Source organism: Amblyomma maculatum, chromosome 11 (assembly GCF_055883805.1).
Source record: "Amblyomma maculatum isolate TAMU_Amacu chromosome 11, ASM5588380v1, whole genome shotgun sequence".
In the NCBI taxonomy this organism is placed as follows: domain Eukaryota; kingdom Metazoa; phylum Arthropoda; class Arachnida; order Ixodida; family Ixodidae; genus Amblyomma; species Amblyomma maculatum.
Genome location: NC_139354.1, coordinates 61,469,283 through 61,596,031, shown reverse-complemented (window position 1 = coordinate 61,596,031; position 126,749 = coordinate 61,469,283). Strand labels below are relative to the sequence as shown.

Here is a 126,749-nt window from a genome sequence, read left to right as displayed (position 1 = left end):
CATCTCGAAGCAGCCGCCGTCTAATTTACCGCTGGATCACACCGACTGTTTCTATGACTCATGAAAAGCTATTGACGAGAATTATAATACTCATATACTACAAACAAGAATACAATCAATCATCTCTGCAATGCAAAAATGTTTTACGCTTTCTCTAGCACCGAACATATGGGTGATCAAAAATGATGCTCCTCGCTCAACTCAAACCACGTCGGCACGCAAGAAAAACAAAAAGTCGTAACGGCGCTCCATCATATGCCCCGTTCTACGCGCCTAACTTGGGGGCGTCCAATGAGCGGGCGCGTCCAGCAGCCCCACTGACATGAGCGGGGAAGTTTTCGTGATGTGTCGCCCAAATAAGCTGCGAGCTGTCGGCAGGACCACTTTTTAAAAATATTTGCAAAAAATCGGCCCGACGTAAAGCTTTCAAATTGGCTTGAATACTCACAAAGACCGTCTCTGTGCATTGATTGCATTAGAATTGCACACCATGTAGCATTTCAGGGGCCCTTTGCCTTGTACTCATCTTGCAGGCGATCTTGAGGCGATGGACTCGAACCAACACCGAGAGCCAACAACTCGGTATCGATTTCCAGTCATCCGGGCACCGAAAAGGAAATATCCAGTTTCCGAACCAGATGAGCTACGCTGTTTACACCCTCATACAGGATCGGCACGTGTCTCTCCGAACCCTCTGGACCCCCAAAATTTTATAGTATGAAATTGATGCAAATTGGTGTCCAACCTAATTTGAGTATGTCCAACTAGGTGGTGCCTTAAAATTTAGGTAGGCCGTCGAAAAAATCCAATGGGTCCAATTGGGTCCCAAACTGAAATGAATTGGTCAAAAAGCAATTGTCTCCACCACCCATTGGGCCTGACTATTTGGTATGAATTAGTGCTCCCAAATGGAAATAATTAATCACCCATGAAAACCAAATTTTTCACCAATGGAATACTCATTGAGCCCAAATGGTTTGAACTCACATAGCTAAAAAAAGAAAATAGAGATGCCATTTCAATGTTTTCTGTCGAGAAGTTAGAGGAGCCGACTTTTATGAAATGAAATTACAAGTTTTTAGAGAAATCATGAGACAAGCATGCATCACACACACGGAACTAACACAGATTCAATGTATATATATCCACAGGATACTTTGCAGACTTATATACTTAATTTGTTGTACAGTGCTGCTCGGACCAGTGACACATCTCTGTTATTCAGAGTTACCTTTTTAATTGTGCCTGCACTTACAGTGGACACGGTAAAATCAGTTAATAAGATTAAGCGGCATATATTTTTTATAGGAACTTAAATTTTTCACTGTTGTCTTTTTATTGAGGTATGCTATATATGCACACATCTCAGTCAAGGATATCACTGACTTCACTTTCCCAATTGTGAATGTTTCCTTAGGACCAATTAGAACCAATGGGAAGCCCAACTGGTTTGAATTGGGCATCCCAATTGGGAGTGAAGGCATCTCAATTGGGATTTGAAGAAACCCATTGGGCTTCCAAATTAGCCCAATGGGTTTATTCAATCCCAGTTGGGATTCCCCGTTGGTTTCTTCACTCCCAATTGGTTTCTTCATTCCAAAATTGGGAGTAAGAAACGCAACTGGGCATCCGAGTCGGGATTGAAGAAACCCATTTGGCTTTCCAACTGGGAGTGAAGAAACCTGTTGGGTTGGACAGTACACATTGGACAAACCATATTTGGGATTGGCAGAACCAATTCAATTTGACTGGTCGTCCCAATTGGACCCATTGATTTTTTTTACTGGGGGTTGTCCTTAAATTTTGTTTCTGGACCCCTGAAATCAGACTTCATCCGAATTTGACTAAAATTAGTGTCCAACCTAACAGTGCTGCCACCGCTGCTCGAGCCCGCCAGGCTCAGTGGTACCTTCCACATTTACTGGCTGCGCAAGGTATTTCAGGTCATTATTCTTTACCGCCACAGATACCAGCGGCCTGAGTATATCTATCTAGGCATGCGTTTTCTTGTTAGTTGACCCCTTATCATTCATACTACTCAGTTTGTTCAAAATGTAAGCGTACAAGTTGACGCTGGAAACGAAACGCCATGCAGTCCTCGTCGCACTGGCCGCGCACTATAGCGACTTGAAAATTGTCAACTTTCTGAATGTAGCGAAGTCCTTCGCTAACAAAGTGCGGACGAAACTGATGTGCTCTGGCGGTGATGTGGTATCTGTGGCGAAAAGAAAATAGCACAGTCAGAGCTCAGACGCCGTCAGAACACCTTATTTTCTTCAGCGGCTGCAATTCATCGTGAGCGACAACCCAGCTAGGGAAGTCAATGCCGGCAATTGCAAGAGAGCTCCAAGTCGCAGAGTCAACTGTCAGGCTCGCTGTGCACGAGGACTTTCCCTTCCTCGTGACTATTCCTATGTCACGAGGAAGAGAAAATTCTTGTCCGATAAAACTCGGGAGAATCGTCTGCTCCAGTCCAAGCTGGCAAGCTGAAGAGACTCGGGAGTGCTGTTTTTCCCTTCAGATGAAAAGAACTTTGACCAAGACCAAAAAGCTAATCACCATAACGACAGGTGGCTTTGCGCAAGCGCTGATGAGGTGCCTACAGTGAGGCATACAAAATTTTCGTCATATGTGATTGTGTTTGGTACATACTCTATTTGTACTATTTTACAGCCACATTTGCATACGCCGCGAGCAGACGACGCGGCGTGGAGGCGCACACTTAATGATCCCTCGTCATTGGCTGAAGAGGGCTCCTAGCTTCCACAGTGCTGCTAGCAAGTGATGATATAGAGTATAAGTATGGCCAGACTGGTTATGGTCAACTCAGTGGTGACTTCTGAATTTAGGCGAGTCATAAAATTTTCCTTTGTCTGATGTGACCAAAATTAGTGCTAACCTAAATTGAGTATGGCTAACTCAGTAGTGAGTTACAAATATAGGTGGACTTATTACAACATTTATAATTAATTATTTACCTAAAATGCACTTTGCAGCGGCTCCTGCAATGCACAGAAGAGGCAGTGACGTAAATTGCAGCATCGAGTTGTGAGGTGGCAGCCCCACCTGGCAAATCGAAATGTGCTTCGCCAGTCTCCCGACAGATGGCGATAGCTGCCTTGTGATCACCCACCTAGCATTCGGGAATTACCTGGTTCAATCCCCGGTGCCGTCTGGCACACACAGGTTTTCAATGGGTACAAGATTTCTCCTGTCCTGGTGCTCGGCTCTTTGGGGGTGAAATGCTTCGGAAAGGGCATGCCTGCTGATGCAATCTTCCGCCAGCCGTCATGGCGTAGAGACATCTTGTAGCAGCGCTCCGAGCGCACCTGTGTAGTGTCCTAAGCCTCACAACATGCGACTCTCCAATCTTCCTCTGGTGTTCACCTCCGCCCTTCACATTTGGCACAGTTGAGCCAATGGCACACTTACAGCTGTCAGTCTTGCAGTTGGAGAGAACAGAGCGTAGGCAGGAGAAAAGTACACGGTGTTGTGCCTCGCATAATGCGTACAAAGTGTGCCTAGTCACGGTATAAAATTTTCGCACTGGGTTTTATGCTGCCCAGCTCCACGCCCAACGTCTGTTCCGGTGAGGAATCCGTGTATTTTTATCATTGCTCTCCTCTCCTGCAATTGCCTGATGGAGAGCATATCCTACATCACATCATACACCAGTCTCGAGACATTTCGAGCATTTATGTGCAAATGCAACTTGAAACATGACGGTGGCTAGCGGTTGCTTGCTAACCGTCAGTGCCCAGCTGTGGCTCTAGTGGCCAGCGCTGACCCTATCTGAAACTCCGGCAGAAGTTTCGTGACCAGAAAGAGCATCGGACTGGCCAAACTTTATTCTTACCGGTACATATTCCACAAATATGTAATATTGTGCAACACAATATGCCACAATGCCTTCAGCGCCCTGCCTGCCTTTCACCTCCATGGCTGCCCATCTGGCTCCACTTCTGGGACCTCCCCCATCAACATTCCTTTTACACTACCGTGTCGTCTAGACCCAGTTGCCGTATTCTTGAGGTTTGCAGACAGCCATGAAGGATCTAAACCACAGCAAACCATGTCTGATAGAAACTCAGGCAGGTTGAACCACAGCAATTTTTTTCGCAGTGAGAGCCACATGTCCGTGACGTCCCCAGAAAGCCACGGGCTCCTGTGCATGCTGGCCCCTTCGTGTAATGGATCACCACTATACTTGTGTCACACATATTTATAGTCGCCAGGTGAATAATGATGTCACTATGTGTGCCCAAGCAATTCAAAATGGTTTCAGAGTTCTACGGAATTCCAAGAAGCACTAAGTAAAAGACACAGTATGGCTACCCGCGCAGATGGCAACTAAGCTCGGTGAGAAGTTCCTGTAATAATAGATGCAGGGTCGAAAACAAGAATTCATTAGCACATTTTTTGGTAAAAATTGTGATTTTAGTCTGGCATTTCCCTTAATGCCTTGCTTCCGGTTCAGAAGCGTGAATGATGGTAGTGGTGGTTTAATCATGCCATGTGCTACACCTGTGATGTGTTCCGTTTTTTTATGCAACTTCATACACATAATTGATTACATTTATTACATTACGTTCTCTTAGAATTTTGTAATGCTTTACTTTTTCTTAGCAGTGGGCTCTTAAAGTCCAACAGATATTTTCAGTAATGCATTACTGACAATGCTACATGGTCATATCACATTGTAACCAGTAATATCACCTGAACTTGGCAACAAGCACTGGTGTAACTTCAAATTCCTTCAAGTGAGAGCGGCAAGTCGAGCCGAGTTGAAGCCAGAGGCACGATGTTTGCACATGCAAGCCAGAGCAGTCTGCATTTGACTATTACACTCCAGCATGATTGCACAATGTCATGTTTAGTGAACTTTGACTTTGTCCACTCCAAGCACGAACGAAGCATGACACTTCTCATACCTTCGAAATGGTGCTCAAGGCCTTCGCACCTGAAAACAATGCACCTCTATAGCACGTACATCGAGATACTCTTAAAGTGTCACTACTGCATTCATAAGGTAACTTGACAAAAAAAAACGCCAGAGTAAACCTCAGAAAAGATCTAAGAAACCACACTAGCTGATTCGTGTCCATGAAATTTTTCAGTATGCTAATAAAAGTTGAATGCAAAATAGTGCAATAAAAATCTATTACCTTTTCGTATTGTTCAGTTTCATGGACTTGAATTGATCACTGAAATTAGTTACACTTGAGATGAAGTAATTGTAATCAGTTATTTGTTTTACGTACCCTGTGGAACACTGCTTATCGTCAGGAGAGGCATCCACTTGTGCCCGACCTTATGCAGCATGTTCACGGGTCGTCCTCTCGCACTCTGCAACTTTGCGCATGTATTCATAACACACCACCAAGCCCTTCAGATGTCCCATTAGATGCTCTGTGTGCATGCTTATGTAGCACTCGTAGAAATTGTAACAAGGAAAAGCTTGGTGGCAGCTGTACACATTGCGTGGACACCTGGACAGCATACTGCGAAGCACTTGGCATGATTATGAAACTCTGTAATCATAACGTCGACGCCCATGCATAAGTGCAAAGCGGACTAGTTTCAGCTGCTTTATTAGGTAAAAAATCATTGCGGAGAAACTTAAGTTCAGCCTTTAAGGATATGATGGAATATAGTTAATGGCTCTTACCAGCAGCTCCTCTTGTGGATATCCATTCGCGAATACCCACTGTGCTACTCATTTAGTCTCTTATCCTTGAATTCGTGCTTCTATTACGTCGTGCATATTCATTACCATACAGTCGTAAGCTACACAGTTATCAGAAAGGCCACCCGACAAAGATATCTATACAGGCCTGTTGAAACCAAATTGTACGGATGTGCTTGCATGGCCCAAGAGTAACATGACTCACTGTCCTGCAAGATTTGACTTCTATCTCACCTACTAAGTAGAAGTCTAAGTTGGCAACTCCTGTACCCGTCACTATTACATGCGCTAGAGCCATGTCCATGATTTTTTTTTAATCTCAACATAAACAATGCCTACAAGACCAAATTTTCTGCAAAATGAGGCTGTTAACTACGGTAAATAGTTCAAACGGCAGAAGTCAAGCACAAAAGCTTGGACAAAATACCGCATTACCAAGTACTTCAACCATTCAGCATTACAACCTATTGCATTTAAATGCATTCCTTGATGTGCTGTAGCCCATGTATACGGACCACAATATCAGGTTTCAGGCACCAACAGCTTCCACTGCAAGACTGGGCTATAAATAGCCCATGCCCCAAGCCACATTCAGTTTATACAGCTAGGAGATACAAAAAAGCCCACCTTGCCTAGATGGAAAATTCCATCCGCACCAGTACTTTACTGACTTACCAAGAAATTTCTTTTGTTTCTTGGTAGCATGCAAATTGGGCAAATGCCCCCTCGAGACATCCATAGGATCATATTTGTACATTCAAGAGCAATCTCACAGCCTTATTTCTGATGTGGCTAAGCGCATATACCAAGCAAGCAAATTTTGCCACTTACCTCAAGGAGGGCTAAAAACCAAGAACAGGAACTTGAGCGCTTGCAGAGTGTTTTATATAACCAGCTTTACATTAAAACAATGCTCGCGTTAAAGAGCTTGACGTCTCGTACAGGTCACATGGAGACAGAGCCAACATTGGTAATGTTCAACATTCCTGATTAGAGCATCACGAGATCAAACACACGTGCCACTAGTGTTACCACTAGTAAGGTACACTCCCTCGGCTACTGAAAATATGCAGAGGCTCAGAAGCACCAATCCATGAGGCACACAAATGAGTCACAAATGCTGAAGGAGGAAAACATTTTTCTCAAGTTTGATTCCACATAAAACAGTGGAGTTAACTTTCCAACAATACACACAGAGCTAGACCACGCTAAGGGTACATTCAACTCACTGAAGGAATCTTCAAACCGGCAGTTGAAACAAAAAAAAAAAAAAACTCAAATAAAAGAAGCCTAGCTTTTCCTGCAGTTCGGTGGTTGACCTACACATGACAAAGAGGCTTGCTTCTTTCTTCATAATGCTAGCCCTCCGGTTGTTATGGCAACAGGCCCCAGTGCAGTGTGGGTACCTTGCTGCAGTCCTCCAATCTATCAAAGTCATTTGACGTGTCTTCCACATTATAGCTCTTAAAAATGGCTCTGCAAATATGCCTAGCTCTCCCCTTGTAAATGTAAGCTGCCGCTTATCTATGCTCTGGGGCAACAAAGCAGCCAGCATGTGTAAGACAGATGGTACGGTACGCGTTTATAAAACATGCATCAAGAGCATTTTTTGGACCCTTTAGATTCCCTAATAGGTAGCTTTAGAACAGGGTGGAAGCAGTTAACTACACCTGACCATACCCTTTGGACTTGCACTGCAGAACTGAATATTGAATCCTGCACATGCATACACATGCCTCACTTTTCATCTAATCCCCTCCCCCTCCTGTAGGGTCACCCTAAACTAACTCATTATTATGTAAGTAAAATGCAGCATGCTCTGACCAAAAGCTTACCGCTCAATAAAAGCCTAATTACACACAAAACAACTCATCTAATTTCTAAGAAGACTAGTAAAAACATGCACTTGAACAAAAGCACACAGGATCTCACAGGCAATGCAATCACAGTAAAAAATCGATTACAGAAAAAATGCTATGACTTGCTGAAAAAAATTAAAATGCAAATGCCCTCAATAGACAGTTTTAGTTTCACGTACGTGGAAGCTTTACGTACGTGAAGCGCCTACGTGTGACCAGTGCGCATGCGCAGAACGTGAAGAGTCTGCGGGAGTTTTACGGACGTACGTGAGATTCGGATTTTCACGTTGGCGTCTTCACGTTGCTGGCGTACGTAGAGTTGACAACATGGCAACGCCCTGCCCGCCCGCTTCACAGCAATAACAGCTTCGCCGCTGATTCCTCGGTGCGATATCGTGTTCTAAACTGTTGTATTCGCTTTAAGCTTACCCAATCTTACCCTCGCGTAAAGTTTCAAGTGACAAATAGCCTTTTGTTTTTAGATAGAAGGACGACTTTTCATCTGTTAAGCCTGACGCAGAAGCGTTTGTCGTCGTCATAGCAACGATCTCGCGAGGTCACGCCAGACCAGAGTTGAGCGAGAAGTGGCTAGAGTGCCAGATGCAAGCCGGCAGCCAACCAGAGCCAATCCGTTGTAGGGGGAAGGTCGTGAAGTTGTAAGCATGAGTTCTGTTGCCCAGCGAATTCGCTTTTCCAAAAGCGACGATCTGGATATGCTTCGCGACGCGAGAGAATGCAATCCATTCGAAGACTGCATGAGACACGCTGTTCGATGAACGCATATAGGTATGCGTCTTGCTAATTGTTCACTGTAGAGCAACGATGTTAAAAACGGCTATTTCCAATTCGACCGACTCTTGGCTACGGCCGCAGCATGGCTCGGCTCAAGGCAGCTCGACTGAACAAAATTAGTTTGGTTCATCTGTACTAGATGGCACGGCATAACACGTACGCACAGTTTTTCGAGGCTTGTATGAAAGGTCCATACATTTTGCTTCACGTACACCACGTACGTGAAACTAAAAGTAGTCCTGGCGAAATTCACGCAGCGCACGTAGACTTCTCACGTTTGCGTACGTAACTCTGTACGTACGTGAAACTAAAACTGTCTAATAAGTGAAGAGATTCAATGCGACAACAGTGCTAAGTGACTGGCCAGTGGCACTACATTACGCTTGCATCACAAATAGAACATGGCACTTACCGTAAAAAACTGCGCATAATACGGACCGGCCTATAATTTGAGGTGTAATTTCGAGATAGTTAAAACGGAACAAAAAGCTTTCATCTGCACATAATGCTAGCAAAGAAAAATCAAGAAAATTATGTATTTGCACTACGTTTCGTGCTTGCTCTATGAGGTGTATATGCTTTAGTGCTCAATGACAAGTCACGCCAGGAGTCATGAATAATGCCACGCACCTTCATGTGCCGGTGCTTTCCTTCAGTTTGACCGAAGAATTTCATCACACATCGTAAAATGAGAAGCTCGCATTTGCCCCGGCAAACATGGAACCAACACGGACCTTCCTTTGGTGTAAACCAGTAGGCCGCTTCCAGCTCGGACGCGGGACTGCAGTGCATGACCTGCCGGTTAGCATGCACCCTTTCACGTCTACGCTCGAACCCGGATATATCAAACCCAGATAATTCTAAATTTGGTTATATTAACTCACGAAAAATTCCCTTGAAAAATCTCATGTAAAAGTATGAGAAAGCTGCGTCATATATCGAATTCCATTTTCACCGCTTGTTCTGTATATCGAGCTCCGCACCACATACTGTAAGGTGCTCCTTCCCCAAAGATGATTGCATCACCCTCGGCTGTTTGCCACGCTAAGTTTTCAAGCCACGTGAGGAAGGAATGAGAAATAACCGTTCAGCAATAGCTGGTCTGAGCTGCGTCGCGCCCTTTCCGCAGGTGCACGCATTTGCGGTGATCGTTTGTCGCGCACCAGCAAACCACGTTTGCAAGCCATGCACGTGAAGGAACAAGAGAGAACCGATTTGGCAGCAACCCGCAAGGAGCAGAGGCAGCCAATCCAGTGTTGGTGTCCAGGAGAGGGAAAAAACGCAATAGAACGAAGCGCAAGGTGCACCCATTCTTCTGCTCAGCTTTCTCTCTCCTTCCTCTCTTTCCCGGTCTTCCTTCGCAGCAGCACTCAATACGCATGCGCCGACTCCCTAGCTCAGCCTGTGGCAGACAAGACGTTTTCTTCAGTGTTTGTTGTGAACCCTCTGTGCACGGCTTGACGTGCTATGCGCGTCTTGTGTCGTCGTGCTGAACTTGCATAAGCCAGGACGGCTGCGGACGCTAAGAGGTGGCAGATGTTTTTTTTTATTTGTTTTTGCGAGTCGACCATCCTTGTTGTCGTGCTGAACCTGCGGTGCATCGTAAGCTATGGCAGCTGCTGACGTTATGAGCGGCAGATTGTTTTCTTTTGCGAGAGTCGTCCATCTTTGTCTTGATGAATGTGTGGTGTAGTGTAAGCTACGTCGGGTGCGGACTTAAGAAGCGGCTTTTTTTTTTTTGTGAAAGTCGTCCATCATTGCATTTATGAATCAACAATAGCATGCTGTCTTCTACAATCATGACACTGGCTTTTAGCACTGTTATTTGCAGCTATCATGCTGTCCAGTGATTTTGCAACAGTGGACTCCCCCCCCACGCCGTGACGTTATCACTGCGCAGCATCTTGGCGCACTGCCTATAAATGAGCTGTGGATGTGGCAGCTGCAAAGGAGGCACGTGCCAACGACTAACACTTCTTTTTTCAAATTCTCGGAGGCGAATTTGGAGGATGGGTTCGCTACACGAGCAGGTTGATTATGCGACAAATACGGTATCATTTTTCACGATCACAAGCAGCGCCTCAAGTCGATTGCTCTACATCGAATTATCGATATATCAAACTATTCCGCGATCCCCTTCAAGTTCGATATATCCGGGTTTGACTGTAGTACCGCGCACAGGCGCACGTCGTGTGCACACTGCAAGTGTTTTCGGATTCGGTGTTTTTGCAATTGTCATCCACTGTATCGTGTGCAGTGAGTCCCTTGCTAGAGACCTTTCTGTAGAAGTTCGTCTTATATACCTCTAATCGCGTTTGTTATCTCACATTTCTCAAAAGTGCAACCAGAGAATGCTAATTAAGCGCCAGCGATTTGGGCGTAAGGTGTGGCCAGCATGGCTGGAGAGGCCCATAACTGACTGTGCAAAATGCTGAGTGCTGCATTTGCGATTCCTACATCGTGCGAGGTGTGACCGACCTGCTTCCAGCTGCGTGTGCGTCGCGTGCACCATGGTCACGCCGTGGTCGCAAGGGACGCAGCATCAGCATGGGGAAACCGAAACGATCGAAACAGTCAACTGACGCCACAGCTAGATGGTGCCTCCTTTTGATAGAGGCCTGATGATGATAGCACTCAATAACAACCAGACCGCAAATGCGAATTCACAACTGAAGATTGTTCAAATCCGCATATAATACGAGGCCGAGATCGAACGTGATAAAATCGAGAAAAAAAAATGATCTCGTATTATACGCGGGTTTTTACGGTATCTCATTACCATTGATCTGTCCCAACAGTTAAGGCAGGCAACAAAACTCTGTTTGGCTGTACTACCTCACCATGGCCCAGAATCACAACTGCTGCGCCAACCAACCAATAAGCATCACTGCACTTCTGCATGCAGTGCAATGGCACAAAATAAATGCATTCTCTAAGCATTTCTGAATTCTTGAGTCCACCCTACCTATACAAGAGCGCCAGTTGCCAAATGCTGTGCCGCAGTTTTTAGTCTATATGCAGCATGCACTCTTACTTTTTTTTTCCTGCTGGCTGCCAAAGACAGACACACAACGACAGAAGAAAAACAACAACCGACAGCCCTACAAGGCAACAATGGTCTTTCAGCGAACCAAACCGAACGCTGACACGGGCAACACAAACACAACCGACTCCCTGAGAGGCTTACTCTCAAGACTGCATCTTGCATGCACACTCTTTGGCCTCTACTACTCCCCCACAGGGTCAAAACATCCAACTCCCTGTCTAGTGATAAAAGCATCTCCGAGGAAGCAAGGCGCTGCAATGGCCTGATCCATTGCTGGGACCAACACAGCATGCGACGGGGGAAACCTGCATGGCCTTCCATTCCCTTAAAACATGGCACTGAGAGCAACTCAGATTCGGAGCGACGAGACCAACGAATGGGGATTGCGCAGTCCAGCTCCAAAAGCTGTCGCTTTCCACACGCAGGCCGAGGCATTGAGAAGATGATCTTGGCACAGCCAGTGCATTTTCTTGGTTCTTGCGCTGGAAGCAACGAAGCTGATGCACATGGCAAGCCGTCCATTAGATGCGTCGCCAGGATTCCGCACCAATGCCGTTCCTACGTTGCTGCTGCTGCTGGCTGCTCTGGCACACTCGAGAAGAAGCGGTTGAAGTCAATCCTGCGCACCCCACACATGAGTGAATTGGCAAGGGGCAAGGTGCTCTAAAAAAAAAAGTCAACAGTGAATTATGTCACACATGTCCAGGGGCGGAAGCAGGCTGGAGCATTTTCGAGCAGCTCAGGGGACAATGAAATTATGGTTTGGGAGAAATCTATTTATGTTTGGAGCACGTTTCATTAGCCAACCACCTTTGATAATTGCAGTTTTCTATTTCTGATATACAAAATTGCCAACCTGATTCCTTTTCATTCAAGCATTAAATGTTTTTCCGACTAGGCACGCATCCCTAACAAAGCAAAACAAACGGTCAAAACACGTAAAAATGATGCTGACCTAAGGAACAATTAGGAATAAGCTAGCAGCAAACGGGATGCTTGCTTGTGCATTTCATAGGTGAACATCATGTTTGGCCTAAAGGTTTTGCCTGACAGATTCAAACGTGCAGTCTACCACTCCGACGCGCTCAAGCAGTGCCAGTAGATTAGAGTTCACATGAATGAGGAGCACATTTTTGTCCTCTACATCATGCATATCCTTTTCGGCCTTATGTCTTTGTAGATATATCCCCAAGAGCTGGTCAGCAGTGCCTTCAGGAAGGATTGACGGCATTCAAAGGTAGCTTTTTCACCCTTCAGCTTACTTCACTTTTCTAGTAATTAGCAACTTATGCACGCCACCTCATAACTCTTCACGTACAGTGTAATCTAACCGATATGTTCCCGGTTCTTACGATTTCCTGTTTCATACGTTCAAAATCGCAAGCAGTAAAACATCTCCCATAGAGTTACTCTATTTTACTCCCGGTTAATGCGTTCCCGGAAAACAGGATTTCCCGGTTACTACGTTCGAAATTTCGACAAACTGTGGTCATATTATAGGTTTCGCGATCAACCAGATATATGCTAACAAGTGCTCGTGACTTGAAAAACTGATCAGCGACGCTCACCCGCCACAGTTACTTTCCTGCAGTGCTAGGTGCTACGGGGCGAAGCATCAAAGAAAGCTGACGAGCCAACTAACGAGGTGCCTGTTCCTGCGGAAACATGACTTCATTAGAAGAAACATTGTGGCTTCTTTTGCGGTGCTTTAGGGGCATAAAAATGAACCATTTAATAACTACTACAGTGAAAGCTCGTTAATTAGAAATGGTGCCATGACCGGCGCAGCGGCCGGCACTGCCAGAGGGTAGGAGTTGGCAGCCGCTGGCGCAGCTGCCTGCTCTTTTCTTCTGCACAACGTCCGAAGCTTGCAACTAATACACGTTAATTTGACACCGTTAATTCAGAAATACAGATAAGCACTTTTGTCGGCACGGCCCCAGCCAACGCCCATGAAAGGCTACGACGTCGGATGGGCACTACGGGCTTCCGAATAAAAAAGCCAAATCATTACGCGGGACAAACATACTGTTACGGGGTAGTTCAGCTTGTAGCAGAGGGCGGACACCGAAGACAAGGCTTTTAAACAGACGTTCTCTGTAGGCACCAGCCGACGCTGTTGAACGTCGTCTTCTCTCAAACTCATGAGAGTCTTCTTCTTCTTTCCTTATGCGTATGCACCGCCTAATATGACACTACCCCGCCGGCTGAAAAGCACTGTCCTGGTGCGTACTAGCGTCCAAACCAGGGTCCATGTAGTACGGTTTTAGGCGTGCAACATGGACCGTCTCGGTGCGTGGTGTAGAGGCATGGCGGACGGGATGCAAGGGCGCAATTTCGTATGTCACTGGTGTCACTTGTCGTAAAATACGGTAGGGTCCTGTATAACAGGGCAAAAGTTTTTCCGAAAGGCCAACGCGGCGAGCTGGAGTCCAAAGCAGCACGAGAGAGCCGCAAGAATACTCGGTGTTGCGATGACAGGAATAATAGCGACGTTTCTGGGAGTGCTGAGAGGCTGCGAGTCGGTTGCGAGCAACAACGCGGGCAGCATCAGCTCGGGCTATGGCGTCACGAGCATATGAGCTGGCAGTGGTGACAGACGGGAGCAGGCTGTCAAAAGGAAGCAGAGGTTCACGGCCGTATAGAAGATAGAAGGGGGAGCAGCAGGTAGTGTCGTGACGCGACGAATTGTAAGCGAATGTCACAAATGGCAGCGTTATGTCCCAGTCACGGTGGTCATCAGAAATGTACATAGACAACATGTCAGTCAGTGTCCGGTTAAGGCGTTCGGCAAGCCCGTTCGTCTGTGGATGGTAGGCAGTCGTGAAAGAATGACGAACGTTGCACAGCCGTAGGATCTCGTCAACTATACGAGCCAGAAAGCAACGGCCACGGTCGGTGAGCAGTTGGCGGGGAGCTCCATGGACGAGTATAACGTCGTTGAGGAGGAAAGCAGCGACATCAGTTGCCCAACTGGTTGGTATTGCTCGTGTGACCGCGTAACGTGTGGTGTAATCAGTGGCCACCGCAATCCATTTGTTCCCCGATGCGGACAGTGGAAAAGGCCCTAGAAGATCCAGACCCACTCGAGAAAATGGGTCTATGGGGATGTCGTTTGGCTGCAGAAGTCCAGCTGGTAAAACTGATGGCTTTTTCCGGCGTTGACAGCGGTCACAAGCAGCTACGTAGCGGCGAACTGCGCGATATAGGCCTGGCCAAAAGAACCGACGACGCACACTGTCATATGTGTGAGAGACGCCTAGATGACCCGCTGTAGGAACGTCGTGAAGCTGTTGAAGGACGGCTGAGCGTAGGTGCTCAGGGACTACTAGTAGAAGGTCGGGGCCATCAGGTCGCATATTGTGCCGGTATAAGGTGCCGTCGTGGAGCACAAACAAACGAAGGGAAGGGTCATGGCGATCGGCGCTGAGGCGATTGATAATTTCGCGAAGGTGAGGGTCCTGGCGTTGCTCATGGCGAATGTTGGAGAAATCAGAAATAGAGAGCACGCAAGCGTCATTGTCACATTGAGGTTGACTTGGCGGGTCGACTGGATGATGGGACAGGCAATCGGCGTCTCGATGCAACTGGCCAGACTTATAAACTACTGAAAAATTGTACTCCTGAAGACGCAAGGCCCAACGTCCAAGGTGGCCAGTAGGGTCTTTGAGTGTAGAAAGCCAACACAGTGCGTGGTGGTCAGTGACTACTGTGAATGGCTGCCCATACAAGTAAGGGCGGAACTTTGTAATGGCCCAAACTAGGGCTAAGCACTCACGTTCAGTGATGGAATAATTTTGTGCACCAATTCCATGACCACTTGCGTCGGTGCGTACTTCTGTGGGTGCTGACGGACTGAAGTGAGCCAACACTGGCGGACCGGTGAGGTGGGCAATAAGAGCGACGAAGGCGGCCGATTGTTCGTGGCCCCAAGTAAAGGAGACTGCTTTTTTCAGAAGCTGTGTGAGCGGACGGGCTATTTCTGCGAAGTTTGGTACAAATCGCCGGAAATATGAGAAAAGTCCGAGGAAGCTACGCACGTTGCTGCTAGATTTCGGTTTAGGGAAATCCCTTACAGCGCGAATTTTGTCGGGGTCCGGCTGGATGCCAAGGGTGTTGACTAAATGTCCTAGGACCTTGAGTTCCCGGCGACCAAAGGTACACTTCTTGGAGTTCAACTGCAGGCCAGCTCGTCGGAAGACGCCAAGAATAGCCGAAACACGATGGAGGTGGCCTTCAAAGGTTGATGAAAATATGATGACGTCATCGAGGTAGCACAGACATGTGGTCCATTTGAGCCCGCATAATAGGGAGTCCATCATACGCTCTAATGTCGCAGGGGCATTACATAAGCCGAAAGGCATCACCTTGAATTGGTAGAGGCCATCCGGGGTGACAAAAGCCGTCTTTTCACGATCTCTTTCGTCAACAGAGATCTGCCAATATCCAGAACGGAGATCGACGGAGGAGAAGTAGTTAGCACCATGCAGGCAGTCGAGAGCGTCATCGATCCTTGGAAGAGGGTACACGTCTTTCTTTGTTATCTTGTTTAGGTGTCGATAATCAACACAAAACATCCAGCTGTTGTCTTTCTTTTTGACGAGTACTACCGGAGAAGCCCTGGGGCTGCTCGACGGCTCAATAATGTTGCTTGCCAACATTTTCTTCACTTCTTCCTGAATGATCCTGCGTTCGGAAAGAGCAACTCTGTAAGGCCGTCGATGAATAGGTCGGGCATCTCCAGTATCAATACAATGTGTGACGACGGATGTTTAGCCCAGGGATCCGTGACCGAAATCAAAAATGTCGCTGCATGACCGCAAAAGGCCGGCAAGGGCGCTGGCATATTCGGGACGCAGGTAAGAGGCAACCATGGCTGAGATGCGGTCCTCCGGACTATGTGATGGGACAGGTTGTGCAGGTACGTCGGCGTGACGGTCGGACAGCACTGCAGAAACAATAAAGCTGGACAAAGGCGACAGCTCGGCAAGGAAAATGCCCTCCGGGAGAACTTGTGAAGACATGCTGAAGTTGAGTACGGGAATGTAGGTGAGGTTATTCTCGACGTGTACAATGTTATGAGGTAGGACGATGTTGCACTGTAGAGTGACGTCGGTGATGGGGTTGACAACGTAGTCGCCGTCAGGAAGGGAGGGAAAAGGTGATATGGGCACGTATACTGCCGCCTCGGGAGGTAGGCGAGTAAATGTACTAGAGCGGAGGCGAGGCTGGGATTGGTCAGCACTGGGGTCGTGAACACAATAGGGCAGGGCTAGGCGCAAAGTCCGGAGGAACAGTCAATGAGAGCGGAATGGGCTGTTAAAAAGTCTAGGCCTAAAATCACGTCTTGAGGACAAGTACCGTATTTACTCGCGTAATGATCGCACTTGCGTAATGATCGCACCCCTGAATTTTGAGGTCAAAATTCCATTTTTTAAATTCCCCGCGTAATGATCGCACCCCGAACATGGAGCCGCCTGGTGGTTGATCTGCAGTCATCCCGCAGCGAATGCATTCCGACGAGTTCCCAACCTAGTCTAGTAACGTTGGAGTTCCCATGATTCCATGCTTTGCGGCGTTCGCCATTTTGCAATTCGGCAGCGTCGTAGCGTGCTTAGTGTTTTTGTGCGAGTTTACGCCATTTCACCATGGGGCGGTATGCCAGTTACACAGCCGCGTTCAAGCTCAAGGCTGTCGACTATGCACTGGATCATGGCAACCGCGCTGCTGGTAGGCATTTCGGCGTGGACGAAATGAGGATACGCTATTGGAAGAAGCAGCGCGAGAAGCTGATGGCTACGAACAAGACACGGCGGGCTTTCCGTGGACCCAAAACGGGCAAGTTCCCTCGTGTTGAGGAGGCGGTCCTAGAATACGTGAGGGACCTGCGCAAGGATGGTTGTGCAGTGTCATTAGAAATGATACCGACGCAGGCGCGCAGAACTGCCAGGAAGCTGGGAATCGCCGCAAAGGAATTCCGCGCTAGCTCCGGTTGGACGACTCGCTTTATGCGACGGAATGGACTTTCCCTGAGGCGGCGGACGTCGTTGTGCCAGCAGCTCCCAGCCGCGTATGAAAGCAGTGATAGACTTCCATCACTTCGTCACTAGGCTTCGTGAAAAATGCGGTTACCTCATGTCGCAAATTGGAAACGCCGATCAAACTCCACTGACGTTCAACATGCCCCGGAATACAACTGTGAACGAGAAGGGTGCTCGGAGCGTCCTCGTGAAGACGTCTGGCGCAGAAAAACAGCAATGCACAGTCATGCTTGCTGTGACGGCCGACGGGCGGAAGCTGCCACGTGATCTTCAAACGGAAGACTATTCCGAAGGGAAACTTTCCCCGTGGCATCCATATACGTGCACAGATGAAAGGGTGGATGACTGCAGACCTGATGGTCGACTGGATCAAGACTGTTTGGGGAAGAAGACCAGGAGCATTTCTGCTTCCCTCGTTTCTGGTTTTGGACAGTTTTAGGGGTCACCTTGTGGATAGCATGCGTGCCAAGCTGAAAGAGCTGCGCACGGACATTGCAGTCATTCCTGGCGGCCTGACTTCGCTGCTGCAGCCTCTCGACGTGTCTTTGAACAAACCGTTCAAGGACAACGTTCGACGACTTTATGCTGAGTGGATGGCGATGGGCCAGCATGATTTGACGCCGAGCGGAAAGATTAGAAGGCCATCCGTGGAGATGCTGTGCTCGTGGATCACAGAAGCGTGGAGCAGTATCCCCGACGAGGTAGTGGCTAAGAGTTTTAAGAAGACAGGGGCCAGATCCCGCGACGGTTCCGTTCGGGAACTGGTTCCTTTCGCCGCTCCTAATTGGTTGCTGCGTCACGTCCGGCGTGACCCCCAAAACTTCCGGAGGCGGCTCCACGTTTTTCGCCTACGTCACGGAGCGGCACGGGGCGGGGCCACCGCTCCGAAAGGAACCGTTTTGCCGGCCGGCGCAGGAACCGCGACGAGTTGGTCTGCTTCGAGATGGAACCGCTCTGTGCTCGCTGTGGCGCCTCATGGCCGTAGTCGAGCGACGGCGCGCGCCGCGCAGCTGCTTGAGTACGGCCGTGGTATCCTTTTTTTTGTGTGTGTTTTTTTTTGGGCAGCACTTTGCGGGTTTAGTAAACTGACGCAGTAAAAAAAAAAGAAAAACGAGACAATGCCTTCTACATGTTTCAGGAGGTTTTGCGGCAACACTGGCTAAGGCTGCGTGCCGATCGCGAAGCGAAGTGGGGACGAAGGGGTATGCCGGGCTGCCGTCAGAAGCAAAGGTGCTCTACGCGCTTCGATCGCTACTTTGCGATCGGGAGCTCTCGGCCAACAGCAGTGCGACCATTTGAATCCAGCAGTCGTAGAGACAAATAATTCGCGTCCGTAAGTGCGGGCTGAGTTTTCCCTCCTTCTACATCAGCGGAAGGGGAGCAGACGGTGGCTGACTGGGTCGAGTGCAGTCGGATTCCATGTGTCATCGGCTGCGTCCTACATTGACAGCTATTCACGGAAAGGTCGCGCATACTCACAACGCTTGAGTGGCCGATAAGGCTACAAACGCTGCCCCGCTACATAGGCAGGCGCGGACGCGCCAGCGCGGTGCCGGTATCAAGCAGCTCGTTTGTACTCGCAACGGCGGCAGCAACTCCTCCAGCAAAGAGCTAGCGTGATTCGGACTGCATACTACGGGCGTTGTAGACATCGTTATTAGGATATTTGCCACTCTGTGCGAAAGGCAGAACTTACAAAAATTTCACAGCGAGCGAGAAAGCAGACGACGCCGCCGCGCGCGCAACACCATCTAGCGGCGAAGAAAGGTACTCATGAGCCAAGATAATTGCTTGGCAGTTGTTAACAGGATGCTTCTAAGAATATTTCAGTCTATTATTCACTAGTTTGCATTACTATGTAATCATTAGATTTATTTCGTGCTTAACAGCACTTTGGTACAAGTATTTGGTACCAGAAAAAGCCACATGCTCGTGATGGACACGCCTACGATCTGGGGCCATCGCTGATTGGCCGCTGTCTTTCCCGTCTTCGCCGTGAGGTGGCGCCCGCTGTCTTGCTGACGTCAAATTGACGTCATCTTGAAAGAGAACGGTTCCCGAAAGGAACCTCCGCTGGATACAACCCCAGGCATATCTAACGCTTTGGATGGAACGGAAGATGACTTCCTGTGGGATTGTGAAGATGCTCCCAGCGACGACACTTCCGTTTCCGATGAGTCGTGCAGCAGTGAAAGCGAGGATGGCGAGGATTCAGACTTTGATTAGAGTACTGACGAAAAAAAATAAATGGGCATTGTGCACTCCATGTGATGCTTAATGTGCGTGTTTATTGCGAAGGTAAGCATTACTCAGCTTTTATTTTTGGTTGTAATCGAGATATACGTTCTAAGACGTCTGACCTGCAACTTGTTTGCGTTTTCGGTGCTCAAAAATTTTTTGTAGAAAATTTACCCCGCGTAATGATTGCACCCCGAAATTTGCGTCAGTATTTTTTTTAAAAAAAGTGCGATCATTATGCGAGTAAATACGGTAGTAAGGACGGCGAAGAGCACAGGGACGTGGTGGCTGGCGATGCTAACGCGTGCAGTGCACATTCCGATGATGGCAGCAGTGTTTCCATCAGCAACACGAACTGTAGAAGTGTTAGCGGGCATAAGAACTTTTTTGAGGCGCTGGTGGAACGACGAACTAAGAACTGAAATATGGGCTCCAGTGTCAATGAGAGCGGGCACAGGGACTCGATCTACGAGGACATTGATCAGGTTGCGGCGTGGTGCGATGGTCGAAACACAGTTGGCTGTCCGGGTTGGTAACGCAGTGTCACGTCCGGGCGCTGCGTTGCCTAGTTTCCCGAGTAGGTGCCTTGGTACGTTGGGGACAAGCTGCGGCGACGAGTAGGTGATCGGGAATGGTGGGCTTGAGGCGATGGAGAACGGCTAGGACGACGGTCTTGCTCTATGTTCTCAGTAGGAAGATGTGCTGGGGTGACAGAAACGCGTCGTGGTGCATAATAGTTATGGCGGACAGGGCTGTAATAGGGTTGAGAAGGGGGAGCCGGACGGCTGCGGCAGTAGCGGGACGTATGGCCAGCTCGACAGCAGACGAAGCAAATAGGCCTATCGTCAGATGTGCGCCACTTCGCAGGATTGCGGGTAGGGTAGCGCGGTGTGTAGGGCGGGGTTGTGGCAGCAGCAGCAACCACTGGGATTGGCTGTGGTGCAGGGGGTGGTGGGGCAGGATTTGAAATGAGGCCCACATTAGCGAATTCTTAGCGGACAACAGCCTGTATCATAGCTATTGTTGCCTGTGCAGGAGGTGACGTATGTGTAACAGGAGTCAAGGCCTCGATTTCTCTGCGGACGATGGTAGTGAGGTTATTCTGACTTGAAGGCTGCTGTAACGTGGGCAAGTCGTCACATGAGGATGTAGTCGCCGTGTTGGGAAGGCGCTGAAACCGATGGACGATGCGGCGCTGCTTCGCCTGTTCGAAACGGCGACAGACTTGCAGGACTGAGTCCACCGTAGAGCAGTCTTTGCAGAGAAGTATATTGAATGCGTCATCAGCGATACCCTTAAGTATATGGCCCACTTTATCATCTTCGGTCATGGAGGTATTCACCTTTCGACACAATGCGAGAACGTCCTGTATGTAGGCCAGGTATGACTCGGCTGACGATTGAGCCCGAGTAGCCAGGTCTTTTTTGGCTGCCAGAGCTTGCCCAATTGGCTTGCCGAATAAGTCCTGCTGTTTTTGTTTGCAGATGTCCCACATAGGCATCTCCTGTTCGTGATTGGTGAACCAGGTCTTCGCCGTTCCCGCCAGATAGAATATTATGTTTGCAAGCATTATGCTAGCATCCCAGCGGTTATTCTTGCTGCACCTTTCATATTCGTCGAGCCAATCTTCAACATCCTAGTTGTCTTCGCCGTTAAAGGTAGGCGGATGACGGATTTTGGTTAAAACCATGGGGGCAGCTGGAGTTTCCGTAGTGGGTGATGCGTCCTGGGATGCCATGCTTACTGTGGTAGTCGGTGGGGTGAGCTCAGGGAGATGACGTCCACTGCGCAAATCCAGGTTTCTGGCGCGAAAGTACGAGGAGCTGTGGCAAGGGGAATCGAAAGTACCTCCACCAAGGTGTTACGGGGTAGTTCAGCTTGTAGCAGAGAGCGGACATCGAAGACAAGGCTTTCAAACAGACGTTCTCTTTAGGCACCAGCCGACGCTGTTGAACGTCGTCTTCATTCAAACTCACGAGAGTCTTCTTCTTCTTTCCTTATGCGTATGCACCGCCTAAAATGACAATACTTTTTTTTTTTTTTTACAGTCGTCCATCTTCCTAGCCATAAGTTATCAATGAAAGCACACGGTCAGTCGTAATCATGATGCCGGCTTTAAACTCAGTTCGCTTCAAAAGGCGTTTGCACTATCACGCGCTCCAATGATTGTATGGACGGCAGCCGCCACAAATGCGACATGATGAAGTGAAAACCAACCGGAGGAGTGCTGGTATTCTGCCAAGTCTCCCCTCCTGATAGAGCTAGTGTGAAAGGGTAAACCCACCGCGATGTTATCGCTGCGCAGCATATTGCTGCACTGCCAAGAAATGTGAGATGGAATGCAACACTGACGGCACAAAACGAAGAAACATGCCAGCTAAAGTTGTTTTTCTTTTTTTTTTTTTAATTCTCAGTGGCAAAAATGGGGGGTGGGTTCATTATGCGAGGGGGTCGTTACGCGAGCAACCACGATAAATTTACCATAATGCAAATGGCTGCTGTCCATTTTTCAAGGCCATTCGATAAGTCTACTTTTTTTCCTGACCCCTGCAGTTTAAATTAATGAGCTTTTACTTCATTCGCTTGCATACGAGCAGGCCAGGTCTGGGGGAAGCAGCATGAGCAAAAGCGCGGAGACTGTAAGCCAGGTTTCTCTGCATGTCACAGCTGTAAGGGGGCGAAGCATCCTAAAACAATTAGGAAGTGATTCCAGACTCCTCATTCCTTCTGCGAACCAGATCTATTGCTAAATCTCTTCCCTTAGGACAACGCAAATAAGGACCGAATTCTGCAAAAGCTAAAGAACTGAGCTGTGCATACTCCGTGTCTATAAATGCTAATTTACACCTTTATGAAGTGAAAGTCTCAATTCTAAATGCCTTTGTATCTATGTTTCCCCGAATAATATGTTTTTCCCGGCATTTTTTTAGAAAACGTATCAACTAGATTTTACTGTACATGTATGCTTTTGTATGACGCCGTAGGCCTGATATCTTGTCATTGACAAAGGGGCTCGATGTTGAAGTGCCCGCTTGTTTTCATAGCAGCAAAAGTACTATTTTATGGTATTTTATGCTTCTCTCTCCACTGGCGATACAAAAGGCTAGGAGGAGGCGCTATGTCACAATTACTTGTAGCCAATATTAAGTTTACTTGCAACCAAATATTTATTATGCTCCATGCTCCCATATGTCTAAAAAATTTTATTTCCATTAAGCCAAGCGCAAGATGTTATACCTCTGCCACCGGTGGACTGCCATCATTCCTGTGTTCAGCTAAATTTGATAGAAAACATCATGGCAGCCGTTTGGAGAAATGTTCCGTTTTAGAGCAGGATGGAGTAGGGAAAGCAGTTTGGAGAAGAATGGAGCAAATGGAGCAGCGCTTGCATGTTATATCACCTTAGTCTGCCCCCTGAAGTAAATAATTGCTGCAAGAGGAAAAAAAAACAAAGAACGCTGATTTGCAAGCCTCCAGCAGAAGTCAGAATTATTGAATTAGTGGGGACCGAATTAAACAGTTTTTGGTGCACTCCTCTGAAGGCGGCGAAACCTTGGTTGACAGCAGTGGCAGCATTGCGGTGACATTTTTGTAATAGATTTGTTTTGAAAACATCCAGATCAATGTTTGCACAGTTGGGAGTGCAGAGTCACATTTTCTCCGTGTGTGACTAGTTTGTTGTGTATGCTGGGACTACAGTGCAACAGCACACAGATGAGACAGAAACAAAGTGACACAACACACAGGGCAAACAAGGGCGGAAGCCTAAGCACCTCTTGGCATCTCTGAAAAGCCGTTGGGGTTCCCCGAGGCCTGACAGCCTGAAACTCCCTTTAAAGGCCCACTGTCCACCCTCCGGTCAAAAATATTTTCTTCCCCGGTGACTGTGAGACTTCGCCCCTAGAACACAAGGCCGCAAAATGTTTTTGAAAAGAATAAATAATAACGCAGTTACAGCCACCGCAATCACCCGATTCTGTCATGCTTCTCTCCTTCCGTTCCCTTGCAAAGGTTTTTCACTCTCCTGCCTGAGGTCGTCTAGCCTCTGCAAGACAAATATCCCCTTCCTCCTCCGCATTTGGCGGGAGGTGGGGCGTGGCACTCCATGAGCGCGAAAAAAAAAAACATGGCCAAGGGAGCGTGCGCCGCTGGATTCAGTCTGGCCGTGGCAAGGGGCAAGGGAAAAGCGCGCAGCGAGCGGTAGACACCCATCCTTCTCCTGTCAGTCAGCGAGACGGACCAATGGACGTCGTTCGCGATGCATACGTCCTTACTGTGGCCCGTCGGGCCAGCGCAGGAAACAGGGAAGATGGCTTCCCAAAGGAGAGCATGAGAGAGCTTTGAATTGTATTTTTGATGCTTTGCGGCGAGCGTGTCACTGTAGCATTTTGCATAGACTATCTCCGGTACCTGATCGAAACACTGGGCTCCTTTGCTTAAAAGGGGCCTTCCCTGGACAGTGGCCCTTTAAGGTGACAGAATGAACTCCATGAGAACGCAAGCAGAAAAAGGGGGTGGCAGGAAGTCAGGCGGATAGATGACATAGGAACCACAAAACAACATCCATGATAACAGTGCACTGGACGGCACAAACAAGTATAGGAGAGAACACAACAACGCTGTTGGATGTTAGAAACTTTGCTGGCACAGGACATGGTTAAATGAAGGGACATGGTAAAGACCTCCGTTCTGCAGTGGACGCAGTTAGGCTGACAGTGGCGTCAAGCCTCTTCATCCTCGGAACATGGCAAGCTATCAATACAGGCCGACGACCAACTCGTGGCCAACGTTCCTTGGACGTCACCCCCAAGCTATTTCCCTCCCCCAACTCCAAGTTTCCACCCGACTGGCGAGTAATAGCAAGACGCAGCATTTGCTATGCTGTCTCTGTGGTGGGCAGCACCACATCATCACCTACTAAGGCAATCGCTGCTACCCCTCGATGTCAGAGTGTGCAAGCGGCGGCCACCATGGTTACGCTCGAAGACACCGTCCGCACTTACTGGCGTAGAAGCTCGGCGAGGTTGGCCTCCCGTCCCTGGTGGATAGCCAGGCCCCCTTCCACCAGCGTCTTGCGCAGCAGGCTCAGCAGGGAGTGGAACGACCGTTGGCAGTGGTTCACTCGCTCGTCAAACTTGCCGCTTGCAGAGCCACCCTGGGGGAATGAGAAAAAAACCATGTCGATTCATTTAAAAGAAAGCTCAAGAGCATGTGACAGGCTTCATGACAGACAAGGGTTCCAAGGATCACAAACGAGATTTCAAAAAGTGCCCCCCCCCCCCCCCCCCCCCTCCTGTGCACCTTTCTGCATCCATCTCTTCTCACCTGACACGCAGGCAAAAAAAAAATATATATATATATAATAATAAAGAAAGCATGCAAACATTTTGCTGTTAAAATATAGAAAGAAATGGTCAAGTAACAATATGTAAACAGCGAAACAATGTTTCACACGTGGCTACAGCAAGACCGTTCTCAAAATAAATCGGGCAAAGAGGGAAAGTTGTGGGTTGAGGCATGCAGAGATATCGATGCTCGGGGAACTTGCAAACCAGCCTAAGGAACCAAAACTGGCCTTCAGGACCGAACTGGAGAAATTCTGCTTTACGCCATCATGAGAATAGCTGCTGCACAACCCACGGGACAAGGAAAAGGGAAAGAGCTGAGAGGCAACTGCAACTAGCCGTTGTGGAAACAACATATAGAGTACACAGTAAGGAGATGCGGACAAAACGTGAAAGGAAAAGGCAATAGAGAAACAAAGACAAGCCCACCACTCAGTAAAGAAAAAGGGCAGAGAAGAAGAAAGACAGAAGAACAAAGAGTGCCCCACTTTAGCTGACAGCTAGTCATGCAAGTCTGTTGGACTGTTAGACTGCTTGCCATCCTGGAACCATCAGCTAATGCAGGTGTGGTCCCGCTGCAGGGGGCTCAAGTCCTGTACCAGAGTAAATTTTCCTTCCACCTCAACAGTTCTTTCCAAACTATCCATCTTCAGCTGCTGAAGCAGAAGGTTATAAGAGGGCGCTGAAGACAATGGCACCCACTGTTCTCAGCAATGTTCGATTTTACGCACTACAAGGCTCTGTCAGCATGTGCTCGGCATTTAGAGATGTATTTATTTCTGAGAAATTTAGCGCTGAAAATGGAATACAGTAGATGACGCATTTTCGAAAAATGCAGTTAGAACATATTATGCCCGGAAAAGTGTGCAACCCAAACCCGGATCTGAATTAGCGTGGTTCAAAAGTACCAAACCAGCGTTGGTTGATATCAGATCTGACATTTTTTAAGGAAAGGCTCCTTTCTTTAGAACAGAGAGACCCTTATCTGCACTTGTGTCTTCCTCCAAAGAAGCTCCACAGCACATTCTGTGGTGACAGCCTACGCACATGAAGCCGATATCTCCCTTATCTGATATACTGCTGCCATGTGCTGTGCCGATGAAACCAGACCACGCGTTAGGTTTCTGTCATTCACCACAAGACTTCAGCCCAAGTCGACCGGAAATCCTCGTCAACGTGTACACTTCGTACTCTTCTCACCCACCGTGAAGTTAAACCCCTTCAACTATAGGCCGAAAGTTCCCACCTCTCAATAGGAAGCGTCTAGTGCGTCTAGGTAACTGTTTAGTCAGCGCGCTGCATCTACCAAATGCAGTTTTCCATATATTTATTTACTTCATTTATTTACACATGCTGCGAGCCAATACAGTGGCCCAAGCACAGGAAGGGCTCTGAACAAAATTAGAAGCGAATACAAAGACATATGCAACAAAAAACAACAAATAATTGTGAAATATGATAATCGGGCGAAAGTATGTTCCAGCTTGTAAGTAAAATCATCATAAATGAAAGTGTTTGGAGCAGCATCCCATTATGCTACAATATTGTTCTTAGAAAGAAACTGCACTTGTGTTACTCCTAGAAAATTTTGGAGCTCACGCATGTTATCCTTTCTATGGTACTAATCGATTCAAGACAGACTGGAGTTAATATGACGCGCTTTCTAGAAATGTATTTGTGAAGTAAAGTAGTGTTAAGTGTCTAATCTTTCTGTGCAGTCTCAGCAAATGAATATTTTTTGTAACGTTAAAATAGTTGACTTGAAGTGGGTGATGGTGCGCTTTAAATTTAAAAGGCACTCTCAAGCCTTCACTTTCTTTGTGCAAATGACCTGTGGTGGCGGCGGTGCCTATATTTCCCACTTCAGGCTCTTCCGACAGAAATGTTCTCTTTATTAGAAGACAGCTCTGGTTTATGATTATAATGCGCTAAGGAATCAGCGTCGGCGAATTTTAATTTATCCCCAGTTTCACCAAAAATGTGTGAAACCTCTTGGAAACTTCTTAGCTTTTCTCAAGTATGCGTAAATACAAGACACTTCTTGTAAACTCCTTAGCTCTTCTCAAATATACTTGAATAAGTGCAGAACGTGTGCACTACAATACTGCCCTTGAGCAGGCTTGCCGACCTAACACAACTTGAGCCCCGAAACTGCCAAAAATTGCAGAAAAGTGGCCCCCGGTGAAGGCCAACGTGACATGATGCACTGACCAGAACTATGGAAGCAAAATGTAGGCACTGCTGGAGTGTTTCGTGGATGAGCCTGAACACCGGGTAGTTGGTCAGCAGGCAGAGGTTGACAAAGGAGTCCGTGAGCTGCGTATGAAGCTCCAGTACCTCATCAATGGTTTGCACCTGCAGTAACGAAAAAAACACTGAGCAAGCGTCTCGGGCATTCCATCAGTTTGAAGTCTAGGCCAGGACTGAAGCCACTCATCTAACTACGGTGACCGACCCAATTTTTCGGACTTATATAATTCCGATGCGCAATATTTTCGACTTCCTTCAGGAACTGTCGCGAGCCCATAAAAGAATATCTACATTTTCATTACCGATATTTCAGACTCTATGGTGTCCGAAAGTTTGATCTTTCAGACCAAATTTGGCACCAGTAATACTGTGGAGATAGTTTTTTTTTTTTTTTTGATCGAAAGCTCATTCTTTCGGCATGACTTAGACGCGAGCAGGCATCGTTGTCGCAAACAACTGGTTTTGCGCAGCTGTGAAAGCTAGGCAAAGCAGTCAATCGGACGGACTAGCTTGGCGCTTTGCTCATCGTTACCATTTGAGGCACTTCTGCGGGCCACCACTGCGCACGCGGTGATTGCCTTGAGCAAGTTGCATGCCTCCCGGTAGCGCGCACACCTGCTGTGTCGGCACCAATCAGAGCACGTGCACTGGCTGCTGCGCCTGCCGTATCGGATCACGCTAGTGCGTGCACATAGGCTGCGTGCAGGAAAGTTACAGTAACAGGTTGTACTATGTTATAACTCCCTATTATCGACATACCACCATGCATTCATTTCGTCGTAACCAGTCAAAAGGTAAACATTCCGCACTCAAACACAGTTGCCTATTCTAACTCGTTTCTTCCCCGTACCTGTAATGATTGGAATAACCTGTCTGCGTCCCTAACATGTATAACTGAAAAATTTAAATCCATGTTGCAAACCTTCTGTTTTGCTTAGTTATAAAACTTCTTGTATGGTTATTTGTTTATCTTCATTGTATGATGTGTTGCTTATTATATTTTATTTTTTTACACCTATATGCCATCTTCCAAAAATTACACATGTACCTCGTTCTTTTTACGTGGTAATCTCTATAATAACCTTTGCTTTTTAGAAATTTGTACATTTGTTGTATTTACCTTCTGTCTTTTTAAATATCCTCTATCTGCACCTCCCCTATGTAACGTACATCTGTACCCTGAGGGTACTATAAATAAGTAAATATAAAGGAAACATCGTGATTTGTAAAGCTGGTTTTTTTGCACAAAAGTAATTTTTTTTAAACTGCACAAATTTTTCAGACCTTTCGATTATTCAGACCATTTCGTGGGTCCTGCCGAACCCGAAAAATCGGTCTTGACTACAATAAGCGCGAGTGAAACGAGTCCCTCTAGACATGAGGCTGGCTGAAATTTGTACCGGACTTACGCCAATTTTAATTTTATGGGATATATAGCATTCTAAAGCAACTCGGGTTATGAGGGATGCCATGGCGAAGGGCTGTGGATAATTATGACCACACAAGGTCCATGTGCTGTGCAATGCAATGGCAGTACACAATAAAGAACCCCAAGTGGTCAAAGTTATCTGATGCCCTCCAGTAGGGCATCCCTCATAGCCTGAGTCGCTTTGGAATGTGTACGGGATGGTTACGGGTTTATGGGTTACTTCGGGATGAAGCAACCCATAAACTCGTAACCATGCCGTATCATCGGGATGAAGCAACCCGTAAACCCAAACTAAAGCAGGCAACCAAGAGAACCAACGCACCTTCTGCATGTGCTCTTGGAAGGCATGCCAGCTGGGGTCGATGACCTCGGCAGTGACAAAGTACTGCAGGCTCTTGACGAAGTGCAGCATGCACTGCCGCAGCCCAAACGCCGCAACTGGGTAGGCAGCCGACTGCAGCTTGGCTCTTTTGTCATGCACCCAGACCCTACCAGGGGGAGAGAGGACAAAGGCACCAACACATCTGGTACCCATCGGGATGAATTTGGTCCAAGAAAAATTTAGCAGACACACTTGGGACTGCCTACGCGTATGAAGGCACAAGCACGCTTGTACAACGCATGGCTGCCCCTCTTGATTCCCGCGCTTTTCTCTGTGACACGTGCCACCAAGCGACCGGTAGCGCGATGCCCTCTGTGCTCTTCCAGCTTCTGTGATGGAACGACCACAGCGCTAGTTCATGCGTGCAGCGAGGCACAATCGAATTTTCATGCAGCTTGTTGTGGACACTTCCCATCCAAGCCACTCGTGAGCCAAACGAGGCGTAAAATTGAATCATTCCGAGCCTTGAAATTGCAACTGGTAAGCCTTAAAAGTAACATTCCAAGCAGTCTCCAGTGAACAAAGGCTAATTCACCATTCAGCAAAACAAGGCACTCAAAATAAACAGTCTATACAAAGGCTTGCGCTACCAATCAGCAAGCGCTCGATACGCAGGTTCCGTACTGAAAGTAATGAGACTAGTCATGGCGTTGTGCGTGCATGAGTTTGATTGAGAAACCGATTTCAAGAGATGGTGGAGACCCTTCAGCTTCCCAAACGTGACCTGTTAGCGTTGAGTAGGAGAAGCGAATGAACAGGTTTGAACGTGTACAGCTCTTTCTTAGCTGCAACGAGGAAACTGGAGCGAATGTCGCAACAGTGATACGTGAAGTTTGCAATAAACTGTGCAAGTCGCCGACCGAGGCACTCGTCATGATCAAGGCAAGGATGTGATGTGCCGACTGTGATCGTGAGAAGGTATTTACATAAAGCCATGAAAACTACCGTATTTACACGATTGTAAGTTGACTCGAATGCAAGCTGAATGTTGCACTTAAAGCAGTAGAGCAAACAAATTGGCCGTAGCCCTCCTGATATGGTTTTTGTCTTGCTCTTGTTATCAGTGCCATGCCTTAATTTCAATTGTAAGTCGACCCCCAGCTTCGTATTTTCGAATTTTAAAGAAGGAGTCGACTTACAACCGTTTAAATACGGTAATCTGTATTTGAGTGTCCTCATGTTTGTAGAGTCTCTTCTGCAATCATGCGGACACTTACTGTATTTACTCGCATAATGTTTGCACTTTGTTTCACAGAACATTGATGCTAAGTTCGGGGGTGCGATAATTCTGGAGAAAATTTTTGAGCAGATGTTTTGGAGTGCTCAAAGCAAATTTAAATAGGTGCGAATTGGGATTCGTATGCCAGCTATTGTAAATATAACCAAAACATTACTTTCAGGCAGAACTTACCTTTGTTATAAATGTACAGGGTTGCCAAAAGCACTTTATTTACCGCACGAAGCCTCATCATCACTCCCCGCGTTCCTTGGTATAATGCTCACAGCAGACCATACAGTTCTACTCTTGATCAGAGACTTGATCCGAGTCCGTGTCGACACTGCAATCGCTGTCTCCGTACTACGCAGAACTCGTTGACGCCGAAGTGCCTACTGGCAGCGCGGTTGCCATGCTGTAGCCCGCACTCGAAAGCTTTCAGCTTAAACGTAGCTGTCTAACTTGCGTACTGCCCCACCGCGATGCGGCACCAAGAACACGGCAGACGGTGGAACAAAGCAAGCAACATGAACGGAACGAAGGAGCAATGACAACGAGATGCAGAGACAACTCTCAAAATGGTGACGACTACGAGCATCATGGAGGTAAAAAAAAAAAGACGAGCATAACCGATGATAATGATCTACCCGAGTACGCTATCACCGCCTGATAGCGCGTGCACACGAGGCCAGCTAGGCTCAGTAGCGCTCCAAAGATTGCGCTTGTTACTACTAGCAGACGACTCTTGTGGTGGCAAAATTGGTGGTGCAATGATTATGCGAAGAACAAAAAAAGTCAAATTTTTGACGCCCAATGTGGGGGTGCGAGCATTATGCAAATAAATACGGTAAATGTTGATTAGTTTTCAGTAAAGCGTACATGCAATCACTATCAGCATCCATAGCTGTCACTGACTGGCACTTGGACTGTTGTTGGGCTGGACGTCTTCAATGTGTGAAAGTGTAGGTACGATTTCGTGAGAAACAAGCCAAGATCATGGGCATGTCCAAAATAATAGTTTCCTCTTCGGTTACAGCAGAATCCCTAGCATAACCAACTGCCATGAATTCTAAACTTAAACTACTATCTCTTGCGTCCCTGTAAAAAGTCATTGCCCTGCACAAGTCATTGCAGTGCTTCGCTACCTATTGTGAACTGCTGTTCCTTCTAGAGACTGTTGAGCATTACCTTGCCAAGTCTTCTGCATACTGAGTTTTAGTCCTACTTCTCTGTTTTTCCTGCCCAGGGCATCAATCATCCTTTGCAGTTCATCCCCTGTGTTACTTAGCAAGGCAATGTTATCAGTAAATCGCAGATTAGAGAGGTGTTCCTCATCAACACTTATCCCTAACAGCTACCATGCTTTCATGATGCCTTCATGGACAGACCTTTTAAGCCCTTCTAGGCTCATGGAACAAAATCCGATGTGCAAGAGTTGTGCGAGATTTGTCATATTCCGCGAGATGTGTTCTTGTCAAGCGTTCCTGCCATCTGCAATCCCCCACTTGAATGAGTGCCAAGGAATGCTAAACGACAGGAGCAATGGCGTACTGTCCAAACTCGCACTTGCCGGAGAAAGTGTGATAGATACTGCATCTTTCCTTTCCTGTAAACCAACTATATGTAGCACTGCAACATTCCGATGAGAGGCAAATGATAATAGAGGAAGGATATAAAAGACCCTCTAATTTTAAGGCGAAAGCCTTTACTCGCGACTTTAAACGCTTCTTTGGCGCTTCTTCGAACGCCGCACCACACAGCAAACAGAAGCAGACCCAGATGTCTAGGAGGCGTTACAGTCAAATCTCGATATAACGAATCCCGCGGGACCGCGAAAAATCATTCGTTATTTTGAAATATCGTTGTAATGAAAAATCTGCGATTATAAGCCAGTGGTCAAACCTAGGTAAGAAAATGACGTACCTTGGCAGTAGGCACGTATGTAGACTATCAAAACCTCAAGTGAAAAGGTTGCACTAACTCCAAAGCTGATTTATTTCAAGAAATCCATTATTTTCTTCTGCCGCATGCAGCAAACATGACCGCGCACTACATTATACCACTACAGCACATACACCTTCCGCTTTCCGGAACACCTCATCGCGTGCGTGATTGCACAGAGCGATGAAAGTATGGACTTTGTCCATGTGCAAAAAAAAATAAAATAAATATAAAAAAAAAAACATCAGTTTTTTGTGACATGTTCAATGCTCCCTGAGCTTTGAAAATCTTGTCTCGGTCTTTCATAATGATTGCGGCAGTCAATGGGGCAATGCTAGCTGTCTGTAGAGGCCGAATCGCTTTTTCCCTGCGTCGATTTCTTGCAGGGAAAACAGCTGCGTTCATACAGTCGAACCTCGATATATCGAACACGGATATATCGAATTATTGATTATATCGAACACTTTCTATATCACGCGGAAAATCGCATGCATTTTTAATTTTTTATTTCGAAAGGCGTCGGTTGCCAAATGGATAAATCGAACTCCGCCACCCCAAACCATGTGCACTCTGTTGACAGGAGGCGAGCTTTCCCTCAGCGCCCTCGAAGATAGCGGCGGCGCGATGGGCGTTCCCGACTGCTGCGCACGATCGCTGCATACATCGGTCGCGCCGAGGGCGCCATTTGAACGTAGCGGCGTATGCACGCGGCGGCTTGGCCGGGCTAGGGTGGCTAGCCTGATTTAGTTTGTCAACGACTAACCGCGTCTCGGCGCCGCCACTTGTGCTGCGCCAGTCGTTGTTATCGTGTGTGGCCTAGGCAGCCTAGGCCTGTCACGGCGTGGTCGGTGTTGTGATGGCTGCAAACGCGAAGAAGCGGACGACCCTGACATTTGCTGCGAAATCGGAAGTGAGCCAGTTGGAGCGCTTTGTCGGTGCTGAGCCACACAGCATGTGCATTGATGACTTCGTTGGCGGTGATGACAGCACCGGAACAGTGGCGGAGTTGACAGATGTAGAGATTGCGGCGGAAGTTACTGCTGAGCGGCCAAACGAAGATGCTGCCGAGGTTGTTCCCGTAAGCGCTGCCCCGCTCCCGACTGCAACTGAGGCTGTAGCTGCTTTGGACCTTGTACGCCGCTACTGCGGCGCATTAGAAGGCGCTGGACTATCGCTTGTGGACCGTTTAGACTACGTTGAGGACGCCGTGGTTAAGCATGCGGTTGCCAATTTGAAGCAAGCTACGCTGCTACAGTACTTTAAGCCAAAGGAATAAATACTTTGTTTGAAACTTCAAGTGAGTATTTATTGCGCCACTGTGCCACGATTGGTTCATTGATTGATTTGTACTAGTTTTTGACGCGTTTTCTACGTGATTTTGTATATCGAATTCCGGCTATATCGAACTATTTTGCAATCACCGCGCTGTTCGATATATCGAGGTTCGACTGTATCTTCTTGGCACTTCACTGACTAATATCATCGCCAATCTCGTACAAACTTCGCAATAAGATAATCAGCGGCAAAAAAAAAAAAATACCGTCCCACACGTGCGAACGCACGAACGACCGAGTCGCGTACGGCACACAACACGGGAAGAAAAAAAACGCAGGCAGCTAGGCCTGCTGGCAACTGCGTAATAAACCATAGCTTCGTGGTGGCACTAGGAGTTGGTCCTAGATGTCCTGATGATGATAGCTACAGCCCACGGATTATACACACAGAAACGGCGGTTTCTGTTTCGTTTCACGCGAGAGTTGCAAGCTGCGGTGCTGTTAATTTTAGCCAAATTCGTAATACTGATGTTCCAAAATTATAGAACAAGAAATAAAATACGTTCGTTATTCTGAAATATACGCTATTTTGAAATTCGTAATTCCGAAATAGTTTTACATTGAAAACATGGCAAATCTGCTGGGATTCTTAAAAAATTCATTAATTTGAAAAGTTCGTCAATGTGGTGTTCGTAGTAACGACATTTCACTGTAGTAAAGCAGGCATCAGCGGCGTTTGAAATTGATTTACAGGATAGAAAAGGCGCAGTATCTGTCACAATTCTCCGAGGACAATTTAACCAAGCTGTAAAGAACAGGAGAAAGGTGGGAGTGAAAGAAATGGAGACAGAGGTGCTGTAGTGGAGGGCTAAGATCTACCCCGCTATAATGGCTTTCGCAGCATCGCACTTTAGTGGTCCAAAGTGTCCTCTACATTCTTTTTTTTTTTTCTACTTGCTAACTACAGGTTAGTTCGCGCCCAAACTCCAGCCTACTTTTACCAAGAACATTGGTCACACCTAATGCGATTTCACATCAAAAGCTACTCAATTTAACATGAGATTAAATTTTACTTCAAGAGATAATGTGAACGATTCTCCAGTTTATAAATCATAACCTGCCCAGCACATTTTTATGCAGGGACAGAAGCCAACATTTAGCACAATATGAGACGAATTTTTTTGCTTATTTGTCAGTAATATATACCATATATACTTGCATAATGAACCCGCTTCTTCTTAAAGAAAAACTGAGACCTATTAATAACTTAACAGTCGACGACCGATTTTTCGGACACCCAATTTTTCCGACATGCTTGATTATTCGGACTTCTTTCCGGCCCCAGGACATGCCTTATAAAGTCAATGTATAACGCGGCTCAAAATTTCGGACACTGTAGGGAGGGCTATTCAATTTTTCGGACATTGCAAGCATCAGCAGGGCCAACTGCCACCCATTTGGAGTGGTGTCGCCGCCATTTTGTTTGTTTACTTTTTCCTTCAATAGCCTCGAAACCGGTGCCAGCCTTGCGTGCTGCTCCTCAGCTAGACTGACACTGGATCGAGGCTATATTATTTGCTTAGCAGCTTCCGCTTCCGGAACTTAGCTGCTCGCTGCCGGAGTGCTTTTTTTTTTCTTCTAGCATGATCGCGTCGACTGCTTCAACTTCAACTGCCTGTTCCTGTGTGTGCTTGCCGTGCGTTTCACGTGAGTTGCCGAGCCGAGCATACTAGCGAGAAAGCCTAGCCGTGGTCGTGCTGATGCGATAACTACGTTCTCTCGCTACTGTGGCTCGCATTTAATTGAATCGGCTTCAGTTCTTTAAGAAGCTGTTTCCAAATTTTATAAGGAACTTTTTTTTTTGTATGCAACGTGGCAGCGAGAAGGCACTCATCGGAGTTGGTGTTGTGATCCAGTGGATGGTGGTGGTGGTTTGCCTCGACAGAGGGAAAACCTACTCTGTCTATTTGCTTGGAGCACTTAGTATCCTCGCCGGTGAGTGGAAATCGGTGGCACCCACGAAGCCGCGCAATTGCTTCCGCCACACAGGATTTGTGCTGAATGACGAGTCGGCTGCCTTGGACGAGGAGAGCGTCGTCGAGCAGCTGTAAGGCAGTCAGCAGCTCATTGATGACTTTCACACTGCAGGTGTCGAAATTTCATCAGCCGTCCCGTTTTCAGAGTTCACAGACGTGCACCACGAGTTGGAACTGTGCGCTGGGCTCACAGATGCAGAAATTATTCGCCCATGCTTGTGGAGTCTGAGAGCGACGACGACGATGACTCGCCTGCAGCAGCGCAGCCGACACAGCTGAGCTGATGCAAGAGGTCTTAACCCTTTTGTCGGCTTACGGCGACACTACGACTCTCGCCGATATTCGGGCGGACCTGTTAGTATAGAAGCAGAGGGTGGTGCAGAAAAGCATTCATGACTTTTTCCGTCCTCAAAGTCCATAATAGGCAATAAATTGAGCTTTCTTTTTTGGTGCAAATTTGTTTTTTTGGACTGGCCGATTTTTTGGGCATTTTCGCGGTCTGCTGAGAGTCCGAAAAATTGGTTGTCGACTGTATATTAATAATTCAAGAATATCAGAGTTAATAATGTGGGAAAAAGTAATGCAGGGGAGAACTTTTGCAAGAGTCAAAATTTCACACGCGTCCGTCTGCCACCTTCCGTCGATCCATCCATCAATCAGCAATGAAAGCATGTGCGGTCAGCAGCGATTGTTTCGCTGGTTCCAAGCGTCGCTTGCTTCAAGATGTGTTTCTCGATACCAAGTGCGTTCCAGCAATTTCGCAGCAGTAGGTGGCGCCGCGTTAACCGCTGCGTGATAAAGCAAACGGACCTAACACCAGGCACGTGCAACTGAGCTCTCAGCAACTTGGGCAGCACGCTGAGCAGCCACCCCCGACACTCCCGTGAAGGGCACGCGGCGTTTTGGCACTCTGCCAAGTTCGTCAAGCAAATCGTTATCACTCCCCGCCTACCGCACGAGCTAAAACACAAAGATAAACACGGTGTGATAAGTGGAACGGTTGGTTCATTAGACAAGCAAATACAGTAAGCGGTAGCATAGAAACCCACAAACTTCTCGGAGGGACACATAAATGTAATGGCGAATTCCAATCGCAGAACTGGAGCAGAGCGCACGCTCTATCACAGAACGCCTCAATCCGGCGGAGAGCACGCTCCCAGACTCTGCGTTTCGAATACTCTTGCTCTGGCCGGAGCAAGTAGGTGGCGCTCGCGAGCAAACGGAGACGGAGAAAGTACCCATCATTCCTTGCACTTGCCCGCGCTTTTCGTGCGCTCGCGTCGTCTGCTTTGCAAGCCTGCAGCCTTTCTTCCCTTTGATATGGAGGTTACACCAGCCGTTTACGCAATTATATCCTCCTTGCTCGAAGAGCCGAGCGCGGACACACACGATAAGACTCCTTCAGCATTTTCTTTAATATGGAAGAAAACTTCGGTTCACATACCGAATGTTTGCAGTCTTCCAGAGCCGAGCTGTAACGTGCGCAGCTTTGAGTTTACACGGACGATGGACATATAAATAGTTGATTCTTGATTCTTCGACCGATGAGTCGGAACTGATGCTCTCCGACTCGCTGTCCTCAAGCAAAGCGAGCGCAAGAGCGCGACGCGAATCACCATCCATGGCGGCGGCAAATACTGGTCGTCTGCTATGGAGCGGCGCGTTGCAGAGAAGCCAACGCGGCGAGCCACCGGAAATGGATGCGCTAGCTAGCGCATGTGCAAGCGTCGCTCGGAAAGTCACGTCACGCAAACTTCCGGTCGGTTCCCCCAATTTTGGCGGAGCAGTTTTGACTGCTCCGCGGTGCGACTCTTGCTCGGCAATTGCTCCCATTCTGCGTTTGGAAGACGCGATCCGTGTTCCGGATCTGCGTTTGGAAGACAATTGCTCCGAAAGGAGCAGAAAATGTTGCTCTGGAAGTGCTCCTGCTCTGCGATTGGAATTCACCATAAGAAAAGAAAAAAAAAGGCAAGCCTTACTTGGAGAGCATGCGTTCCACGTACATGCAGTAAAACAGATATCGGAAGATCATCTGGTAACAGCCCAGGCTCTGAAAAAGAAAGAAAAGCACATGTTCGACTAGTCTGAGGCACAAAGGAACACAGCCGACGCTTCCCTCATGGCTGCTAACCATCAGGAAATGCTAGGCAAACCCAGGAAACATAGAAAATTGTTCAAACAGCACCCTGCCATAATGCACAAGAAAAAAGAAATGATTTTGTGTGAAAACATCACAGTACCAAGAGATTTCTTGACTCCACACAATTGCCAATTTTATATCAAGAAATATGTGGGGCAGCTCACTCTCATCAAATTATTCAGTAATTTGGTACGACAAACTAAATCAAAATTTCTAGAAGCCTTTATATGCAGCTCCCAGGCAAGAAAAATACCTCGCCAAAACAAAACACACTGCAATAGTAAGAAAACAATTTTGTGAGCGAGAATACGCAGCCAATCTTTTTGAAGTGATGCGCAAGATATTTAACTCAATGATAGCCACAAAAGATTTGCTTATGCATTATAAATAACTTCTCTCGTGCAGGCTGATTCTAAGTTTCAACAGCCGAACAGTGGGTATGAAGGAAAAAAGGAACAGGTCATAGGAAGTATACGAAAAAAAAAAACTGCGCTAATGTCACTGTTTACAGTAAAATCTCGGTGATACAAATCCAGTTGACACAAATTTTTGGATGATACGAATTCACAAAATTCCCCAGCCAGAGTGCATTGTGCACAATGTATAAAATTATGGATGTTCCAAACACTCTCCTATGCCACTACAAATGATACGAAAGCGCGAACTGCGACCGCAACCTTGAGCACTACACACTGTCTGCACATCGTTGACTCCGCGATCGCCAGCCACGCTTTATGTACACATCACAAACAGGTTGCAGTGTCGCACTGTCCCCACCTCGCTGTCGTTGCGATTTTATATTGGGTGCACACGTGAAACGCTTTCAGCAGCACGTGGTTGAAGAACGGCAGCTGGCGGCGATGTATGCGACAGGTGTGCAAACCCCACACATTACTGGCTCCACGATCGCGATCCGCATGTCGCCATCTCCTATCGTACTGTACGTGCCGCGAGAAGTAGGCGGAGGCAGGCGGACAGCACATCGCACATGAGCAGTAGTCGGCGGCGCATGCGGCAGGCGCGCATGGGCCGCACATCGCAGACTTCACAAGCACTAGTCGCGCTTTACGCATCGTGAGCAGTCTGTAGCGCCGTCTGGCCAGCACATCGCCATCTCTTGTCGTGCTGCAAGCGCCGCGAGAAGTCCGCGGAGGCACGCGGCTCGCATGTCGCCGACATCGCAATCACCTGTCGCGCTGTGTGCGCTGCGAGTGGCAAGCTGTGACCACGTGACCGTAATAAACCTTCTCGAACGTAAACAGGTCTGCGCGACTGCCTTTGCTATGCTTCTGCATACTTATTTTCTTCCGTTTTGATGATATGAATTTTTTCGCGACCCCGTGAGATTTGCATCACTGAGGTTCTACTGTATTAAAATCTTCATGTTAATGCTTGCTTATCAGATTTTATGCAAGCCTGCCTCAAAGAATCGACTGACACGATAATGAACAAGCGGTCGTTTAGTCACAGTTTTGGTACTTCCCATCCGACCTCAAGGCTCCTCATATGTCTAGCCACAGTTTGGTTATTAAAACCTGAAACATCACAAGAGAAAGAATTCAGTTATGGAACCAGAAGGGCCCAGGCAAATTCCACATGGTGATGCACACATACTGATGTCTTGCACATCATTCTAAGGAGAAAGAAACATACTGCTAAACATTTTGCATTTGTACTCCTTCGAGATACCAGCTGTCATCATGGGCAACGGATAGTCTCTCGAGGCCATGTCCTCAATGCATTATTAATTGTTGTTCAGAAGCCCGTATTACACCCATGGTAAAAAAAATATACGGGCTACAGCGTGTTTCTCGACCTTACTGTTTAAAGGTGTAATGCATCGTCAGGATTCCAAAATTACTGAAAATGAGAATTCCCATCCTGACATCTCAGAAACATGCAACTTCCATGGATGTTTTGTATAGGAGCTCTTATGCTGGTTAAAAGGAAAAAAAAAAACAACAAAAATTACCAGCGCACAGCAACAGTAGAGGAGAGCACACTTTACCGAGGTCGTGAGCACCAGGTTGAGGGGCCACTCAATGTCGTAGTTGAGCGTGAATGCCTGGTAACCAGTGATTGCTTCTGGTGGTGTATTCTGGTCTGCGTTCGGAAAGGTAGAAAAAGAAAACGAGTGCACTAATTCAATGTCTTGCTATTGCTCATCATTTTAACTGGTATATCAGTGAGTTGATGTATGGCAGCTTATCTACACTATGCGCCCAATGCTAGTGGTTCACGTCCGGGATCAGTGTGCGACCCGGCCCAGTTCATACGCTTTTTCTCACTGAGCTCAAAGTCGTGGACAGTAAAAAAATCTCCTGTAGAGCTATTGCATCTTGTCACCCCAGATAATACGCTCCTGGAAAACACGATTTCCCAGTTACTAAGTTAAAAATTTCGACAAACTGCGGATATATAATATCTCTGGCGGTCAATTGGATATGTGCTAACATACGAGGGGGCCGAACCTGGGGACGCATAGCGGTGTACCATTAAATACCTGCAGGTATGCACTGATACGCAAGCTAGCCGGCTATGAGGAATGCAGCATGAAGGCAAAAAACACAACTAATGTCCGTCATTGCGACGGCTATTTGTCATGTCATGGCGTAAGTGGGCAAAACATTTGGAAACAACCAGGGAAGTGATACCGGCTCAACATTGCTGTAACGAACCAGATTTGTTGCAAATCTCTTCTGCACTGATGACAATACGAATGTGGATGGAATTCTGCGAGAACTTGGAAGAGCTATTCATGCTTGACGTCAAGAAATGCTAATCTAAACTTTTTTTTTCCGTGACAGTTTCAATGCTAAATGCTTTTGTACCTCAATCGATAATAAATTTTATTTTGACCAGGCAGTTTGGATCACACGATTCCCTGATTAAAACGTTTTCTTCCCCACATTTTTTATTAAAGAACGCAATCAGGACAGAACACCCAGCTTTACAAACCTCCCTTCCCAAGAACACACAAGGGCACTCACCGGGCGCGTCGGTGGCCATAATCTTCTCCAGCTGCGAAACGAGGCTGCACTCCAGGATCTGGTGCCTGCGTCGGATAAGTGCAGCGTCATCACCTCCCTCACTGATACAGTCTCCGGTTATGAATGCAAACAGCCCAAATTCATCAATGGCAAGTATTGTCACCTGACCGGTACTTCTCTCATTTGGGGCGTTGGATTAAACCAAATTTAGCAAGGTACTGGAGGGCATGTAAGCACTTTTTGAAAACAGCTTTGTTCCTGTGTATTCTTTCTTTCGTCCCCGTTTGTTAGCGCTGTTTTTTTGGAAAATATAAAATATATCACCAACTCGCCCGCTTAGCTATCTTGTAGTAAGGCTACATTAAAAGGGGCTGCAAACACGAAATTTTGGATGAGTGTTCTTTGCTTATGATGACACATAAATAAGCACTTTGCACTATCCTGCACCGCGTAAAAATTTCCGCACAACTGAATTTTCACATGCCTATCGGCGAAAATTCTACAGGGTGACACAGTGACGTCTCACATACGAAGAACAAATTAACAAACGTAATAGGTGTAAGCCATCCAGAATTTGGCGTCCATATACTGTATTTGCACAATTCTAACGTGCACCTTTTTTCCCAAAAATAAGCATTCAAAAATACATGCGCGTTACAATCAGACTCAAAATGCAAAAAAACCTCCAAACCGAAACCTAGATCTCAAAAGCCGAAACGAAGCAGCTCAATGAACGATAGCCAGCCGCATTGCCATCGGTATCAGCAAGCCGTTTTGAGGCGGATCCATCCACGAGCGGATTTAGCGTTTCGATCACCATTTTTTGCAAATGTTCCGTTTCGCTGGTGTACCCAGAAGCTGAGTTGGATACGTGCATTCACCCACAGCACAGCGACAAGATGGAAAGGCAACAATGCTTTCATTACGAGGCATCGTTTAAGCGGAAAGTAATTCAGTTAGCAGGAAAAGAAGAGAACCGGGCAGCGTCCCGTGCATTAGATGTCCCGGAGACATGCGTTCCTGAAAGAGCTGTCTTCCGACTCTGACGGTGAGTAGCTTATGATATTCCCATCTCGTGGCTCTGTTCGTGTGTTCCGACTTGTGTTCATGAGTTCGATTAAATGTTTTAGGCAACTTTCAGACGCTTCTTGACTGCGCTATTCAATGTGCGCAGTAGAATCGGCGCCATGTTATTTTTTGTGGTTTCCGGGCCTTAAATATTACTGCGCGTTACAATCGGGGGCACGTTAGAATCGTGCAAATACGTTATTCCCTTTAGCTGAATATAGCTAAGATCACTGTCACATTTAATAGTGTAATGAACCCACTTTTATTTATTTCAACAAAAGGCGACATCAGTTTGGTCCACTGTGCAGGCAAAAAAAAAAAATCTAATTTTTTTTCACATTACGTGAAAAATTGCTGAATTAGAAATGTTTTCACATGGCAGCATGAGCTATTGCGCGACCATGGAAATCCCCATTTACTGCTGCAGCCCTACTTCAAGCTCTCTGCCCCTGCTTGAAAGTCACGGCCATTCTAATTCGGATAGCGCCAGAAAAAATTAACACCACCGCTGTGTTTCCATCTTGTGTAGATACTGAATGAGACACAATACAAGTAATGTAAAAACTGTCCCTACACGTCCCTATGAGCACTTGCCCTCATTTATAGAAGGTACGGCGAGAACTGGGCTACCTACTTGACCGAGTCCTTGTAGCGGTCATTGCTGACCGAGCTCGTGGAGAGGGACAGCTGCAACAGGAGCTCCAGGCGGGTGGGCACGATGTCGTCGATGTCCTGACTCAGTTCCTCTTCTGCCATGTCCATGAACTGGACCACAAAGTCACCCTGGTCCATGAGGAAGAAGTGCTTCACCGACCTGCCAAGAGGGTTTAACAACGGTGGAACAAACGAGAACACGGCTCCATGTAGCAGCTGTTGTAGCAGAAGAATCACACATGGCAGCAGCAGTACCTAGTTTTGCAGCAGGAAAAGTGTTTTATAGAAGACATACCACTATACGTAGCAGAACGAAAATTTTGCTCGCGTTTCTTGAAAAATTAGAACTCTTGGACTGAACTTTCTGTACAGTGCAGCCCCGATTATGCATCCCGTGTTTTTTCTCCATAGCGAGACGCCTTCCTCGTGACGAACTAGAGCGGGGGCAGCGAATCCTTCAAATATATAGCGCATTGAAAATACGACTAACATATTGTCACACAAAGAGTTGCGGTAGCGAAGCTAGGTTCATTCAGACAGGCACAAGTTAGCAACAAACCCGCGAGAAGAGTCACTGGTAACCAGCGTGAATAAGGCAGGGCCACAGAACACTTAGAAATGTGGCATCACTTCCCCTCTCTGAAAGGCACCGGCCTTGGCACTGCTTAATGGAGAACGGAAAGAATAGGAAATGACAGTATCGCAGGACATCTGTCTGGTGGTAGCCATTAGTGACCAGCTAACGGGCATAGTAAGGCTTCATTCTTGCAACGTGAACATCTTCAGAAGCCAGCCGCCTAGAGAAACTTCACAGTTTACTTCACTCAGTTAGTGGATCACTTTATATGAGCCAAAGTATCGGCGAAGCAGCTTTTCAGACCATCCTCTCATACGGATTTGGTTCCACACCCAAACTTGTTCTCCGGGCTCATAATTTGCATCTCTGTGGCAGAGAGTATATCGGAGTCTTTCTGCTGATCCGTCAGAAACTCTTCACAAAGCACCGATAATACGCACAAAGACCCAAAAACGACACATGCTTCGCTTGTCGGTTCAAATGGGGAAAGCAGCGATGGCGGCTAACACCTTTGGCGCTCACAATGTAGCCCAGAAATTTCAGCTCTTGGAAAGCAAAGTGACCCTTTTCTGGCCTAAGAGAAAGAGCGGTTGAACGAATGGCTTCGAAAACAGCGTACAGGTGCCAAACGTGTTCTTCGAAAGTGTCAGAGAAAACCCCAACATCATCCAAGCACACCCAGCACGGCTGCCATTTCAGGTCAGAAAGCATGGAGTCCATCATCTGCTAGAAGTTTGCAGGTGCCGAGCGTTTGCACAAATTCATAGAAACCATCCGGTGTAATAAAGGCGGTCATCTACCGTTCACGTTTGTCCACCTCTATCTCATATATATGAAGCAATGCAGTCTGCATGTGTGACTGCGCCACAGGGACGGCCAGAAATGTGGCAATATGGCACGTTCCTATGCGATCTGTGCAATTACCACCCACAGTAAGATATGTTACTTGACCACTTCACTAGAAAATGTCATGTGATCCTAAGTTAAGATCCCTTTAAGGTCTGGTGCTTGAGATAGCCTGGCTGACAGTTCGGAGCAGTGCTCCATATGCAAGCCGTGACCACTGTCGGTGTGAGTGGCCTCCAGGGTGCCACTGCCTCGCACATTACTGTCAAAGTCTTGTGGAAATAAATTATATGTTGTTGATTTTAATGACAGGGTGTCGTCCTCAGACAAATGATTAAGAAAGTTGTACTGTGCAATGCAAGCACGTTATGATGAACTGTAGGCATAGCGCCGCCGGTGAAACTAGTGCACTTGGTCGAATATTTTAGGGGAATCCCCCAAGGTCGAGTAGATTTGTAATAAGGGAGTAATTACTTATTCACATCCAACCAAGTGAAGCCATACAGCTACAAAGGAAAGCCAGCGTGCTTGCATGACTGATATTTCGCTGACGTCCGAACCTGGTTGGCAGCGTGTCACCGTAAAAAAACGCACCACTCGCATTGTTTCCTTGCACTGCATCCAACACATCTGCTCCCCATTCTGGCTTTTCATTTTCCTTTTCTCATGCAAAGTTAGCGTCGCTGATGGACTGTGTGTCCGGAATTCCAGGCTGAGCACAGCGCATGTGGTGATAAGTTTATGGTCGTGACAATTTTTAATGCGTAAAAAATTATGCACGCATGAAGCAGTTTTTTTCCACGGATATTTGCAATTTTTTTTTAGCTACTGGCTGCCAATTAGGGGATGCGTCCGTTACACAAGCATATACAGTATATTTAAATTCCCTTGCCAGATATTCTACAATAGCTTAGCTGACTTACTCGTAGAGACCTACATAAACCCCCTTGGGCAAAAAAGGAAAAAAAAATTCTCTATAAGTGCGAAGCAGCACCTGAGGAAGTAAAGGAGAAAAATATGTATAGAAATAAAAATGCCCCAGTAATTTGCAGCGTCACGAAGAGAGAGAGAGAGATAGAGTTCCTCACCTAAGGCGTCCCATGAGATCCACTTTGTCCATGAGCAGGTGGAGCAGCATGCGACTGGCCTTGTGGTACACCTCGTCAATTTTGTCCGAGTACTCCCGCTCGTTCGGGGAGTAGCACAAGCGGTCGTCTCCCCCACCGCACGAAGTGGGTCGCTGGCCTGATTGCACAACACAGCACTCAGACTAGAGACGTTTACGCCAATGAACCAAAACAAGACAGGGCAAACACAAACTAGTATGCAGACATTTCTCACTACTATTTTAGTATTTTGTTCTCCCCCCAATATAAAACTGCCTCCCACGGTACAGTTAAACCGCCAAGCAGTAACACAGTCCCAGCGGAATGTTTGTAAGTGCGCCAAAAAGCATGTACTACAAAAAAAAGAGGAAAAGGCATACAAGTGGCAACTCTGCATTCGAAAAGCACTCTAAGGTTGCAGCCCATTTTCGCCCTCATTACCTCTTTGGTTACCGTGAATTGTGACCACCATCACACCCCTTTCGAACATCACGAATTTGCCGTCCATGTGAGCCATCACGTACTAACTACACCTAAATGCACAAGCGGGGCTCGTTGACTGACGTCACCGTCCAAATATCCAGAAGTCATAGCTTCCCAGCCACAACGTGAATATACAAGGGAGTGAGCCAGCCCAAACACAGTGGTTGACGAGGAAACCTGTCAACAGCACCAACTGAGATATGTACCCCTCGCATATGACCCATTGCCTTGGCTGGTGATGGCAGTATATAGTTGTGAGTTGCATGTGCAGGGAGGTGGTACGGGAGGGACCATCACACGGAGAGGGTGGGTGAGAACACACAAGCTCAGAAGAGGGTGTTTTTTTTTTGGTTTTTGTTTCCTTCTTTTCTGCCAAGCCCTGGGTTCGAGGTTGCGCTAGACTTGCAGAGGCCGCAGCTACTTGGAATTAAGGAAATAATGGCCCTAATAGGACAAAGACTGACAGTCTATGCATTGGTTTCGATCGTAAGTTGACTGCTCCGCTTTGGATTTTTGAAGCCATCAACTCACAATCGTATACGTACGATAGTTATTAAGTTACAGTGACTTTGTCAGTGACTTACCGTATATTGCCGCGTATAAGTCGACATTTTTTTTAAATGTCCTTCCAAAGTTGAGGGGTCGACTTATAATCGGAGTCTACGTATATGCGGAGTCTTAAAGTCTGCCTATATGCGGGGTCAAAAGTGATTTCGACTGAGTCGCGGATGACATCACGTCCCGTGCGCTCGTAATTCCATAATAGTTGTCAGACACGGTGCAAAAGTAGATCTGCTTAAAAAAAACTTCAATTTAATTGAGGTATGCACCAAAGGTTTGTTTTAATACGATAGCAACTTATCGACAAACCGCGGGCGTTCCACGGAAAGACGGCCAAAGCCGGGCGGGCTGGCAATGTTTGATACAAATGGAATAGCTACAAATCCAATCTAACCCAAAACTAGACCATACGTGACCAGTCACAAGAGCCGAGCATTTTCGAGTGTTGTGCAGCCGTGCAAGTTGCAACGTTGTTGTGTGCCTTTTGCCATTTCTGCACGTAGGCCGTCGCACCGCCTACAGCTAACAGCGGTGTAAGTGGTTTGTGTCGCTGCCCGACGGACGCCTTGCAAGATGCCGCCGCAACCTCGGCAACAGTATAACGTGGCTTGCGGCAAGTCATCCTCTACACCAAGTTGGAAAACAACGTCGCAGCGGGGCGGAAGTTTGACGTCTCAGAAAAGTGAAAGAGAGGCTAGAGAAAACAAAGGAGCAAGGTTTTTGCATGCTTTTTGCGGGCCGAAGTCCGAACAATATCCTGCCATTAAGGAGGCGGTTCGAGAGTGGGTTCACAACCAGCAAGCATCTTATGGTGAAGTGGCGCAATGGGTCAAAGATGCCTAATATGAACTGCCAACAGACATGGTCTCTGTGGCGTTTTTCTTGCGCGGCACCTCGGCACCCCTTCCAACGACCAGCGGCAGCAATGGCTCATAAGATGATCGCGACTGTGTCCTCACAAGCGACGACTAGTCAGAGAAGTCGCGTGAACGAATAAATGTTTCTTTATGACTCGGCCTTCTGAAACACTTTTTGGCCGAGCTAAGACTACAGGGTGCAGCAGCGCCGACCTAAATTCGAAGTAGCTTTTCTTTGCCCAAAAAGGGTCGCGAGTTGGGCGGTTGACTTATAATCAGCAATATACGGTAGTTTGTCACAGTAATTTCCGTAAATATATCTCGTTGCACTACCAGCGCCATCTGCCCCTGCTTCATGACCACAAAATCCCCACGTTTTTGGAGGGATCTGAGTCTCTCCAAAGAAAGGGAGGAGCAAACCGTGAAAAAACTACTAGCACACTTTGATCACACCACAAATGCTTCAGAAGCAATGGCATACAACTAGCATTAAAAAGCAGCTGAAAAGCATCAATTCCAGCACAACTTCAAGGCGGTAAGCATGAGCAGGAAACTATTCAAGTATAACTGGTGGCTGAATGCAACCGGAGCTTTTTCCGTGGTGAGTGGCAGCCGTTTTGCCACTTCCTGTGACTGATGCGGCCAGTCACGCTGTTTGAGACACTGCAGCGCACTTCCCTGGCTTTAGTTTTATGCCTGGACGTCATCACGCTGTTCTAATGCCCTGCTCATATTTTTCTCTCTTTCATCCACGCGCTTCCTCTGCTCATTGAGTATGCCAAGTTCAGGGGAACCGTTGCGGTGAAGCATCCTCAATGCACAACAGGACCGTTTGTAACGAAACTCTGACTTTGGTACTTTTTGCGACTAGGGCTAATATCACACAGCCCAAGAAGCAAAGTGGCCGCGGCCTGACGGGGGACGCATGCGTGCCCTGCCTTTGAGGTCAAAGGTCAAACTCACCGCACTGGAGGATGACATTCTGGTATTTTCCTGTGGCGAGTATGCGGTCCTTGATGGTCTTCATAAAACAGGGAACCATGTCAGGAATCAGTGTATACCGGCTGTTCCAGTAGCTAGCGTCGCACGTCGGTCAAGGAGGAAACACGGAGAGCCAAGGACGGTACAATTAATACACCACGCGATGTAAAAAATTACGGGGAACACTTAAGCTCTGCCTTTAATACTGCACTGAAGGTGAAAATGTCTCTTGGGTATCATGTGTTACGCGGAGCAAAACTGTGAAGGAAAATAATTTTTTCCTTCACATAGCTAGAAATCATTGAATGAATGTAAATGATGTGTTTTCTCTTACAATGGGACTTGACATAAGCTGAAGGTTCATTACAAGAAGAAAGTGATACAGGCAAGATTAGGCAGGCAACGCATCCTCCCCTGAATTCATTACACCGTCTGAGTAGCAATTGAGATATGCTTTGCTTTCCTTATCATTAGCATTCTTTAAAATTTTCATTTCTGCTACAAGCACACCGATGGTCAACAACAGGGAGTGTGCCATCATTAGCACACCCTCTACTATCAAAGGTCCAAATGTCAGCTTGACAGTGTTCAGAGCAATAACCTCTTTCCAACATCCCCTCTGGTTAACACTGGTCTGTTGTGATGAGGTCTGTAATGCTAATGTACGCTCTACTCCATGGATCATGTTGACGAAGTTTTTTAAGCCAGTGGCAGCCTATTATACATGCCCTTCCCAACTCACAAATGTGGACACTCTATTTAAAAGAGAGTTAGCAGGAAAAGGATACTTGTCGCTGCTGTCGATGGACATGTCCTCCTTCTTTATCAGGGTTTTGTCTCCCACGAGGAACTGAAGTTGGCAGTGAGAAAAAAGTTTTCTTTTAGATGACAGGACAATTAAGGACAAAAACATTAAACTTCTGCCACACTACCTCCCCCTCTCCCCTTTTTTTCTCCGACACTGAAAAAAGTCGAGCACACAAAAGGCACGGAAGACAGCATCATCAAGGTGTGTAACCGTGGAAACACCATTGAGCACTGCAGTAACAAAGCTGCTGGGAACAATAAAAGTTTTTCGCTTCCGCAAGAATTTCATTATCATGAAAACACTAGGGGTGTGCGAATATTTGATAATTTCGAATATTCGATCGAATAGCACAGCATTCGATATTCGCTTCGAACCGAATTCTCGGTATTAGAAATTTCAAAGTATTCGTCTCGCGCGAATTGTGTTTCTGGGACGCTCGCCCGCTTGCTTTGTGTGGTTTCGGTTTCGAGTAATGCCGCATATATGGCTTTTTACGCGAAAGCGTATACAGGTCGTTCGCCCGAAAATTCGTCGGCCCCCCTCCTTTTTTTCTTTTTCAAGAGTTGCGGAAAAGATTATCCGACAGGACAGATCGAAAAAAGAAGAGGTGCAAACGAAGCTTGCAGAGGTTTTCGCAAGCGGAGTGGAGTCCTTCTCTATCACAATTGATGGTTGGACATCGCGAGCGAACGACCGCTATGTAAGTTTCACTTGCCATGTGATGGATAAGGCATTTGTGCAACATTACATGCACTGGCCTGTACCGAATTGGCGGGTGCTCACACTGCCAAGAACTTGGCGGAGTTCATCGGAACTGTAATAGAGGAGTGGGAACTTCCATCTGAAGGAACGGTGCCGACCTTTGTGGTCACTGACAACGGGAGAAACTTTGTTTCGGCGGTTGCGCGATCGTCGTGGCAGGGAGTGCTGTGTTTCGGCCACACGCTTCAGTTATGCATCAATGATGTCAAAAAAGATGTGGCGGGGCTTGCACAGCTTAGTGCAAAAGCAAAGTCAATAGTAGGTCGGTATAAGCGAAGTGCCAAGGCTCGAGCACGCCTTAATGAAATTCAGAAAAGCATGCTTTTGGATTGTCTTGAAGTAGTGCAGGACGTACCGACACGTTGGAACAGCGAGCATGCCATGTTGGCCTGACTTCTAAGACTTCGTGCCCCTATTACTGTGGAACTTTCAGAATGTGACGTGGTTGAAAATCTCACCGCACAAGAGTGGAAGCTACTAGCAGCATCAGTAAAGGTCCTGCAGCCGCTTGATCAGGCCACAACTGAACTCTCTGGGGATAGCTACCCAACTCTCTCACAAGTTATCCCGCTGCTTGAATGCACAAGGATCGTTCTTGCACAGCATTTGAATGATTATGATGCAGCATCAATTGCATACAGCCTACTAAAGAGCATCAAGTCTAGATTTCCTGACATCAAGATGCCTCAGCTTCCAGCATTAGCCATGTTGGCTGACCCTAGGTACAAAGATGCATGCTACACTACCGAAGCTGAAAAGAAATGGGCGCTTGATCTCCTTGTGAAAGCAGCAGGAGAGACGGTGCTAGTGCATCTGCATGCTGAGGTTCCAAGCGGAGTCTGCGCATCTCCAAGACTTTCCACTTCGGGTGACTCTGTGTGGTGCGCCTTTGACAAATTTAGTTCCGATAAGAGCCGCCGACCACACCATACAGTGAAGAATAAGTCGCCGAGTACTTGAAAAGCCCCCTTCTTCCGCAGTCTGAAGACCCTTTGGCATGGTGGAGAACCAACGGCAGCCATCTGTACCCATCCATAGCACCACTTGCACGCAAATATCTTTAAATCCCAGCAACACAGACTACCAGCGAAAGGCTGTTTTCAGCTGCAGGAAACATTGTGCGCTGTCAGAGAGAGAACCTGCTCACCCGTCATGTAGAACAGCTTGTGTTTCTGCACGATAACATTTAGATTTGAGTATGCTGGGCTGTAAATGGCAGCTGTCACCAGAAGTGCAGAATGTCTTTTTTTTCTTTACTGTTCTTAGTGCTCTTGCTGCAGTGTAGTGCAGTTACTACTATAGTCTCAGTTATTGGTTGTACTACTGGCACCGTTCTGTTATACTCTCATTTTTTTAAATTTTATCTCGAATTTCTTATTAGAGAGCCAGCAGTATCTTTATGTGGTATAACGTTTTATTACCAAGCCAGCAAAAATTGTTCATCACTCACTTTAGGTGCTTTCTTAAAATTTTGAAGTGTGGTTTTAAATAAAGCCTCAGTGCAGTATGTAATGGCATCGTGTATTGGGAAAATAAATGGTTTTGGAAATGCCTACTGTGATTCAGCCTCTTTTTAGTGCCAGAAGTACTACTCAAACTATTCGCTTCGAAATTATTCGAAGAAAATCACTATTCGCTTCGAATCAAAAAACCACTATTCGCACACCCCTAGAAAGCACGACTGTACAGATAGGTATATATAAATGAATCTGATCGTGAAATATAAATATAAGTAAATTTAAATAAATATGAACCCGCTGAAAGTTTCACACGATTTAAATAACATGTTATGAGCAAGAATCACAAATTCAAAACAAATAATAAAGCGACTCACCTCTTTGAAAGGGTCTTCGATGCGTCCCCTGTAGACCCAACTCTCAAGCATGGCAAAGTAGGGCACCGCAGCCTACGCAGTCAAGAACAACTTTTCAATAACAGATACAGAGAATGAAAGCAGACACATGCTTGGTGTCTCACATCAAAACCACATCAAACATGGATTGCATCTGCCGCTGCTACTTTCTCCTAGAAAGGTAAAGACGGCCCGATGATATTTCTAGGTGCAAGGTTCTATAAAAAAAAAAAAAGAAAAAGAAAAAATGCAAAAATAAACTAGGCCTACATGCAAGAGAGTATGAACTATGGGGGTTCAAAGTCCATGGACAATTTTGGCCATAAAGGACACCATAGTGAAGGGGTCCAGTTGAGTTTTGCAACCTGGGGTTCCTATCATGCACTGATATTGCAAGAAGACGGGAACCTTGCCGTTCAACCCCTTCAAAACAAAGCTGCTCCAGCTCTGATCGAACCTGGACACCACGGCTAATAAACCCATCAAACCAACTGACCTCCGCACGCGTCAGTTTTCCCAAAGCTGCACCACCATCACGTTGGTTGTGGTTGGCTGGTCAGCGCACACACATGCAACAGCACTACTGTTCCCTGCGCCTTACGTGAACTCACTGCTCATCCCTCATACCTCACCACCAAGGAAAATTAGTCATGTTGTAATTTACAAAATTTCCCTGACTATTACATACGAGGCAAACATGCCCTAAGAGTCTTTCTCTTAGCCATAGCTTATGCAGCTCGTTCGGTCGAAAAGCCGTCGGCGTAGTCGCCACACTCCGCGTCGAAAATACAGTCGAACTCGGATATATCGAACTCGAAGTTCGATATATCGATAATTCGATATAGAAAAATCGACTTCAGACACCGCTTACGATCGTAAAAAATGATACCGTATTTGTCACGTAATCAACCCACTTGCATAATTTAATCAACCTATCTCGCACATACTCAACCCACTCGCAGAGCATTTGCAGCTATCACGCTTTCCAATGATTTTGTGGCAGTGGACTACGCCCGCCCCAAGTGCGGCGTGATAAATCGAACCAGGCTTGTGCGATCAAGCCATCAGGGGCACTCTGCCAAGTTCGCTCCCCGCCACTGCAGGAGCTATCAAAAGACAAACACTCCATGACGTTATCGCTGCGCAGCATCTTAGCACGCTGCCAAGAAATGAGCTATGGATGACACGACCGAAACGGAGTGGCGCGCACCATCGACATTTCTGCCACGGCGACACAAAAACCTTGGTTTGAGTTTTTTTTTTTTTTTAGACATACAGCGCAACAAATGTAGGATGAGCGAGTAGACGGGAACAGCGCTAAAAAAATTATGCACCAACTAGCTCAACTTTCAGTTTCACAGTTTTGAGCTGCCGTGGTGGCTCGAGCGGGGAAAGGGACGCAGTTCCAACAAGTTGGAAATTTTTCGCTCTGTCGCTGCCGCTCGTCACCGAGATCGCAAAATAGCTTGCATGTGAGCGAGCTGGCCTTAAGGCTTTTTTTTTTTCAAAATTCTCGGGTACAAAAGTGAAAGATGGGTTCATTATGCGAGTGGGTTGATTACGCGACAAATACAGTATCGTTTTTCTGCATCGTAAGTGCCGTCACAAGCCGATTCTGTATATCGAATTATTGATATATCGAACTATTTCACGATCCCCTTCCAGTTCAATATATCCGGGTTCGACTGTATTCTCAAATCAGATATGACCCACATGTCAAGCGATTAGTATTTGAAACGTCAAACATTCGTACACTCCTACCTACATTTCCAGTTTTGCAACGGATGCTGAACAGAAATTAATCGAGAACAAAACTGTGATAAACTATTAAGACCATCACTCATAAACCTCAACAATTTAAAACCTTCAACAAAAGCTTACAAGTACTCACTTTTTTGGTCAGGTAGAGGCAGACTTCCTTTGCCTTTGTATCCCTGCAGATGAACAGAGAGCGACAATCAATGCAAAAAAAGGGCAGGTCTGTTTGAGAAATTCTTCACTGACAGTACCACGCGGCCCCAAAACATGACACCCGACAATGGACAAAACAAATTCCTTGGTATATTACAATGCTTTTCCATTCTCCAATGTCATCCCTTTGAAGCGTGTGTAGTATTCGAGAACTGCACTGCTGAGGTACTGATAATTTGGCAGAAGCCCTCTCCCGGGGCAACAGTGGCAGGCGTGACTGAAAGCGGCAAAATGCATGACGACGTACATCGCCCCCATGGCCGGTCAAGCTCTAGCCGCAGCAGCATCAAAATGACCGTGTGCACTGTACTCTAGACTGCCGCTCTCTGACCCCCCCACCTCCGCTTCCCCAATTAACAACGCCCCATTCGCATCAATGTTGCGTGGTGAGTGCTATCATAAAATGTTTCTGCCTTTGGATAATGAGGGGTTGCTGGAAATAATTTCAGCGATTCCAACCCCGTAAACTCCTTAGTTTCCCTTCCACACTGGTCTTTCTGGCCTTCGTGCAAAAACTATGCATCGACAACCCAGTGGAAACGAAACATTTTGGACTTTTTTTTTCCAGTTTCCGTATAACCAGGTTTAACTTAAGCAGAGAGCCCAAAACTTTATTGTCACGTACTAAACTTTAATATCATTTAGAGCCACATATGCGCATTTATTCAGGAGTTCAGAATGAAATGTGAGCACTGTGGTGCCAGCTGTCCATAGACAAGGCTTAGTAGAAGCTGAAGGCAGGCATTTCCAATAAGACATGTGCCTTTAACAAGGACCTCCCACACTTTAGCCCATATTTATGACCTGTGTAATGAATGGCTCCTGAAGGGAAACTCAGAGAGAGCAGAAAAACAGTCAGAACTCACCCCGTCAGTGATGTGGCTTGCTCGTGCAACACACCGAGTGTTTTGCCACCGTGGCAGTCACCCTGAAAAAAATAACCTGTGAGGCTGGAAACCGTGACCAGGAGATCACCAGCTACGAACTCTTCCCAAAAAAACTCCATTCCTGCTAAAATATGAGTAAAGCTGTAACACCTTATCAATATCCAAACCCTCTCATATACACATTCAGGCCCCGGGGGGTGCCACAGTAAAAAACACCGGGTGAATTTACACCGTCTCGTGTTCTTTAACCTGGGTGCGCTACAGTCGCACCACAGGACTGGCATCACATGTCACTTAAACTCGGGAACTGCGGGAGATCAAGAATGACAACTGACAGACCTCGTGTCAAATAATAACTCTACGTACAGGTACTGCCTGTACATAGGTACACGTTCCCTGCTAATCCCTCCAGCGACAAACCATCATGCAGTGAATTCCTCAATATTGAAAATTTCCTCAGTTCCCCTACGGCTGCCCCACTGAAAAGTGCGCATAATTGAAAACTCCATGCAACGAACATGCTGCAGTGACTGACCTTGACATAACGAACTTGCTACACTAACTACCTGCTAGCTAGTATACTGGTTTACTGGAAATTGGACTGACCAAAAGACCTACAAAACGGTTTTTTGCATTTGAGGTGAAAGCGAAATCAGAATGACGCTGCTTCCCAGTTCTGTCTGGGAAGGCCATCTTCACAAAATGGCCTTGCCGCTTTCTGAGGATGCTCCATAGCACAATTCATGTGGTGAGACATTGTGATGAAGCAAGCAGTGTGATGAAACTGCGGTGAATTCAGAAATTTCAGGTGTCCTTCGTAATTTACGATTACAGTTGAATCCCGGTACAGTGAATGCCGCTTCAACGAAATTTTCACCACAACGAAGTATTTTGCACTCACCGTGAAACCCCCATAGGACTTAATGTATTAAAATTTCCTCAAAAACGAAGTACTTTGCGAGCACGTGTGCGCTTCTATAAATGTTTTCACGAATTCTCGCGGGTGAGTGGGGCCTCCATCTTGTCTTTCTTCAGAAGTTGGGTGCTGAAGAGCGACTTTCCCAATCCTGCCATTTATTTTTTTTAATCGCAGGCTGCTGAAAGTGCGTGGGGGGGGGGGGGCACTCATACTGCACATCCTCCTTGCACCCACCGTCGTCTGCTTTTTTTTCTTTCAGATGCCCACATGATTTTTTTAAGTGACGTCCCGCCCCGCTCATTGGCTAACTGTTCTCCGTGTAAAAAAAAAACGAGTCCGCCCTTGCCTTTGCTAGGCTTTTTCGATTGATGCAGCTCGCAGTCATGGTGCTCGCGTTCACCGTGCTCGCGGTTTCCAGCCAAGCAGGAAAGCACGTAATGATCACGTGTGAGCGGTCTTGGCTGGCAAGCGTTCGCGGCCTCCTTGCGAAAAGGGGCTGCTCGAAAGCGCGTGTAAAATGCACCAGCGCGTAAATATGACGTCATCTGCTAGCGTCTTTGGCAGCGTAGTTTGTTAGGAACCGAGCGCGTTTCAGGCAGAGCTTCGTGCCCTGTCAGAGAGAGAAAAAAAAAGAAACGCAAGACTGGCTGAAAAGCGCTGCAGGAAAAAGCCCACTCTGCATCACCATTTTTCTTTTTTGTGTGTCCTTGTCGTGAGTGCATCGTCCAGTGTTGTATCGTCTTGTCTCTGCTAGTCGCTGCTGACTTCCTAGGATGTTACCGCCAGCGAAGAAGCAAAAGTTTCTTTCGCTTGAAGAAAAAGCGCATACTATTATCGCCGAAGCAGAAAGCGGGAAGCAGAAGGCGAATATATTGCCGCAGATTTTGCCATCTCGCCGAGTTCGCTGTCAATGGCACTGAAGAGTAAAGAAAGCATTGGCGAGGTACTTGTGTCGGGCACTTCAGCTCAACACAAGGTGACACAGCCAACATACACGGAGCTCAACAAGGCTGTCTACACCTGGTTCGTCGAAACGAGAGCCAAGAACACTCCACTTAGCGGCAGCATTGTTCAGCAGAAGGCCCTCAATTACGCCTATTTGCTAAGCCTGGATAACTTTGAGGCCAGCAGCTCAATCGCTTCAAAGCGAGGCACAACGTCGTAGGAAAAGTTTTGTGCGAGGAAGAAAGTTCCGCAGACACTGGCGGCGCATCAGAATGGGTGGTGGACAACATGGCTGATATTATGAGCGGCTACGTGCCGTCCGATATTTATAACGCGGACGAGACGGGACTCTTTTATGAGATGCTGCCAGCGAGGACGCTAGATTTTAAAAGGCAGCGTTGACAGGGTGGCAAGCACAGCAAGAAAAGGGTGACTGTGCTGCTGTGCACGAAGATGGAGATCGGACAGGCGTCCCCCATTAGTTATTGGGAAAAGTGCCAAACCGCGCTGCTTCAAGGGGAACAGAAGCCTTTCCGTCAAGTATGTCGCTAATGGGCGGCTGTGGATGACCAGTGTCCTATTTGCGGGCTGGCTTACGACGCTTGACCATGAAATGAGCAGGCAGAACCGAAAGGTCCGTTTGCCCACCGCATCGACGACGTCAAGCTGCCAAGCGTCGAAGTGAGGTTTTTCCCACCGAATTGCCCTTCGATCATTCAGCCGCTGGATCAAGGCATCTTCTGAAGCTTGAAGTGCGCTTATCGGGAGAGGCTGATTCAGGGGATTCTCTTGAACATCAAAACTGGCTGGGAGACAAAGGTGGACCTATTCATGGCTCTTCAGATGATGGCTGCTGTGTGGAGCGTGATGTGGTCCACCTTGGATCTACAACTGCTTCCAGCATGCTGCGTTTGTTGACCAGGAGGCGACCAGCACAGCTGCAGCCGTCGAAGATGACGCTTCATCATAGTAGACTCCGGGGATCAGTACGGCCTGGAAATCCCTCCAGGATGCAGGAAATGTCCCTAACGATACCGGGCTGGATGATTTCTTCAATGCTGACGCGGATGTGCTCGTCTACGAGGAGCTGAGTGATGAGAACATCATTAAAAGTGATCGCGAGCCGGAAGAGCCGCTGTCCGATGCTGAAGACGACTCCGCCCAGGATTCACCCGCCTTGGCAACCTCTTCGAAGGTGATGAATGCCTTCGATGTTATTAGGAAGTTCCTGGGCTCTCAAAATGACGACGTTGCGATGGCTCTCATAACAGAGTGTGAGAGTCACGTGACACTGCTGCTGGCAGCAAAAAGCAAGCAGACAAAGCTTACGGACTTCTGGCAATAAACATTTTTTTTTTTTGCTCGAGTCAGCTGTAATTTATTGAAACGAAATTTTTCATACGTCCCACCGATTTCGTTGTAGTGGGATTCAACTGTACTGGAAAAATTCCAAACATTAGTTTCCAAATAGGAAATGAATAAAACACTTGATTCCGTATTCAAGATATGTAATATTCGCACAGCCCAATTTCACTTCTTACACTGGTTTTCATTCTGCATTGTCCTTTCTAATCTTCACGTGAAAGCTGTATACGTGAAGACCTGGATGTGGCAGCAAAAAATTGCACTTTCTGCAATTTCCCCCTAACGAGGTTTAACTACATGCCGAATCTAATCTCCACGTAAAAGTGCAGCGTGCAGAAAGGAGAGAGCTTGGGCAGTAGGGATTTTTTTCTTCTGCCAAAAAAAGCCACATGAAGATGCTTGAAATTCACCAATTCTTTTACACGACGGCCATTCAACTATATGACGATGCAAGCGCTTTAAAATCTTTGCTTTGCTAAGTTATGAGGCATATATCACGGGTGTCCATGTTTTGTGTGTATTACATTACTGAGGCACTCCTGCATCACCTGTTGCACAATACTGCCGCATAGCAATCAAGGCATCTTTAATCCCGCAATACAAATTCTTGGGACAGGAGGCACTTAATTAGGGCCCCTACTCAGGATGCACAGGGTGGCTTTACGGTGTATACACTTACTGGAGCTTTACAAAACAATAAAAAGAGGCTGGCTACATCTGGACTATTTAGCCAGTACCACGGCTATGAGGAACACTGTAATGGAGGGCTCCGGTATGTCACCTCCATCATGACCACAATGACAGTCTCTGACCTCCAGGACTTCAGCTGTCCTAATGTCTCTATAGCATCATGAAAGGATCGAGAAAAATGCCATAATGTGTTCTCCGTAGCCCCACTGTAGAGCGTCTTGCGTCCTGAAGAGGACACACCTACCGCCCACACGGCATTGATGCAGGTGGCCAGCACGCTCATATAGGCGAGAGCAGGCTGCACGTAGAATAAGGTCTTGGGCAGGGTGAGCGACCGCTCATTGACCAGCTTGTGCTCCAGCTGGGTGGCCAGGGTGAAGTAGTCGTCCAGGAGGTCGTGCAGGGCCGCAGCTAGCGCCTGGTTCACCATGCCCTGGCCGCGCTCCCGCTTCTCTAAGCGGAGGCAAAGCACCACACAGCACAATCACTTGTTGGTGCAAAGTGGGCTACAGACTAAGAGGAAAGCCAAGGCAGGGATGCCTAGCAGTATACGTCAAAAGAGTACTGAAAACAAAGTATGGAACTCGCGATTAAAAATCCTTCAGAAATATCTGGCAAGAACCTTGTTTTTCAAACTGAAACTCAAAAAAATAAATAAAGGGCAGCATTAACTAAAAGCTGGAAATGATGCAGAAAGGGGTGCAAGCTGCTTGTAAAAACCTCAGCGAGTGGGCACTCATTATTTATTTATTTTATTTCAACATACTGTCAACCCCAGTGGGGTTATTACAGGTTATGTTTGGGTATTTGTAAGGGATGCGAATACCACCTTTGTGAATTTACGTCACTGCAAATGAACCTCGATGGCAAATTAAGAGAACATTTTGTTTTGCCCTGTGCTTTCTGTACTGATGAAATTAATGTGACGAGGGCATTCTTGCACGCCACATGCATTGCTTCCCAAACGGCTATACAGTGTTTCGGCATGGTAATTAATGCGGAAATTATAAAAGCTTTGCCACCATTAACAAACCTAGGACCTCCAAGCAACGTTTCCCAGCCTCATAGTTTTTAATGAAAAATGTCTAGAGACTGTTTGGGCCCGTTCCTATGTCATAGGTGGCAGGTCGGCCAATTCTGCAATACAACACCAGGTGTTATATTGTCGGCTACACAGAATTGGAAATGCTTGTACCTACAGAATTAGCTTCCTAAGAAGCCCAAAACCTTGTTACAGTCACTTTTAAGACTCAGCGAATCACATCAAGAGATACTGTAAGCAAAGTGAGATGTGTGTACAAAGCCCATGCTCTGGTGACGCTATACTGAGCATGAATAATAATAATAGTAATAAACTACGATAAACATTCCTCCGTCTTTTTTCTTTCTCTGCACTGTTGTCTGCATAAGACCTACTGAACTGCACAAGCTTCTCATGCTGGGACACTATGCAGCAACCCAAATATGGTGGAAGCTCACCTTCTATGAAACGTATCACTGTCGAGTAGTGACTGCAGAGCGGAAGGATTTTCTTCACCATCTCTCGCAGGGAGGGGTCTGCAAACGACATTTCGAGAAAGAGGAAAAAAGAAATTACAGATCGTTCCAAATTAGCCACCATGCAGCCAAAGTCACTCACCGAAAATTCTGAGTACATTGCAGTCCACTTATAACGATAACAGATATAACGATATATTGCTCATACCGATCGAATTCTAGCGATTTATCAATTTCTCATTGGCCCAATGTAAAAATAAACCAGATATAACAATCGATTATTGGCGGTACATCAGATAAGATAGCTCGCTGCCCAGTAGATGTTTGCCACAAAAAGTAGTGTGAATGTAATGAAACATAAAATATTAAGAAGAAAATGACGTGAGAATTCAACATATGTGGCGAGAACGGATTCATCAACATCGTTGTTAGAGAAATCCGTGAGCGCCCTTGCGTGCGGTTAGGAAATAAGCACTATTGTCACCGCAATCGCTGCCTGTTGCCGCGCAATGGATGAGGCCATATCATCATCGCCGACTGTGCGTCCGTGGAAGATGGCGCCAACCGCATTGGCGGCGCACTAGCTCTTGAGATGAAACAGCAGACTCATTGGGATTTCTCGCAGGGTTTTAAGGTTGGAAACCTCGTGAAAAAACACGGGCATTTGCACTCTACAGTTTTAACGATCATCAAGGGTGGGGATGTCCTGCAGCTCATCCAGTCGCTAATATTGGTTCCGTGCATGCAAAAAGTACTGCCGCCAGTGTGCGCGCTACTGGAAGAGATGCTCACAGCGATTGTCAAGCTTCAGCTGCCGCTCAAGCGAGCGCGAATTTTCGACTTTTTTTAAACATGCTTAAGTCATTTAATGGCTATGGATGTAACCTGTAATAAAGTGTCTAGTGCTGTTTATGACGATTAGTGTTCAAAGCCTGCCTGCATGGGAAAATACGTGGGTGTGCGCTGTGGGTGTGGGTGGGTGTGCGTGGGTGTGATTTTCAATCATAATTGTAAGATTTCAAAGGTTTTGTTTGGTTTATGGTGTTCAGCGTCCCAAAGCAACTCAGGCTATGAAAGAAGTTGCAGAGCTACGGAGTAGTTTCGACCACCTGGGGATCTGGGAATTCTGTGCGTTGACCGTACACGGGCTGCTGCGGCCGGTATTTGATCCTGCATTCTCGGGCACACTAGCTGAGCGCCCTAACCACTGCGCCATCGTGGCAGGGGATTTTAAAGGAGAAATAATAAGAATGGCAAGGAGTGCTTCTTGGATCATGAAGATTAGACACCCATTGTTCTTGCATAGCTCTAACTTCCTTCCCCACAGCCACCATCCTTCCATTCTTTTGGCCTTAAGCAAAAAGTGTTAGCCGTCACAAAGAGAGATGCCAACCCTTAGGGGAGGAGAAGACCCGAGTTTCTCTCTCGTGAAAGCAATTCGAAATGCTGGAGATGCATGATGAGAAGACTAAACTTTTAATGAGAGGACTCCATGGGAAAAAATAAAGGAGTAGAAACCAGCTTTTTTTTTGCTTCTAGAACATAACAGTACCACTTGTTAGGCCATGGCGTGTTCTCTAGCAAAAACAAGACTGCAATGCTCTGAAGCCTCGTGAATGAGAAGTGCCGAATATAAATACTCTCACCTGCCGTCTCGTCTACCTTGAAAGTCCGCTGCCCATGAGGGTCCGAGAGCGGCTGGGAACAAATGTATGCTCCATCCACACCCTTCACACATGCACAAAGAGAGAAAATGGGAAAAAAAATTATATAGTCTCTTAAGAGGAGAATGGAGAAAGCCTGCCCTTCGCTGCAGTGCTACATATAATTATAATTGGTTTACAGGAAAGGAAAGGCGCTGCTTCGGTTGCACTTTCTACAGCAAGTGTGAGATCAAACAGTACACCATCGTTCCTCTCACATGGCATTCCTTGGCGCGCGTTCAAGTCTGGGATTGCAGATGGCAAGAACACTAGACAAGGAGAACACATCTCGTGGAATCTCGTGCACAGATCCAACGCTTCCTAATAGGAGCCGCTGAATGATGCCGCGCACAACTCTTCCGCACGGTATTTCGTTCCATGAGCCTAGGAAGGCTTTCGCCTTAATACAGCTCACAGGTTCACCACACGAAACACTTGTTGGCAACCCGGTTCAATAACAGAAAATAACGAAGGTATGCAAGCGGAGCTTTGATGCGTCAGTTTGCCCCACAGGAATTGCAATTCATGGACAGTATAATTGATCGGTGAAGGCTGTGAGTGCTCGCAATATATTCTTTTTGCCCATTCAAATATACACTTTTGACAACAGATAATCAGGTTTTGCACAAGCCTGCGTAGGATCTGACATTGGTGTTTAAGAGTGCTCGTTAATTCGAACTTCAGTAATTCGAATTTCGGGTTAATTCGAACCGTACTACTTGGTCCGGCCTAGCTCCATAGAAGTCCATGTATAAAAAAGCCCGTTAATTCGAACGTGAGTTGGTTCTGCCACGGTTAATTCGAACTACGCGCCGCCGTGCCTGGGCGGCGTGCCGCCTGGCACATGGCCAGAGCAGGCCTTGTCGCGAGGCTGCAGTGGCTGAGTTGCCTCCACAATGAGGAGAGAAGGTAAAAGCGGGTAAAACCGGTGCCAGCACCCGGCGCAGAGGCTGAAGGGCAAGGGGTGGCAGCTGTGGCAACAGCTACGCCCTCTCTCTACCTCTGAGAACTGCGGTTTCCGGTTTCGAGCCGCCGATCTCAGAGGCCTAAGAATCTTGTCGTATAGCTGCAGTTGTTAACCGATGGATGGCGCAACCAGCACAAAAAATACAGCGAATCCAGTACATCGCAGCTCCGCTAGCACTCGAGAATTGAACGAATAGGAGGAGCCTTCGTCAATGTCTTTGTCCTGTACTCGCGGTGGTCTCGGCCGCTTTCGGCAGCCTCGAGTTTTCTGGTTTTCGGCGCGCTTACGACCTTTGTTGTGCGGATCGCTTGAAAAGTTAGGCCTCGGTGGTGTGCTTCACTGTGCTGACGTGCAGTTTCAGAATGGCGTGCGCCAAAACACTGAAAGATAAATGCGACATCTTACGGGAAGTGGACACCGGAGTCTTGTCGAAACAAGAAATCGCCAAGAAGCATGGAATGCCGAAGAGTACGCTGTCCACTTACATAAAAAATAAGAGGGCGATTGAAGACGCCTTAGAGGCAGAAGTTGCCAGCGAAAGGAAGAGGATGCGGCTGGCAAAGTACCCCGACCTCGAAAAAGCGCTTCTCCTCTGGATTAAGGAGATGCATGCTCAGGACATACCGCTGAGTGGCCCCATCATATTGGCGAAGGCAGCGGACTTCGCCCTGCGGCTGGGCTACTTCGACTTCGCAGCTTCAGATGGGTGGCTGCACCGCTTCTGTGAAAGGTACGACCTTGTGTTTCGTGCGGTGTCAGGGGAGATGAAGGCTGTTAACTTGGAAACATGTGAAAGTTGGCGCTCCGAGGTCCTACAAGGCTACCTACGGAAGTACTCTCCGCAGGACATTTTTAATGCTGACGAGACAGGCTTATTTTTCAAGTTACTGCCCGCCAAAACGGTCACGTACAAAGATGACAAGTGTAACGGGGGGTAAACGAAGCAAAGAGCGGGTAACGGTGATGGTTGCGGCAAATATGACCGGAAGTGAAAAGCTACCGCTGTTCGTGGTAGGAAAGTCGAGCAATCCTCGCTGCTTCAAGAACATCAGGTCTCTCCCAACAGACTACACGGCAAACAGGAAGGCTTGGATGACTGGAGAGTTGTTTAAGCAGTGGCTCATGAAGGTAGACAAGAAGTTCGAGCGCTGTGGCCGCAAAATCCTTCTTCTTGTCGATAACTGCTCTGCGCACAAGACTGAAGTTCAAACGAATGCCGTTGAGTTGGCCTTTCTTCCAGCCAACACAACGGCAGTGCTGCAGCCCATGGACCAGGGCATTATAAAAATTTCAAGACATTTTATCGGCGCCACATGCTAGAAAGAATTATTCTATGCCAGAATTACGAAGTGATGCTCCTGAGTGCACTGCATATGCTTGTGCGTGCTTAGGAACAAGTGACAGGGGCTACAATAGCCAATTGCTATCGCCACTGTGGCTTCACCACGCAAGGCGAGCACGTGGACGAGCCACCTGCGCACGGAGACTGCGTCACTAGCGTCACCGCTCCCATGTCGGACGTTCTGAAAGACGTTTCCTTTGCCGACTACGTAAACGTGGATGCGAGCGCAGTTGTCTGTGGTGTGACCACAGACGAGGATATCATTTCCCAAGTTAAAAAAATAGAGCCTGTCGCTGCCAGTGACGACGACGAGGAAGACGAGGCCCCGGTGCGGCCCTCCGCTGCGGAAGTCATGGCCGGACTTAATGCCGCCCGCCTGTTCTTCAGTTTTCAAGAAAGCGAAGAGGAAGCCTTCCGCAACATTCGCTCTTTAGAGCAAAAAGTGCTTGCTGTTGCCTTCAAAGAAAAAATGCAGACCACAATTACGGATTTTTTCAAACATTAAATTGAACTGGCGCCATGCCCTGCTGCTTCCTGGTCGCGGTGTCCTGTTTTTCTTCATTGCTTTCGTTAGTTCAAACTTCGTTTAATTCGAACTGGGATGGCGTCCCCTTGCGGTTCGAATTAACGAGCTTTTACTGTATTGGTTACCGATATCTTTAAACCAATAAAAACAACACTGAAAATTAGTCAAGATTAGCCGGTCATGGCTGCCGAGTGGTAATGCATCCAAAAAATGCGCAACAACTGAAATATACTAACAAGGACCTCACACCACTTCTTTCTAAGCAACAAGAATGAACTGGGTCATTTTATCTCTTCTGAGCTAGAATGGAGAACTGACCCAAGCGTTTTTTTTTCTCTTACTCTCCAATACAGCATTCGCATGCACAATGAACCCACCTGCCATACATTTATTGTCAAGAAGCAAACAATGTTAAAGTTCACTGTCAAAGTCACAGCTGATTGTACGCTTTCTTTGATGACTGATGGATAGAAGGATAACAACTCTTTCTCTCTCAAAAAATATAAAAGGATCTGTCAAGTTTTCTTCCTGCATAATGAACCCTCCCTCATAAACACATGAACGTTTCTTCAAAAAAAAAAGAAAAAAAAAGGCAAGTTAATTACACAAGTAAATACAGCACCTGTCTGCTCTAATCAACTCTGTGGACACAAAGAGATTGCTGAGTCATTATGAAGACCTTGTGTCGAACAGGGACCACTGTTGGAGTGAAGAGAACACAAAACATTACTTTATGCTGAATTGCAACAGCCATCTTCAAGTTCAGAAGACAAATACCAGCAGAGTGTGCAGCACATATTAAAAAAAAGTAAAATGCCATATTTCTTTTATAATACACGTATTCTTGACTTTGCATCCACGAAATTTCAAATTTTCCACTGAAGAAAATTAGGAGCTTTAGCTACAGCATTCAATTGCAGAGGCAAGAGTGAAATAGTAGCCGCAGACAGGCTACATTTCTATGCAGGCACAATGCAAACATTGCTGTGCTAGGCAATGTCAGTGAATATCAAAACATGTCGTGCACTGAAAGTTGAGCTAAAGTTCTACACTACATTGCCTCCCATTGCAAACTACCACATCATACATCATGCCAGACCACGCCACCCTAAAATACGTCATATCCTGCAACATCGTGCCATATACCAACATACCCTATATCACCATCTGCTGCATACCCTATATACTCCCCTATATAGCCTATATACAGTCGAACCCGGATATATCGAACTCGAAGGGGATCGCGAAATAGTTCGATAATTCTGTATATCGATAATTCGATATACAGAAATCGGCTTGTGATGGCACTTACGATGCGAAAAAACGATACCGCATTTGTCGCGTAATCAACCCACTCGCATAATATACCCACCCTCTACTTTTACACCCGAGAATTCGAAAAAGAAAAAAAAAAAAGCGTTAAGGCCAGCTCATTCACATGCGAGCGATCTCAGCGACAACTTGGAACTGCGTCCCTCTCGCCGCTCGAGCCCCTGCGGCAGCTCAAAACAAGGTTTCTGTGTCGCCGCGGCAGATATCAGAAATCGCGAGCGTTTTCGCTTGCATGTCGATGGCGCGCGTCACTCCGTTTCGGTCCTCTCATCCACAGCTCATTTCTTGGCAGCGTGCAAAGATGCTGCGCAGCGATAACGTCAGGGTGCGTTTATCTTTTAATAGCTCCTGCGGTGACAGGGAGCAAACTTGGCAGAGTGCCTGTGATGGCTTGATTGCACAAGCCTGGTTCGATTTATCACGCCGCGCTTGGAGCGGGCATCATGATCGCAGCAGCTGACCGTGTGTTTTCGTTGATTCATACATGCAAGGATAAACGACTCCCGCCAAAAAAAAAAAAAAAGCCCTGCCGCTTCTTGTGGCGATTTCCACTGGTCACTACGGAGTACGTTTTCTTGCTCCGGGATGACGATTTCGAATTCCACTGGTCGACCAAGATAGGTTGCGCATATTCCGCTGGTCGTTTGGGGCAGCTCGGGACGCTCCAGCTCGATCCGCCGACCGAAGTCGGATCTCGCCGGAAGTCCTAGTCGCTGAAGCGGTCACTTCCAGATGCTGCTAGATTCTTTTGGCTGTTTTTGACCGTTTCAGCGACATCGCCAGAGGACACTGGGCATCACTGTTTTTTTGCGCGATTATGTCGAAGTGCGTCTATCGAAAAAACGTCTGCAGCGTTAAAAAATGACAAAGCAAGTTGTTGAAGGCCGTACTCCTGCCTATTTATCAACCGCAAACATTTTGGCGCTCGGATGCGGCTACAACTTTCGAAGCCGGCTCAGCTTTACTTCCGCCGCACCCTCTACACGTTCCTCTGGTCGACCAAGGCTGATTCGCTCTGCAGCGCTTTAGGTCGGCTCGGGCGGCCAGCTCCGATCGACCAGTGGAAATCACCATTAACGTCCGCAGCCGCCATATCTTACGCTACGCCACGTGTACAGCACACCGAGAAAAATGAATGACTCTCGCAAAAAAAAAAAAGAGAGAGAGAGAGAGAAAGAGCCACGTCAGCCGCCGCGCGCAGGGGGTTCGCAACACACGCTAAAGCATCCGACGTCTGTCTGAAAACGGGCTGAGCTGGCTTGGCGCATTCGTAGCGCGTGCTGAAGGAAAGAGATAGCTCAGCAAAAGAATGGGCACACCCACGCACATGGCTTGCAAACGTCATGTGCGGGAAACGATAACTGCAGATGCGCGCGCCTTTGGGGAATGGGCGCTGCGCTGCCCAGAGCAGCCGTCGCCGAACTGTCCCCTCATTCCTTTCACGTGTGGCTTGCAAACGTCGCGTGGCAAACGGCCAAGGGTGATGCGATCGTCTTTGGGGAAGGTCCACTTTTCAGTGCGTGGTGCGGAGTTCGATATATCGAACGACCAGTGAAATTGAGTTCAATATATACAACGCGGCTTTCCTATACTTTTACATGGGATTTTCAAGGGGATATTCCGCGAGTTCAATATAACCAAAATTCGATATATCCGGGTTCGATATAACCGGGTTCGACTGTACTCCTTTATATACCCTACCCCTATATACTACCATACCCTATAAGAAACTGATCACAAAGCTAAAGCCCCCGACATGGCATTTATGAGGTATGACGATGACAAACTAAGTTGGGCCACGTGCAGTGCCAAGGATGACAACAAACACATACCAACATGACGTCAAGCAAGTCCTCCAGAAGCTTGTACTCCTGCGTAGAAAACGGCAGGGCCCCAATTGGCTCCACCTGAAACAGGGCAGAGGAAACGCACGTTACAGGTCAAGGACACCCATGATATCACAAAAACACGCAAGCACCGACAGCCCTGCAACTCGAGACGACCCATGCAAGCACTATGTCATGGGCAGCAAAAATATAAGTGAACCTTGCAAACAAACTTATAGAGTTTCGGTACACGACACCTGAAAGGTAAAGCCAGAAAAGTTAAAGCACAAAAAGCATAGCAGCAGACTCCCGTGCTTAGCATCTACTACAATCAGAATAAGCCACGGCATAAAATTTCGAGTTTATCCCCGTATCTGCTTGCAGCCAGCAAAAGCACAGAACAGGGCTGCCGTTCGCCTCCATCCAAACACGGAAGTCACAGTTTCAATCTCACTTACAGCAGCCACATTCGTTAAAGGTGATACACAAAAGTTGCCCACCCATCTGCTGCGGGAAATCGGTGCACATTAAAGGTCCCCAAGAAGCCAGAACTATGTGTAGCCCTCCACCATGTCTTCTTTATTTCCCTTTATCTCTCCCCTCACGGTGAAAGTGTCCGCCAAACAGTCACTCTAGTTTTCATATGCCTCAGTAACAATTCTAATCTTCATAAAATCCATATTAAAGGTCCCCGGGAGGCCAGAACAATGTGCCGCCCTCCACCATGGCTTCTATCTTCATTTCCCTTTATCTCTCCCCTCACGGTGTAGTTAAGGTGTCTGCCAAATAGTCACTACTTTCACATTCCTCAGTAACAATTTTAATCTTCATAAAGTCCATACCAAAGGTCCCCAGGAGGCCAGAACTATGTGCGGCCCTCCACTATGGCTTCTTCATTTCCCTTTATCTCTCCCCTCGCGGTATGGTTAAAGTGTCCACCAAACAGTCACTCTAGCTTTCATATTCCTCATTAACAATTTTAATCTTCATAAAGTCCATAACACTATCAACATCCTGATTTAGAATCAAGGGGTAGAAGAAAAAGTGCACCAATTTGGACTCAAAAACTAGTCCCAATGAGCACATTTTTTTCTTCCGACCGAACGTCAAACAACTCCCAAAATCCAAAACAACTGCATTTAAATAATAATCAAAAGTGGGTAGAGTCACCCTCAGCATAACACGAAAATAATAACTAAGCTCAAGAAGAACAGTATGCCCAAAAATATGTAGAAGATTAAAAGAAAAAGTGCCACTCCTTTGCATTTGGCAAGCGTCATATTTTGACGCTGCCACAGGCAAACAGCCCACATGCCACACACCTAGTTGTCCATATCTATGGAGATCAGATTGTAGCACACATCACGGTCCTTTCCCTATACAATCAAATAACGGAGCTGACAGACACCAACAACGCCTTTTATCGGGAAAGAAACCTATTTAAAAAAATGAACGTAGATAAGAAATCGCCGTCAAACTTATTCTCCAATGCGTAAACTGCGGGACACGTTTTTGTAGAGCTCAGCGCGCGTTTGCACCGATCGGACCTCGTTCATAGTCCTTAGTGAATACGCTTGCTTCCCGTGCAATGCAGAGCACTGGAAAGCTGCAAACAGCTCCAAATTACATTTCTTTTCCGCAATAAACGTTCATCACCGTGGTCTCGATGCGAGAACGCAGCAAAATGATGTACGTAACAAAAAAAAAGGTCACTGCCTGCATGTGACTCGCGCAGCCGTAAAAGTGACAACTGAATGTGCTGCAACTGCAAATCAAAATGAAAGAGGCGACACTTGGACGTTGGAAAGCAAAGAAACTACATTCCTAGAGGTTTCTAGCCATTTTAAATTGTAAATGTGCGCACTGCACCAGTGAATGTCCGTCAAATAATCCCGTGTTTCTTTTTTGCTCTTTTCTCAAAACATGCATAGTCGACCACTTGCAGTTTTGCGGTCTTAATATCTCGGCACCTATTGCAAATAGAGGAACAATTTCTTTTTCAGCATGAAGCCAAATATGTGGAGCACACAATGTTGCAAGTAGATTTTTTAATTTCTTGTTCAAAATTTTTAAACTGGCTTTTTTTTTGGTGACCATTATAGTGCTAATTTTGACCCTTGAACTTTGTTATGCAATAAAACAAGAAATAATTGCTCAATAAAAAAACTGCTCGCAACACTGTGTTCCTCATTCTTTCTAGTGTCCAACAATGTGTTCATCTGAAGTTTTTCTTCAGTGGTCATTTTGTAACTGCACTTGTAAGAATTAGACTAATTTGTGTAACTACCTAAAAAATAATTGGAACACAGAAGAAATAATTACAGTTTTGGAATCTGCACAACAAATTGCACAAACCCACCTAGTTGCATCAATTTTGATTGGTAAATTAGAAAAATAGTTTTAAGACCACCGTCCCCCCTTAAAATGCTGAGAAATTCCAATTATGGCTTTCGTTCCGTCCTGCCTAACGAGCGTCGCCAAAAGAGAACGCAGACCCATAACCACTCATAACAATTACCAAGTTCAGTTTGGCAATAACTGGCCATACGTATAGAAAAACAGTAACGGATACAGACAAAACCAAATGTATTGACTCAAAGGGGATCATGGAATAGTTCAATATGTCGATAACTCAATGTACAGAGATCAGTTTGAGGCACCACTCATGATCGTGACAAATGATAGCTTACTGTTCGGAGCATTCAAGAAGAGCAAAGTCCGTACACAGAATGTGACGGCGCACTTTATTTCACACACACAAAAAAAAATTGCTAATCGCTGACTGCTTCTTGCTCAGGGCAATAAAGCTGAAAACGCTGCTAATTTGCCCAGACCCTTGGGGTGCGGGAAACTAGTGCCCTTCATTGGTCCGAAACAATGACGAATGAGAGATCGACTCCTGTTTGAAGGTCAACCAAGAGCAGCTGAATCCGTACCCTGTAGCCGGACTTCAACGCATTTATAATGCCCCAGTCCAGTGACTGTTACCTCGCCAACTTGTTGGGTGGGAGAAATTTCAGTTCTAAATGCTGCAGCTCACAAGTGGTGTGATGGAGCGAGTGGTTGTCGATAAGTAGGCAAACTCAGAGGCCCGACTTGCCAAACTCGGCATCCCCCCCCCCATGCCTGACGTCACTCTGCAAAACGTTGGCACATCGTCTATGCTTTCTTGTTAAAGCTGCAGTGCACTGGTATCTGCTTGCAGTTCTTGAAACTCCCGAGGTGCCGTGCTTTTCCCAGTCACGAATGGCTTCAACTTGCAAGATCCATCCATATTTGCCGCAAGCAAAACCATCGCACGCATTTTGTTCACCTTCACATCATGACATGTCCTTCCTCAGAGGTTAAGCAACTTGTTCAGCAACATCTGGCAAAAAAAGGCCATCGTCTACATTAAAAAAATTTCTGTCCGCAGAAAACGGTTTTGCAATATTTGGCCATTGCTTAGAAAGGCACTGCTGCATTTCCTGGCTGCTGAAAGCTTCACTTTTGCCTAAAATGGCTTTTCCCATGATGCTGAGACAGCTTTTAAACCTTTGAAGCCACCCAGTTTTGCCACAGTTTTCCTCGCCGAAAAACGCTATGAACTGTTCCATATTCTCCATTAACATGGGTGCATCCAAGGAGATGTTTTTAGCCTCCTGCAAGCACGCATACAATATTTTGTCAACTTTCTCAAAAGACACAGGGCGTGCACAGCACACTTCAGAGACCTTGCCCAGCTGCCTTGAGTTTGATGTCTTGTTTTTGAGCAGCATACTTAAAGCCAAACAGCATGCTTGCATTTGCAAATGGCACCAAGGACTTCTCTGCCCTCTTCAGCACTCTGTGTGACCGCAGACTTGGTTGCGAAGCGCAAATTTTTCCGGTTCTTAAAGTGTGCAGCTGCCACAGGTTACGTGACACCGCACATTCAGCATGACAACACAAGACGCAAAATCAGTGCGCTCGACCAGGCTTTGCTGAGCCAGTCCTCTCCCATTCCTTCCACTTGTGGCTTGCAAACATCACGCACTGTCACACGGCAAATGAATGAGAGTGATATGATCGTCACTGAGAAGGCGCACCATCCAGTGCGCAATGCAGAGCTCGATATATCAAACGAACGGCAAAATCAGAGCTCAGTATGCTATGCAATTTTTCTACGCTTTTACACGGGATCTTCAAGGCGGCAATCTGAGTTCGATATAACCAAAATTCAAAACATCCGGGTTCAATCATAACGTCATGATCTTTTCCAAATTGAAGTGGATGAAGGAAAACTTAGGGCCAGAGGCATGCATGGTTTAGACACTCGGGAAATCCAAAAAACACTGTAAGGGAAGCGTGCACAGAATTCTGCTCAAGGGCCCTTCTCTTAAAAAAGCTACACTATGCTAATCGGCATCTCGTCTGTCACACACCCTTCAATGTACCAAATGGGTAGGCGAGCATTCCTGCGCATGACACCAGATGGGTGTCGGTACACAAACTCCTCGTGCATGCTTGAACAGATTTTCCAGTCAGCACCCAAAAATGGCACTGAAAGTTGGGAAACCAACCTAGTGCTGTGCTGCTCTCTGCTCCAGCCCACGGTGTATTCCGTGCCTCTCTAACGTCACTCAAGCAACGCGAATCGGCACCACTCTGCTAAGACAAATGTAAGTCATGTTACGAAGGCTGGACAAATCCGATGCCAACTCACCACGAGCCACACTTCCATAGCCGTGCACATGAGAGAATGGGTAGTGAGTGGCCCAGAGAATGAGAGTTGGACTGATGGACATTTGAAACAGCCAGAAACGCCTCTGTCATGTGAGTAAGCTATCAACGACCCCTCGTACTAACTAGGCTGCAGACCAGATTGCCCCACGCCAACCTGATTGCCTCGTAAACCCTCATTTTCACCACCCAACAATATGAGTGGGTCTGCACAGCGCCGTTCCAGCCCAGACCAGAGTTCGTACCCGCAGCAAATCACTCAAGAGAAAAAAAAGCCCTTCATTTGTGGTGAAAGTGATGCATTGCTTCTGAGCCCTCTTCAATGTCAACAAGAACATCTGTGAGTCGTTCGTATGACCACGAAAATTCATTGCGTTTTGTGTTTATGAGATTGCCAACCACCAACACTGGTATATTGGGCCAAGAACCTTGCGGGTAGATGGAGGCGCCTCCGTCTCTAGCTTTGGTTCTGGTGTTGTTACTGTTCGCTTGAGGCTGCCCAAATATACGCACTGACGTATATGTAATGATCGCACTGTAATGATCGCCACATGTCTGTGCACCGACAAGCGAAAATTTACACAGTCCGAGACAGTCTGAGGCACTGTGTAAATTATCCCCGACGCTTGTTTTGAGATGACACCAAAGAACAATTTATTTCATCTTTAGTGGGCTAAAAATATGACGCTCTATGCCTGAGGAGAAGTTACAAAATCTAAAATACTCCACCATACAGAAGAGGTTTAACAGTAACTGCCTTCTTGCTGAAAATGGAACTTTCATTTACACTGTACCTTCAAACAAAACAGAAAAGATAAATCGAACATGACGGTCGCACCCGTCGGCCGTGTTTGCAAGTCAACTGTGGTGGCATCAAAGCAGTTTTTTGAAGCGAACCCTCCCAAGGCCGGGCCACACTGGCATCAACTCTCAGTGAGATCCTTTCGGTAATCAAGTCACACGCTAGCATCCAGTGAAGGGAGGATAAACATATCAAATTCAAAATCCACCTTTCTTGACAAGAAACGCGTCTTTTAAGGCGAAGGCCTTTAATGGCTCATACTCACGGCATCCTGTCCCACTATAGCTGTCAATCAAATGACATCAGCCCAGAACGCACATCATAATTCTTCTTGTCTACAGTGAGGAAGATAATTAAAAATAAATAAATCCTGTTTCTATCTGGAATCGAACCTCTTTCCCTTGGGTCCCCAGTGGAGCACTTTAACTATTGCACCACACACGGGATCATGAAACGCAGATAATTCTTCTTGTCTACTGTGAGGACGATAATAGTGATGACAATGAAACTGCAATTAGTGATAATGACAATGATGACATTAGCAATGATAATGACGGTGCATTTAGTTGATGACGACGATAAGAGCAAACATGATGCACTGTGTGCACCGGAAACCCTGAGGCTTTCGTATTTCTACAGTGTAGATTCCACAGTGCTCTCGGAATTTTTCGTGTGAAACAAGCGCCAAAAGGCCCCAGAAAAGAAAAGTAGAACTTTCAACTTGGACTAAAAACAAAAACTGGGCTCTCTTGTTCTCTATAGCGATTCTTTAACACTGGCAAAGCCGCAACCAGCCCGACAAAGCCCTCTTCTTGACCCCATTCATCGCCCAAAAGAGAAGCCAGGAGACTAACCTTTGGGTCGTGCAATGCAGGAGGTTCAGGACCAAAGTCCCAGGAAACTTTTCCTTCGTCCACAATCATGCCAAACTGCAGCCTGTCTGAAAAGAGTCATTTTCAAACACGCATTAGTGAAAATGGGGATACCTACTCACGCTCACTGATTTCCTGCTAAATTCTCACCTGGCCTTGACTGAGAATCGAATATTAACACTTTACTGCCTAAAGCTGGAACTTCTTAATCCAGCTTCAAAACTACTTCATATACAGTCGAACCCGGATATATCGAACTCGAAGGGGATCGCGAAATAGTTCGATATATCAATAATTCGATATACAAAAATCGGCTTGTGACGGCACTTACGATGCCAAAAAACGATACCGCATGTGTCGCCTCATCAATCCACTCGCATAATGAACCCACCTTACACTTTTTCACCCGAGAATTTGAAAAAAAAAAAAATATGCGTTAAGACCAGCTCGCTCACAGGCAAGCGATTGAGTGATCTCAGCGACGAGCGGCAGCGACAGAGCGAAAAATTTCAAACTTGTTGGAAATGCGTCCCCCTTGCCGCTCGAGCCACCGCGACAGCTCAATACAAGGTTTCTGTGTCGCTGCGGCAGAAATCGCGAACGTTTTCGCTTGCATGTGGATGGCGCGCGTCACTCCGTTTGGGTCGTCGCATCCACAGCTCATTTCTTGGCAGCGTGCCAAGATGCTGCGCAGCGATAACGTCAGGGCGCGTTTATCTTTTTATAGCTCCTCTGGTGGCGGGGAGCGAACTTGGCAGAGTGCCCGTGATGGCTTAATTGCACAAGCCTGGTTCGATTTATCACGCCGCGCTTGGGGCGAGCGTCATGATCGCAGCAGCAGACCGCGTGCTTCCGTTGATTCATACATGCAAAGATAAATGGCTCCTGCAAAAAAAAAAAAAAAAGCCTGCCGCTTCTTAACGTCCGCAGCCGCCATATCTTACGCTACGTCGCGCGTACAGCCCAACGATAAGAAAGGATGACTCTCGAAAAAAAAACAAAAAAAAAAACAGAGAGCTGCCGCTTCTTAACATCCGCAGGCGCCATAGCCATGTCAGCCGCCGCGCGCAGAGGGTTCGCAATACGCGCTGGAGAGAGCGTCCGACGTCTGTCTGAAAACAGGCTGAGCTGGCTTGGCACATGCGTAGCGCGTGCTGAAGGAGAGAGATAGCTCGGCAAAACCCACGCACATGGCTTGCAAACGTCATGTGTTGGCGCGCGGGAAACAATAACTGCAGATGCGAGCGCCTTTAGGGAATGGGCGCGGCGCTGTCCAGAACTGTCCCCTCTCATTCCTTCCGCGCGTGGCTTGAAAACGTCACGCGGCAAACGGCCAAGCGTGATGCGATCGTCTTTGGGGAAGGCACACTTTCCAGTGCGTGGTGCGGAGTTCGATATATCGAACGACCGGTGAAATTGAGTTCGATATATGACGCGGCTTTCCTATACTTTTACATGGGATTTTCAAGGGGATATTCCGTGAGTTCAATATAACCAAAATTCGATATATCCGGGTTCGATATAACCGGGTTCGACTGTATCTATTTGAAATTTTTTGTATTTTAATAAAGCCAACATTCTTGCTGCACCACTGTTTTCCCTCTTGGTAACAGAGAATTAAATATTAGGGTGTGTTTTTGATTTACAACCAAGTGCAGACCGCTTATAACGTAATTCGTGGAGTTGCGAAAATCTGCGCTATAAGCGGTACCGCGTTATAACCATAACATTGAGTTTTTAGGCTTTTACGCATATGAAATGGCAACCTACCTTTTAAACACAATTTATTGCACATTTCACACACGCACACAAAAATACAAAACAATTACAACTCAGCATGAACAACATCTGGCATCGGGTCTACATCGTCCTCGCCGTCCGGTTCATCTTCGGTCACAAACCCCACGCCACTGTGCACCGCTTCGACAATCGCATCGTCCGTGCTCACTTCCTCCCAGACAGCCAGTCCATTTTCGTCATCGACATATTCTTCATCTGAAGAGTGCTGCGGTTCATCTTCGGTCACAAGCTCCACGCCACTGTGAACCGCTTCGACAATCGCATCATCCGTGCTCACTTCCTCGCAGACAGCCAGTCCATTTTCGTCACTATCCACATATTCTTCATTTGAAGAGTACTGCATTCACGTCCTCATACTTCAACGCACGAATTCTCTTTTCTGCCAGCGAAGAGGAATCTTGCTGCGGTTGCTGTCGCATCTTCTCCCGATTCTTGTTAATAGTCGACACGGTTGTGTCGGATACACCGTACTTTGCCACCACCGACGCTGTCTTCAGCTCGCTCTCGACGTCCTTTATAACACATTCCTTGGTTTCGAGCGATAAAGCGTGCCGTTTTTTCACGCCGCTTGAAGACACCGATGCCATGGTTTCAGAAATACAGTCAAACCCGAATATAACGAACTCGGATAGAGTGAATTATGTTTTATATCGAACACTTCAATTTCCGCTAGCATTATGCATATAAAATGTATTTTTTATAACGAACTACACATCGGATATAGCGAACTCAGAGCGCGCGATCGGTCGGGCGGGCCTTTGTGCCGGCTCCAAGTTCTCTCCGGGCAGCCCACGCTGCCGGGCCGCAATACTTCTAGCGCATGCCGTTGTCAGATGGGAGGGAGATTGGCGACGGCTCCGTTCCCCAAGGTCTCACACAGCGCATACGTCATCACGCGCCCGCTAGGGTGCTTCTGCTGCTTCTGCGCCGATGCCACGCTTCCGTAAAGCGCAGGAGGGGCTCTCTACAGCAGCTTCCACGAGGGACCCTCCTGTAAGCATCTTTTTGCAGCACTCCTATTCGGCAGCTGCCTACCATGTGATCAAAGACGTTCGAGCAGCTCCGGACCTATTGCGCTTCGAGAAAGAAGCAACACCGGCCAGAACTGGTTTCAAGTTTGGGTGAAGGGAAGGCAGCCTCCGAACAACGAACGCGTCAGTGGCGAACTTTCCCGCATCCTCGGAGCTTTCTTTGTTCGCGTTTGCAAGTCGTGCTGCTGCTATCCTCACGATTCCGGACGTGCCTACGTTGCTGCTGGCTTGCATTCCGGCGCTACATCCTGCAAGATGACGACGAAGCAGCGGCGTGCCCTACCGCTTTCCGACAAGCTGGAGATAATTCACCGCGTTGGCTGCGGCGAAAAAAAAGTCTGACGTTGCCGCGCATTTCAAGATTCCGCGGAGCACGTTAAGCACCATTTTGAAAAACCAGTCGGCCATCAGAGGCAATGCACAGGAACGACCAAATGGTGACGGCTTTCGCCACCGCAAGCCGGCTTACGACCAAGTAGAGAAAGCGCTGTACCAATGGTTCTTGGACGTTCGCGCGCGAAATCTGCCAGTCTCTGGCCCCATGCTACAACAAAAGGCAAAAGATTTTGCCTTCGTCCTGGACGTCGAGGGGTTTACAGCGGGCAGTGGTTGGCTCCGACGATTTAAAGACCGCTACTCCATCACTGGGAAGGTGGTTGCAGGTGAAAGCCAAGCAGTGGACGCTGAGAGTGCTGGAATGTGGGTGCAAGACGTGTGGCGTGCTGTCACGGAGAGATACGAACCGTGCAATATTTTTAACACCGACGAGACTGCCTTGTTTTGGCAACTGCTGCCGAGCAGAACCTTGGCGCTAAAGAATGAGAAGTGCCATGGCGGCAAATTGAATAAGGCCCGAGTCACCGTTCTTCTCACGACAAACATGGACGGTTCATCAAAGCTGCGGCCGCTTGTCATAGGCAAGTTCAAGTCTCCTATGTGCCTGCGAGGATGCACTTCACTCCCAGTCACATACAACTCAAATTCTAAGGCCTGGATGACCAGAACGTTGTTCGAAGCGTGGCTGCGTGGCTGGGACGAGGAACTTGCAACGAGCGGGCGAAAGATTTGCCTCCTCCTCGATAACTGTTCTGCGCACCACTGCGGCGTCACGCTCAAGAACATCGAGCTTTGTTTCCTGCCACCGAACGCAACAGCGGTTTTGCAGCCCCTCGATCAGGGGATCATCCCCGCTTTCAAGCTGGGCTACAGGAAACGCGTCGTTGAGCGGCTGTTGGTGAAACTGCGGGTTAACGACGAGCTCAAGATTAATTTGCTGGTCGCAATAGAAATGATTAACCGTGCCTGGCAAGACGTGACGCAATCCACAATCCGCAACTGCTTCCACCATGCTGGACTATGTCAAGAGGATGCAGAAGCTGCTAGTGAAGCGTGCACTGTGCAAGATGACAGCGATGTTGCCACACTGTGGGAAGAACTCGCTGATGTTCCGGACGCTGTGCCCGAAGAAGTTGCCCTGGAGGATTTTCTCACTGTTGACGACAACGTAGCCGTGACAGCGAGCCCGTTGGACTCGGAAATTGTTGCCGACATGCTGGCATCTGGTGCGAACGAGGAGACCGAGGAGCCGCCGGAGGACGATCACCCTCGCCCGACGTTGCACGAAGCCCTCGCTGCTACCGATCTGCTGCGCCGATACTGCTCCAGAATACAGGGAAGCGGACTGGAGTTTGTGGAAATGATGTCGCGTGTGGAAAGTGCGATTCTCGCTGATGGAGTTAAATGCAGTGTTCGGGCGAAGATCACTGCCTACTGCAAATAAGTGAGCATTTATCTGCAATAAATTTCTTTTGTAAATTCATGGTGAGCGGCACGGTTTTTCTTTAGTTAGTGCGTTTTCGCTGCGCTGTCTGGACATCGTGTATAACGAATTTGGTACTGAAGTTCGTTATAAACGGGTTTGGTTATAGCGAAATACTTTATATAGCGAACAAATTGCGTTGAATTACGCAGTTCGTTATAACCGGGTTTGACTGTACAGCACAAGTCACGACGGACGCAACAAAAAAACTGGCGGGCCGGGAAAAAAAAGAACAGCTGCGCACTCCGTGCCATGCACGAACGATTGGACGCTGCCAGTATGATGTACATACTCCATGGTGATGTACGCACCTGCTTTCCTTCAGGTCACTGTGCTTCGGGTACTTCGGGGTTGCCTTCCCCCTCTCTTTTCGTAGCGCGCATCCGCCCAACAATCATTGCTCTCCACAGCGTACTGCGCTCCCTCCAAGGGCGCGGAGTGCGCCCTTCAACCTCCCAAAAACCGCGCTATAACTAGTATTCTGGTTCGCACGCCTGTGTATTATGCGGTCTGCCTATACATTGAGTTCAATGACACAAATAGCGGTGGTCAGAAGAAACCACGTTATAAACGCTTCCGCACTAAAAGTGGTTACGTTAAAAGCGGTCTCCACTGTAGTATAACCATTACACTATGCGAGCTCATTCCAAATGTTAGCAGCCTTAAGCTAAAAATTTTAAAAGTATGCCTTTATTTGTGCAGCGCAGAAAAGGACTACTAGTCTGGCTTGTCATCATTTGCAAAAGAAAACTTTAAAGGAGTACAGGCATCTAATTTTTTATTGCGTGTTTTATCTTTGTAACAATGCATAAGACATTACTATACAAGGATCCCCATGTGCTATTTGCCTACAACAGCTAAACTAAATAATGTCCAACCTGATTTCTTTCTCATCTGCTTCTGTTTCAATTTCAACAGCAGAGCGACGCCCGTGATGTTGAAGTCAAGTATAGATCATGTGAGGGCTTTTATTTGTTCCTTTTTCATTCTAAATCACTGAAATGCTGGAGATAGCCTGCCTCAAAAACACAAATTAAAATAGTTGAGAAGCAGTGATTAGATCACAGTTAGTTGTTTTCACCCCTCACGTGAACAAGACTTAATAGCAAAATTTGCAGTTTCTACTAATAAATATGTCAAGACCCAAATACATTTTGCATAACATTCGAAAAACTGATATTGGGAATTCCCGAATATTGGAAAATTACCGAGAACACTAAAACTTCTCGAGTTCATCGCAGTTTCCCCGCACCGCACGCTTCGCCGCAAAGCTTGATCGCATGCAGTGAAGCGTCCTCAAAACACAACAGGGACATTTTGTGCAGGGGGATCTTCGCAACAGTGTCCGCATTATGAAGCACTAACAAAACTGGGAAAAAAACGTCGTTCTTACTTTGGTTTTATCTCAAATGAGAACATCCATTGTGCAGGTGTTCATCAGATAAAACTATTGGAATGCAAATGGTTCTTGACAGTTTTTCAGGCCTTTCAATGGTGCGAGCTTTCAGTTTATTTGGATATTTCTTCCTAGTCTCTTGAAGACGAAATTAATGAGAATTTACTGTATTCAGCAGCGATATGACAGATCCACTCAGTTTCATGCAGGTCCTTCCTACACAAAACACTGGCATACAGAATCCTGCATATAATTCATACTCAATTTTTCAGTAAAGTATACACTTCTGTGCAATTTTAGCTTAATTTTATTTCCGAATGCCATGCGAATTCTGAAATAAACAAGATGAACAATGTTTGCAATTTTTAATTTTAGATTTGTTTCTTTTAACTGTTCAGACATTCGATCATCAGAGGCATTTTTTTCCTCACATTCATATTCAACTCGTATTTAAAATTTTCAATTTTTGAACAGCCCTAATTTTACAGATCTAAACAAGTTTATTGTCAAGACAAAAATATATGCAAAAAAAAAAAACAAACTGATATCCGGCCCTGGTGTTTCCACTAATCAAATTACTTGAACTGAGGCAAAAACAAAACGCGAACTCTGAAAACGGGCCCGAGATGTCCTACATTTCACACTTGTGCCTGACAATTTTACATTTGCACTTCTTTAATGACTTGAAGCACTCCCCTGCCCTCACCACTGCACGAGCTTGCTCCTCAGATTGTGCAGTATTTTTTTTTGGCAATGAACTCGCAATTTTTTACCTAATTACCCAACCATATTCCCTTAAACACAGACCCAACTGAACGGCCACAAATGCTATACGAACATGTTTGCGAGTCTCCAGCTCTGACATGTTGTATAGCATGTTAACACAGGTTCATACCATTTCTTATTAATATCTAGTATTCTTTTGAATCTCTCGCACCAATATCTTTTGTGCCAAAACAATGGCAACAAAGTTACTGGAAGCACATATCCTTTCGCAACTGCCCCATATGCTACACTAAAGGTTCATCCGCGATGTAACAACTATTGGCTGGATACTTTCTTCCCCAATTCAAGTTGCATCCGAGTATAGGTCGGGGATAAGCACCAAGCAAAGGCTCGGTCAAAGCTCTGCTCACTTTTCTTTCCCATACTACAGTGGACAATTTTAAGTACTAACACAAAAACTTTGAGGCAAATATAGAAACATTAGAAGGCACCTGCCAAAAAAAAATCAAGAGAAACAGAACAGTGCAAGTTAAGAACTATGACTTCCTCCACGAATATGGACGAATATATCAGTTAGCATTCGATTTTCCTACTGGAGAATACACCAGCACCGGATTAACTCCAATTTTCAAACCACCAAAGAGGCTGGAAAACTAACACTACATGAAAAGAAAGCATGAGAAATGAAAAGAAAAAGAGAACTTACCTAAACTTTTCTGTGCCTTTACACCAGCATCCCCAGAAAATGTCGTCAGTGGTGCAACTGGGTGTGACACCGGCACCGTCGGTTGCCGTGACGCCACCTTCACGCTGGCGTTCTCGCCATCTGCCTTCTGGGGTGAGAGTAATGAGACGAAAATCAAGGCCGAGCATATGCCATCCAAGCAACAATACTGTACCGGCTACTTGCTCCCTCTAAAGGGGGGGAATGCTGTAGTATCAGGGTTTCCAACAAACTAAAGAAACAGGGCAGCAGGTTACAGCCGCAGTACAAAACAGACCGCCAAACATGACGGGTTGCCTTGCATTTAAGCTCTTTAGCTCCCATTTGCACTTAAATGAAGTTCTAGCTCACATCCAGCTGGCTTCTAAAGTATGAGTAACCCTTATCACTGCTTTGTCAGCTTTGGCTACAAAGAATGATTAACTATGCTGTGTGCTTCAAGTGCCAGCACCTATAATACCAACAGTTTCAGAGCTAGAAATGTTCATACCCATATCCGGAGTGACAGTCCCGGTGACAAAAGTGTGCAGTTCTTCGTGCGTAAGGCAGCACTAAATAAGAATCCTTTCGTATATGTGACAACCTTAGCCAAAAGGTACAGCTTTTTTACAGAGAAAAGTTGTTACTTTTAACCCTGTCATTTCAAATAATTTGTAGAGCCAGCATCATCCCCAAGGTAAAAGTTATGTCTGTGGCACTAGTCATTCGTTAATTCGAATGTTGCTGGGGTCGTAGTCTTCAATTCAGATACCATAACCGTTTTAACCAGAAGCAAAGAGAGCACTTACACTGATGGGAGCAGTTCCTCAATAAACTTCACTAAGATCATTTGACGTAGTTTCCCACTGAATTATTTTTTGGCTCTTGCACACCCCCTTTTTATTGCAATAACAATCAAAGTCAACAGTAAAAAAAAAAAAAAAGAAAGAAAACAAAGAAAAAAAGAAAGAAAAGGAAAACAACCTTAGTTAGACCTTTCCAGAAAAAAAAATTAAATGGAGGGGTCGAACAGGGCCACATTGAGGAGTGATCAGCAATGGCCGAAATCACTACAATATCCTTCCTCAACCCCGACAGTGGCGTGGCAAAGCTCTAAAGAGCATGCGCAAGAGTTCGCAATGGGAACTACGATTGGCTGAAAAGCTGCCAAGAGCAGGGCACGTAGGGCAGCCACACTGTACTGACGTGAAAGTTTCAAAGGCCCCGCTCTCCAAAAATTCTGGCAAATGATGTCGTTGGCATTTAGGCGAAAAATTAAGGGCATGCTTCAGGCAGGTGGTAGATGGAAGGTGACAGTGCTAGGCACTGATAGGTCGGCAGGCTGTGTGATGTCACAAGACCACATGCATGGTTGGCGGGGGTTCTAAACTGGCAGTTCCTTGGAGATGGGAACCGAGCCCTTGAGGCCTTTGGATACTGAGTAAGACACACTGCTTCTAGGCTGTGCCAGCCCATTCTTACATTAACCCTTTGACTGTTGACTATGCCGAAAAAAATTCACCCCCAGAGAGAAATTTTTTTAAACGCTATGCGTTTAGCACAGTACCCATACGGCTAAAATGCCGCCTGTACGACTAAAATGCCGCGGGACGGAATGCGGCCGCAGTACTTGTACAACGAAAACAGTCAAAAGGTTAAAGCGGGGCTCCATATCTGTGTTGGACAGCCTTCCACATAATGCGGTACCTTATGACTGTTGGTTATTGAGTAGGCGTGAGACAATAAAATCGCAAATTAATGAATTAGCAATTAGGCAAGCAGCAGAATGCTTGTATAGAAATAAAAATCAGAAAGCCGTGGACGGGCACCATTAACAATGTTGTGAAATACCCTTATTGAAAAATGGAGCTTAAGCGCTCCTCTGAGTTAGTTTCCACCGAATGTGAGGCCGAATGAACAAAAATTTGGGGAAAGGGAGGGGAGTATTAATTAAGCTCTATTTTTAAGCATATGACACAATAGCATTAATAGCATCCATAAGCAACCCCTTGTGCAGCATTAAAAAATCTGTGCAAATGCATCCGAGTGGCCTAGGAGTAGTACGTAATCTGAAGCCCTCTTCAACAACTCTTGCACGTCATGTAGTCTCGCGACATTATACAATCTACTGAACAATCAGTACCCAGTCATGTCACCTGCCAGAACCATGACTGCGATTTTTCTGCTCACAGCACTAACAACAAGAGATATTCTGTGGAACAGGGCTGTGTTGAGACGGACGGGCTGTGTTGCTACATGTCAGTGTAATAAAAGACGCTTCCCAGCTTTTCTTCTTCGGAAGCAAAAGCAGATTTAAGCCCCTGCCAGTGATGATCGCTCTGCCCAGACAAAGACAAGTCCACCTGTCAAAACGTAGGCTCGACCTAAGACTCCAACCCCCCCCCCTCCTTCTACCCTTGTTCAGTGCTCTTTCTTAGTGCTTCTGGATAACATTCAGTACCTTGTGAAGTGCAGAGGCACTTTGGCCAGAATGGCCCCTTTGTGCTAAGCAAACTAAGCCAGAGCAACGACCCTGTGTGCACAATGGCACGCGGAGCATTAAAGTGGTGGACTAAGTGATGCAATGTACAATGTGCATTGGAGCACCTATCACGGGTGGCCCGATACTGCATTTCCGAAGCTAAAGTGTTCTCCCAAAACACTTCTGCATCGACCAAGCCGGTATTTGCAGTCGGCTGATATTATCCATTAAAACTCACAATAGTAATCACAGGAATAGAGGAATTTTAAGAACGATTTTGGATTAAAAATTAACCAAGACTGAACTATCGAGTATTTACTATATCAGCCTCTAATGCCCCATAGGAGTACAAACAAGCAACAATGCTAGCCACTTCATCATTAACCTGCACTGACCATCAGCACAGCAGTGGCACGGTGACTTCACTGCCACAACGAACAAATAAATGGCAAAATAAAGAATAAACTAACAATGAATTCAATGCACGGTAACTTGCGACATTGAACGTCCCAAAACATGGGCCCTGAGGAGAGCTCAAGCATGAGCACTGACCTTGGCGGCAGACCGGTGGCGCTCGCTGGCAAAGTCCTTGACGTGCTTCTCCTCCCGAGCCGCCTCTGGACGCTTGTTCCTTATCGTGATACTTGCCAGGTTGAGCAGCTTGGCCTCAGCAAGAATGGCCGCCGTCTGCTGCTGCCCCACATCGCTGTTGTGCTGAAGCTGCTGCTGCTGCTCTTTCCGCTGGCGCAGCTGCTGGAGCCTCGCCGGGTCAGCTGATCCACTGGAAGGCACGCCAGCCTTGTGCAGCTTACCATCACCCTGCATGGTCCGCCTGAGTCCAGTCTGGGGAAGATGGCGAGGTCAACATTGAATATCACGATTGTTTTCAATAAATGACGCCTCTCCGCTGTGGTAATCAACTTACTTCAGCCAACTCCTCTGTGTCCTGTTAACATTACAGAAATGAGGTTACAAGGAGAAGGTCGTCTTCGGCTTGCTGACTGCGATAGCACATGGAGGAGAGGACATCGTGCAAAGGAGAAGGGAACAAAAATGGCAGCATTGCATCCCTGTGATTGGTCCAGAATGGAGGGCAGCAATGCACATGCTGCCATGGGCATGCCCTAGAGCAGCTCAAGGTGCACCCAATGCAACTTGGAATGCACTAGCAATGACCAGAGAAGAACACTAAAGACATTCTAAACAAAAAATAAAGCGGCAGCTTTGATGACAAAGAGCTAAAATGTCGTTAAGAGGCCCACTGACACCATACTTCACAAGAAAAGGAGTGGTACATGTTTTCCTTAAAGAAATGACAGTGTTGACATATATCACAAGTGACAGTCCACCTCAATTACACTTAGGATCACAGTCAAGGGGTCCTCATTACTGTTAGTCTGGGGTCCTTATTAGTGTTAATGTGAAGTTGCAAAAAATGCACTGAAGTCTCAGTCAATAAATGTCTTGGTTTTGCCAATGCTGAAATGAAGCCAACTGCACCTAAGACAAAAACCCAAAAGAGACAGGGTGCTTCATAACATGCTTCATGCCTGCCTTAACAAGGCCACTCATGAAGTCGCAGGCAACTGTGAAGGTAAGGAACTTAGGAGCGGTAACAGAAAGTGACCAAGTTGGGATAGCCAACATGCATTGCAACATTCCTCCAAGCTTCTACACCCAGTGAGGAGTATTCAAAACTAGTGACTGGGCGCCCTCAACTGCTTACCCCAAATGGTGCTATTCACTCAAGACCCTAGAGTGATGCCACAGTGCCTCTAGCATTATTCCCTAGCCAAACAGATCACAATAAAAGCAATATTATTCACCGGAACGTCCCATAAATGCAGTCTTACGTCACAAGTTTTCCATGAATGAAGAGTAACTAAAACAAGGTACAACAGACATGGCAGACAGGGTGCATGCAAAATCTCATGTTTCATAGTTTATTCAAGTAAATAAAAATATTGGTGTTACAATTAGACTTCCTGCCACTAGGTGCATTTGAGGCTGTTATGCAAATGTGACAAGTAACGACGCATCAATAAAACGTGTAGGTAATAAGAGAGTAATTACTAACATCCACCCAAGCGCAGCCATACAGCTACAATGTGAAAGAGTACTTATTTGAAATCTACTAACACCTTGGGGGATTCCATTAAATATTCGATCAAATCTGTAATTCAGCTAGCCCACACAATGGCACCAAAAATGCTCTGGGAAAGCAAAACCAAACACCACTCTCTAAATTTGATCAAATGCTTAAATGGTTCTTGAACATTGACAAAATGCACACAGAAAGCCTGACTGACGAAAGTAATCGTCTGCAGTGAGCGCTTCACTGAATGGAGGAAGAAAAAGCTGACTGTTCAATCAAGCCAGTGAGTGGGCACACAACACAAATGTCTCAGGGACTGAAGATTTTTGCGCTAGAAACAGAGCCGAATAGCAAAGTCAGACCCATTCACTCCTTGCTTGAGCACGTCAAACTGATCTAGCTTGGCTTTCCGTGTTACCACAGATAAAACTGATCTACTAACAAAACCTGCCAGACAAGCCATTGGTTAAAAAGTGACCAACACGTAACAAAGCAGATGCTCGCCTAAAGAGAGAACACACACATTTATTGGAGACAATCATCACACTTCTTGCAGAATTCATGCACTCAGCACAAGCCTTTACATAAATTATTCGCCTACAATGTAGGAGAAACAAAAGACCTCCTTATTAGCCCTGGGCTAAAATGGGTGGCGAATTCTCCTAATGAAATAAATCTAGGGTTCTCACACTAAGTACCATTTTCTGCCGGCATATGTTCTTCCCCGTGGAACAGAAGCTTACAAAATCAGTTTGGCATCAAACCACAAGATGATACCTGTGATATGAAAACAAGGGCGAAACACAACCATCTCAACCTTTCCTTGCTTCACAGTTAGCTTAAATGCGACGGCCAGCAATGCAACCGGAAAAATAAAGGCCCTTTTTTTTCACCGTTTGGAGCGGCAACAATGCGTCGCTGTATGCATACAGCGTCAAAACAAAAGCTCTTACCCCATTTCTGGCAGCGTTTGACTCGGCTGACCTGCTCATTTCCGCTACGATCAGTCTGCAAAACAACAGGCATACGACTTGGGAAAGGGCACACACAACGCCAGTTCAAAGCAAAAGCTATTCAACACAATCAAAATCTGTCCAACTTCTGAGAGCTCTTAGGTGCATTGGAATCCGCTCAGCACGACTCGTTTATAATAACCATAGCATGCATCGGGTACGCCCGAAAGGTACACAAGAGACATACCACCTGAACGTGCGCAGAAAACTCAACGATAGTTAGGACATGCACATTGAGACATTGTTCAGTAGAGTGGAGAGTTGGGCCAGTTGGTACATATTGGTAAAGATAAAAACCAGCGGAAAGACGCAGATGCGTTGTGTTGTGTGCTTTTCCACTGGTTTTCATCTTTACCAACATTGAGACATCTCGAGCTGACTCGGACGGTCAACCCGTGCCAAAGAAAAAGTCGCACCCTTTGCGCTAAACACACAGCAGTAGGACCCACAGCACTTCACAGAAGTCTGCAGAGAGTTTCAAAGAGAATAACGTCGTGCCTAAGGAGTGACACTGAGCAGATGCCTGCTCGGAGGGTCCTTGAACCCAATTTCTGATGCGCAATTTGATACCTGTAAATGACAACACCAGCCCGCAGCCCGCTGGAGAGGAACACACAGAGGCGCAACAAGGTTCGACGTAAAGCGTGTCTGTGTTGCGCCACACAAGTTAAATAACGTTCTTTTGGTGTAGTAGACGAACTTATGTGGGAATTGGAGGCGCTGTAACGCTGTAACGAGCAACTTACGATTGAATTTGACGAGAGGAAAGACGCTAAAAGTTCATATCGATCGCGCTGTTGCCGTTGTGGGCGAGAATGAAGGAGAGTGGATCCGGAAATAAGCAGAGCTGCTTTCGAAATCAACTTGCTTGTATCCTTTAACAACGCAAAATAAAAACGCACCCCATGAGTCAAAAGATAAGTTTTGTTTTGTTTGGAGGAGACGACATAAGTTGATAAAAATAAACTATTTTAATAATTACAGGTAGAGTAGACGGTGATGGCTGGCATTGAAAGCCGCCATTTTGTAAAAGACCATCCAGAGAAAAGAACGTATGGCGCAGTAAAGTTACAGTGGCAGGGTAATAATAATAATAATAATAATTGGTTCACAGGAAGGGAAAGGAGCAGTATCTGTCACACTTACTCTGTGGACACCTGAACCGCGCCGTAAGGGAGCTTTGCGCAGAGGCAGGGTCGTATCCAATGAAGTCTTGACTGAGGAGCGACTATTGCTAGTTGAAAACAGTGGCAGGGTACATAGCTTGATTTTTGACCAGATGGTATAGGAAGGCTGTCCCGCATGTATCCCAGAAACAATGATCGATAAAGTTGTACCATGTAGTGTACTGATGCGCCTCATAACTTCCCCCGAGGAAAGAGAGAACATGGGCAAGGCAAGTAGTCTCTTTTTTATGTCATTCAGATGTGGGCTCCACGAGAGGTGCCTGTCGATGAGAAGTCGGTAAAGGCCATCTCTGGATGGTCCTTTACAAAATGGCGGCCTTCAAAGCCAGCCGTCACCGTCTACTCTACCTGTAATTATTAAAATAGTTTATTTTTATCAACTTATTTTTAAGAGAGCATTTCTCACTTTAAATGCTAAGACCCTGCAAATGTAGGTAACGCGTCACGATTGATGCTGCCTTTTGAAGTCTCTCACGGACTTAGGGACGAGTCACACGTGACGCCCAAATGCAGATATGATCAGCATAGATGGACATCTGAGCTGATTGTGGCAGCAATTCGACCAGGCCGATGCAAGCAAGGTTGAACAGGGTTGGGCTCAACACCCCACCTTTTGGGACTCCGCCTGAGCAGCGGTGTAAACAGGTTGGTCCGTCCTGAGTCTGGAAATAAAGCGACATCTCTGATAAATAGCTGCGTATCCAGCTGAACATACGGCCTCCAATCTCAGCGGTTTGCAATGCTTTCATAATAGCCTGATGCGTAATGTTGTCGTAGGCGCCCTTAATGTCCAAAAACAACGCCGCAGTAAATCATTTCAGAATTTTTTGTACCTAAATTGATGTAACCAGGTCAACCGTTGTCGATACACGAACGGCCACGTCGAAAACCGGACATTAAGCCTGGGTACACTTGGTATCTCTCCAAGTACCACTCAATGCGCGTGAGCAGCATTCGTTCCATAACATTGCCGACACAGCTGGCAAGCGCTATCGGGGATATGAAGGAAGTTCGAGAGGGGATTTCCCGGGTTTCAGCAGTGGAATGACCCGGCTGGTCTTCCAGTCATTGGGAACTGTGCCGTCGCACCATGACGGGTTGTAAAAGTCCAAAAGAGCCCGACGAGCCTCCTGGCCAAGGTTGGTAAGCGAGACGTACGTCACTCCGTCGGGCCCCGGTGATGACGACCGTCTGCAACAAGCTAGCGCGGCGTCGAGTTCTCCTCAGAAAATAACAGATCCATACGGGAATCCCTCGATGGCGGAACACAGCAATACTCCGCTGCTGGTGGGTTTGGGAGGCAGTCGTCTTTGCACAGAATTCTTCGGCTACATCAACCTCGCTGCGTCGCTGGTGCAGCGCGAGGGATTTGAATGGGTAGCACTGTTGAGGGGATGTTCGGAGGCCACGAATCACATTCTAAACTTGTGAGGACTTCCGTGGATCCAGTGCTGCGCAAAATTTCCGCCAGCGTTAAGTCTGAAGTGTCTGAATTCTGCGCTGTATTTTCTTTTGTATGCGCCTGGCATACCCAAGGTCTACGTGCGACTTCGTGCGACGGTATATATATCTACGCTCTGCTAGCGATCGCAGTAGCTGGAATTCAGTATCAAAATGGGTGTAGTTTGTCACAGGGTGGAAGAAGCGGGGTTCTCTTTCCATAGCCTCCTTAGTCTTTCCTTCGATACCCGTGTAGTAGCCCTCAAAGCAAGCATGTTGCATAATTTCCTTGAAAACTTTCCAGTCAATGTAGCACATACGTGGTGCTGAGGAAGATGTGACATGGCCGCTAATGGTAAGGTAGGTCGGGATGTGGTCGCTGTCATGGGTTTCAATATCTGAAAACCAGCGGACGCGTCTTGCAAGGAATTCCGAAACGAAAGTCAAGTCCAGGCAGCTGCTGTAATTCACTTCTCTAATACACGTCGGGGTTCCGTCATTTAGGCATTGGAGGTTATGCTCCGAGGCAAAGGAGACGAGCTTTTTGCCCCTGAGGTTCATCCTAACACCTCCCCACAAAGGGTGATGGGCATTGAAATCTCCTGCGATAATCCATAGACCACTTATGACTCCCATCAGGTCACTCAGTCTCTCGGTCACTCTGTTCTGTTTCGGAGCACGGCGTCCGCTTAGAGGACCTTGGGGTTCATTTCCAGCTTCCGGGCTATGGCTCTGGCCCGCTTTGACCTGTCGTCGTCCTTGCCCGGTGTCATGTTCCGGGGACGGAGTTCGGTCTGAATGGTCATCTTGTCTTCCGCAAGGGCCGCCTTGATGAGTACTGGCTCGATCTGCAATCCTATCTTGCGTAGGACGGCTCAACCGTGTTCCATGTGACTGAGCCGGATTCTCTGATTAGAGAGGTGGGCTTCAGTGAGCTCCTCCAACGTGTTGTGGGCGCCCATGTTTAGCAGTCTTACGTGGACGAGTATATGGACATGCCCAGTGCGTTTGCTTCGTTGTCTTACGAAGCATCGTGTTTAGGGTGCCCCTAATCGCTTTCGTCAGCTGAAGATACGGGAAAAAATAGGTAAAGCGCGACACAACGAACGCGCGTACCACGCTCATGGCATCCTCCTCTTTAAGGCCTTAGTTTCTGTTAGATACCCTCCCAAACATACTATGTATCTGTTCGGTTGTTGTCTTGATCTTTGTGACGGCGGCGTGGGCCTTCCCGTCGCTCTGAAGTAGTAGGCCGAGAATCCTAATCTGCTGTGTTGGCTTGATGGCCGTTCCGTCGATGGTGATGATCACGTTAGGTGGCAGCTCTTTCTTGGATTATTTTCCCGGTTGGATCATAATCAGCTCTGATTTCTGGGGAACGCAGCTTAGTCCGCACGACTTTGCGTACTCGTGCATGGTCGCTGCCGCACTCTGCAAGCCTTCCTCCGTCCAGGCATGAGACCTGGCTCGGGCCGTCCACGCTGTAATATCGCCGGCGTAGAACGCGTGGTCCCCGCCTTCGATTTGCTCGAGGAAATCAGGCAGGGGCAGGAGAGCCAGATTGAAGGGCCGGGGTGACAAGACCGATCATTGAGGGGCACTTCTATCACCGAGCTCGACGTCCGACTTCTCCTCCCTTATTCTGAGGGTCGCCGTTCGGTTAGACAGAAAATCTTTTATGTAGTCGAACGTCTTTCGGCTACACGTGGCCTTGTTCAGATTCTGCAACACGCTTGCGTGAGACACGTTGTCAAACGCTCCTTTCAGGCCGAGGGCGAGTATCCCGCGCGGTGCGTGCCTCATTGCCGGCCTGACAACCAGTTCGTAAAGTTGGATCATCACGTTTTGGCTACTAAGATCTTGCCCGAAGCCATACATCGTCTTTGGCATCTGATCCGTTTCTTACAGATGCTTCTGCAGCCGGCGAAGGATCATGCACCCCATCACCTTCATCACACAGGACGGGAGGGAGATGGGCCGCATGTTGTCTATCGTGAGGGCCTTGCCGCGTTTTGGAATGAAACAGACCTCGGCGTCCTTCCATTCCTTCGGCAACCGATAGCTCTCCCAGAGATCGTTGATGTGCTCTAAGAGGCCGCGGACCGCTAATGTTAACGAGTAGTTTGTAAGTTATGGCGTCCTTGCCAGGTGTACTTCTCTTGTTACTTTCACCTGTTGCTGTCCACAGTTCCGTCATGGTAAACGGCCGGTACAACTCTTCTTTGTCGGGCTCTTCCCTCTCGGACATCGGGTACTGCCCCTGCTCTAGGTACTTCGCTTTCAAGTCTTTCAGGAGCCTGCGGCCGTCTCCCTTGTACGTGTTCAATACTTCGGTGAGGTTGCGATTAGTCGCAGTTTTGCCACTCAACGTTTGATCAGATGCCTCAAGAGAGGCCACGTCTTCCGCGTTGATACCTTGCCCTTCAGGCCGTCACAGGTTTTCAGCTAATTTTCAATATATAGTTTGGTCATGTGCTCGGGGGGGGGGGGGGGGGGGGTTCAAGACTGCTATGCGCTTGGCCAGCTTTCTGTTGTGCCTCTGACGTCTCCACCGCCGCGTTAACGAGTGCCGGGCCGCCCACATGTAGGTCAGTCTGGCGTCTACGTACGGAGTCGGCGACGTCGTTCTGATTTCTTGGGTAAATGTTTGGAGGACCTTCCTCTGGTCCCTCGCCCATTCGGTGTTGGTCTGTTGTGTTTATGCCTGTCCAAATTCTTCCTCGGACGCCTCGTCTTGTTCTTGAGTGAACATTCTCATCTTGTCCCAATCCGTTATCCGTGCCGTCCCCAGCACAGCTCGGTATTGGGAACCTCGGATCGTGATGCCGATCGCGCTATGGTCAGACAGCCGGCAGTATGCGCTCATTGCAAATAAATTGCCCGAGCTGCCAATTTCTCAAGTATGAATTTCGATCTGCGTGTGCTTGCACCTACTCTGCACCGTAACATGTTGAGTTGCCTACACTTCGCTGCGGGCGAGCACCGCCGTTCCGTTCTCCGTGTGGTCCGCGTAAATTACGTACCCCGGGGGTCTTGGTTTCCCGTTTGTTTCCTGTAGAGCAATTACATCGGGCTTTCTTGCCTGCCAATGTGTAACATTCGTTTCACTTCTTTGTTGCGAATCCCACCACAGTTCCATTGGTAAATTATGGTGGTTGCCGCCCCCAGTCTTTTTCTGCTTTTTACTTGGCTTCTGCATCAGTCTCCATCGAAACGCAGCCGTCGGCGGTCGGGATCGAGCGTGGGTTGCCCGGGTACTCCTGCGCAGTAGTCGGGCGTCTTAAACACTACACCAATGTGGCGGGGCTGGCTTAAGTTGGTTTCTAGGTTAATGAAGGCGCAGTACCTCTACACCTAACTTATCTGAAGGTAAATACGTCATCGCTGCGAGTGACTATTGCAAACTAAGGCCTCCAACCCGACTAGCAGATGAATGCTAAATGGGAAACGCAGTGGTATCCCAGCACCCTGTGCTCTACTGGTTGCAAGAATGGCTGATCAACAATTTTGATACGAAATTTCGTGCGTATTACTGCAATAGCACTCATACGCTCATCACTGCCGACCAAGAATCTTGTCCGATCCTCTCTGTGCCGTCACTTTGGTTGGCTAGCCTGTTTCAGAGGTTGCAACCACGTGGCGTCGCGCGTGTAATTCAAACTCAGTCAGGCTCCCCGATAAGTCCTTCAAGTTCGTCACCCAACAGAGAGTGATGGAACCTGTCCACGATGTAAGAATAATATGAACCTGTCTGACCATGGTATATTGCATTGCTTTCAGACTTACAAACGGAGCAGTCTAGAACCGATCCGGTTCGGAACCCGGGTGATCGCATTCAGTAGCCGAGCATTTCACCCAATGTGCACTGCGGCGGGTGCTCTCGCTCGTTATAACTATGTTTAAGTGAGGACAAACGTCCGCCTTTTGACGTCGCGCCTCCGAGATGACGCAACATGCATAATTAAGCGCACGGCCTTCGAGGTATAGCACGCCGTAGTATCGCACTTCGTCATGATGGCCACTGTTAAACCTTCACTATTTGAGGTGGCGGCTCCCAGATGGCGCCACACGTACAGATGAAACTGAAGCACACCAGGCTCATAGTTTGTATCAGGTAACTGTATTGAATAAAAACGCAGTTCCAGTAAATTAAAACAAGTAAGGCAAAAAAGGTTCATGTAATCTGACTGTAATCGGTTTAACAGCGATAACCCCTGCCAATTTAATTTGACTCCGTTTTTCCGAATTCAGGGTTATGGAGACGATGATGCCTTTATGGCCAGACGAAATGTGTACGCTTTGTGTAATAACCGCACGGAGCTTACCCGACGGGTGTCTAAAATGTCAAGACAGGAGTGAGCACTGTAAGCGCGGTGTGCGGTGCGCGAGCCTTCAGTTCTTTCACTTGTATGCCCATCAGCATCGTCATCGCGTTCACATCATTTCTGGGCATCGCAAAGAGAGTGCCAGAGTGCCCTGAAACGTTTCTTCAGTCGATCACAGTACCATTGAGGTCCATTTGTAGGTTAGATGCCGCATTCATATTCCTACTTTGCGATTGCGAGTAAAATCATCATAAGCTGGACTGCTCGTCCCGGAAGTGTTGTCTGCCGTGCATTTCAGTGAAAAATTTCGGCCGCGACTTTCAGCCTTACGAACACAGCGTTTAGAGAAGTTCGTATGAAATATCCCTGTTAAATCAAAGTAATAAGCTAGCTGAATGCGTGAAATAATAATTGTTTGCAGTACCGTGCAATTACAGGCATACCAAGAAATGCAGGGAGGCAGCTAGTTTCATACGTTCTGGTTCCTGTCACGCGAGCGTAAAATAGTCTAATGATATGTCATCAATACGTCTAAATTCACGTTAAAGCCAAATTTTCGTGTAAAAGACGACTGGTGAGTAATGGCGGAGGCGCACACCCGTCCCCAAGTAACACAAATGTTGCCAGCTCATTCACACAGCTGGCATAAATGTTGCTAATGCCACATTTTTGATCAGCAGGTACACTATACAGTAACATTAATATAATGTTCATGTGGCATTACCCTGATGTCCGATAGAGTGGTGCACAACATTATGTTGTCGATTAAGTTGTATCGACAATTGGGCAAAGAACGCACATTCTAAGTTAAAATTTTTATGACCATCTGCATATCCTGCAAACGAGAAGCAAGAAGCGGCCTTTTCAAAGCAGTAGATCACCTCTTACTGGGACGATATACTCAACAGCGCAATGCACATCACTCGAAAAGGAAAAAAAAAAGAAAAAAGAAAAGCACGTGCAAACGACTCGGTAATACGATTGCCAACACGATTTCAATGTATGTCGACAAATACCACCAGAACTGGGACGCAATACACCCCTACGTGACCACTGCATGTAATACTGCACTGAAAAAAAAAGAAATGACACACTTTAATCCATTTCATACAGGTTACGAAGCCATAACAATTCTCGACAAATGCTGCCTCCTAAAGGTGTTAAGTTTAACGTCGTCGATATTGATCAATCCGTTCATCACGCCAATCAAGACTCTCCGCCAACTTGCTCGGTACCGTATCCGGCACCAGCTCGAAAAATGCGCTCACCGTTATAACCTTCGCCGTTGGGATGTCCCTGTACCAACCTAGAGAAAAAGTTAGGCATGGAGCCCCCAATTTGTATGAGAAGGCGCTCTGAAAAGCTGCTGCGCAGATACTTTGGATCCTATATGAAATGATCCGTCATCTTAGGGAGGTCAACTATAATGTTCTTACACAAGGAACTGCAGTGTTCGTCACTCTAGACAACCATCTTCCGCAGTTGTTCACGACGCAAGAATGAAGCCTTACCCATTAGCCGCTCGCTCGTATCTACCAATAAACACCCGACGCTAGCGGATTTCCTTGTTCTTCGGTTCCTCATAGGATAATGCCGAGGCTGGCATTTTTTAGAGAGGGGGAAGATTGATTTGCCGCATTAATAACCGTTCTTGGGGCGCCGTCAGGCAGCCAGACTGCAGGGCTTGATATTTAGCCTCACCATATTTACGCTGATAGCCAACAAATTGTCTTTTCTCAAGCTTCCTGCTGCCTCGCGCGCGTCCCAGGACGTCTACGGAAACACCATCTTGGCTGCTTTCTCTCTTTATCGATAAGAATAAGTTGTGGACGTCTTGAAATGTTTGCATTGGTCATAGATATCTTGGGTTACAAAAACCATTTGCGAGACTCTTGTAGTACAGTAAGCTATCAGAGAAGAGCCGCTTTGTAATGAGCAAGTTGAAGCATAACAGTGGCAGTTGTGTGCGGCGCGGTCGTATAACCTTCTGATACCAGGCTAACTTTGGGCATTTTGTCCAATATACTGAATATTAGTTTTTGAGCCACTACCCCTATGCCAAGGCATTGATTTTCGTAAAACCCGTTTGTTCAACATGACGTCGAGTATCTACGCAGTATTGATCAAATTGATCCAAATGACTGGAAGCCCTTCCCGCAGATATTGGTCGATAACAGATTTCAATCTTTTTTCCCAGTGACTGTCTGCATTTTTGTTTCGCGATTTGATTTAGTGTTCTCTACAGGTAATTCGTTTATTCTTTTTTTTTCTTTCTTTATCATGATAAGCTCATATTCGTGCGGTGTCCTAGTTTATTGCTCGAAATATTTTACTGCTTTTACTGTGCTATCAGCAGTTTTGATAATGTTTGTACTGTGTTCTAGTTCACTAGTCGGACATTTTCTATTGTATTGCGTTTGTTTTCTAAAACTGCCGCTTTTCGTTTATTATTTATGTGACCCCACTCCCCTCTATAATGCCTAGGCGATTGAGGGCATTGAAAATAAACAAAGAAATAAATATATTGTAGTAATCCCGATCGCCATCAGCTCGCGCGCCAACCCGAAGAGGTAGACGGAGTGGAGCCGGAGCCTTGTTGGCACTGCACTGTTGATTCGAACGCTAGCCCCGTCGCTTTGGTTTGTGGACGTTACTTCTTGGTGCTCCAATAAACACCTTACACTTGGTGGAGGTGTCTCGGTCGTCGCCCCAGCCCTCCTCGCAAATTTCCCCCTGGAACTTCGGAACCACACGCTACCGCCTTCGGTCACAACCATGGAGGACGCTCCCAGCCAACCATCGGCGCCCATCCCTGCCACTCCTGCCACCATCTTTTGTCCCGGGGCACAACGCCCCCGTGACCCACCTTTCTTCAGTGGTACCGACGACCATGACGTTGACGACTGGCTGGCCTCTTTCGAGCGCGTCAGCACTTACAACCGCTGGGACGATTCCATAAAACTGAGCAACGTCCTCTTCTACCTCACGGACGTGGCAAATCTGTGGTTTCGAAACCACGAAGCCGATCTTTCGACGTGGTCTGTCTTCAAGAAAAACTTCGCGGATGTCTTCGGCCGTCCTGCGGTACGCAAACTCCGTGCCGAACAACGCCTCCATGCACGGCTTCAACTTCCCGAGGAAACGTTTACCAGCTACATTGAGGACGTGGTTGACCTCTGCAAGCGGGTCAATCCGTCCATGCCCGAGCCCGAAAGAGTCACACATGTTCTAAAAGGTCTTACTGATGATGCGTACTATATGATGTCGGCCAGGGACCCTACTTCCGTATCCGACATTTTAACCCTGTGCCAGAGGTTTGACGAGCTACGAAAGCAACGCGCTTCTACGCGGCAGGCTGCCGCACCTGCCGGCATTGCTGGCTTGGCACTGGCTACGCCGTCTGCGGAACAGTCTCAATTTATGCAGAATATCCAAGACTTCATCCGCGAAGAAGTTGCACGCCAGCTGTCCCTCCTCCATCCAGTTCAGCCGACCGTCTGCACTTCGCAATTAGCGCCGGCCAACGCGCCATCCATCTCGCCGGCTATCCGCCAAGTTATCGAGGAGAAAGTCGCCAAAGCGCTGCCTTCTAGTGTTCCCATCTCTCCTGTGTAAGCCCCACTCACTTACGCTTAAGTAACCGCTGGAACGCGCGGTCCACTTCCTACATAGTCTTACCGGAACGGCCCTACATTTTATGCTCCACCTCGTTTCATGGCCCCTCAGTCTCCAATCCCTCGACCGCGACGCCGCATTACGAACCCATGGCGAACCGCCGACAATCGCCCAATTTGCTATGCTTGCGGGCTCCCGGGTCACGTCGCTCGCCTTGCCGTCAGCGCCCACTTCATCCTGAGAACACAGTCCGTCAGTACCACTACGATCCCGAACCGCCCTTGAGCAACGTTTCTTCTGGATCGTCTCCACTTCGGGCTCAGTACTCGACACGCCGTTCGCCTTCGCCTCGCCGACGTTCCATTTCGCCGATGCTCCGGCGACAGGGCCCTACGCAAGGGGAAAACTAAATGCCGCAGTTCCGGAGGCAAGAACTGCGCGTTTGACGAACTCGTTAAGTCCTCCTCCTTCTCCCGCCAACGTCATTGAAGTGTTCGTAGAAGGTTTTCCCGTTCTTGCGGTGGTGGATACAGGTGCTGCCGTTTCCGTAATTAGTGATGCCCTTCGCTGTAAAATTCGCAAGGTCACGACGCTGCTTTCTGCCTTTTCGCTTCGTACGGCCAGTTCAGAGCGCATCACCCCTGTGGCAGCATGCACGGTACGAGTTTGCATCAAAGACATTACGTACCTCGTCGAGACGGTGGTGCTTTACGACTGCTCCCACGACATCCTCGGCTACGACTTTCTGTCGACTCACAGTGCTATGATTGATTGTGCTCGTGCTGAAGTTGAAGTTGAGCTTTCCCCTGTGTGTAATGTTTCCCTGTGTGACCCGCCTGTGCGCCGTGCTAAACTCCTTGTAGCTGCAGACACCGACATTCCTCCCTTTCCTTCTGTTCTCGTTCCCCTTATTTCGACATCTGCCCTCCCTAGTCCTGTTCACTTTACGCCCAAACTCGCCTCCGCCCACCATAACCGTCTCCTCCTTCCTTTCGCCGTTCTAACGATTTCTGATGGCAGCTGTGTCATCTATGCTTCCAACCCTTTTCCCTGCCCAACGGCTGTTCTTCGCAGGGAGTGTCTCGGCTACATTGAAGAGCTGGACCCTGATCGCACTTACATGTTCTCCGAACCTGAAGTTTTTCCTCACGTCGCTGCCCTGACGTCTTGTGCTGCTACGAGTCATGAGCTTCCTATCGACGCCCTTCATTAAGCTATCGCGACCGACCTTCCGTCCGCCCAACGGGACCAAATAGTTGCCCTCCTTCAGCGCTTCAGTGCATCTTTTGACGTGTCCCAGCTTTCGTTGGGCCGCGCCTTGACCGTTTCTCATGCAATCGACACTGGTCCTCATGCTCCCCTGCGGCAGCGACCATATCGCGTGTCGCCCACTGAGCGCCGCGTCATTCGTGACAATGTCGCCGATATGCTTCAACGGGGCATCATACGACCATCTCATAGCCCTTGGGCCTCCCCCGTAGTGTTGGTGACGAAGAAAGATGGCACGATCCGCTTCTGTGTGGACTACCGGCGTCTGAATAAGATAACTCGCAAAGATGTTTACCCACTACCACGAATTGACGACGCGCTAGATTGTTTGCAAGAAGCGGAATTCTTTTCGTCGCTAGATTTGAGCTCTGGCTATTGGCAAGTACCGATGGCTTCCGCTGACCGCCCGAAAACAGCCTTCATCACTCCCGATGGCTTGTATGAATTCAATGTGATGCCGTTCGGAATGTGCAACGCCCCTGCCACCTTCGAGAGAATGATGGATAACATTCTCAGTGGGCTCAAATGGGAAACGTGTCTTTGTTATCTAGATGACATTGTCGTTTTCTCGAAAGATTTCCCTTCGCACCTTCTGCGCCTTCAGCGTGTCCTTACGTGCCTTACTGAAGCCGGCCTACAGCTCAACTTGAAGAAATGTCACTTTGCCGCTACCAAGCTCACAATACTTGGTCATATCCAAGAATGGCGTTCTACCGGATCCTACCAAACTTCGTGCCGTCGCAGACTTCCCCAAGCCCACAACCTTGAAAGAACTTCGCAGTTTTATCGGTCTATGTTATTATTTCCGCCGTTTTATCCGCAACTTCGCCAGTATCATCGCCCCTTTAACGCAACTTCTCGCCGGAGGCCCGAACCTCTCCTCTTGGTCTCCATCCTGTGATGCTGCGTTCAGTACACTACGCCGTCTACTGGTCTCTCCAGTGGCAAGGTCCTTGCTGGCGTTGCCCTCTCCCCCTATACTCCGCCATTTTGACCCTGCCTGCTCGACCGAAATACACACTGATGCAAGCGGCGTAGGTCTGGGCGCTGTTCTTGCTCAACGGAAACCTGGATATTCCGAGTATGTCGTCGCGTACGCTAGTCGTACCCTCACGAAAGCGGAATCGAACTATTCTGTGACCGAAAAGGAGTGTCTGGCCGTCATATGGGCCATTACCAAGTTTCGTCCTTATATTTACGGTCGCCCATTCTACGTTGTTACTGACTACCACGCGCTCTGTTGGCTATCCTCCCTCAAAGACCCCTCCGGCCGCCTCGCCCGCTGGGCGTTACGTCTTCAGGAGTACGATATCCACGTTATCTATCGATCTGGACGCAAGCACACCGACGCTGATGCCCTTTCCCGTTCACCGCTTCCTAACGACTCGACGGCTGGCTTCGTTTGTGCCTACGATATGTCGCCGCTCAACATTACCAACATGAAATCTGAGCAGCAGAAGGATCCATGGATATCCTCCCTCTTAACATTCCTGTCTACGCCCGCAGAGCTGTCTCCGTTACGTGCACTTAGTCGCCAGGCCCACTACTTCGCCACTCGTGATGGACTTTTATACCGCCGCAATTACCATCCTATAGGGCGAAAGTGGCTTCTCGTGATTCCGCGACATCTCCGTGCTGAAATCTGCGCCTCTTTCCACGCCGATCCCCAATGCGGCCATGCAGGTGTCATGAAAACCTATTCTCGACTGCGTATGAGATATTACTGGCGCGGCATGTACAGCTTCATTCGTCAGTACATCCGATCCTGTACCGCCTGCCAACGTCGCAAGAATCCACCCCCTCAGCCAGCCGCTCCGTTGCAGCCATTGCCTTGCCCCAGCCGCCCTTTTGACCGTGTCGGTATCGATCTGTATGGCCCGCTTCCGACCACGTCGGCTAACAACCGCTGGGTCATCGTAGCCGTTGACCACCTAACCCGTTACGTGGAAACATCGGCCTTGCAGTCTGCCACCGCACGGGATGTTGCTTCGTTCATTCTGCATCGCCTCGTTCTTCGTCACGGCGCACCGAAAGAATTGATCAGTGACCGCGGACGTGCGTTTCTTTCCGACACTGTCGAGGCCCTCCTCAAACAGTGCCAGATCATTCACCGGAGCACCACAGCGCATCAACCCCAAACGAACGGCATGACTGAGCGATTTAATCGCACTCTTAGTCACATGCCAGCCATGTACGTTGATAGCGCTTACTCTAATTGGGACCAAGTGCTGCCTTTCGTAACGTACGCCTACAATACGGCTACGCAGACTACGACTGGGTTCTCCCCCTTCTTTTATATGGTCGTTGTTGCGTTCTACCGGCCAAAGGCCGGCAGCTACGCGATGAAAACCAGGCAGATTCACAGAGCGAAAAGACGACGCTTTATTTCCGGCTCGGAAATATATAGAGAAGGAAAGAAAGGAGGGGAAGAAGGAAAGAGGGACTAGCTACGCATGCGCTGTTATCTGCAGAATTGTTGTCAGCAGCATTTCCTTCCCCTAATAGCCATAGCGTTCCACTGGCTTTCTAGTTCTTGTGGATCGGCGTAGCTCAGGAACAGGCCCTTCGGGAAGGTCGTGAGCCTCGTCTGTCGGGGCCCCTAAGGTCGCAGGAGGCAATTCTGCAGGACTTGATACTTCTCTGCTTCCGTCGGTGTCTGATGAGCGTTTTCGGATCTGGTCGACATAACGTCGAACGACTCCGTCCTCAGTAGCCACAGTGACTAGACGGGCACCACTCGTCGATTTCACTTTGCCTGGTGTCCACTTTTCTCCTACGCCGTAGTTGCGCACGTAGACTGCGTCTCCCGGGGTGAAGTACCAACTGGCGGAATCAGTCTCTGAATGCTTGGGCATTTCGTAGTTCCTGGGAGGAAAACACATATCTAATTTTGTACGCAAACGGTATCCCAGAAGAAGCTCGGACGGAGTAGAGCCTGAAGCTTGTGGCGAATTTCTGTAGTTACAAAGAATTCTCGCCAGAGCAGTTGTCAACTCCACGCCCGGCATTTTCTTCAAGCCCTCCTTGACTGTTCTTACGGCCCGTTCCGCAAGACCATTGCTCAGGGGGTGATAAGGCGGGGTACGAATATGCTCGATTCCATTTTTCTGTAGGAATACCGCAAACTCTAACCCAGTAAAGGGTGTACCGTTGTCAGTAACTATGGTGCGGGGCAATCCAAACCTGCTAAACAAGGTTCTCATGCAATCGGCAGTGGCTTTAGCGGTTGCTCGAGATACTGGAATGGCTTCTATCCAATTGCTGTGTGCATCGACAATTACCAACAACATTTTGTTTCCAATAGGCCCTGCATAGTCTGCATGCAGCCGTGACCACCTCTCTCTTGAAATCGGCCAGCTGACAGGATTCCTAGGGGGCATGGGCAAAGCCTGCACACAGTTTCGACAATTCGAGACCAATCTACAAATATCTTGATCTAAACCGGGCCACCAAAACTTAGCCCTCGCCCTTGTCTTCATGGTTGACGCACCCTGATGAGACTCGTGTAGCATCGTCAACAGTTTCTCACGCGCCGCACTTGGTATCACCACAGGATGCCCCCAGTACAACAGCCCCTTCTCCACAGACAACTCATGTCTCCTTTTCCGGAATTCCGCCACTTCCCTGCTGTCACCTTCTACGACGGAGGGCCATCCGTTAGTCACGTACCTGCATATCTCTTGCAAAAGCCCGTCAGCTGCTGTGAGAGCTTGAATCTCTTGGTGGGAAACCGCTGGTTGGTCCCATTCGTCGATTATAAGCACCATTTCCGACAGATCCTCTGTTTCCGCTTGCGGCTCCTGCAGCGATTGAGGCAAACGGCTTAGAGCGTCAGAAATTAGCATCTGTTTTCCAGGTTTACAAATGAGCTTGTACTTGTATGCCCCTAGCAAAAGCGCCCAGCACTGAATTCGGGCGGCAGCCATGACAGAAGTTTGACGATCCTGTCGGAGTAGACCTAATAAGGGGCGGTGGTCCGTTACAAGCGTGAACTCCCGGCCCAACAGGTAATCGCGAAATCGTGTCACGCCAAACACCAGGGCTAAAGCCTCTCGCTCAATTTGGGAGTAGTTTCTCTCAGCTGAGGTGAGCGTCCGTGATCGGAAGCCAATTGGCCTGTCTTCACCATTTATTCGGTGGAAAAGGGCAGCACCGACACCGTAAGGTGAAGCATCGCATTCCAACATCAATTCCAGCTGCGGATTAAAGTACGTTAGCACTGGGGCTGAACACAAAGCATCCTTGGCCTTCTTAAATGCCGCGTCTTCTTTTTCGTGCCAAACCCATTTTGCACCTTTTTCAAGAAGGCTGTACAGGGGTGCAAGCATAGTGGAAAGATTTGGGAAAAACTTGCTGTAAAATGTAACCATTCCCACAAAGGATCGCAACTCGGCAACATTTCGCGGTAAAGGGGCTAGCCTGATTGCATCCACGTGCTTCTCGAGGGGGTGTAGCCCTTCAACATCAATACGATGACCAAGATACGTCACTGATTGTTCGCCAAACTTGCACTTGTCATAACGAAGTTTGATACCGTTCTCGCGGAAACGCTGTAGCACCGCTTGCAGATTTGCGTTATCAGCATCGCTGCTCTCGGCTACCAGGACATCGTCTAGATAAGCCTGAGTCCCTTTTAGTCCTTCCAGCACCGATTCAATCTTTCGTTGGAATATCGCTGGCGCTGATGCGATGCCAAACGGTAACCTGTTGTAGCAAAAGAGCCCCTTGTGTGTGTTTATCACTGCTAATTTCCGCGAGTCTTCATCTAGCTCAACCTGATTGTAAGCATCGCGAAGGTCTAAAGTACTGAATTTTTTTCCTCCACATAGATTTGCAAAAATGTCGTCTATGACAGGCAAGGTACTGCTCAACCTCGCACACAGGGTTTAGTGTAATCTTGAAGTTCCCGCAAATGCGCACTGTTCCGTCCTTCTTCAAGACTGGCACGATGGGCGTTGCCCATTCAGAATGAGGAACTGGTGATATTATGCGAGCCGAGACTAATCTGTCAAGCTCTTTAGACACTTTATCACGAAGTGCAAAAGGAATTTTCCTTGCCTTAAAGAACTTGGATTTTGCTCCGGCCTTGATGTGCAGTCGGGCTGGCGGACCTTTCATGAGACCAGCGCCTTCAGTGAACAGGTCGCAGTTTTTCTGGAGCAGCATCGGCACGTCCTCCCTGGCTTGCTTTGATACGGAAGGCTTCACATACATGGTCAGCACCTGAATGCGTTCGTCTGTCAGTTTTTTCAGCAGGTCCCGACCGCAAAGACTGGGGCCATTGCAGTCTAAAACCGTCAGACAGCATTGCACTGTGGTACCTTCATAGGAAACTGGCATGGTCAGTGTACCGAGAAGTGGCAACTTTCCAAGATAGCATGAAAGCTGTACTTCCGACTTTTGCAGCTGCGGCCATTGATGGGAGCGCACTTGGTAAATGCTTTTGGGAATGACGCAAACAGGGGAGCCGGTATGAATATCCATCATTATTTCGATGCCGTTCCATGCAAACGATTTTCTGATGGGGGGTATAAGAGAGCGCGTGGTGGTCAAGGACCAGATTTGGGACGCGCTACTATCACTCTCTTCGGTTTCATCCACGACCACCATGGATACTATCCTGCCCTACCACCCCGACGCTTCAGAGACCACTCTACTGTCTGAAGCGCACAAATTTGCCGAAGAATGCCGACAATTGGCGCGCTCCTTCACAACGGGGAACCAGGCTCAACAAAAGCATAACCGGGACCCTACAAATCCAGCGCCTTCATATCCCTCAGGTGCCCTCGTTTGGCTCTGGGTGCCTTCCTCAGCACCCGGCCTCTCATCCAAACTCCTATCGCGCTATCATGGACCTTACCGCATTCTCGAACAATCTTCTCCCGTCAATGACGTAGTAGAGCCCTTGAACCCATTTCCAGATCATCACCGCCGCGGCCGAGAAGCTGTACATGTCGACCGCCTCAAGCCGTATTATGATCCCCCTACCCTTTCCTCACCATGAGTCGCCAGGATGGCTCCTTTTCCGCCGGGGGGTATTGTAGTAATCCCGATCGCCATCAGCTCGCGCGCCAACCCGAAGAGGTAGACGAAGTGAAGCCGGAGCCTTGTTGGCACTGCACTGTTGATTCGAACGCTACCCCCGTCGCTTTGGTTTACGGACGTTGCTTACGGTCTTGGTGCTCCAATAAACACCTTACAATATATATAATTACATACATATATAAATAAATAACATTATGCAAATTGTCACTGAAAAATTTGAGAAACCGCTTTCGGTCCTTCAACGTGTGTTTATTGCAAAACTACGGTTTTATATCACTGTTAATAATGAAAAAGGCGCAGGCTGGTTCTAGGTTTGGTTTCTAGGGATTAACCTCCAAAAACGAATAAGGCTATAAGAGACGCCGGATGCGCAGATGTCGATGTTTAAGCTGCGCATGTGCTTGTCTAACCTTTTATGAATTTTAATTTTTTATACAATATATTGCAATATCCAATAAGGCTGAAGTAAGCAGTACTATAGAGGAAGTATTTAACTCTTTTAACCCATTTAACCCATGTAATCTCATCGACTTACCCTGAGAGACTGAGGGAAAACAGTTACCCCGATGGCATAACGGGTTTTAAGAGAACAATTTACACGCGTATGAAATTACAAGAGTCCTCCGAGTTTGACAAGTTGCCGGTGTATACCGTGTAGAGGGCACGGCCGCGGCATTGATTGATCGGCAGTTGCTGGGACATTGCGAGACTACCTGTTACAACATGAGTAGTTCCTAGGCAGCATCTTGCTTGGCGGTTGGTTCAAAACCCATCGTGTGGCACCCCTCGGTAAAATCGGGTGCTCGCGTACCCCGACCAGGTGCCCGGTTTCAGGCGCGTGTGTGTTTATGCGCGCGCGCGCGTAAAGAAGCTCTGTAAACCTTGCTGCGCCCTTCGCGTGCCAAATCTAGTTTCGAACGACATCGCAGCCTGCAAAGGTGGTTCCTCTTCGCCTTGCTTATCGCTTCAAACCTTTTTGCAGCGGCAATAACTTCAGTAACATTTTTAATAAAAGATCGCTTTGCAGTCACTAGGCCCAAATATCGCCGGTCATGGTGCGCAACAAATACGCAGAGACAGAAATTTGCCCAAATAATCTTATTGCATGTTCAAATATTTAAATTGCGGCCAGAAGAAATAATGTTTCGTATTCTCACAAGTAAACAGCCTTAAGTGTCCTGGCCATGCTTTTAGAGTACAGGTCTTCTGGCGCCCATTCCTTGCTTGAGCGGCGTTGCACTGTAGGTATTGTAATCTGTGAGCAGCTATGACTGGTACTGGAAGCCAACATATCCACCGTTGGCACTGGTCAACATTGAGTGACCTACCGCAACCAGCCATGGCCACCTTCAACACAGGCATCTAGGACAGAATGTTGATTTGCAGGGTCGGGTCAAGAGTGACTTCCACGCGCTATCGACGGTCGACGTTTTGAGATTATACTATGATAATCAATATAAACAGAAAAGGTTAAGCGCGTGTTACTATGGTGTTCTGATTGTTGGAGAATTTTGGATTTCTTTTTATCATAGACTGCGGGCATTGATCACTGACCATCGCGTACGCCGGAACCATCTTGTCTGTGGAGATTCCGTCGGTTGTCGTTCGGGCAACCTTCGCAAGCTTGATTCTACATTGTGGCAGCGAGCAGTTCATTTCTTTTGTTGCAGTGGTCCAGAAGTGAAATGTTCCGGGCGCAAAGTAATTTATACAAAACAATTCCATGCATCGTGACATCAACGAAACCTTAAGACGGTGGATGGGTGGCAAAAGACGTCTCCTGCACGGACGACACGCGAGTGGAATCTACTAGTGGGAATACCGCCGCTTGTGATCGTAGAATGTGGACCAAGCCCGGAACCGCAGGAGACAACTGGGACACTCGAAAGGCCTCTCGTTGCTATGGATTTGCATGTGTTTGCTGAGGTGGTCTCTTCGTTTGAAGGCTGCGGGGCACACCTCACAGGCGTAGGGCCTCTCGCCGGTGTGGATCCTCACGTGCCTGGTCAGCATCCACCTGGGTTTATTGCAACGGAGTAGATAATCAGCGGCGCAGCGCGGGACATGAAACGACGAGTGTTTATGGCGAGGCGCTCGGGTTACACAGTGCTGGAGACGGACAGCTGGAACGACTTGGATAGCGCTTGGCAGAAACGTGGGTTTAGCCAGCAAAATATGAGTTATGGAGAAGACAAGCCTGCGTACTTTTGCCGGAGTGCTCCTCTCCCACACGCGCGTAAAATAAATATTCAGTCCATAAAATTTGTTATTTAAGGTAATGACGCCTTCTGAGATTATATTTAATATGAAAAAATGTATTCCTCTTATCCTCGCCCCCACTTTGCGGAGCCATGGTTTCTATTCAGAACGTACGTTTTCAGCATGACGCCAGTCACGACGTATGTACTACGTGTGCATTTCCAGCGTTCCCAAGTCGGATAAAGGCCTCTAAGAAACTTGCACAGGGGATGTCGTATTTTCCTCCCGTTATTTATTTGAAGAAACTCTACGTTATAAACTATTAGATCCATATTATAAAGTTTACAATTTTTAGTGATTACTGAGTTTGCAAAATGGTCTCGGACTCTTCACTGAGTTTTTCTTGATACTAGGTATTTCGTGCTTATTGAACGCCTGAATGTTTTAGCTGCGTCTACAAGGGGCACCTTTTACACACTAAAGTTTGCGCTTAGTCGCCGATGTATGTCGAGATGGAAAGCCATAAAGTTGATCTGACAATCACTAAGACATCCAAATTAACCACCAAGAAACGCTGGACAATCTGCCAAAAGTGGTTACTCGGCGCGGGTTGTGTATTTCTTCACAGCGAAGTGCATGAAAGCAGAGCATGGCGAAGGTGTGTTAGCCATGCCTTGAGAAATGGGAAGATAGAATAAATTAAACGTTGAAGGGTAAATTTTTATTAAATGTGCTCTCACTAAGGACTGTGCCTTTGAGTCCGCCGTATGGCTCATTATTGTTGCCAGCTTTTTAAATTCCATTCAAGTGAAAGCGGCCGCTCCAGCTGTCCCCTGATCAGCTGTAAATTTGGAATTGAACAGATAGCACAGGAGAACATCTTTTAGCTCCGGAGGAATCCTCCTGTGTTGCTTGCATCTGCAAAAGGCCATGCGTCGAACGAGAACCTAATGCGCGACAGCGGACAGGGGACGCTTCCATGTGAGTACACCGCCCTTTCTAAAAGAAACATCAAAATGTACTGGGCCATTTCTACTAAAAATGTGTATGATGAGAGACTTATACAATACGATGGCGCAATAGTGTGGAATAAAATTTCTGTCGACCTGAGGAATGACCAATATTTCTATAAAAAGCTGAAAAACCATTTAGTTCAGTTCAGTCGTTCAGTCGTGTCCGACTCTTCGTGACCCTATGGACCATATCACGCCACGCTTTCCGGTCTCTCACTATCTTCCTAACATCACATAACTTCTTCTGCAGCGGCTCGAGGATGCCATCTAACCATCGCGTTCGCTGCCTACTCCTTCTCCGGCGACCCTCAACCTTTCCCAACATCAAATCTTTCTCCAGCGATTCCTCTCTTCTCATCAGATGACCAAAGTAGCTGAGCTTTAACTTTAGAATTTGACCCTCCAATGGGCAGTCAGGGTTTATGGTCGACAATATCGACTGATTTGATCTTCTGGCCGTCCAAGGAACTCTCAAGAGTCTCCGCCAGCACCACAATTCAAACGCGTCAATTCTTCGGCGGTCAGCCTTCTTCACAGTTCAACTCTCGCATCCATACATCACAGCTGGAAAGACCATAGCACGAGTTATACGGATCTTGGTTGGCAGACTAATGTCTCTGCTCTTTACTAGGCGGTCGAGGCTAACCATGGCTCTCTTTCCCAGAAGCAGGCGTCTCCTAATTTCATGGCTGCAGTCTCCTTCCGGGGTAATCTTGGAGCCCAAGGAGAGAAAATCTGTCACAGCTTCCACTTCTTGTCCCTTGATGCTTCAGGACTTGATAGGGCAAGACGCAATGATGTTTGTCTTTTTAACGTTCAGTTTAAGCCCATACCTCTCACTCTCTTCTTGTATGCGCATCAGAAGTCTCTTGAGTTCTCCTTCACTTTCTACCATTAAAAACCATTACCTGTTGTTAAATTCCGAAGATTGTCCACCGTATTAGATGTACTTATATTTTTTTGATCTCTGTTATTGCGTCTGCGATGTGATCATTTTTAAAAGCCGTGATGTTGCTTCTGCTTTATCTCTACTAACTTCATGTGCTATTCCACCTTTAGTAGTGCCCTCTGTCTGTAAATATTATATATGATATTTTATTATTATTATTATATAGTTGCCTTTATAACCTAATAACTTTCATGACGACTGCTTGTGAATATACACTTTTATTCGTTGGACCCTCAACTAGACTTCGGCTATGGGTCCAAGCACTGGTCTGCAAATGTTTTTGTATTTATGCAGGAAATAAAACAAACTTCAAACTTCAAACACTGAAAACTCTGGAGCGCGGTAATCCTTGGACCATCTGACATGATTCTTAATTGTAAATAGGCGACCGTGCCCTTTCTCCCTGTCGCTGACCTCTTTGATTTCCACTACCGCTTCCTCACTAACCATTCATTTCCGCCGCTCCAGTACAGGTGCTTCAGATATCAGATTGCAGATAACGGGGCCGGGAAACATCTTTTCCTTCCTTTTTTGATATCAAATAATAAATAACCGTGTACACTGTTGCGACACCACGGATGATGCACAATTACGATGCCCGAAAAACAATTGTCGCGAAGAAAATACAAATCATGATAAGGACCGCGTTGCATAAGGTTTAGTTTCGTCTATGTTAGTTTACATGAGAAGTTTAGTCGATACGAAAGCAAGAGGCGATTAGGGAGCAACGGAAAAATAATGTGACAGCTGGTACGGAGGCGATGTCGCGGCTAGCTACAGCCAACGCACCTTGTACGGCCGTACCTTGCACTCACTCAGAAGCAGGACGAGTACGCTTCGTCAGGCAAAAAAAAAAAAAAAGGCTGTGGTTTGACCAATGGCCATCCCGTATAGAATTGCGGAAGTGCTCTTCTCGTTGTTTTAGTGTCTCGGCTGTACACCCGGTTTCTCTCTTGTCTAGCCTTCTCCGATCTACTGCCCTTTGCCAGGCTGCAACTTCCGGATCCGACGAATTACGATGATTTGCTTGCCTAAGGCACTCAGTCTCTGATCGGCTCAACTTTTCCATGGCCGACTGCTCCGGTACCGGCGCGATGCCACGTATAAACACTCGCTCCGGCACACCGCAAGAGCAATGACATCATACTATTAGTGAAGTCAGATAGCGTAAAAAAAACAAAAACAAAAAAAAAAAAAACATTTCCCTAATAATTGACAGTTTAGTCAGTTTTGTCTAAACAACACGGGGTATGTGGTAAGGAAAGAATTAAGACATTCTAAGCAGTGCTATATCTCTGCAGCTACCGCTCATACCCGGTAGCAGCCAGACCCGGCAAGAATAGAAAAATATGAATAATAGCAATAATGCGGAGGGAAAAACTGCTGCCACTCCTAAACAGCAATAGTGAGGTAAAAGCAAATTTGCAACAAAACGGAAATCGGATTCCGCGTCACGAATATGAAATATATTAGCGACATAAATTACTTTTCAAACATGCTCATGTCCTCTGACGAAGAATGCGCGGTAAACAAAATATTATGATTTTGGCATAAAATCCTCTGACTTAACACAAAAAATTAAATGCGATATGCTAAGACAGGGTGGTCCTGCGCCTGGTAATTTCGAAAGTAGTGATGACGAAAACTTGATTGTGAAGGAGCATAGTAGTTCTGGGAATATAAAAATAGAAAGACATCGAGTTCTGCGCATGCTTACGAATTAGAAATTTAAACACTTGGTTCATCAGTGAACATTACATAATGACTGACGACATGATGGAGTGCCTATATGCAACCAGTAATACACGCTGATAACTTTGAACTGCTGATGCCCTGCTTCAAGTCGAAGCATCACTGGACGCAATACGCAATGCACACGCTGGGAGTCAGTTAACTGCACGAATGATACACACTTTTTGGTAGTCGAATATGGGCAGTACGGGCAGCAGCATTGTCTTGGTGAGGGCCGGGAGTCGTGCCTGTTGAGGTGCTCAACGCCACGTTGTGCCGATGAAGTGAAGCATTTCCCCAGGGAAACACAGGAAGCCGCCTCACGCTGGCCGTCCGCATCGGTGTCCGGCCCTTTTACGAAAGACAAAATAAACCTCACTAAAAGGCAGCTCAAGGTTAGGCACAATTTTCCCTATAAAGTCTAATCCCTCGACCTCCCCCCCCCCCCCCCCCCCGCCTCAATTATACGTCGATAATATCGCCAAAAATAGCATGTTTCCATGTTCGTCAGATACTCAGTGCCCACTGCTCCAGAGGCCATGGTTAAGTCGCATAACACATTTGCTGTGTAATATGAAGCGATATTCAGTGATATGCTGTTGGTAAAGCCAAGTATTTCCCCCCAGTTATTCATACCTCTAGCAGATCTTCTCTAGATCTCTAGATTTGCGATAGATCGCTAGTGGAGCTCTCTTTGAGTTCTGAACAAAACTATTGATGCCTCGGCGTCCAAATGTCGCCCTCCATCCAAAAACAACAGTGATGGTTACAGCTGTGCATGTGCCCGCCTCTATTCTGACCCATCTGGCTACGCCCACATTCCAAGCCTCAGACGCCAAAGCAAGCAGCAGCAATGTAGTGCAACGCTGGTAGAGGCTTTTGTAACATTGAAAACTCCAGAAATGGGCATGAAAATAGAGCAGTGTGAAAAGATGATGCGGTAATCGCGGAGCTCCCTTTTTTAGTTAGTCCATGCCACAAGTTGCTCCCCCTGTCGCCAAGAACCCACTCGTTCTTAACTAATGTTGATTGCTTGCGATGATCGCAAGAAACACGAGCGTTTCATTTTCCGTTCATTAAATACTGGTAAGCTGTCTCGAATTAGCCGAGCCGGTAATGTGCAGTTACTTTAGGAGCTCCACGTTTTTCCTACCTGGACCCGTTAGTGTCCTGTCATCTCTGGGAGATGAGTGGTGTAATCATTTTCAGTGAAGGAATCCGAAAGCTTATTCACGGAAGTGAGGGAGTACGGGCGGTAATATCATATTTATAGCGCTTTATTGTGTCAGTCATCAACATATGTGCTATCGGGACAAAAATATCGGACGCAGATATATAGCTAGGATAAAATGTCTTCACAATCCTCTGCTGGCTGAAAACTATCTCACCCGATAATTTGGGCGCATGAAAAATCATGCTTGCGAATTTCTGTGTGTTGTCAGTGAAGATATCGACTGACCGTAATGTCTAAAAGTATTTTAACTTACGGATATCTGGCAGATGACCAGGTTTATTGTCACCTTGGTTGTCGATTTCATGCTTATTGGAGTCCATTGCTTCGACTTTGATGGCCTAATCAAGGAGTCAGCGGAAAAAAAGATGAGAGATGCTTATATACATGCAATTATTTATACTTTAGATAGCTTGAGAATAGATAGCACTCGAAGGTTCAACGTTTAGAACTGTCACGTCGCCTTAATAGAGCCAGTTCTACAATAGCAGCGGCTGTAGGTTCCTATGGTCATATATTAATACCTGCCTGCGTGGTTGTTATAGAAGTGCGATTTTTATAATGCGATAGAAAATGTGAACTAACGCACGGTTGTTCTGTGGCAGATGGAAGAAACGTACAAGGAAATAGCTTAAGAGGCTAGCACATGAATAGAATTGAATAGAAGTGGATTTCTAAAGTTTTTATAGTCAAGCAAAAAAGGAGTAGTGCTGGCGTCTATCAGCTCAAAAACAGAGCTGTTTCTTAAGAAAGCATTAGAAGTCCGAAAAATTGTGGTTCCTTGAGCGATCGATATGTAGATCTGTAGGCTTACTGTGGCGTGGTGCTGTTCAGGGCACTGTGGATGTTTCGACTTTCGGAACGGCGAAGTCGAACGGTCCATGGTACTGAAATGGGGCTCGCCTTAAGGGATGGCAGAGCGCGAACCAAGGCATAAAGACGCTATTTTTGGGGGGATCTTTGTAGAAAGCCTCGCCTGAGTTCCAGTTCGGCCTGCCAGGACGGTGTGCCAGGACATTCCTTGCTTTAAGCGAAGGCCGATAACGAGCCTGCAGGACGACGGGACGCCCCTTTGTCTCCCTAGCTGGTGCCTGCTACTCAAAGACGGCTTCAGTTAACGATGGCGATGCTGCTGCTCCATCATGACGGTGATTTTCGCTGAAAAAAAAAGCAAACAGATTTTGGGAAAATAGAAAAAACGACTACTAAGATGGATAGCTGCACCCAGTTATTGACGGATAGGATTGAGGGCAAATTATATTGCGAGAGCCATACTACGCCAGGTTTCGGCCCGTCGCGTAGTCCCGGGAAGGGCCACGTTTGCCCTTGAACAGCAGCGAAGAAGGAGAAGAAGAAGAACGCTCGGTCATCGGCAGCTCACATCATCGGTTCGCATCTCTCCACAAAATTTTCTTAGCAACTCCCCTTTCGAGGTTAGGCCTTCCACTAACCATTCCAGTTCTCCTCTCCTTCGGAGCAAGCGTCACGGGATATGCCTTGAAACCAGTTAGCGATTTCATTCATGATTACATAATTTAAACAGGTAGATTCCTATGCTAGGTACGATTTCATTACCTTATCTTTTCCTTTTTATTTTTTCCAAATTCTAGTTAAAGATCCATATTTATCTGAATACTCCAGTCCTTGAACATAATTATTTACAGACTACAATGCACCCTGGCCAATCCCCCGCCGTGGGTATGTGCCATTTTGTCTCAGGTCATCATCATCATCATCATCATCATCATCGGCAGCTAATGCTTTCGCTCCTCATTTGGTTCAGCAGCATTGAACCCTTCTCATTTATATGTGGGCTGGTAGCTTACGCTATGGCGTCCTACTCTCAAAAGATGAGTTTAAGTGTCCCCAATAATGTAGCACACTGATAAGGCGTGATAAGGGAATAATGTAGCAGGCAAAAGAAGCTTCCGCCGTTGCTTTCACGATTCAACTGGTTGACCAGAATTAAACCACAACAAATTTTTTCTGAATTAAAATAGCCTCCACGAGATTCTCAAGTAGTACACTGATATCCTCATTTCGTGCCGCATGGCGAGCCCTTTAGATAAATTCCCAGATGATTATTACAATTCATGCGGCGAAGTATGCGTTAGCATTGTATTTCTGGTGTGTGCCTTTAAAATGACAATGAGAATGGACAAGCCGATAAAGTAGCAAATAACGTTATTTTTCTGAGCTCCTTAAAAATAACTTTCTCCTCATTTATTCTTTCTTCTGGCTCTTTAGAATCATTGTTCCGTGTATGGACACGGGAAACAAGCGCATGATCGCATGCTCTTTCTGCATTCCCTCAGCGGTGTTCACGTAGTAGTATTTTATTCTCTGATTATCTCTCGTACACGGAAACTCAAGAATAATTGCGTCTTTAACAGCTTTCCCACTTGAGCATGAAATTGCGCTCACTTTTCATCTCGCGCAAATGCGAAGCATTTTTTGTTGGGCGAGTTGGTACACGTTTATTATTAATTTATACAGCGTGAACAAGAAGACAAAGGACTAGATAAAAGGAAGCCACAGTACAAGCGCTGACTCACAACTATGCCTAAACCTTTACTTCAAGGCCCAGATAAAAACAAACGATGTGAAACAACCACTGGATTCACCGGCTGCAATACATTTCTGGTCTCCTATTGCCATGCATGTGAAACAATGAAGAAGGAGAATAAGTGCACTCCTATGTTTGACCAGGTTAGGATTTTGTATCGCCACAAAGAAAAGATGACGAGAGAGATGGTTGAGTCATATTTTATCTCAACGGACAATAAGTGTGTCAGCAAGACTTCTCTTGCTCTTTCAAGCAAAGAGACATCTTTGTGAGTGACTTTTTGTGCAGCAAGTGAACCCAGGGGTTGTTTCACGTGACTGTTTCGTTTTCGTCATGTTCATTTTTATCTGGGTCTTGGAGTAAAGGTTTAGGCATTGTTGTGAGTCAGCGCTTGTACTGTGGCTTCCTTTTATCTAGTCCTTGGTCTTTTTGTTCGCACTGTTTAAATTAATAATGTGCGAAGCATTTGTTGAAGAATTGGCTGTTAAAAACTAAAAAAATAATGTCAGTATTTTTGTCGGTGACTTTAATCTGTACATATACCCAATAAAACGCAGTAACACTCTTTTGAACAGAGTGGCATTGTGACTGTTATTTGCCAGAAAATAAAGTTTTGATTAGGCGTCTCTATAACTCAACGTCGAACGCATCAGCGCTGTGCAATATAGTGAGCTTATTGACATTGGTGCGTTCAACTGATACTGTGGGTACGAGGACATTAAGCTAACTGGTATACGCATCTGGTATTTGTATTTCGCTTTGAAATATTATGCAGACTCTCTAGAAATGTGGTTTGTTATAATTATTTATTTATCAGTTGATACGTATGGGATGTTTTGGTCCTCAAGTCTCTCAGTCATAGAATTTGTTTTATATTTTGGCGTGTTTTCTACATGCTGCATGGAAAGCGTTATGGTGATTTTTTCCTTTTGTGGCATTAGCGCTACGTCAGAAATAAAGTTCTAAATTTCGGTTATAGAAGCAGGATGTAACTCTTCCGCAACAACGATCTGCTTCAATTTACGAAGAAAGTTCATACAGACAATTTTTAAAATTTGTAAGCTAAAAGATTTCCTTGTATGCGACGGCCGTTTTGAGTCATCTGGCACGATTGTTTCTCGTGTCTCACACTTTAAATACCTTCATGTGTTTGCCCTTGCTCATGTTACTTCCGACGTCAAAATGCATCCATGGATAGCGAATTACTTTGTCAATGTTCTGTGAGTTCGCATATGCTAGTGATTGCGAGAAACTTAGCGAAAGCTGGTGTGCATCCCAATTTTACTGCCTTCCCCCTTTTTTAATGATATATCCCGGTCTGAAAACAGCTGACTCTCGCTTCATTCGGTGTACATCCTGGCACGTGTCGCAGGTTGTTTTCACATATATAGCAAAAACAAAGCACGCAGGAAACGATAGTCTCATGTTTGCATTCTATCTGCTTTCTTCGTACCGGCTGTTGCCTGGAATCGAGGCAATAAGCCCCAAATGCTTTCAGCGTGGACTTCCTCCATTCGTGTGACTGCATTGCTGCGAACGCAGGTATATATATATCAGCTCTGAAATCTTCGTTGCACAAAGAGTTGTTTTCGCATCGTGCGCATGTCCTATAGTGCAGCCTGTTTCTACCAAACATGACAACGAAAACCTTCCTCGTGGTAGCATTCGTTACAATCCTGCGGACTTCGAGTGCCTCTGAAGGTAAGAGTTTCTTACTTTTGTGGCGCTATGCACTATATCACGTCCGTGTTATATATGGCATAGTTATTCACTCTTTAAGCAATTGTTTGCTGTCATTCCGCATGTCCGTATGAATGTCGTGCCTTTACTGCTCATTGTTTTGTTCGAATTATTACTTCTTAGTTTCTTTATATACGCGCTCTCTCTCTCTCTCTCTCTCCCTGTTCATTGCATATTTTCGTTACTTCTCTGTACTACTTGTGCAGACACAGCAGCTGTATTTCATTGTGTGCCTGAATGGCCACTTATTTCACCGCCCTTTCGAACGAGAATTCCTTCTCACGCTTTTACTGCGGTTTAATTTATTTTTGTATGGCTTTTCTTGCTGTTAATTTTATTCGCGTTTTATGGAACTACCCACTCCTGCCGAAGGCCCAAGACAAACGCCCTCAGTATCTTGCAAATGAATTAAATCATAGGATATAGAGCATTCTATTCTGATTGTTATGAGCTTTACTTACGAAAGGGGTGCATAAATTGCTATACCAGAATTATTTACTTTCAACCCTACCAATCCGAACTAAAGAGCAATAAATCCCACTTACTTATCGTAAAATTGAATTTTGATAGAAATATCAGTGGTGAGTGCCTGATGTGTAGCTGCTATCGCCAGGTATTTTATTTATTTTAGCGTGTTCCTATGATAAAGTAATTTTGACACTCTTGGTATCTGTGAAAAAAAAGAATTCTTGCCATCACGAGACAAACGGTTTGAGTAGGAGGTTTTGAATTTTTAGTTTTTTTCGTTCACCTTGTCAGTAGTGATAATCAAAGCATGATATTGATGTGAGCATTAAGATACACATGGATTCCAAGAGGTAAAAGAACTGTTCAAACGGGAATCATCAATCTGGCACAGCTCAATGCCTAGGGTTCAATCAATTTTTGCTGGTAATAAGCAGAACCGTGGTGAAATTTAAGCTTCTCTGTGACTCAGTTTAGGTTTAACGAAACTTTCACTTAAACCTTGGCGAGTCCCTTACGATAAAAAGAATCTAATCTTGCCTTGTGCGAACATCGTTGCTCTTAATCATGAGCGAGGAAGCACGACCTTGAATGCAATATTGGTACAATGTTGCCAATGTATGGCTCTACATACCCTATACCCTCCGCAATATTGTCGCAATGGTTAGCGCTGCCTGGGCAGCGTAGCAAGGTGCTAGGAAACATGCATTCTCAATTAAACCAATTAAAATTCCTGATGCTGCTTACAGGTTGGGACACCTTTTTGTTCCCAAGGCACTCGGCGACACATAGGAATGTCGGACTTGAATATCTGTAATAGTTGAATGCCGATGGAAACTCTTTCTTTTGAAGGTTCTGCAGAAACCAGTTAGAAAATAGTGATGGCGTCTGCACTTTGCTGCGCAAGAATTCTGGCACCCTGCGGTTATTATGATTTAGGCAATGTAAGCTTTCAAATGAAGACGAGTTTTAACGACGATGTTTTAACCTTTCTCAATGCCATCATTGCAATTTTCGCAAGTGTGTAGTAAAAAAGAGTATCATGTGGCATATTTCAAATAACATTGTTGAGTACATTTTTGCTGCTAACGACTCGTTTTAAAGAGAGCTGCGAGATTACCGAAAATGTAAAACCAAAATCCAAAGCGCGAAATTGTTTGACAAACTGCAGTAAAATAAAAAAGAGACTGTATTTCGGTTACGTTTACTCGACACCTGGCATGGAATAACATGATTTAAAAGGGCATGCTTATAACTACGCTCAAAATGACTGTGCGGGAGCAAGGAATGCATTTTGCTTCCTTTGCGCGGTATCACTGCGGACACTTGTTAACACCTTGTGCGCACTTCTGCATTTTGGTATTGCAGCACCATGCCTGACTGTTACTCTGCCGGACTTCCTTACGACAAACAGGGTAAGGCCTCGAATCCACCTTACTTCATGTCGCTTCTGTTACACTGCGCATAAAAAACATAGATTTACACCTTACTTTCAATAAGGAAGTCAACATGGCATGTACGATTTCCATCTGAAGATAATGTCGCTGTCTCCGCAGCTTACGTTACTTTAAAGGAATAAAATCAAACCACCCTTTTCACAGTTGAATGCAAAAATTGACGGCTACAGTTTCTACAGTTTTACATTTAAATAGAAGTGAATTCGCGAAGGAAATAGGAGTACAGCAGAGCCTAAATATTCTTGCTAAAATTCATTTAAAGTTGAGGAAAAAAGGAACGCTAATTTTTGCAAGAAAGCGACGCCTCCTAATTCCCAGAAGCTTCACACGGGAGTTTGTAGCCATTATATCTCACGACGCAGATGCTATAAACTAAAACACGCGCCTAGGAGAAAGCGCACATATCAATATCACAGCAGTGCGCAACAACCTTTTGTGTTTGGTGCTCGCACTGATTGTAAGTTTATATTTTATTAATAAGTGTCCTCTGGGTGAGCACATTCGCTGTAAAACTTTGGAAGAGAACAAATGGCTTTCAACCTATTGTGGTACTGCAGAAAATTTACTTTGAAAATGTACTTTGAATACGTCCTGTGCCATTGCTGAAACTTAAGAAAAAATATGGAATAATTACGTCTTTTCATTACACTAACAAGAGGGATAAGATTAAATCCGAAATTCCGGGAGTACCGGTCACAATACATATCGGCTGTATAGGACGAAACTTCACGCATGCTTAAAAAAATGAATGGAATCCGCAAAACTATTCCTTTTGGTGTATTTATACAAAGTAAATAAAGAGTGATAAAAGTATCAGCTGCAAGACATACAAGTTGCTTGCAATTTGACTTTAAGTACATATATGCGTTCTGGTATTTGCTCCTGTGATTATTTTTGTAGCCCTACAATTAAAATTTCATAACTTATTGGTTGTAGCAAGCGAAGAATAATCAATCTCTCAGTGCTCTGCGATCACCTTTTTGAGTTTGGAACTCACCAACATGCAAGAAATAAAACGAGAACGATCATATCATTTGCCCCTTTACCGCACCTGTGAATTGCAAGAATGCAGATCACTTCGAGAACTTAACCGGCATATGTACTCTTTCTGGGAAAGCATGGTGCGTGCCCATATTTAAATATTGTAACTTGACTGACGCATTGTTACTTTTTATCAGACAAAATGTACCGACGCCCAGCCCACCGACATCTGCGCACCTTTCAACGTAAGTCACCTATACATGTTGTTCTTGTCGAATCTTCCCGTATACTGCTCCCCCTGGTGGGGTACTAGGTTTGAAGTTTAATCAATGTCTCGAACTTCTATAGTCCAGGAAGGGTCGTCGCTTTTCTGTCCCTAAGGGAATGGGTAGCATTCAGCAAGGTTAGTTGTTTAAAGAAATATTAACTTTTTTTTCACTTTTTGAGGAAATGAACGTCTCTAACTGAGCTCATAATATTCTGCACACTTCTTATCATACGCTTCTATTCTACTTGTCATATCTCCACTTCGGTTGGGGAGAATATTCTAGCTATATAACACATTTTTTTTTTCATTTAAGCTTATAACTGTGCATATTATGTGGACAGGGATGGAAAGGAGACACAGTCCGCTTGTGTCCTGTTATGCCTCGGTGTCGCGCGTTGCTGAAAACAAGCATGAAAAACAAACGGACCACGCCTTTATACACTCGTGTTCTTTGAATCTGCCTTTTTGTTTTGGTGGGTCGAGAGCTAATAGCATGTTTGACAACTTATGGTTAAATAAAAAAAGTATTATATACTTTTCCTGCTCTTTAGGATAACGAGACACAGACAGTGAGGGACCTGTTAAATGTAAGTAAACGGATTTTTTTCTGACGTCATGGAGAAGATTGCTTCGATTATGGCGTGTTCAGTGGTTTTCAGGAGATAGAGATATCTTTAGCGAATAAGGAGCACGAGTCGATACTCACCATTATCTACTTTTCAGTGCACTTCCTACGACCTTGAGTACAAGGTGATATACCTGACGGCTGTGATGCAGGACGCCGTGGCAGCAACTCTGCCCATCGAGCGCCGCAACGACAGCTGGAGTATGTATTCGTGAAAATTTCTCCTCTGCCATTATATTAAAGTTGTTCAGTGCTACCAAAGCACCATGAAAACGTCTAAGATTTACACGCAATGCTAATTGGTACATGACCGCAATCTTAAACAGTGCGCAAAGAGTATCATCAAGGTGATATGGGACGAGCGAAAATGCATTACTATTGCGATACTCTGTAATTCGAAATTTGGTGCAGATGCTACGTGCCTTGATTTTGCCCTACATTGAGGCAAACAATTTTAGTGCCATTTATGAAATCACATCTACATAGCACACTTTAATTTGTAAACATAAATGTTCAAGTTACACTCATTTAGAAGTTTTTCATAGTGATGAAGGAAACCTTGGGGTCGAAGAAATGGATGGAGATATATGTTTTATACGCTGCGCCGATGGCTGATTCTAAAAGATGAAGTCTTACAAGAGTTTCACGAAGAGGCTACACCAATGACAGGAATTACGCGGGAGAGGAGTGGAAGTTTTTGGGATACTAGTGGTATGAAATCCTTGTTCCTCTTTAAATCTAGATTGAAGTTCCCCATTATTAACATTGGTGCGAACCTAAGGCAGCTAAAACAAGCAAGCCGGTGTCGAAATTGTCATTACACAGTTAAGGTATTTCATCTGAAGTACCAGCGACACATACGGGCTCTGCAAAAGGAACCTTGCGTATATGGTTTGCCACTTCCGTCTTTCTGTTGTGGTTTCTGCGAGCGCCACAGTAGCACCAGTTGTCTATAATTTCGTGAGGCTTCTTGAGCTACTGCATTAAGGCATACCTCAGGATCTCCACGCTTCCCTTTTCCAACCAGTCTGAGAAGTTAATGTTCCGTGTCACCATGAAAAGTTGCCTTGCACTGAGCAAAGTTTTCTGCCCCAGGTTGGCTTTTGCCACTTGCATTAGAATACCCACCTTAGGTATACCATCCCAGGACGCGATAACGTAGGACGCGATAACGTTAAGAGTTCTTACCAACGCTGCCATTCACCTGGCCGTCAAAGACGTCTGTGCTCTAGGCGACAACGGCAGGTTCCAGGAGATCGCAAGCAACCAAACCACAGAAACAACAGGACAGTGGCAAGAAGACAACACAAGACATTTGTCTGTCGTTTCTTCGGTTTGGTTCCTTACGGTAAGGTTTCAACTGTCCTACAATCACTCTCTATTAGGTTTCAGTAGGACGAATAGAATTTTGCGCCAAGAAGTTCATCAGTGCCAACAGTAATATAATGGCCCTCCGGGCGACGTTGTAGCTGCCGACCACTTACGGCGATGACGTCCGCCGCCCCTGAAGCCACGAATGGATGCAAAAGAGCTGAGCTTCAAAAAGCTGATAAATCCTAATTATGCCGACCAGTATTAGCGCTTTTAATTTTTTCGAAGAAAACAGAGCAAGCGCTTTCCTTTGACTTTGGATGCCTATTTTCTACACCTCATTCAACTTTCGCTTTTGTTATGTTACAGCGTGTAAATCTTTACGATGGTAACTGAGGGGGGAGGCGAAAGGCTGAAAAATTCCCCCTTTTTGATCATCACATCACTCGAACTTACACAACGTTTTTTCCCTTGAAAGAGAAGACGCGCAGGGAAAGGTCTATGCAACCCCTTACATTGGCTTTCGGCTGTGTAATGTCGAAATGTATACAGCTAACCACCTTTTTGCTGCCATGTAAGTTTCTAACTACTCTGGAGCGCGTGGACGATAGTTCTTTCACTTAAAATTACAATATTTTCCGGACACCTTTATAAGCGCTTCGCTTCCGACATTGCTGAGCGTGTGTTCATCCACAACAGACACTAGACTAAGGCCGTGTTAGTTTCGGGTGATGCCACAGGGGCTACCTTTGTATCTCAGCAAATATTGCCGTCTTTAAACCAATTCTGACGCCTTGACTAAGTAAAGAAAACTAGTAGGTCAGAAACAAAAAAAAAAACGAAAAACGTGTGTAGGTCCATGCAAAATAATAAATATGCAAGGGAGAGTAACAAAGAGAGCTAAGGCAGGCAACTTAACCAAAAAATGGTCAGAATTTCTGTTGCTGCATTGAGGTTATAGTGGGTTAGAGTAGGTAGAGGGACATAGTAAGGATTTAAGGAACTGCTTGTATGAAAACGACAACGCACCTCGCCAGCAGAGGCAGAGTGCTTGGAATTTAACCGGGCGGTCAGTGCGGCCACAGTCCTAGGTCTATGCTCTCAGCTTGCTCCATACGCACAGCACACTGTTTGATTTTCAGCCCTGAAAGGAGACAACTCAAATAAATATCTATTTCGATAAGCAATAAAAAAATTGTCCCTTTCATGTCTGATTTTCTTTTTGCGTGAATGTTTGAAATTGTAAATTTTCGTTTTGCATTCATGTGCCCATCCTGCGAATATCCCTTGTCGTATTGCAGAATAAATAAATAAATAAATAAATAAATAAATAAATAAATAAATAAATAAATAAATAAATAAATAAATAAATAAATAAATAAATAAATAAATAAATAAATAAATAAATAAATAAATAAATAAATAAATAAATAAATAACATTTGTACTTAACGGTTTGGCTGACGGCATCAGTGGCATAGAGAGGAATGACAGGAGAGTTCATAAGCGAGCACACAAAAAGTGAATGTATCATTTTCGAATGTATAAGTGGAAACTTTCGTCACAGAATTGGCACCAGGACCCTTTTATATTTCAGTGACCGGTTGTGTAACAGAGCTGGAGCAGGAAATAATAAAAAAGAACTCCTAATTTTCATCGTTATTTTCAGTGAATGCACTAACGCCTAGAGTCGAAGTAATAATCAGAAAGTCTTCAAGCTGCCCTTGACTAACCATATGATCGAACTTTCGGGTCTGGATATGGTAACAGCGTCATAAAAGTGCTGCCAATTTCTGCTTTTTTTTTTTTTTTTTTTTTTCAGTTGAGACGGAGACTATTGTACGAATGTGTTCCTATGGAGTCCGTCTTCCGAAATCTCGGTATAATTTGACATGTGATGAATACCTATCCCTTGTGGAAGTCACATGCGAAGAACCAACTACAATCATCGTTCCCGATGTTAACGGTATGGGTGAGGTAAAAAACAAACACACACTTTCTTTTTAGTTTCTTCGTTTCCGGTCTTTATGCAGGGATCACTCGGTATGTTTGCAGGGAATGCAGATTATAAACCACCCCATGCCTCTTGAGAATGAGAATAAACTGACAGTAGCAATTAAAAGGTTGATCCTTGTTGATTTATCTGCGATTGAAACGCTCTTTCAGCTGAGTCAGGGTGCATCTTGGCTTATCTCTTTTGTAAAACATTATTGACTGAGTTGCAAAGGCTGAAATGACTTTATGTTTACTTCTTTGAAGTAGCAAGCGAAATTATTTAGCTGCGTACTCGAAGTACATAAGGATTTATAGTTTCTTCGCGTCATTAGAAGCCTTCTAATGCACCCATCACGGCAGCTTGAGAGGACATACATCACTATAACTGATAATGTGTCAATGCTGTAAGACGTATCGATGCAAAACCTTAGTTCGTCTATGAGTATTTTCGGTTTATGCTATTGAAAATTGAGAATAAAAGCGTAATGGTAATCTATCGCTTCTTTGAAGGATGTGATTGATTTTTACATTCTGACGGCTGTATTACGTGCTGATCGGTCAAAAGTCTGACTAAACAATTGCACTTGTAACGTCTTTTTTTTTTCTTTTTGCAACCTGCATGTCTGTTTAGCGCTCATTTTGAAATACCTTGTAAAAACATAAAACGTTCTTGCGCTTCAAAACGATCAATTAAAAAAGCGCTAAGTAAGCGGCCTCTAAAAGTTCAGAAGTCCTCAGAACTTTATCATTTATGCTAAATGTTTATGAAATGTTATATTAAATGTTTAAATGTTTGTCACTCGATAAACAATCGCGATGCACGAGCCTATTCGAGGTTATCAATAATATATGTACTTTGGTGAGCTAACAGGACCACATTCTAACATCTTGATATGTTGTTATTCAAGTGTCTGGAAAAGAACGCTGTGCCAGATCTCTGCACGGACGGAGATGAGGTCACTGTAAGTATTCCCCTTGGAGCTTTGGTGGCCCTGACTGGGTTGGCCCGATCTCCTAAATTAGCTGCGTTTTTTTTTTTCCACAGCGTTGTATAATTGCGATATGTCTTTCTTCGTAATGGGTTAATAATATTAAAATTTAAAGCAACCGTAGCGCCGAAATTGTAACTCTGTTTCCACGCGAGAGTTGACCAGATTTTTCTTGAAATGATTCTAGCCTCTTTCAACCTTTTACACATTGTTCGAAGTTGGCATATGTACTGTACGTATCAAAAAACAAAAACAAAAAATTCAACGCCATCACTAAATTTTTCACGGCCAATACCCACGGCCTTTCTTATCACGAAAATCGCCCATCTTTTGAGTTGTTTTCTTTTTATGGACAAGAGCTTGCCTGTTAAGGAAATATCTTTCCCTGCTGCCTGGTCTTGTGTTTGCTGTTGTTTAGATGCCCAAGGGGCAAGGACAGTCCTATTCAGGCAGTGGCTGCTGAAAGGTTTCTTTCATTTTCTAGTGTGACAGCGCGCGGGCTGTGGGACATAAAAGAATGTTGGCAGTGGCCTAATTACATCACGAATCAATTCCCCATTGGCTGAAGGGCCTCTTTTGAAGGGAGCGGCTGTTTGTTTCTTTTGTTGTATCCGACTGTAGGTAAAACATTATCTACAGATTACCTTCATTAACTATACCTACGTAATCCCCCCGCTCTGTTTTTTAATATGTCTGTTTCTGCATCTGTGGTTTCGAACTACACACTTGTCTTATTTTGTTATTTTATTCTCCGCTTGATTGGTCTAATGATTCCCTTATAGAGTGGAACGCACTGTTGTCACCTTTGAAGGTGTCCAAATTCCCTTCGAAATCGGTATGCCGTAAGCAATCTAACGCTTGGAGTAAACACTGAAAATTAAAAAAAAAAGAACGAAAAAAGAAACGCACTTCTTTTTGTATCAGAAAGCTTGTGAAGTAGCTTTAGCACCTTAGGGAAAATGAAAACGTTGCAGTCGTTACCTCAAGCTTAAAAAAATTTTCGGACTTCAGATATCATTTATTTTTCGCATGAATGGACCGGTATAAAAATCAGGCAGGACTGAATGAAAATAAGCAAATGTCAATAAGCAAAAGAACATGATGTCATTAAGGTTGGTTCTCAAAGCACTACAGTGTTCTATTTTACTAGTTGCAGCGGTGAAGAACGACGGCAGAATTTCCTTCGGGCACTGGCAAATCGATACCAGCAGTCAAGAGTGTTAAAATAATTAGCCCGTTAAAACAGATACTGGCTTGGTTTCGTTTGGGTTGTGGGGTTTAACGTCCCAAAGCGACTCTGGCTATGAGAGACGCCGTAGTGCAGGACTTCGGAAATTTCGACCACCTTGGGTCTTTAACGTGCACTGAAATCACACAGCACACGGGCGCCTTGCTTTTCGCCTCCATCGAAAAGCGGCCGCCGAGGCCGGGATTCAATCCTGTTTCTTTGGGCACAGTAGTCGAGCGCCCACCACTGCGCCACCCCGGCGCGACAAAACAGATACTCGTTTGGTTATAAAAATGGCGCCACCTAGGCCACCATTCCTTACCAACGACGCTAATAAAGTTCACACGCTGTCAAAGATGAAAGAGCAGCCACCCTAACCACACTTGTCTTCTGTTGCTCTTTTCAGTGGCAAACCTTCATGGATCTAATAGGTCTCATGAGTGTAAGCAAACTTTTGTTTTTTATACCTAATTACGAACGAGAAACGCGGATAAAATTTTCTTTCGAGCTGTAGAACTTGTATAAGGATTAGTTGCTGCTGTCATGCCTCAACGACTCCTTTCACACGTTGGTCATTGTTCATGAAGCGCTAGGATTTGCATTTTACATCATCACACACTGTTTATTTCTAAACTTCTCTCATTATCGATATTCCGCTTTTCTTCTCTGTGTACCAATGCAGTCGAGAAAGTTGCGATACTATTGTTGTTTATCAGCAAACCGCCTTGACATGACCAGCGGTCAGTATGCATAGCAATCTGAACCCATGAAGCATGCGACTGCACACTGACATTTGAATGCATTTGCTCAATAAAACTTTTGATAATAAATATATTTTGCATGCTGAATTTTGGATGAGTTACCGTAACAAATTGACCGCTGCGTTTAAAGTGAAGCAATATATAGTGAGGCAATCTACATTCGGTTGAGTTTAGATATTACGTTATAATGACTGAAAGAATGTAAAGTTTAAAGAAATTGAATAAATTTTCTGTCTTTTTACACCCTATGTTTCTCAGTAGAAGCAAACATTTCCACGCAAAAAAAGGAATGCGAGAGAACCTTGCCAAAAATACAAAAATATTTTGCACTTTGTTTTAATGTCCGGTTTTTCTGTAGTTATGTAGTACTTGTTTGCTAGCTCTGTAAATTTTCTGCGCTGCTTTTCTGTAGTACGTAGTTCTGCAGCACATTCCTTTGTAACAGCACAAAATCCTGATTTTACTACAGAAATCTTTGTTGTCAGAAACGTTTACTGTCAAAATCCTCACAGAAATTCTCTTGTGACGACTGAAAATCTTCTGTAGTTTATTTACGACCTACAATTCAGGTACAAAATTAATCGGAACGTCGTTAAAATAATGTTTCGGATAAAAAGGAATAAAATAATCGTCTCCCGCATTATATCACGTTTTTGAGCATCGCGAGTGCACTTCTGCCGTACGGTTTCTAAACTCATCATCAGCAATTAGCGCAATTTTCACTGCGGCT

At 46.4% G+C, this 126,749-nt stretch overlaps 2 protein-coding genes and 3 pseudogenes across 4 annotated transcripts; 3 read left to right on the top strand and 2 right to left on the bottom strand.

The window, feature by feature from the left end:
- Positions 1–10,030: 10,030 nt before the first annotated feature.
- Positions 10,031–87,456, bottom strand: LOC146173932 (gamma-tubulin complex component 2-like). 3 transcript variants are annotated; one of them, XM_084583881.1, is made up of 23 exons: positions 87,377–87,456; positions 86,571–86,625; positions 84,075–84,365; positions 81,044–81,170; positions 73,548–73,633; positions 67,197–67,271; positions 61,141–61,222; positions 59,477–59,554; positions 58,242–58,450; positions 54,058–54,119; positions 53,112–53,154; positions 51,203–51,274; positions 48,587–48,648; positions 47,781–47,893; positions 44,899–45,055; positions 42,368–42,547; positions 40,666–40,730; positions 39,684–39,778; positions 37,515–37,585; positions 29,009–29,174; positions 27,219–27,362; positions 24,666–24,817; positions 10,031–12,002 (listed from the first exon to the last, which is right to left on the bottom strand). In XM_084583881.1, the coding sequence occupies exons 2-23, from the start codon at positions 86,607–86,609 to the stop codon at positions 11,942–11,944; spliced, it is 2,430 nt and encodes an 809-aa protein (XP_084440007.1). In that variant the 5' UTR covers positions 86,610–86,625; positions 87,377–87,456; the 3' UTR covers positions 10,031–11,941. The 3 variants fall into 3 exon arrangements, with proteins under 3 accessions (XP_084440007.1, XP_084440009.1, XP_084440008.1); XM_084583883.1 differs by having other exon boundaries at positions 84,075–84,341; XM_084583882.1 differs by lacking the exon at positions 87,377–87,456 and adding an exon at positions 87,201–87,359.
- LOC146173933 (zinc finger BED domain-containing protein 4-like) lies at positions 49,079–50,328 on the top strand (annotated as a pseudogene).
- Positions 87,457–87,806: 350 nt separating the features above from the next.
- On the top strand, positions 87,807–87,914 carry LOC146173931 (U4 spliceosomal RNA; annotated as a pseudogene).
- Positions 87,915–90,184: 2,270 nt separating this feature from the next.
- Positions 90,185–91,060, bottom strand: LOC146173930 (uncharacterized; annotated as a pseudogene).
- A 15,353-nt stretch (positions 91,061–106,413) lies between these two features.
- On the top strand, positions 106,414–124,493 carry LOC146173929 (uncharacterized). Its single transcript, XM_084585301.1, has 6 exons — positions 106,414–106,516; positions 117,774–117,820; positions 119,835–119,937; positions 122,869–123,023; positions 123,950–124,003; positions 124,449–124,493. Exons 1-6 carry the CDS (start codon positions 106,414–106,416, stop codon positions 124,491–124,493), a joined length of 507 nt encoding a protein of 168 aa, XP_084441427.1.
- Positions 124,494–126,749: the final 2,256 nt, after the last annotated feature.

What these genes read in the sequence shown, in the direction of transcription:
- LOC146173932 (XM_084583881.1), bottom strand. Translation starts at nt 86,609, where the DNA reads ATGAGCAGGTCAGCCGAGTCAAACGCTGCCAGAAATGGG. An exon ending in TCGAAGACCCTTTCAAAGAG is followed by an intron (nt 48,649 to 51,202) that starts GTGAGTCGCTTT and finishes TGCCAACTTCAG; the next exon opens with TTCCTCGTGGGAGACAAAAC. An exon ending in GTGGAACGCATGCTCTCCAA is followed by an intron (nt 29,175 to 37,514) that starts GTAAGGCTTGCC and finishes TCCCCCTGGTAG; the next exon opens with GGTCTGGGTGCATGACAAAA.
- LOC146173929 (XM_084585301.1), top strand. Translation starts at nt 106,414, where the DNA reads ATGGATTTGCATGTGTTTGCTGAGGTGGTCTCTTCGTTTGAAGGCTGC. An exon ending in ACTTCCTTACGACAAACAGG is followed by an intron (nt 117,821 to 119,834) that starts GTAAGGCCTCGA and finishes TCTACTTTTCAG; the next exon opens with TGCACTTCCTACGACCTTGA. An exon ending in CGGACGGAGATGAGGTCACT is followed by an intron (nt 124,004 to 124,448) that starts GTAAGTATTCCC and finishes GCTGTTGTTTAG; the next exon opens with ATGCCCAAGGGGCAAGGACA.